The sequence below is a fragment of the Schistocerca nitens genome, chromosome 10 (assembly GCF_023898315.1).
Source record: "Schistocerca nitens isolate TAMUIC-IGC-003100 chromosome 10, iqSchNite1.1, whole genome shotgun sequence".
In the NCBI taxonomy this organism is placed as follows: Eukaryota; Metazoa; Arthropoda; class Insecta; order Orthoptera; family Acrididae; genus Schistocerca; species Schistocerca nitens.
In genome coordinates, this window is record NC_064623.1 from 211,351,836 (window position 1) to 211,463,180 (window position 111,345).

General features: G+C 41.9%; 1 protein-coding gene across 1 annotated transcript; it reads right to left on the reverse strand.

Annotated features, from left to right (window-relative positions):
• Positions 1-6,186: 6,186 nt before the first annotated feature.
• LOC126210468 (arylalkylamine N-acetyltransferase 1-like) lies at positions 6,187-92,333 on the reverse strand. The gene is made up of 5 exons (XM_049939704.1): positions 92,211-92,333; positions 61,541-61,745; positions 36,957-37,123; positions 32,699-32,823; positions 6,187-10,459 (listed from the first exon to the last, which is right to left on the reverse strand). Exons 2-5 carry the CDS (start codon positions 61,719-61,721, stop codon positions 10,204-10,206), a joined length of 729 nt encoding a protein of 242 aa, XP_049795661.1. The 5' UTR covers positions 61,722-61,745; positions 92,211-92,333; the 3' UTR covers positions 6,187-10,203.
• Between the last annotated feature and the right edge of the window lie 19,012 nt (positions 92,334-111,345).

Genomic DNA, 111,345 nt, shown 5'->3' on the forward strand with positions numbered 1-111,345 from the left:
CATGATTGAATTTGGGAGTGGGGCAAAAGGTGAGGCCTTTGGAAAGGACTGATATTTCTGTGGGACTAAGGCTTCTGGAGGAAAGGTTCATGACTGTGTTGCAAGTCTGTTTAGGTTCTGGGTTCTGTGTGGTGGTGGGAGAGAGTTTCGGAGGGTGGGATAAGTGTTGTAGGTCTGTGAGACAGGGTTTGTCAGCTATGAGGGGACGTGGGGGAGGTTTGGAGGTTGATGTAGAGGTGGTGGAGTGTGGTACTCCAAGGAGGGAATAGGAAGTGAGCAGGGTGGAAAGCTTTTTGAGGTGGAGTTGTGCATGTTGCTCATGCTCCTGCCTATCACAACTCAGCATCTCCTCTATATGGTGAGTAGTAACTTTCCTTCTCTAATATTGTTACATTCCATCCTGGCTTTTCCATTGTTTAATCTGTCAATTTGCTTTTCAGAACTGTTCGTTTCACCTGTGAAAGTTTGTATTGTACTTTTTGCTGTGAAGTAAATTGATTGACTGTTGTGCCATACTTTTATTTATGTTGCGTGTCACAACAGTGTAGCAAGTAGATAAAACATGGGGGAGGACCATTAAAATTGGTTTTAATGTATAAAAACGAATACATGACAAAAAGTTCTAAATTGAGCATGCAAGTTGGAAGTTTAGGCTACTATAAATAGAGTCTGGGATGATGGCAAAGTGTGAGTGTGATGATGAGCAAGTTCCCATTTCAGGTAAAGAGGTGGTGAAACAGTCACAACTGTATACTTTGCTTACATACTGCCTGTACTGAATAAAGGAAGCATGTGCTGGGGTGATTCTTCTTAAAGCAAAGTAATTTCATGGAACAAGTAAAATAATTATAAGACTTTCAATTTTTGCAGGTAACAGAAATTTAACAAACAGTAAATAAAGGAAAACAATGTCAGTCCAACCACTTGCACTTGCATGCATTTATATGGCAGGAGTTACGCATGTGGAAAACGAATTATTCTGTGAAATGAAACATTTTTTATTGAGAGTAAAAGTAGTCATGATTACAGTATTAAGCTAGACAGACACATCTGGATATTGCCTTGTGCTAGATAAAAACAGTTGTACAAACATCTAGGTGTATGAAATCTACTTCTACAATAAATTTATTTGAAAACCATCCTCAGAATGCTGCAGAATTTTTTTTAGGTTCTTTCACAGAGTTGTGTTTGTGATACTGTGTAAATGTCACACAAATCTACAGTGTATGTTTATAATTAGTTTCTATAAAATAATCACTTCTATAAAATTCATTCTTATATTTACGTTAAAAGCAAAACTGCCAACATACTTTTTGTTGGTTGGTTTGTTTTAAAAGAGGGGGGAGGGACCAAACTGCTAGATCATCAGTCCCCATTCTTTTTGTCCCTCATCTAATGTACAACATATTTACTGCAAGGATTCCACCCGACGTGTAAGTTTAAAATCATATAATACATAATACAGTGACAAGCAGGGAAAGAAAGTGGGCAATTGAAACATGTCTTGTAAAAGATGCATTATTTCTAATTTTTTAAAATAATTGTGATGAAATAATTAATCTTTAAGAGAGGCATGTTATAAAATATGTGTATAATATAAAAGTGTTGAGAATGAATATTGGTTGTAATTCAGAAGCAGTGTATGCAAGAAATGTTAAAAAAATCTGTAAACTTCATTCAATTTTTTTTAAAACAAAATATTCAGAAGCAGTGCCATTTTCTTCTAATAATTCACTTCATATATTGCTTATGAACCTAGAGGAAGTATGTGTGATTGGGTTCTGTAATTTATGTCAATGAATAATAATTGCCATATTGACAATAAGTTTGTCTTCATTCATTGTAGAATCCTTTTAGTAATGATGTATTAATTTTATTTAAGAGTTTTACGTTGTCTCAAGAATTGTGCACACATTATTTGTAGGTAGAATGACCGATAGCTTTTTGCTCAATTTATTAGGTCTATAACTTTGCTTCCGCCGTTTTGCAATAGACGGTAGTAGCGGCAAGTGGGATTCAGGTAGTTGGTCATAGGTGTAATACAATAAGCTTAGGCATCTGCAAACATAATGCCATAAAAATATTAGTCGATTTGTGATTGCATCATAAGGTTATTCTTGATTAAGTACATCAGCTTACATGCCCATTTCTCGCCATTTGCGGGAAGTTTTAATTTTCTGCTTTAACATGAAGAAATTTCTGGCTGTGGTTCTTAAAATTCTGGGTAAGACCAATGGTGAGGGAACTATTAGTGGAAGAACACACAGAGAATGTTTTCAACACCTTAAGAATTGTGATTTTGATGTCGAAGACTGGCATGGCGGGGGAAGACAGAACGTTTTCGTAGCTATTGAAATGGACGAAGACAGTCACAGGACGTCATTATCAAAAGCAATTGATGCATTCAAGCTCAGCACTGAAACACAACAGCCACAATACAGTGATAGACACGTAAAGGTAATTTTGCAGCAGGTCAGTGCGCAACCCCATGTTGCAAAACCCATCAAAATATACATGGAAACGTTGAAATGAGAAGTCCTATCCCTCCTGCTGTATTCTCCATACGTCGCTCTCTCAAACTACTACCTTTTTCGATCAGTGGCATATAATCTGGCTGACCAGCACTTCCGATCATATGAATAAGTGCAAAATTGAATTGATTCATGAATCCCCACAAAAGACGCCCTGTTCTTCTGCCACAGGATTCGTTTGCTATCCTAAAGGTGATAGAATGTAGTGACCAGCGATGGGCGATACTATGAATCATAATTTTTGGTAAGTTTTTCACAATAAAGCTCCGAACTTTGAGAAAAATGGCAGAAGCAAAGTTGTAGACCTAGTAACTTTTTTCCTCACTTTATTTTCTACCAGGGAGAAGGATATTTTACACTGCCATTACATAAGAAGAATGGTAGACATGTTCAAATAACTTACGGGTTTGCTGCCGGGTGACGTCATCGACGACATCACCCGGCAACAAACCCATAAGTTATTTGAACATTCGATTCGCTGGGAAAAGTTAAGGTCTCACAATGGTAGACATTTCTGAGTATTGTCTTGTCGCATATAGATCTGTCTGCACGAAGAGAGGATCTCATAAGTTAGTAACTGACCCAAGTTGTTAGGACAGAGATTTGATGCTAAATGTATGTTTAAAAGTGAAATGTGAAATTGTATTTTTCATGGATGTTTATTTATTTATTTATTGTATTTTTTTGCATGGAGACACCAACTGGTGTCTTTTGCAAACGTCATAGCATTTTTTTACAAGTTTAGTACAGCCATGTATACCTATGTGATTACGTATACATGATACAAATGTACCATTGTACCTAATAAAGCACAATATTGGGTGTTACATCATACCTATAACAAATATTCAGATTTTACACAACTATATATATACAATAATTTATTTTAGTTTAATATTAATATTCACTTAAAGAATATAAACCCTTGTCAATCAAGAAATATTTCGGTTTCACTTATAGAGCTCGGTATCTGTTGTACCATATTTGACCACTAATGCATGGACTATGGTCTGTTGTTTTTAATTTTGTTCTTTGTCTGTAGTAGCAGTCTTTATTTCTTGTATTATAGGCATGCATATCAGAGCACTTTGTTGCTTTGTTTTGATGTGTCACAAAAAATATAAATAATTTGTAAAGATACAGTGAGTAGACTGTGAGGTATTTATGATGAACAAAGATTTCCCTGCATGAATCTCTATACCCTAATCCATGGATAATTCTGATTGCTCTTTTCTGTAGGGTTAATATTCTGTTCATATGTATGTCGGCAGCACAACCCCATATCTGTATCCCGTAATTAATCCGTGCAAAAATGGTTCCATAATAAATATTTTTAATGTCTGATGTGGGACTACTTTTGATAACTGGCTGATTAGATGTAATGAACTGCTGATTTTATTGCATAAAAATTTGATATGGTTTGCCCATCTTAGATTTTCATCTAGGTGAATACCTAGAAATCTGTAGCCTTCTGTGTCCACTACTTCAATTCCACCTATGTTACTGATAGAGGTTTGATGTGAGTTTGTAGGTTTAAATGGCAATAACTGAGATTTACTGATATTAACTTTCAAACCTTGATCTTGGAAATAAGTAGTTATTTGACGTAGTCCCTCAGTTGCTACCAACGTTGCCTCATCATTTTCTTTACCAAGAAATAACAGTGAGGTATCGTCTGCATAGATTACCAATTGGGAGTTGAAAGGTTGCTCTATATCTTTTTGTATGTGTATGGTTTATGTGTATGGTTTATGTGTATGGTTTCAGCTAATCAAGTTGACATCTGACTTCAGTTGGTTATTGGTACAATATTTAATACATTATTAGTGTAACACACACAACAGTGGTGTAATATTCTGCAATATTTATTATTTGTTACACAAATCGATTTTCAGCCTATCCACCATCACCATGATGGCATAACAGCCAAAAACTGGTTCATGATGGCATAACAGCCAAAAAACATTTCGTGTAGCAAATAATAAATATTGTAGAATATTACACCAGTGTTGTGTGTGTTTCATTCATCACAAACATTCTGCAAATGTTCTCATACTTCCACATAACTAATACTAGACAAATGGATGGGGTACACAAATTCTGTCATATGGGGGACTAACATTGGTAATCCAAATGAACATGTCAACCCCATGAAGGCAAGAGATATATATCAAGATAAAAAGCAGAAAGAATAAATAGAGCAAATTAAGAATTTAGAAAAACTGGAAATACTCCTTAGTTTGTGGCCTTTTGACAATATCAATTAAACAGCAGCATGTCAAAGCACAATGAGCCACTGAATTGTAACAAGATTCACCTTAAATTCATTTTGCATATGCTTCACTCTAGGAGCTAGATTATGCTGATGGAGTAAACTTGAGCCCTAGAAATTGAACTTTTGACATAGATTCTGAAGTCATCAGACACTTTTAAAGGAGCAAAAATGACTTTCCCATAATGTTTCTATGAGTGATATTGAAGGAAAATGATTTTTTTCATAACACAATGTTTGGCAGCCTTTGCATAAAATATGATAGATGAACCAGCTCTCAGCAGTGGTATACCTTGTCCTTTCCCAGTTGCCTGGGACAAAGACATGGAGTCCACATGTATGCTGCAGATCACATTCCCACAAAGCAATCTGCTTTTCTACAGTTAGTCTGCTTCATTTTTGGTATTTGCGTCCTGTATTTGTTTCTGAAAGCTCCTAGTACTCTGTTAATGTGAAAATTTTTAGAAATAGTTGTAAGCTCATGGACCAACAAATCATGTTTGGAAAGTTCATTCTTTTTTTTCCAAATTAATTGCATGAAACATTGTGGGAATTGATTTTAGCATTTATGTGTGTTTATAAACATTTCAACATTGTTTGTCATACATCATGATGATCAAATTGTGTGCAACCTGCACTTTCGATAATGAATGCTGAGTACGGAGTGACTGACATAGAACCTTGTTTACTGAATGCTAATAAAGGACTGACTTTAAGCAATTGATCATATGTAATACAAACTGAAACAGAACTTGATCTGATGAATACTGGACACCAGTAGACTTTAAAATAATACTGACTGACTTGAAGCAATACCTAATGTTTGTGCTGATGACTTGACACAGTTATCGAATAGGAAAATAAGGTGACAATACTTTTCTCACTCTATGTATCACTTATAAAACACGTAATTGTGACTAATTTACCAGGAACAAAGTAAAGGTGATCTTGATACAAAAAGATCTCCATCATCGTCCACACACAGTTGAATAAATGTGTGGAATCACTAGCATGCTTGGATAGAGACCAATACTGAAATCAAATTTCTTGGTATTATTATTCAAAACCATTTGAAATCACATTCATAAATTCAGAATTATCAAAACTTGGTTGCCCCAGAAAGCTTTGTATGACTTTACAAATGTTGTAACTGTCAGCACTGCGCACGTCTCTCACATACAGTCTGTACTTAGTTATCTGTCTTATTATTGGGAAATTTTCCTCAGGGCAAGGTAATTTCCAAGGGAGAAAAAAATTATTTCTACAACCATCATGCAAAACAATTTACAAAGTAAAAATAAAACCACAACATTAAATACAAGAAGTAGTTATACATACCAAAAATTAAATAACTTGAAAAGAAAATTTATTATTCAAAATAAAAGTCTGTGTGGTTAAAGTACAAGGGTAAATGGTGACACTTCAATACAAATATGTACAAAAAAATATTCTGCGCATAAGTTCATAGTGTTTTTGTTTTGCACATTATTAATTCAGTTGTTATGAGTTTATTTACCAGCCATTATTTTTTTCTTTCTTGTTCACTGTTGCTGTTTGAGTTTACATATTGTCAATTTGTCATTTTGAGATAGTGAGTGGAGCTATACACACTAGAAAATGAAATGCCAAATGGAGAAATCAGAACATTTCCAACATATGCTTCTGTTCAAGATCAGTAAAATGGTGATAGCAAATGAACCAGAAACATTTGCACCATGTATGTGGATAATGCCATTGGACAGACCATGGTAAGAAAATAGTTTTCTCATTTTAAGAAGGATCATTGATACATTAGATTGAATACAGTCCAGAGACAGGTAGTGCTATTTTCATTCATTTCTACAAGAAGTGTCTAGTAACCACAGTATAGTCAACTATCAGCCACTTTTAGTGAATTAGCAGTCTAGTTAAAAGTTAATTAACTCTCTACAGTAAATTGATTTCTTAGGATGGATAGGATGTGTGACTGCTGTGTACAGATGCAAGAGGAGCTGGCCACTGTTCACGAACAGCTGAACATGTTGATGGCCGTGGTCAGCCGTCTTCAAGCTGCTGCCTCGGAGTGTAGCGGCAGTGGTGAGTCTGGTGCGTCACATGGTACACCCCAGGTGTTACATGGTGTCCCTGCTGTTGAGACATCTTCGCGGGTACCGGCCGTGGTTGGGCCACCCTCTCCCCAAGGGGAGTGGCGGGTTCAGCGGCATTCGCGGCGCATGAGGTGGAGGGTCAATGTGGAGGCTGGCCATGTGGCATCACCCGCTCTGCCTGTGAGTGGACATGTGGCCACTCCTTCAGCAAGATCCGAGCAGGCACACGGGGAGAGGGGTTTATTAGTTATTGGGAGCTTCAACGTTAGGCGAGTGATGGAGCCCCTTAGGGAAATAGCGGAAAGGTCGGGGAAGAAGGCCAGTGTTCACTCTGTCTGCTTGCCAGGGGATCTCATCCGAGATGTGGAGGAGGCCCTTCTGGCGGCGATAGAGAGCACTAGGTGCACCCGACTGCAAATTGTTGCTCATGTCAGCACCAATCACTCTTGCCGGCATGCACTACATGCAATAAGTAGCTACAAGGGTAGCGGAGTACGTGTGGAGTGCACATGTGGGTTTTTTAGGTTATAGAATTCCCTCCCTAGGCCCGAGAAGATGCCTCCTGAGATGCGGCAAGGTAGGAGTAGGCAAAATGCAACAGGGAATAACAATATTAATCTGCTAATAGTAAACTGCAGGAGCATCTATAGAAAGGTCCCAGAACTGCTCTCATTAATAAATGGTCACAATGCCCACATAGTACTAGGGACCGAAAGATGGCTGAAACCAGATGTAAACAGTACTGAAATCCTAAACTCAGATTGGAATGTATACTGCAGAGATGGCTGGACAGTGAAGGGGGAGGCGTGTTTATAGTGATAAAAAGTGCAATATTATCGATGGAAACTGATGGAGATCTGAAATGTGAAATAATTTGGGTGAAGGTCACGGTTAAAGCAGGCTCAGACATGGTAATTGGATGTCTCTATAGGCCTCCTGGCTCAGCAGCTGTTGTGGCTGAGCACCTGAAGGATAATTTGGAAAATATTTCGAGTAGATTTCCCCACCATGTTATAGTTCTGGCTGGAGTTTTTAATTTGGCGGATATAGACTGGGAGACTTAAACGTTCATAGTGGGTGGCAGGGACAAAGAATCCAGTGAAATTTTTTTAAGTGCTTTATCTGAAAACTACCTTGAGCAGTTAAACAGAGAACTGACTCGTGGCAATAACATATTAGACCTTCTGGTGACAAACAGACCCGAACTATTTGAAACAGTTAACGCAGAACAGGGAATCAGCGATCATAAAGCGGTTACTGGATCGATGATTTCAGGCCTAAATAGAAATATTAAGAAAGGTAGGAAGATTTTTCTGTTTAGCAAAAGTGAAAAAAAGCAGATTTTAGAGTACCTGATGGCTCAACACAAAAGTTTTGTCTCAAGTACAGATAGTGTTGAGGATCAGTGAACAAAGTTCAAAACCATCTACAATATGTGTTAGATGAGTATGTGCCAAGCAAGATCGTAAGAGCTGGAAAAGAGCCACCGTGGTACAACAACCGAGTTAGAAAATTGCTGTGGAAGCAAAGGGAACTTCACAGCAAACATAAACATAGCCAAAGCCTTGCAGACAAACAAAAATTACACGAAGTGAAATGTAGTGTGAGGAGGGCTATGCGAGAGGCGTTCAATGAATTCGAAAGCAAAGTTCTATGTACTGACTTGGCAGAAAATCGTAAGAAATTTTGGTCTTATATGAAAGCGGTAGGTGGATCAAAACAAAATGTCCGGACACTCTGTGACCAAAATGATACTGAAACAGAGGATGACACACTAAAGGCTGAAATACTAAATGTCTTTTCCAAAGCAGTTTCACAGAGGAAGACTGCAGCGCGCTTCATTACAGGATCATGTAGTAATCGCAAATGCGTTAAGGATGATAGATAAACTCCAGTGGATGTTTTGTTGAAGTTTTGAGAACATACCTTCACCGAAGAGCCAAGCAGTATATTGCTTCCTCCTACGTATATCTAGTGAAGAGACCATGAGGATAAAATCAGAGAGATTAGAGCCCACACAGAGGCGAACGATAAGAGACTGGAATATATGGGAGAACCAATAGAGGTACTGAAGGTACCCTCCGCCACACACCGTCAGGTGGCTTGCGTAGTATGGATGTAGATGTAGATGTAGACTCTGCGCATTCAGAAAGACCTTTAGGGTTTGCTGAAGATCATTTAAATGCATTAATCCACAATGATCCACATCAGTGTACTCAAGAAATGGCAAATGTCAATAATTGATCATTCCATCATTGTGCAACACTTGCATGTGGTGGGAAAGTTTCAAAATCTCCTGTATAGGTACCACATGCTCTAATCCAAAGTCATAAAAACCAGCAGCTAGCGGTATGTGCATCTCTGCCTCTTCATCACAATTGGCTCATGAACAACACTGACTATTCCTATCATGTATCATTTCTGTGATGAGAAATGTGTCTTCATGCTAACGTAAGGAAAAGAAAGGAAGGGAAAGGTGGAGCCCCAATGAAGCAAGAACTCCCTGTACAAAGACCTGTGCACGTCTACAAAAGATAAAGTGGAACAGAAATGGTGTGGTGTACTATGAATTGCTTCTCTGAGGTGTAACCTTTATTATTATTGTCTTTGTCAAAAACTTTAATGTCTTGCAGATATAGTCCGAGAACGACAACCATGAAGACTGAGTGAAGTGATGTTACTCCACTACGATGCCTGCTTGGATTCTGCTAGACTGGCAGCAAATGCTATACAAGAGTTGGGTTGGTAAGTCATTTTTCAGCCATCTTATTCACCCACTCTTGCGCCCTCACCCTTCTTGCTCTCTATCAAACTACCTTCAAGCAATTTCCTTTCCAGATGCAAATGTGCTCCAAACACGATTTGACATGTTCTTCGCCTCAATACCATATGATTTCTGAAGTTGTGGAAGCAAAAATGTACCCTAGCATTGGCAGATTGTTGTAAATAGTGTAGGAGGATATATTATTGATGACAAGTCTCTGTTACAAGCATCTGTTGTGTTTAGTAAACTTATGGAAAAATGCTATGAACTTATACACTGTCGTAATGTTATCACTTGGGATACAACTATTCAATAGATTATCTATCTATGTAAAACCTACTACTCAAACAAATTTACTTTACAAAAATCATCATACATGAGTTACTGCCTGAACTGCCTTGGCAATCTAGAGATCCGATGACAATTGAATTAGTAAATGTGATTTTTTTTTTTTAATTTTTCATTGGAGCCAGGTAAATCCCAATAACAAAAAGAAAGTCAGCTCAGTATGTGGCCTCTAAAGAGATAAGTTAAACGTCTGTGTATCATTCAAATATGGCACTGCATGTTAGCAGCTGCATGTAAAGGGATAACATGTGGCCTAGGAGTTATCCTATTGACATAGGTAATGTACTCATCACCAGACTCTTTTGTAGGAGGGAAAAGTACTTTCCCATCACATTTATAAGAGTCATATCTGATGGAAAAGATCTTTTGGAATCCACAACGTTCAATGCCCTTTGCAGAGAACACACTGGAGCAGTCAACTCTCACCAGTGGTATACCTTGATCCTTCGCCAGTTGCCTGGAACAAAAATAGGTAAACAGCAAATAAGCTGCAGGTCACATTTTTACAGAGAGTATGTTTTGTGATTAACATTATAAAAAAAGTCAGTGCCCTGCAAGTGAAATGAGCATTGGGGTAGGATCTGCAGACATCAGTGATCTGTATGTTTGTCTCACAATGGAAATAAATTATTTATATACTACAATAATGACATATCATGGTTTGAGGAGCAGCAACTACTGTAGCCAACGAATTTATTTATCCAGCAAATAACATTTTAGCTAAAGTGCGCAGGCAGACAGCATATTTCTCTATCTCAGACTGTTAACACTAACTGCTGTCTTCAAACTTTCACTTGAATGTTCAACTAAAGTTCTTTAACAACTATTTAACTGATTTACAGCCAATTTTCAGGCAAGTCCATGTGATAATACAATCTGGCTCAAAAATTCTCAGTGGAAATGGTTAACTTTTGCAAACGCTATGTAAAATTTGTTCATGTGATTCAAGAGGAAACAGAGTTAAGAACATCTAGGAAATCTGCAAAGCTAATAGACTCTTAGTGTAAAGAGGTTCAACATACAGACAAACACTCATGCAATGCATATGTCTATGCAGTATATGCAAGTTGAAATAGCACTGAAATTTGAATTAAACACCTAAAAATATTCACCTCTGAATTCTAGTGATGCTTCTTTAAGAAACATATTAGGAGAAATGACCTGAAAATAGAGCTTCTGTCAGAACTGCATTCATCATGATGCAAATACTTGTTGAAAAGCTGAAGTATTATGTAAAATACAAGGATAATATGCTTTGCTATGACAACATGAGTGCATCATTTGTTTAAAGCAAAGCTGTTATACAGGACAATGATTTGTGATATGATGAGTGCAGGACATTGGTGTTCATAGCTACAAGGTTCCTAGTGCTAACAAAGAAAATCTCAACATAACAGGAAGACAAACACAGATTATTTTTTTAGAGGTCATCTAATGTACATGAATTTAAGTGCAGAATAGGCAGCTGTGTGTAGGCATCTCCAAACAATGTCAGGCATTACATTTTTTTTTTTTTTTTTTGGTCATCAGTCTACTGACTGGTTTGATGCGGCCCGCCACGAATTCCTTTCCTGTGCTAACCTCTTCATCTCAGAGTAGCACTTGCAACCTATGTCCTCAATTATTTGCTTGACGTATTCCAATCTCTGTCTTCCTCTACAGTTTTTGCCCTCTACAGCTCCCTCTAGTACCATGGAAGTCATTCCCTCATGTCTTAGCAGATGTCTTATCATCCTGTCCCTTCTCCTTATCAGTGTTTTCCACATATTCCTTTCCTCTCCGATTCTGTGTAGAACCTCCTCATTCCTTACCTTATCAGTCCACCTAATTTTCAACATTTGTCTATAGCACCACATCTCAAATGCTTCGATTCTCTTCTGTTCCGGTTTTCCCACAGTCCATGTTTCACTACCATACAATGCTGTACTCCAGACATACATCCTCGGAAAATTCTTCCTCAAATTAAGGACGGTATTTGATATTAGTAGACTTCTCTTGGCCAGAAATGTCTTTTTTGCCATAGCAAGTCTGCTTTTGATGTCCTCCTTGCTCTGTCCATTGTTGGTTATTTTACTGCCTAGGTAGCAGAATTCCTTAACTTCATTGACTTCGTGACCATCAATCCTGATGTTAAGTTTCTCGCTGTTCTCATTTCTACTACTTCTCATTACCTTCGTTTTTCTCCGATTTCCTCTCAAACCATACTGTGTACTCATTAGACTGTTCATTCCGTTCAGCAGATCATTTAATTCTTCTTCACTTTCACTCAAGATAGCAATGTCATCAGCAAATCGTATCATTGATATCCTTTTGCCTTGTATTTTAATTCCACTCCTGAACTTTTCTTTTATTTCCATCATTGCTTCCTCGATGTACAGATTGAAGAGTAGGGGTGAAAGGCTACAGACTTGTCTTACACCCTTCTTAATACGAGCACTTCATTCTTGATCATCCACTCTTATTATTCCCTCTTGGTTGTTGTACATATTGTATATGACCCGTCTCTCCCTATAGCTTACCCCTAGTTTTTTTCAGAATCTCGAACAGCTTACACCATTTTATATTGTCGAACGCTTTTTCCAGGTCGACAAATCCTATGAAAGTGAAAGTGTCCTGATTTTTCTTTAGCCTTGCTTCCATTATTAGCCGTAATGTCAGAGTTGCCTCTCTCATCCCTTTACTTTTCCTAAAGCCAAACTGATCGTCACCTAGCGCATTCTCAATTTTCTTTTCCATTCTTCTGTATATTATTCTTGTAAGCAGCTTCAATGCATGAGCTGTTAAGCTGATTGTGCGATAATTCTCGCACTTGTCAGCTCTTGCCATCTTCAAAATTGTGTGGATGATGCTTTTCCGAAAGTCAGATGGTATGTCGCCAGACTCATATATTCTACACACCAACGTGAATAGTCGTTTTGTTGCCACTTCCCCCAATGATTTTAGAAATTCTGATGGAATATTATCTATCCCTTCTGCCTTATTTGACCGTAAGTCCTCCAAAGCTCTTTTAAATGCCGATTCTAATACTGGATCCCCTATCTCTTCTAAATCGGCTCCTGTTTCTTCTTCTATCATGTCAGACAAATTTTCACACTCATAGAGGCTTTCAATGTATTCTTACCACCTATCTGCTCTCTCCTCTGCATTTAACAGTGGAATTCCCGTTGCACTCTTAATGTTACCACCGTTGCTTTTAATGTCACCAAAGGTTGTTTTGACTTTCCTGTATGCTGAGTCTGTCCTTCCGACAATCATATCTTTTTCGATGTCTTCACATTTTTCCTGCAGCCATTTCTTCTTAGCTTCCCTGCACTTCCTATTTATTTCAATCCTCAGCGACTTGTATTTCTGTATTCCTGATTTTCCCAGATCATGTTTGTACTTCCTCCTTCCATCAATCAACTGAAGTATTTCTTCTGTTACCCATGGTTTCTTCGCAGCTACCTTCTTTGTACCTATGTTTTCCTTCCCAACTTCTGTGATGGCCCTTTTCAGAGATGTCCATTCCTCTTCAACTGTACTGCCTACTGCGCTGTTCCTTATTGCTGTATCTATAGCGTTAGAGAACTTCAAAAGTATCTCGTCATTCCTTAGTACTTCCGTATCCCACTTCTTTGTGTATTGATTCTTCCTGACTAATGTCTTGAACTTCAGCCTACTCTTATCACTACTATATTGTGATCTGAGTCTATATCTGCTCCTGGGTATGCCTTACAATCCAGTATCTGATTTCGGAATCTCTGTCTGACCATGATGTAATCTAATTGAAATCTTCCCGTATCTCCCGGCCTTTTCCAAGTATACCTCCTCCTGTTGTGATTCTTGAACAGGGTATTTGCTATTACTAGCTGAAACTTGTTACAGAACTCTATTAGTCTTTCTCCTCTTTCATTCCTTGTCCCAAGCCCATATTCTCCTGTAACCTTTTCTTCTACTTCTTCCCCTACAACTGCATTCCAGTCACCCATGACTATTAGATTTTCATCCCCCTTTACATACTGCATTACCCTTTCAATATCCTCATACACTTTCTCTATCTGTTCATCTTCAGCTTGCGATGTTGGCATGTATACCTGAACTATCGTTGTCGGTGTTGGTCTGCTGTCGATTCTGATTAGAACAACCCGGTCACTGAACTGTTCACAGTAACACAGCTCTGCCCTACCTCCTCTGTTGATATTACCCGATACTCATCTGACCAGAAATCCTTGTCTTCCTTCCACTTCACTTCACTGACCCCTACTATATCTAGATTGAGCCTTTGCATTTCCCTTTCAGATTTTCTAGTTTCCCTACCACGTTCAAGCTTCTGACATTCCACGCCCCAACTCGTAGAACGTTAACCTTTCGTAGATTATTCAATCTTTTTCTCATGGTAACCTCCCCCTTGGCAGACCCCTCCCGGAGATCCGAATGGGGGACTATTCCGGAATCTTTTGCCAATGGAGAGATCATCATGACACTTCTTCAATTACAGGCCACATGTCCTGTGGATACACGTTACGTGTCTTTAATGTAGTGGTTTCCATTGCCTTCTGCATCCTCATGTCGTTGATCATTGCTGATTCTTCCGCCTTTAGGGGTCATTTCCCACCCCTAGGACAAGAGAGTGCCCTGAACCTCTATCCGCTCCTCCGCCCTCTTTGACAAGGTCGTTGGCAGAATGAGGCTGACTTCTTATGCCGGAAGTCTTCGGCCGCCAATGCTGATTATTTATCAAAATTTAGGGAGTGGCGGGGATCGAACCCAGGACCGAAGGCGTTTTGATTATGAATCCAAGACGCTACCCCTAGACCACGGGTACAGGCATTACATAAAGGCTCAAAATATACCACATTTTTACTATATTCACAAAATTACTAAAGCAATTTGCTCTTGTGTTGTTGAGAGAGAGGGGGCTGAACAGCATGAATGCTCATGGACATGTAAAGTACAAGTAGATATTGCTAGCCACATAGACATTCAATTCTGAACTGATCGCAAAGAAAAACTAAGTTCCATTTCAATTGGAAAAAGGAACAAGTACAAGAATTTACCTAACCAAACCATGTCTTTGGATAACAAACACGCCTTATGGGAATGTAGTAGAACACTTGTGTAAAGTGTTGATTAAGCCAAGAGCACGTAGTGATCTCACCCGACGAATATGAAATGCATGATGAAAATAGCAACAAGTTTCTATGTCCAAACAGTGCAAGATTCACCTCAGAGTGCCTCCCAAATAAAATCAGTCTACAAGTCAACTGACAATCCTGAGCTACACACCTGATTGGCTCACACTAATCAGACTGCCTGGTGCATGCACAATACATCATACGTGTATCATGCAGAGATGCAAGACGCTCCTAGTGAAGAGTAATACTTCTATATTTGAATGCCTCTTTGGAAAAACAACACAATGATAAGACACATACTTATGAAATGATTCTATCAAAATAGCAGATGTGTTTAGGTGTTAGACTAATTTAACAATGAACTATTACTAAATAAATTGAAGACAACTAATATGAAGGAGCCAGAATGAGATTTTCACTCTGCAGCGGAGTGTGCGCTGATATGAAACTTCCTGGCAGATTAAAACTGTGTGCCCGACCGAGACTCGAACTCGGGACCTTTGCCTTTCGCGGGCAAGTGCTCTACCAATTGAGCTACCGAAGCACGACTCACGCCCGGTACTCACAGCTTTACTTCTGTGAGTACCTCGTCTCCTACCTTCCAAACTTTACAGAAGCTCTCCTGCAGAGTGAAAATCTCATTCTGGAAACATCCCCCAGGCTGTGGCTAAGCCATGTCTCCACAGTATCCTTTCTTTCAGGAGTGTTAGTTCTGCAAGATTCGCAGGAGAGCTTCTGTAAAGTTTGGAAGGTAGGAGACGAGGTACTGGCAGAAGTAAAGCTGTGAGTACCGGGCGTGAGTCGTGCTTCGGTAGCTCAGTTGGTAGAGCACTTGCCCGCGAAAGGCAAAGGTCCCGAGTTCAAGTCTCGGTCGGGCACACAGTTTTAATCTGCCAGGAAGTTTCATATCAGTGCACACTCCGCTGCAGAGTGAAAATCTCATTCTGGAAACATCCCCCAGGCTGTGGCTAAGCCATGTCTACACAATATCCTTTCTTTCAGGAGTGCTAGTTCTGCAAGGTTCGCAGAAGAGCTTCTGTAGAGTTTGGAAGGTAGGAGACGAGGTATTCGCAGAAGTAAAGCTGTGAGTACCGGGCGTGAGTCGTGCTTCGGTAGCTCAGTTGGTAGAGCACTTGCCCGCGAAAGGCAAAGGTCCCAAGTTCGAGTCTCAGTCGGGCACACAGTTTTAATCTGCCAGGAAGTTTCATATCAGCGCACACTCCGCTGCAGAGTGAAAATCTCATTCTGGAAACATCCCCCAGGCTGTGGCTAAGCCATGTCTCCACAATATCCTTTCTTTCAGGAGTGCTAGTTCTGCAAGTTTCGCAGGAAAGCTTCTGTAAAGTTTGGAAGGTAGGAGACGAGATACTGGCAGAAGTAAAGCTGTGAGTACCGGGCGTGAGTCATGCTTCGGTAGCTCAGTTGGTAGAGCACTTGCCCGCGAAAGGCAAAAGTCCGAAGTTCGAGTCTCGGTCGGGCACACAGTTTTAATCTGCCAGGAAGTTTAATATGAAGGAGGTTTATGTGCAGTTTTGATTTTAATTTTGAATTAACCACAACACTGCATAGGCTGTATATGTTACTTTGACAGCAAGATCACAAATTGCCAGTCTACCAATTGCATAATAATAAAGTGTCTATTCCTCAGCATTTACTTCTCAGTCTTATTGTCTTCCTGGTGTAGAGAACATTTAGCAACCTGTCTAAAACTTGTTTTATTTTCACAAGATTTTAGTGCAGTTTTGACAACCATTGGTGTCTTATATTTACCTAGTGTAAGATAATGGGGTGTGTGAGGTTTCGAGGCTAGAAGAGAGCAATAATCAGTGATATCACTGTTAATACTGAGAAACTGTATGAACCTATAAAATTATCCCATTTATGTGGTTCAACAGACAATGCTCAAACACTCCTGAAGCAGATGCTGCATGTGCCCATAGAATGACAAGACTGTCTTAGCTCAGTTTGTACTATCACTCTTAAGAATGTGTCTGGAACATTTTTAAGCAAGATTGAATCCTGTGCACATACTTGTTAATTTCTTACCACAACAGAATATTGTCACAAAAGAAGCTGAGAAACACAGTGGTGTAGTGGTTATGATGCTAAACTGTTGCACGGAGAGTCGTGCATTCAAAACTCACCTGTACTGTACAATTTTAATTTCTCTATTCAGTTTGAGTACATTCCAGAAGTATACGCAAATGTCAAGCATCATTATACTAGAATGTTCTGTACCTATAAATATGCTGTATGTGGTCTGGCTGGAGGCAGATCGCTCTTTGCTCTTGTATATGGAAATGCTGAATAAATCTTCATTATGTGAAGTTAATGTTCATCATTCATCTAATTACACCATCTTCTATGTGACAATGTGACACATGCTATTATGTCATCAGTGAACAAAGTTATGTGTGTATCACTGATTGGGATCCTGATATCATTAAAGAAATAAGAGAGGTCCTAGAACACTGCCTGCCCTGAGGTGCTACGATTGATACAGTCTGCATGTCCGATTTGTACACAATGCTTTTGTTTTTATTGTTTGCTGAGGTAATTTCTACTCCCTGTTTTCTATTGTGGAGATGTGACTGACACCATTTCAATGCAACTCCTCATATACCTATAGCTTCTAGTTTGTCTAGCAAGCTATCACAATCAACAGTACCAAATGCCTTCGATAAGTGCAAGTTTATTCCTACTGTACTGTTATTTCTGTCAAGTCCTATTACAATGTTTTTGATGAATTGGGTAATTGCTGTTTCTGTACTCATGCCTTTGCGAAAACCATGTTGGTTTACAGACAAGAGATTGAATTTTTTGAGGTAATTTGTAATTATATTTTTCATGACAGTCTCTACTATTTTTGAAAATACAAATAATAAAGCTACTGGTCTATAGTTTCGTACTTCATATATACCGGGTGATCAAAAAGTCAGTATAAATTTGAAAACTTAATAAAACATGGAATAGTGTAGTTAGAGAGGTAAAAATTGACACACATACTTGGAATGACATGGGGTTTTATTAGAACCACCCCATATTGCTAGACGCATGAAAGATCTCTTGTGTGCATTGTTCAGTGATGATCATGTGCCCAGCCGCCAGTTTCATCATGCTTGGCCTCCCAGGTCTCCAGACCTCAGTCCGTGTGATTATTGGCTTTGGGGTTACCTGAAGTCACAAGTGTATCGTGATCGACCGACATATCTAGGAATGCTGAAAGACAACATCCAATGCCAATGCCTCACCGTAACTCCGGCCATGCTTTACAGTGCTGTTCACAACATTATTCCTCGACTACAGCTATTGTTGAGTAATGATGGTGGACATATTGAGCATTTCCTGTAAAGAACATCATCTTTGCTTTTGTCTTACTTTGTTATACTAATTATTGCTATTCTGATCAGATGAAGCGCCATCTGTGGTACATTTTTTGAACTTTTGTATTTTTTTTTTTTTTTTTTTGGTTCTAATAAAACCTCATGTCATTCCAAGCATGTGTGTCAATTTGTACCTCTCTATCTACATTATTCCATGATTTATTCAGTTTTCAAATTTATACTGACTTTTTGATCACCCAGTATTACCCTTTTTATACAGTGGTTTTATTTTTGAAATTCTTAATCTCTGTGGGAATGCCCCTACTGTTAATGATATGCTTATGATGTGGTGAGTGGTTCTGCTATGACACTATCACATTTAATTATGACTGTACCTGGTACCTCGTCAATTCCAGAGGACATTTTATTGTTCATTGTCTTTACTGTCTTAAGAACTTCTAATTTATTTGTGGGACATTTCAATATTGAATTACCACTTTGCTCTCTTTGAACTGTGCTACTACTATTACTAGCAAAATTTTTACTCAGATTGACTGGAGTGTTTATGAAAAAGTCATTTATGTAATTTGCTAGAGTACCATTACTGAGTAACACACCACAATCATCTTTTAATATGTCATCTTGCTTTTTAACACTTTTGTTTTGTTTCCTTTTTTACTATATTCCATATTGCTTTCGACTTGTTTGCTGTCCCTATGATTACTTCGTCGTTGTGCATTGTCTTGGCTGTTTTAATTACTTTCTTAACATATTCTGCAAATATGGTTGTCTTTTCCCAGTTGATTGAGAAGTTTTATCTTTTGACTGGATACTCTGATAGCAAGTGTTATTCACTGGCTACTGTTTCTTGGCATGACACTAATTGTTGTCAGTTTTTTTGGAAAACACATCTCAAATATGGACATGAAAGTATTATAAAATGCACACGCATCCTAAATACCACAGATCAAAAGAATCATGTGTGTGACGTCTTTTTTGATTTGGTCCTACACCAGCTTTCATTAATAAAATTGCAATTACACAGGGTATCAAACAACATTTGTGACTAGTTTGTAAAGGGCCACTGTCTGCTTCTGTTTCCGCATCCTTCGGAACATTGCATTCATCTGCCAATAGTGCCACAATCCACAAGAGACCACTGTCAGCTTGGGACTACATTGCTTCCCCCTAGTACTGGTGGAGGTAAAAATCCTTGCACTGACAGACAGAGAAGATGAGGCACTGTAGACATTCATCCAGTTACAGTTGTGCAATCAGACATTACATGTCAGTGCCTGCGGCTCGCAAAGTATAGTTCCTTCATCACACTACAGAGCACAGTGCCACCACTTCCATCCAGTAGATAACCATTACAACTTAACAGCTGCTCTTTATGGAGAACTAGATAAAGTAAAACAAATGTCTGCATCATTACTTTCAGTCATAATGACAATATCAGAGACTGCCAAAGACAAGTCATTTAAACATAACTGTATAAGGTAGATAACATCAGGTGTCATGCATCAAACTGTTAATAAAACTTAAGTAAAGTTTCTAACAATTAAAGTTCCTAACAAAACTCCTAATACAGGTTATCTGTTATTTCTTATACTGTTAACACATTTATTTTCTGCTGCCACCCTGTCAAACAAATGTTTAATTGGTAATACTAGTGCGCAAACTGCCATCCATTTTAAATAACTGTAGTAGAAACACATGTTATACTGCTGTGGATGTTTGGGCTGAATTGATAATAACATTCAATTACTACATCCCAATTTTGGATGGACTCAGCAATTCACAACCAAAATACTAGATGTAGAAATAATTTCCATATAAACTATGCATCCCAATCAGGGGTTCAGAGAAGGGTTTTTGATTATGAATAAAATTGTGTTAATGGTTACTAGCTGACAGCTCACAGGAAACTGAAAATTCCTGAATGTTCAGAGTAAAAGGCTGTGTATTTTACTACCCATTCCTGCAGTTTTTCAGAATACTGAATTCTGTGATGTTAATTCTGCACATTTTACTGAAATTACTATTGATTGACTATGTGAAAGCTTTTAATAAAGTATAAAGAGGAAAGCTAAGGGAGATCATGAGCAAAATAGGTATCCCTCTGCAAATAATAACGACGGCAGAAAGCATACACCAAGTATCAGAAATCACCAATGCATATATTCGAAAATATAAGACAGGAAACTTTTTGAGTAAGACAAGGACGTAGTTTATCTGTGATTCTTTTTAATAATGATACTGATGACATTCTGAGATAGTTGGTAAGTAAATTAAGTTTTATACTTTTGCCTTTGACGAAGGTAATTATTCTGACAGACTCCTTCTGTTGATAAAATTGTGATTGCTGACAGCAAGAACACACTCCAGCCAGCTGCTCATATTTTGTCCAGAATAGCTAATTTATATAATCCATTAATGTCCTCAAAGACAGACAGAAATGGATGTACAAAAGACAGAAACAAACTATAATAACTAACTTAACAATCTATAGAACCATCAGAACTAAAGTATGAAAGGAAAATCTAATGAAGAGTGTAATGGAACTAATTAGTGCTCCTATCTCTCTCACATATAGCCCTGAATTATTCTTATTAATAAATAGAGCTAATGAATAAAAATAATACAACTTTTATTTCCAAGTTAATTTGAAATTGTAATTATAATTTAAAATTATTGTTATTATTCATAATTGTATGATTTATTTGGAAAAAAATTGTGAAATAAGTATTTAGTTATGAAACAAACACTTTGGATGTAAAAGATAAAGTACTCTATGATCTCTGAACTGTGACCTATTTTTTCTTTGCAGTTGTTGAATTTGTGTATTAGTGGGTCACAGAGTAGCAGTACTGTTAGCATAGTTATGGTGCAAATAGTTGGAAGATGTCTGTTGACAGAAGCGTTATGAAGTTATTGATGATGACATGTGTTTTATCTGAGATGATTTAGTTTGTGACAAAACATTGAGAGAGTAAAAGCTTATATTTTTCAAAGAGCAAACACATGTAACTGGTCAGTTTGTATTGAATATTTATTTATTTAGCATCCGTATTATCACATTCATGATATTGGACTTGTCAAAGTACAGAACAGGATAAAATATTACATATTTACATCATGTACAAAATCTTATCATTGGTATCAACACATATTTATGACAAAAACATTATTCTGCTTAATTGGATTATAAAATTACACACATACATACAGTAAGGATGAAAGCTAGCGAAACCCCTTGGTTGCTATTAAATGTGGGTTTTAGGGTATGGAGTCATTCCAATCCCGGGAGTGGAAAGACTTACCTTAGGGGGAAAAAAGGACAGGTATACACTCGTGCGCACACACACACACACCCATATCCAACCACACATACACAGACACAAGCAGACATTTGTAAAGGCAAAGAGATTCGGCAGAGATGTCAGTCGAGGCAGAAGTACAGAGGCAAAGATGTTGTTGAAAGACAGGTGAGGTATGAGCGGCGGAAACTTGAAATTAGCGGAGGTTGAGACCTGGCGGATAACGAGAAGAGAGGATATACTGAAGGGCAAGTTCCCATCTCCGGAGTTCTGACAGGTTGGTGTTAGTGGGAAGTATCCAGATAACCCGGACGGTGTAACACTGTGCCAAGATGTGCTGGCCGTGCACCAAGGCATGTTTAGCCACAGGGTGATCCTCATTACCAACAAACACTGTCTGCCTGTGTCCATTCATACGAATGGACAGTTTGTTGCTGGTCATTCCCACATAGAAACTTCACAGTGCAGGCAGGTCAGTGGGTAAATCATGTGGGTGCTTTCACACGTGGCTCTGCCTTTGATCGTGTACACCTTCCGGGTTACAGGACTGGAGTAGGTGGTGGGAGGGTGCATAGGACAGGTTTTACACCAGGGGCGGTTACAAGGGTAGGAGCCAGAGGGTAGGGAAGGTGGTTTGGGGATTTCATAGGAATGAACTAAGAGGTTACGAAGGTTAGGTGGATGGCGGAAAAACACTCTTGGTGGAGTGGGCAGGATTTCATGAAGGATGGATCTCATTTCAGGGCAGGATTTGAGAAAGTCATATCCCTGCTGGAGAGTCACATTCAGATTCTGATCCAGTCCTGGGAAGTATCCTGTCTCAAGTGGGGCACTTTTGTGGTTCTTCTGTGGGAGGTTCTGGGCTTGAGGGGATGAGGAAGTGGCTCTGGTTATTTGCTTCTGTACCAGGTCGGGAGGGTAACTGTGGGATGGAAAGTGCTCCTCTCATTGCACACAAACCCAGTCTCTCCCATCTACTCAATCTCCCACTTCCAGCTCCACTCCCTCCAAAACCTCAATATTCCAATCAACACAATCTGGAACCACAACACCCCAATTCAGTAGTTAATCTTTCCTCCAAACCCCTCTCCCAATCTGAAACCTCTGTCCTATCCAAAGACCTCACCTTCAGCCCCACTCCCAGATTCAACCAAACAGCCCTCGTCATAGATTTACTGTCCGACACCCATACTCTCTGCTGGAAATATCACTTTGCCATGAAGAAAAATGATCCTAATCCTACTCCTAATGATCCAACTCCCCAAGACACTATCCAAATTGAACCCCGCCTGGAACAGTTCCATCCTCCGTCACAGCCCGTCACTTCCAACATCACCACTGCTGAAGCTCAAGCTATCCGTGATTTGAAGGCTGACCGATCCATCATCATTGTTCTGGCGGACAAGGGTTCCACGACCGTGGTACTTCATCGTTGGGAGTATGTGGCTGAGGGACTGCGTCAGCTTTCAGACAACACCACATACAAAGTTTGCCAAGGTAATCCCATTCCTGATGTCCAGGCGGAGCTTCAAGGAATCCTCAGAACCTTATGCCCCCTACAAAACCTTTCATCTGACTCCATCAACCTCCTGACCCCACTAACACCCCACACCCCTACCTTCTACCTTCTTCCTAAAATTCACAAACCCAATCATCCCGGCCGCCCCATTGTAGCTGGTTACCAAGCCCCCACAGAACGTATCTCTGCATACGTAGAGCAACACCTTCAACCCATTACATGGAGTCTCCCATCCTTCATCAAAGACACCAACCACTTTCTCGAACGCCTGGAATCCTTACCCAATCTGTTACCCCAGAAACCATCCTTGTAACCATTGATGCCACTTCCTTATACACAAATATTCTGCACGTCCAGGGCCTCGCTGCGATGGAGCACTTCCTTTCACGCCGATCACCTGCCACCCTACCTAAAACCTCTTTCCTCATTACCTTAGCCAGCTTCATCCTGACCCACAACTTCTTCACTTTTGAAGGCCAGACATACCAACAATTAAAAGGAACAGCCATGGGTACCAGGATGGCCCCTTGTACGCCAACCTATTCATGGGTCGCTTAGAGGAAGCCTTCTTGGTTACCCAGACCTGCCAACCCAAAGTTTGGTACAGATTAATTGATGACATCTTTATGATCTGGACTCATAGTGAAGAAGAACTCCAGAATTTCCTCTCCAACCTCAACTCCTTTGGTTCCATCAGATTCACCTGGTCCTACTCCAAATCCCATGCCACTATCCTTGACGTTGACCTCCATCTGTCCAATGGCCAGCTTCACACGTCCGTCCACATCAGACCCACCAACAAGCAACATTACCTCCATTATGACAGCTGCCACCCATTCCACATCAAACGGTCCCTTCCCTACAGCCTAGGTCTTCGTGGCAGACGAATCTGCTCCAGTCCGGAATCCCTGAACCATTACACCAACAACCTGAAAACAGCTTTCGCATCCCGCAATTACCCTCCTGGCCTGGTACAGAAGCAAATAACCAGAGCCACTTCCTCATCCTCTCAAACCCAGAACCTCCCACAGAAGAACCACAAAAGTGCCCCACTTGTGACAGGATACTTTCCGGGACTGGATCAGACTCGGAATGTGGCTCTCCAGCAGGGGTACAACTTCCTCAAATCCTGCCCTGAAATGAGATCCATCCTTCATGAAATCCTGCCCACTCCACCAAGAGTGTCTTTCCGCCGTCCACCTAACCTTTGTAACCTCTTAGTTCATCCCTATGAAATCCCCAAACCACCTTCCCTACCCTCTGGCACCTACCCTTGTAACCGCCCCCGGTGTAAAACCTGTCCCATGCACCCTCCCACCACCACCTACTCCAGTCCTGTAACCCGGAAGGTGTACACGATCAAAGGCAGAGCCACGTATGAAAGCACCCACATGATTTACCAACTGACCTGCCTGCACTGTGAAGCTTTCTATGTGGGAATGACCAGCAACAAACTGTCCATTCGCATGAATGGACACAGGCAGACAGTGTTTGTTGGTAATGAGGGTCACCCTGTGGGTAAACATGCCTTGGTGCACGGCCAGCACATCTTGGCACAGTGTTACACAGTCTGGGTTATATGGATACTTCCCACTAACACCAACCTGTCCGAACTCCGGAGATGGGAACTTGCCCTTCAGTATATCCTCTCTTCTCATTCTGCCAGGCCTCAACCTCCACTAATTTCAAGTTGCCGCCGCTCATACCTCACCTGTCTTTCAACAACATCTTTGCCTCTGTACTTCTGCCTCGACTGACATCTCTGCCGAATCTCTTTGCCTTTACAAATGTCTGCTTGTGTCTGTGTGGTTGGATATGTGCGTGTGTGCAAGTGTATACCTGTCTTTTTTTCCCCCTAAGGTAAGTCTTTCCACTCCTGGGATTGGAATGACTCCTTACCCTCTCCCTTAAAACCCACATCCTTCCGTCTTTCCCTCTCCTTCCCTCTTTCCTGACAAAGCAACCGTTGGTTGCGAAAGCTAGAATTTTGTGTGTATGATTGTGTTTGTTTGTGTGTCTATCGACCTGCCAGCGCTTTCGTATGGTAAGTCACATCATCTTTGTTTTTAGATATATTTTTCCTACTTGGAATGTTTCCCTCTATTATACATATATATATATATATATATATATATATATATATATATATATATATATATATATATATATATATATGAATATAACAGAGGGAAACATTCCACGTGGAAAAAATATATCTAAAAAGAAAGATGATGAGACTTACCAAACAAAAGCGCTGGCAGGTCGATAGACACACAAACAAACACAAATATACACACAAAATTCAAGCTTTCGCAACAAACTGTTGCCTCATCAGGAAAGAGGGAAGGAGAGGGAAAGACGAAAGGATGTGGGTTTTAAGGGAGAGGGTAAGGAGTCATTCCAATCCCGGGAGCGGAAAGACTTACCTTAGGGGGAAAAAAGGACAGATATACACTTGCACACACACACATATCCATCCACACATGTCTGCTTGTGTCTGTATGTGTGGATGGATATGTGTGTGTGTGCGAGTGTATATCTGTCCTTTTTTCCCCCTAAGGTAAGTCTTTCCGCTCCCGGGATTGGAATGACTCCTTACCCTCTCCCTTAAAACCCACATCCTTTCGTCTTTCCCTCTCCTTCCCTCTTTCCTGATGAGGCAACAGTTTGTTGCGAAAGCTTGAATTTTGTGTGTATATTTGTGTTTGTTTGTGTGTCTATCGACCTGCCAGCGCTTTTGTTTGGTAAGTCTCATCATCTTTCTTTTTATATATATATATATATATATATATATATATATATATATATATATATATATATATATATATATATATGACTGAAATATTGCTGCAGGGAATTTCCACCACGAATCTTGCATGGATGTCCATAAATCCGTAAGAGTATGAGGGGGTGGATTTGTTCTGAACAGCATGTTGCAAGGCATCCCAGACATGCTCAGTAATGTTCATTTCTGGGCAGTCTGGTGGCTAGGGGAAGTGTTTAAAATCAGAAGAGTGTTCCTGGAGCCACTCTGTAGCAATTCCAGATGTGTGACGTGTACCGCTGTCCTGCTGGAGTTGCCCAAGTCTGTCAGAATGCACGACGGAAATGAAAGGATGCAGGTGATCAGACAGGATGCTTACATACATTTCACCTGTCAGAGACATATCTAAATGGATGAGGGGTCCCATATCACACCAGCCGGCCGTGGTGGCCGAGCGGTTCTAGGTGCTATAGTCTGGAACCGCGCGATGGCTACGGTCACAGGTTCGAATTCTGCCTCGGGCGTGGATGTGTGTGATGTCCTTAGGTTAGTTAGGTTTAAGTAGTTCTAAGTTCTAGGAGACTGATGACCTCAGCAGTTAAGTCCCATAGTGCTCAGAGCCATTTGAACCATTGACATGCATGTTCGTGTCGTGCAATCATGAAGGGTACACGAGTGAGCCTTCAGCTCTGAAAGCCCATATTGATGATGTTTCATTGAATGGTTCACATGCCGACATTTGTTGATGGCCCAGCATTTAAATCTGCAGCAATTTGCTGAAGGTATGTACTTCTGTCATGCTGAATGATTCTCTTCAGTCATCTTTGGTCTCGTTCTTGCAGGATCTTTTTCCAGCAACAGCAAAGTTGGAGATTTGATGTTTTCCTGAATTTCTGATATTCATGCTACACTTGTGAAATGGTCATACAGGAAAATTCCCACTTCATCGCTGTCTCAGAGATGCTGTGTCTCATCGCTCGTGTGCCGACAATAACACCGTGTTCAAACTCACTTAAATATTGATATTCTGCCATTGTAGTAGCAGTAACTGATCTAACAACTGTGCCAGACACTTGTTGTCTTATATAGACATTGCCAACTGCAGTGCCATATTCTGCCTGTTTACTTATCTCTGTATTTGAATATAGCAGTTTCTTTGGTGCTTCAGTGTATAAGAAATGGTATTACTCATGCAAGCATTTTGAGCCTGTGACTTCTTCTTCTGGCAGAAGGGATGAAGGGGAAGGAAGAGAGGTGAAGGAAGAGGACTGGAGAAGTTAAGGAAAATGGGTACAGTTTGTAAAAGTTGCCCAGAATGCTGCGTCAGGTGAGACTTACTGGACAGGATAATGTGGAAAGACTGAAGTCGGGGATTGCAACGGACGAGATTTGAAAACTTGAGAGCTTAAAGGTGGATTATAGGGTAATATGCAAGACAAATTACTCCTAAAACATTAAGCATGAGTTAATAAGACTGAAAAACTAAGTGGATTGTATGTGATAGAGGTGGGAAAAAATAGATAGGTCAGAAAATGAAAGACGGAGAAAAGCTAAATGGAATGAGGAAGATATATTTACTGTGAAGAAGTATAAAGTTGAAAGAAATTAAATTAAAGCCAGGTGGGTGGTGAGACCCAAGAACATCTTGTAGCATTGGATCCCATCTGCAGAGTTCTGAGAAACTGCTGCCTGGGGGAAGTACCCAAATGGCACGTGTGGAGAAACAGGCACCGAGATCACGACTGTCATGTTGTAGAGCATACTCTACAAACTGAACTCTGCCCGAACCCACCACGAAGGCCCAATGGTACTGACGGTCCCTGTCTCATCCTCAGCCTACAGGCGTCACTCTATGCGGATATAGAGGAGCATGTGGTCAGCACACCGCTCTCCTGGCCATATGTCAGTTTATGAGGCCTGAGCCACTGTGTCACAACCACTTAGCTCCTTAGTTCGCCTCACAAGGACAGAGTGCCATACTTGCCAAAAGTGCTTGGCAGACCAGGCAGCCTCCAAATGCCAGGCCAGCCTGACAGTGCCTAACTTCAGTGATACGATGGAAACTGGTGTTGCCACTGCGGCGAGGCTGTCGGTTAGAATGTGCTGTGCAACGGCATATAGTGTGTTGCAACTACACACCCTCTGCCTAAGCCCATCAATCCTAACTGATAATTTGGTAGTAGCCATGCTGATGTAAAAGGCCAAACAGTGTTTTTGTAACACGTGGTATATGACATGTCATTTCTCAAGTGACTTTCCCTTTGATAGTATATATTCTGCCAGTTGTGGAGCTGGTGTGGGTGGTAGTAGGTGGGTGCATAGGGTAAGTCTTGCAGTGCAGACAGTCACAGGAGTAGAATCTATAGGGTTGGGAGATGGGTGCAGAAGGAGCATAGCGTCTGAGAAGGATATTGTGGAGATTGGGAGGATGATGGAAAGTCATTACAGGTGTCGTGGACAAAATCTCAGACAGAATGGAGCTCATTTCAGGACATGATTTTAGGAAGTCATGTCCTTGTTGAATTTGCTGATTATAAAGGACCTACACTCCTTCTGCACCCATCTCCCTACCATGTGGCTCCTACCTCTGTGACTGCCCCCACTGCAAGACTTCCCCTATGCACCCTCCTAAAACCATCTAAATCAGCCCTGCAGCTGGCAAAATGTATACTATGAAAGGGAGAGCCACTTGTGAAATGACAAATGTCATATACTAGCTGCTATATAAACACTGTCTGGCCTTTTAAATTGACATGACTACAACCAAATTATAAGGTCCTTGGGAGAGCCAGTCCTGACAAAACTCTACCATCTGGTGAGCAAGATGTATGAGACAGGCGAAATACCCACAGACTTCAAGAAGGATATAATAATTCCAATCCCAAAGAAAGCAAGTGTTGACAGATGTGAAAATTACCGAACTATCAGTTTAATAAGTCAGAGCCGCAAAATACTAACACGAATTCTTTACAGACGAATGGAAAAACTGGTAGAATGGGACCTCGGGGAAGATCAGTTTGGATTCTGTAGAAATGTTGGAACACGTGAGGCAATACTAACCTTACGACTTATCTTAGAAGAAAGATTAAGAAAATGCAAACCTACGTTTCTAGCATTTGTAGACTTAGAGAAAACTTTTGACAATGTTAACTGGAATACTCTCTTTCAAATTCTGAAGGTGGCAGGGGTAAAATACAAGGAGCGAAAGGCTATTTACAATTTGTACAGAAACCAGATGGCAGTTATAAGAGTCGAGGGGCATGAAAGGGAAGCAGTGGTTGGGAAAGGAGTGAGACAGGGTTGTAGCCTCTCCCCGATGTTATTCAATCTGTATATTGAGCAAGCAGTAAAGGAAAGAAAAGAAAAATTCGGAGTAGGTATTAAAATTCATGGAGAAGAAGTAAAAACTTTGAGGTTCGCCGATGACATTGTAATTCTGTCAGAGACAGCAAAGGACTTGGAAGAGCAGTTGAACAGAATGGACAGTGTCGTGAAAGGAGGATATAAGATGAACATTAACAAAAGCAAAACGAGGATAATGGAATGTAGTCAAATTAAATCGGGTGATGCTGAGGGGATTAGATTAGGAAATGAGACACTTAAAGTAGTAAAGGAGTTTTGCTATTTAGGGAGTAAAATAACTGATGATGGTCGAAGTGGAGAGGATATAAAATGTAGACTGGCAATGGCAAGGAAATCGTTTCTGAAGAAGAGAAATTTGTTAACATCAAGTATAGATTTAAGTGTCAGGAAGTTGTTTCTGAAAATATTTGTATGGAGTGTAGCCATGTATGTAAGTGAAACACGGACGATAACCAGTTTCGACAAGAAGAGAATAGAAGCTTTCGATATGTGGTGCTACAGAAGAATGCTGAAGATAAGGTGGGTAGATCACGTAACTAATGAGGAGGTATTGAATAGGATTGGGGAGAAGAGAAGTTTGTGGCACAACTTGACTAGAAGAAGGGATCGGTTGGTAGGACATGTTTTGAGGCATCAAGGGATCACAAATTTAGCATTGGAGGGCAGCGTGGAGGGTAAAAATCGTAGAGGGAGACCAAGAGATCAATACACTAAGCAGATTCAGAAGGATGTAGGTTGCAGTAGGTACTGGGAGATGAAGAAGCTTGCACAGGATAGAGTAGCATGGAGAGCTGCATCAAACCAGTCACTAAAGACCACAACAACAACAAACCATCAGGATTCTTCTCCCAGACACCACATTCTCAGAACTCTGCAGGTGGAAACTGGTGCTACAACATGTCCTTGGGTCTCACCACCCATCTAGCTTTAATTTACATTAATTTCTTTCCTCTCAGCATTTCTTCATAGCAAACATTTTTTCCTCACTGCTTTATTTTTCTGCATCTTTCATTTTCTGACCTGTCTATTTTTTCCCACCTCTATCACATATAATGCACTTAGCTTTTCACTGTTATTAACTCATGTATGATGTTTTAGGAGTAATCTCAGTCTTGCATAATACCCTATCTTCCACCTTTAAGCTCTCAGGTTTTCAAATTTCATCCAGCGCAGTTCCCAAAAATCAGTCTTTCCTTCTCATCCTATTCGGTGAGTGTCACCTGATCTGGGGTTCTGGATGATTTTTCTGAACTCTATCCCTTTTCCTCAACCTTTCCAGTCCTTTTCTTTCACCCCTCCTCCTCCCTCTTCAACCCTGCTGCATGAAAGAAAGAGCATAAGTAATATCTTTTTTTTATGCATTTTCTACTGCCACCACTTGGTGAGCAAATTTTTTGGTCTATCTTATTGCATTTAATTACAATGTTTGCAATAATAATGATCTTTTCTGATGGCTTATAGTTTTTTGATTGGAGGTTAGAAGTTGCACAAAAAATGTCAGTATGAGTGTGAGTCATGGACTGGAACAAAAAGAAATTAACAAAGATTACAAGCATCAGAGATCCTATGCCTAAGAAGAGGAGATTGATGCATACTATCCAACAGGAGGAGAGATGCAGGCATTGGAAAAGTACTGGCAAATTAAAGCATAAATAAGCAGTTTAAGGAATACAGCAACAACTAGAAGAACAATGTGAGAAAAATGGAAGACTGCAGAATACATGAAGTAATTGTGAATTATTACCCCCTGTACCAAAGATCTTCACAAAGACCAAGGGAAAGGTGTAAAGACCAAAAATTTCACTCAAGAAGGCACAGCAGACCAATCCCTTATACATGCAGAAAGAAGAAGGAGAATGAACATAACTTTGTATTAAACAGCTCTTGGGTTTGCCAATCACAACTAAAAGATGTTTGTGCAGAATATTGAACATGATCATTTGGAGTAGAAGGGCAGAACCACTGGCCTGTATCAGTGAAGCTGTTTTTCTTCTGATATGCTTAAATATACTTAAATGTACAAAACTTCCTAACAGATCAAATCTGTGTGCTGTGCAGAACATTGCTTTGCTAAGAATGCACTAATTCCCAAATTCTACTGCATACAAGAGGTGCTAGCAGAAGTAAAGCTGAGAGGGTATGTTGTGACTTATGCTGGGTAGTTCATCCGGTACAGCTTTGCTTTTCTGCATTTGAGTCCTGGTCCAGCACAAAGCCCTTATAGGTAACTAGAACAAAAAAAATCATTTTCTAATGGTTTAAAAGATGCTTTGAACCTTCTAAAGTAAGAGGCAAAAACTCTAATCCCTGAAAAAAATTTGTTCTATGGAATTCTGAACTACCCCTTTAGTGCCTTGGATGACCTGAAATGGCCTACCTGTGCCAACTCAATACCCCCTGTAGTGTTTGGGTATAGTTAGATGCATTTCACAGCAAACAGTATATTAGCTTGGCATCAGCAAACGTCAGTATGTGCACAAAGAATAAATTCTTTTGCTTTGAATCTCGATTTTTGTTTGCAGTGTGACTTTTGATAGTTTATTTGTGAGCTTATAATACACAGCTTTGTCTTTTATGTAAGAATGAGTGATATGAAAGTGTAATCAGGTTAGAAGGGTACAAAAATATCATATCCGATGTGGTGTCAAAGGTGACCAAAGAAGAGATATGAGGCTGAAAGCAGTTTAAAGGAGTCACTGACTTTGCAGAGAAACTGAATAACAGTGGCCAGGACTTTGATGTGAAATATGGATCGAGCTGTAGGATTATAAATTTTCCTGGAATTTTCTCTGTTATTTCTCAACACATGAAATGTGAAACATGCAATGTAGACATCACATTGCAAGAACAAAGTCCTGGAGACTTAGGCTTCACAATAATAATTTATTTTTCAAACTGCACAGCAGTTGTTATACTAAGTAGTAAGTTTATATGGAATGCATATTAAATCAGTCATTGATTCATCCTAATAATATGCCTGTTTGGAGTCAGGCTAAACAGGACTGTAAAGTCTTGTGCATTCATAGAATCGCCACAACCAATATTTCAATCACAGTTACAAAACTATGACAGACCACTCCTGGGATAGCAGATTAATGGTAACGGTTTTCTAAAAATAGAATTTTCTCCTTTTGTTCATGTCTATAACACATCTCAAAACTTCAAACGCATTTTACTCAGAATACAATTTTTCAAAATGGCACACAGCATAACTCCAACAATTTTCAGTCTTTACCCTCTAATCTGCTAGTAAATTTCAGCGCATGATGTTGATGGAGATGTTAGATACTGACTTGGTGTGCTCGACGAGGGCAACGCCAATTCCACAATTCCTGGCAGCTGGGTCGACAGACCCAGCTACAATCTCCAACCGGTGAAGGTGTACATCAGGGAACAGTGCACGCAATTTCTCAGACACCTGCAAAACACATTACATCTATACCAGACTCCACAGGTAACTAATACACACTGCCTGCCAAGAAGGTGAAGTACACAGAAGCCGAGGAGGAAATGTAATGGAAGTTAATGGATTGAGAGGGTCCAGCTGTTAATGGTGAGTGACATTTTCTGAACAGTTAGTAGCTAGCTTGAACCCCTCGCCATGATTATCCTGATAACCTCCATGTAGAAGAGGCATATGGTCCTGGCTTGTACTGAGGCCAGCTCGTATAGGCTTGTAAAGCTTCACCTAGCTTAGCCTAATGGAGTTAAATCAACCTCCACTTCTGCTGTGTACAAGGAATGGAAGTAAACAGAGTGTCTGGACTTCCACTCTCCAATTTCTGCCTCTGTATATATTATGTTCTGAACCACCATTAAGAAATGTTTACAGAATGAGATTTTCACTCTGCAGCGGAGTGTGTGCTGATACAAAACTTCCTGGCAGATTAAAACTGTGTGCCGGACCGAGACTCGAACTTGGGACCTTTGCCTTTCGCGGGCAAGTGCTCCACCAACTGAGCTACCGAAGCACTCTGTGAAAATCTCATTCTGGAAACATCCCCCAGGCTGTGGCTAAGCCATGTCTCCGCAATATCCTTTCTTTCAGGAGTGCTAGTTCTGCAGGGTTCGCAGGAGAGCTTCTGTAAAGTTTGGAAGGTAGGAGATGATATACTGGCAGAAGTAAAGCTGTGAAGACGGGGTGTGAGTCGTGCTTGGGTAGCTCACTTGCTAGAGTACTTGCCCGCGAAAGGCAAAGGTCCCGAGTTCGAGTCTTGGTCCGGCACACAGTTTTAATCTGCCAGGAAGTTTCAAGTAATGTTTAATCTCAATGTTTTGGTAGTGTCAAAGAAACAGTTTCGTTTCTGATGTCTGATATTCTGCCCACTGTAATAAAGATATGCTAAGTTTGTTTATGTCTCACTAGAGTACACAAGAATACAGTTAACCCAAGTGTCACCACCTAGTGAAAGCCTAATGAATGGTCGGATAAAATGATTGTGCAAAACATGTCAGTTATTTCAGTTTGTGGACTAAAAGTCCAGACTCATTGTGAAACAGTGACTGCTATGCTTTGGTCTGCCTATGCAACAAGAGCCCATAAACTGCTTTCACAGGCAACCTCAAAATAGTTGTAAAGATTTACCTGTAGTCTGTTCTCTGCTTGCTGTCATTCCAATTGCCCTTAGATGGAAAAACCTCTTGAGTAATAAAGTGTCCAGCAGAAACATGTGCAGAATTCACCAGTGATATGAGGAGATAAGACTCTCTGATCATCACAGGAGGGCTGTGAGTGGAATATCTTGAGAGGAAAGCAGTGTACTCTGAGCTTAGTGCATGTACAGCCATGCATCAGTTTGCACCGCTGTAAGTAGTAAAGAGGATTTTATCTGCAAGTGTGCCATTATTATGCACTTGTTTTGAGCTTTCCTGGGGAAAAATCCACATATACCATCACAGTTACAAGAAATTATTCCATGTATTCATAGTTCCTTTTGTTTGCACATGCGAAATAATCTCATACAACTTGTATTATTTCCTCAGCACTATAGTTTCTGCCTACATTATACATTGGCCAGTTTAGTCAGTGATAGTTTTGCTCACCTGTAAGTGGAAAGTCTTATTCTCTGCTTGCCAATGATTGTGGATATGCATGGCACACAAAAACTCATGAAACCAAAATGGATGAGGCACATAATGCCATTTAGTCTTTCACAGTTTCATAAAATTCACACAAAAATTCAAATGTATGAGATGAGGTTCAAATAGACCATAGCCTCACTTGCCAAAGCTTAAAGATTTTGCTGCTTACAGCCACCTGAGGATCACACTTATGGCAATGACTTGCAGCTTCCATTACGAAGTGAACGCATCAAGTGACTCATGCAGACTGATTCAGGCAGATATAATAGTGTTGCTTTTATTCTTTTGGTGCGGATGGCAAAGAGAACATTCAATTTATGATGAAAGGGTCACAAAATCAGTAGGGTCTGAAGAATTTTACCCCAATAGTGGCAGATTCACAGACCTCCACAGTATAGAAACCACAAACAATGACTGATTCAGAGTACAGGAAATATTGATACCAGCAGGATTGCATGATTGAAGAATGAGTTGTAGGAGTAACTCCCATTTCCTCTAAATTTTTAAGGCAGTAAGCTGAACAGTTAAATACAGAAGCCACAGATGTGAAATTTTGTGCATAGAAGGAGTATTAAAAGTAATGATAAGAGGGGCCCATTTCAAGAACATTAATGTTTAAAGGTTTTCAATAAGAAACACAATTACAGTGTTCCATAACCATGACGGATAAAGTGTTACATTAATATTTGACTAAATGTTAAAAAACTACTAGATTAAAAAAATATTCAAGATTAAGTAGGAGAGATAAAAAGCTATACATTTTTGAAATACGTGCATTGAATGCATCCTACATGAAAATCTTTGTTTTTTGTTTCTTGGTATATCTGATGTAGGAGTAAAAAGAAACATAAAAATAAAATTATAAAAATAAACTGAAAGATAAAAAATAAAATAAAAACAAAAATTAGAAATAAATAGTAAAAGTAAAAAAAACAAAAACTGAAATAAATATGCAATGTTCTTGTCTAGTAACCAGAACATCTTGGCTATCGGGTTTGGTGCCAGTCAGTGCTAAAATTCTGAAAATAAAGTCGTCAGCAGTGGAACCCAAATGCTCCTGGCGTAGAGTGTCAACCTCGCTGTGCCATTGGTTTAACATACAGAACTAGCCATGTAATGACACACTGGTGTCATGGTGCACCAAAAGAGAACAAGTGTGCATCCCATGAAAAAGAAGTTGGAAGAAGCTGAAATGAAGAAGACAGTAAAGAATCAAAGGAATTGACAGACTGATTTGAATAACAAGAATGGGAAAAGTGTATGTGGGTGCTTTACTGAGCAGTTAGAAGGGAGAAAAAGAAAATGTGAAGTATGCAGAAAACACCAGAGTAATCAGAGGTATTAGATGTTCCCAGCATTTTTGATTATGTGGATGATGACGACTACAATAACCAATTTACTGGATCTTGGAACTCCTTATCTTAATGTAGTAACTAATGAATGAGTTATTTTGCAGCTGTGGAGAACTTGGTACAGGGTGTGTGTGCTCTGCTTGGAATTGTGCCGCATTTACTGGAAAAGGAACACCCCAAGACTGTGTGTATGATGACTACTTGCACAAGGAAAGAATATTCTAAAATGTTTTGAAATATAAAAATGAAATTACTTACACATTCCATGTTAGTGTTTGAATACATTTCAGTACTCTGATTTCTTAACATAAATTAGCAGATAAATTAAGTGGAAATTATTTTCACTCATGTATGTGTAATATAAGCTTCCTTCTCAATAGCATAATTCCCCAACCTTGCAGAAAATTACCACTTGGTGTGGGGAACGGTTTATAATCACATATTTGTGACTGAGCGAAGTGGCGCAGTGGTTAGACACTGGACTCGCATTCCGGAGGACGACGGTTCAATCCCACGTCCGGCCACCTGATTTAGGTTTTCCGTGATTTCCCTAAATCACTCCAGGCAAATGCCGGGATGGTTCCTCTGAAAGGGCATGGCCAACTTCCTTCCCCATCCTTCCCTAATCCGATGAGACCGATGACCACGCTGTCTGGTCTCCTCCCCCAAACCAACCAACCAACCACATATTTGTGCTATTTACAGTTAACTTGATTTAGTGTACTGAAAGTAGAGAAATTACAGTAATCTTACATGCAGTTGGTTTTAGATTACCTACAAAAAATACGCCAAAATAATAACTTTTGCTTAAGTGTGCACAGTTCCCCCACTTTTCCTTACTACTATTTATATGTTCTTTCTCAGTGAGTCTGCAGAGAGAGAGAGAGAGAGAGGGGGGGGGGAGTATGGGGAGGGCAGGGGGAGGGTAGGGGGGAGATGGACTGAAAGGGGTGGGAGGAGGTGATGAACAGAGATGAGGGGAGAAGGATAAGGTGGATAAAGAAAGGGGGAAGAAGTGATGGACAGAAAGATAGAGGAAAAGGAGATTAGGACATTGTGAATCATTGCTTGGTTCACTAGTACATTATATGAGAACATTTATAAATGGTAGGTTCACCTGGAGATCAACAGAGGTGGTGAACCGCAGGATCTCACGGAAGGCTGGATCTGGACAGGTCTCAACCTCTCTGACAGCCTCCCCTTCATGTCCAGGTTGGTGCAAGTGGTTTATGAAGACTCCCATAATCTTGCCACTCATGGTATCGACTGCTTGCAAAGAAACACCTGTCAACATAAGTTGTTTTCTGAGTCTGTAAGTTCTGTTCTTCAGAGTCTAAAAAGATGAACCTCAGTTTAAATCCTAGCCAAGCTATGTTGATTTTATTCTCTGCATCTTTATCAGATTAATTCTAAATGAGCCTATTATAGTCTTTCTAGTGAGGCCTCAATGCTAATGCCCCGCTGTACTTCTCTCCTCACTTAACCTACAAAAGGACTACACAAACAGTTGAATGCAATGCCCAATTGTAAAGTGATGTGCAAAAAGGTCATATCCTTTGACCTTTGTGAGAAATCATAAAATACAACAAAGATTGTACCTTACTTTAGTTACTGGGTCACACCAAAAATAGTCCTGCACCATCTCTGCTTCTACATGGTTATTCTGCAAGCCACACTAACGTATTTGGCAGAAGGTTCATAGAACCACTTTCAGATTATTTTTCAGTCACTCCACTCTTGACTATCAAATGGGAAATATGAACACCTAAATGTTCCCATACAAGATCTGATTTCTCTTATTTTGTTATGATGGTCATTTTGCTTTATGTAGGTATAAAATATATAATTTTAGCACAGACCTGTTGTGTATCGTGGGAGATCAGACAATAAAAATAAAAATTAAAAAAAAAATAGAAATTTGTGGTAAAGACTATGGGACCAAACTGCTGAGGTCATCGGTTCTTAGGCTTACACAAGACTTAATCTAACTTTAACTTATGCTTAGAACAATACACACATCCATGCCCGAGTGAGGACTCGAACCTCTGATGGGGGGAACCACATCAACCGTCACAAGATGCCTTAGACCCCAGGGCTATGTTGCACAGCTAAAAATTAAAACCAAACTCTGTCCAAAGAGGCCTCTGAAGCCAGAATGAGATTTTCAGTCTGCAGCAGTGTGCGCACTGATATGAAACTTCCTGGCAGATTGAAACTGTGTGTTGGACCAAGACTCGAGGCAAAGGTCCTGAGTTCGAGTCTCGGTCTGACATACAGTTTTAATCTGCCAGGAAGTTTCAAGCCTCTGAAGGCTTAACGGTACTGACCGACCACCGTATATCCTCAACTGATAGACATCTGTGGATGTGGATATGGAGCAGCATGTCGTCAGCTCACTGCTCTCCCCGCCATTGTCAGTTTACAGGACCTTAATTGCTACTCCTCACAAGGGGATGCCACAACGTTGGGATCATAGATTTACTTCAAACTTCGCACACATTCAGTAGGCCATCAAAACAACATAATGTGTAAGTAATAAGGTGCAGTTCTGCAACAGCAGTCTTACATGTCTATTGTGTAACACATGTATTTGAGTGAAGGTGCCGAGCCTAAGGCATTGCGGTGAAGTAGTTGCCAGCACAGTAGCTCAGAGTGTTAGGTCAGATGGTTAGCTGCCTTCTATAATTGAAAAACTGAGTTAATGGATCAACAATGTTCTTGAACAGGTGTCATGATGGATCACCCACCCTGATCAAATGCAATGAACAATAATGAACAAAATGAGATTAAAAAAAGTGGTTAGCTTTAGCACACTGCATGAGGTTCACGGATGAGGAGACAGTTCGAATCCTGGTAACACTTACTTGTTAACCTACATTTTTTCTTCACTGGTCACATTATTTAATTTATTTTACATTTGAGAGGTAATATAATGAAAAAACTTCATGGGCATTTTCATGAAGTTGTAGTGAATCCCATATTATTTGACTACTTACTACTTGTAATTAAATTTTCAAGCATGGGGAACAGACTTGGAAAGCCCAAATCAAACCTCGATAAATAATGATGTGAATGATGTTATTATCAATCATTAATATAGTAAGCCACGACGTGCTAGAGCACAAGAGTAATGAACAACTACTTGTCAGATGTGCTCTTGACATCATATGTTGCAGGATAATATTTGTGATACAGGCATAGAAAACATAAGTTGAAAGTTCATGCAAATACACATGTTCTTTTCATAATATTATCCCTCAAATGTCATATAAATTAAAAAAAATATGACCAGTGATGAAAAAATAGATTAATAATAAAGTTCAAGTGGGAGTCAAACCGTCGTGTCATACACTCTCGTCTTATGAAGCTCAAACACTAATCACCTCACCACCACAGATTCTAACACCCAGCACCTATGCACAGATTCGTAAGCACATAACAGACGTGTAAAACTTCTCTTGTGATTTTCTTGGAATTGCCAGAGTAGTGCACCTAACAACTTTCACATTACGTTTTTTTAATGGCCTACTAAAGCTTGAAGTAGGTCTGTGATCCCAACATCCCAACAAGGGGAGGCCCCCTTGTCAGTCAAATTGCCTGCTTGCCAACAGCACTTGGCAGACTAGGGAGGATCACCCCTCCAAGTGCTAGCCAAGCCAAACAGCACTTAACTTAGGTGATCTAATGGGAACAGGTGTTATCACTTCAGCAAGGCCAACCACAGTGGCAGAGTGGCTCTAGGCGCTTCAGTCCGGAACTGCGTGACTACTACGGTTGCAGGTTCGAATCCTGCCTCAGGCATGGATGTGTGTGATGTTCTTCGACTAGTTAGGTTTAAGTAGCTAAGTTCTAGAGGACAGATGACCTCAGATGTTAAGTCCCAAAGTGCTCAGTGCCATTAGAACCATTTTTGAACTGCAGCAAGGCTGTTGGCTAGAACATGCAAATAACTACACTAAAATTGTCTGTCAAGTTGAGGTACATCATCTGAATAAAAAAGTGGAGCACTTAGATGGGGGAGGGGGAGGTGGAAGGGGAAGGAAGGCAAAGGAATGAAACTTCATGGGTTGGGAGGGTACATGATGTCATTTAAATGATTATAAAATTGAGTCAAATTTACTAAGAACTTGGCAGTATGAAACAACTTGTCAGTATCCTGTCACACCCCCTCTAGCCTTGATGCATGCACTGATCTGGTTGGGAAGGGTGCCACAAAGCTGTTGTGTCCGGACAGAAGTTGGCTCACAATTGATGTAACTGGTCCTCCATATCCTCAATACTGGACCTGGGATGGAGTTAATGTCTGAGCTGGCCTCACACGTGTTCTATCAGGGACAGACCTAGCAATCTACCTGGCCACAAGAGTATCTCAACATCATGCAGGTAGTTCAGAGAGAAATGTGCTATGCATGGATGAGCATCATGCTAGCAAAAAATCGCACCACAATAGTGTTGCATGTGATGTAACACATGAGAATGCAGGATATCTGTGACATACGGTTGTGGCATCAGAATCCCCTCATTCACTACCAGCCATGTCATGAAGTCATAACTGGTGACTCCACACACTGTAACACCAGTGCCACTCCAAAACATTGCCAGAATGGGACCTCTCCACATGCCACCATCACACTCGCTGAGAATGGTCGCGTGGGGTGGTATGCTGTTCCAGTTGTGAATGGAGTGCACTTTGGAGAAAAGAGAACCACTTGTACGAATATCAAGAGCTCAGATGGAAACCCAGTTCTAAGCAAAGAGGGGAAAGCAGAAAAGTGGAAGGAGTATATAGAGGGTCTATACAAGGGTGACGTACTTGAGGACAATATTCTGGAAATGGAAGAGAATGTAGAGGAAGACGAAATGGGAGATACGATACTGCGTGAAGAGTTTGACAGAGCACTGAAAGACCTGAGTTGAAACAAGGCCCCGGGAGTAGACAACATTCCAGTAGAACTACTGACGGCCTTGGCAGAGCCAGACCTGACAAAACTCTACCATCTGGTGAGCAAGATGTATGAGACAGACGAAATACCCTCAGACTTCAAGAAGAATATAATAATTCCAATCCCAAGGAAAGCAGGTGTTGACAGATGTGAAAATTACCGAACAATCAGTTTAATAAGCCACAGCTGCAAAATACTAACGCGAATTCTTTACAGACGAATGGAAAAACTAGTAGAAGCCAACCTTTGGGAAGATCAGTTTGGATTCCGTAGAAATATTGGAACACATGAGGCAATACTGACCTTACGACTTATCTTAGAAGAAAGATTAAGGAACGGCAAACCTATGTTTCTAGCATTTGTAAACTTAGAGAAAGCTTTTGACAATGTTGGCTGGAATACTCTCTTTCAAATTCTAAAGGTGGCAGGGGTAAAATACAGGGAGCAAAAGGCTATTTACATTTTGTACAGGAAAAAGATGGCAGTTATAAGAGTCGAGGGACATGAAAGGGAAGCAGTGGTTGGGAAGGGAGTGAGACAGGGTTGTAGCCTCTCCCTGATGTTATTCAATCTGTATATTGAGCAAGCAGTAAAGGAAACAAAAGGAAAATTTGGAGTAGGTATTAAAATCCATGGAGAAGAAATAAAAACTTTGAGGTTCGCTGATGACATTGTAATTCTGTCAGAGACAGCAAAGGACTTGGAAGAGCAGTTGAATGGAATGGACAGTGTCTTGAAAGGAGGATATAAGATGAACATCAACAAAAGCAAAAGGAGGATAATGGAATGTAGTCAAATTAAGTCAGGTGATGTTGAGGGAATTAGATTAGGAAATGAGACACTTAAAGTAGTAAATGAGTTTTGCTATTTGGGAAGCAAAATAACTGGTGATGGTCGAAGTAGAGAGGATATAAAATGTAGACTGGCAATGGCAAGAAAAGCGTTTCTGAAGAAGAGAAATTTGTTAACATCGTGTATAGATTTAAGTGTCAGGAAGTCATTTCTGAAAGTATTTGTATGAAGTGTAGCCATGTATGGAAGTGAAACATGGACGATAAATAGTTTGGACAAGAAGAGAATAGAAGCTTTCGAAATGTGGTGCTACAGCAGAATGCTGAAGATTAGATGGGTAGATCACATAACTAACGAGGAGGTATTGAATAGAATTGTGGAGAAGAGGTGTTTGTGACACAACTTGATAAGAAGAAGGGATCGGTTGGTAGGACATGTTCTGAGGCATCAAGGGATCACAAATTTAGCATTGGAGGGCAGTGTGGAGGGTAAAAATCATAGAGGGAGACCAAGAGATGAATACATGAAGCAGATTCAGAAGGATGTAGGTTGCATTAGGTACTGGGAGATGATGAAGCTTGCACAGGATAGAGTAGCATGGAGAGCTGCATCAAACCAGTCTCAGGACTGAAGACCACAATAACAACAACAACAATGGAGTGTGGGAAGAATGATCATTGGTAAGCCTCTGTATTGGCTTTAATTTCTCGAATTATCTCTTCATGGTCATTACAGGAGATGTATGTGGGAGGAAGTAGTATGTTGTCTGACTCATCCTGGAAAGTACTCTCGAAATTTCTGTAGTAATGTTAATGCATCAGGATTGGCCAGGAGGGGAAAACTGTAGGCACCCGTGAAGAATTACACATTTTTTATATGCATGAATGTTTAATGCCATGAACAGGCAGGCCTAGAGAAGCCGCGGGAACTGAATCGGCTACCGCCCAAGAAAGCAGGAGAGGTGGGAGTCTGATCAGTTTGGAACCTGCCGGCAGAAGAGGGCGAACAGCGTGTCCGCTCCCAGCAGCTGGCCGTGGTTCCACCCTCACTTGACCGCCTCCAAGCCTCCCTATTGTTCGGCCAGATCGTAAGACAGACAGTTCAATATCGTTACCTCATCAGCAACACGTGAATTTAGCTGCTGATGGTTCAACACGTGAGTTTCAGAGTGGTTCTATCCGTTTCTGGGCAGCGTGACTGAGGTGCTGCAACTAGCTGCCAGGCAGAAGGCGCTGACGAAAATCAAGTGAAAAATAAAAATCAAATTTTTATACTAATAAATCCATTCAATAATGGCCCCTATTGTACACCCTTCACCCCTCCGCAGGATTGAAGCATGGGGGGGGGGGGTGGGAGGGGGTGGTAAACTGACAGTTACTAGAGGGGCTCCTGCGAAGGACGGCCTTACATAATTTTAACAATACATTTTGATTATTTGTGTTTTTGTGTTAGATTTGTATTAAAAATGACAATAATTGGGTGATGTTTGCTTGCTTGACAAAATTTGGAAGATGGCGGATGGTGCGGTGGTGGTGTGGGACACTGCGAGTGGCAGCTGTTAGCGGTGGTAGTGGCGGAGGTCGCTGACTGTGACAGGCAGCTATAAGTGGGGGGGGGGGGGGGGTTCCGGAAGGGGCGATGAATAGATCACGGGGGGGGGGGGGGGGCCTTCGCTTCATCCACATACATAGTTGTTTACATCTAAAGGAGGGCCATGCCTTTTCTTTTGGGGGTATTTTACTTTTTTACTATTCCTTTCTACTCATTACTATCTTCTACTGAACTACTATCATATGGGGGCAGCAAGGAACACTCTTGCTTGCATTTCACAACTTAACATGGTATTCTCCAGGAAATTGCTGTTTAGGGACAGCAGGAAGAGATGACCGAAGTCATGCCAAAGGTCCTTTTCTAAACACTGCTCATAGTGATAAACCAATAAAGATAATTTCCTCAGTGGGGTAGTGATACTACATGGAGAGCTATTAAATAGTGAACCGCTACCGTTAAGTAGCAGGGCTGGGTTGCTCGAAAGTATTCTTAGAGTTATACTGTATATAATACTCAGCGTACATTTTCACTCAAAACTTATACAATAAATGACTGATAAATCGTAGGAAAATTAGAATCAATTATGGCAGACAAGGAGAAGAATAGGGAGAGAAGTGGTAGCGTCCGGGGGCGTGACTAGCTTATCACAAGGCGACCTCTATGCCAGCCCACGTGTTTGTGCCATGTGGTCTCTGCTTATAGCAAGCCTTCACTGGAAACGTAGGCCACAATTTAGACAACTAAAAAGACTGTCTCAACTGGAAACTCACTGTATGATAAAGTGAATCATGGTTAATGGTTCTGCTCTGACCTCTGGGGTGGCAGAATAAAACAGACCATTTAACATCACTTAAAACAACACACACAGGACCTTTTGACTGCTCACCAATAACCTCAATAAAACAACGTCATACATCACTTCATGTCAACAAAACCTCACTGCCCTCTGGGGGTTAACAGCCGGAAGTCATCTCGTAGCTTCGTGCGATATCTCTATAAAATGGCTGGAAAAGTGTGTCTGATATACAGGGTTATATTAGTTCTTGCGGTGATGCTGGAAGTCATAGCCAAGCATCACTTCCCCAACAGCAGAAAGGAAAAACACAGAATAGAAACGTTGATGGGGCAGTAGGGTAAGAGAAATGGGGAGGGCAAAAAAATATCTACAGCGAATGATACGGCAGTAAGGCGTACTGTCCACATGGACTTCCACAGCAGAATCCGTTGCCTACCGCCGGCCTAGCAGGAGAGTAAGGAACTGAGTCAAAGAAATTTGGCCTCTACTAAACCAAGTTTACTGTGGGTCAGAACAGGTCTGGTCTTAGTTAACCAGCATTGAATTGAGTATATAGCACCTTGGGGAGGGGAGAGGGTGTGATGTCCTTAAAGCAAGAGAGATGGGCAAAGGTAATTACTAATATTATACGAAGAGGGGTGGTGGAATTTCAAGAAACCTCTTGGGTGGCTTGTGAGCCATCTAGTAAAATCAGTCACAAACTTCGTACTAGCTGGTTTTAAGGTGGGGCATCTCATTGCCCAGGACTAAGAAAGTCACATAGCCTCGACAGTAGGACGTGTTAGTGTGGGAGGACAGTGGCAAATATCTGGAGTTACTAGTGTGTGAATGTATGTTTGTGTTGTCGGTTGAGAAACAGCTCTGCTTAACTTCCATGCCAGGGAAAAGTAGAGGGAAGCAGTGCTGTAAAGTGCTTAACCCTCACACCAGGGAAAAGAAGGGAGGGGGGAGGTGGGGGGGGGGGGTTGCTGCAGTAGTATCATCACTGATCAAATCCCTGACTATATATGGTACAGACAGGTTTCCATACAAGGGATTGCAATGGGTGGATAGTCTAAGGGCATGTTACTGATTAGACCTCTGATTATAATAAGTGAATAGCCTAAAGACAGACAGGGTGCAGAACGAATGCTGCTAGAGGAGCACAGAAGGCTGAATGTGGCGACAACAGAGAAATTCCGACTGTAGTAGCCATATTAGAATATATTGGAATATAAAAGGCTTCCTTCCCCCTCCCTCTCGGGGGAGGCATTTGACTGGGAACTTAGAAATAAATTTTTTAAACCAATCCCTTGACTGTCTGCCACCATGTACAGTAAACCTCTTCATGACGCATGACACCTGTCTTGTAACGTCTGCCAGTGGAGTTTGTTGAGCACTTTGGCAGCTCTCTCATGCTGACTAAACGAACCAATGATGAAACATGTCACTCTTCTTTGGATCTTCTCTACCAGTTGTATCAGTCCTACCTGGTAAGGGTCCGCTATTGATGAACAGTACTCAAGACTCAGTTGAACAAATGCCTTATAAATCACTTCCTTCGTTTATGAGTTACATTTCCTTAAGACTCTTCCTATGAATTTAATTCTGACATCTACTTTTCCTACTATTTGTTCTCTGTCTGATTCCATTTAAGGTCCCTCTCAACAGTTATTCCTAGATATTTTGTAGTAGATACTGTTTCCAGCAGTTTCTCATCAATAGTGTGATGGTACAGTTGTAGTTTTCTTTTCCTATGTACCCCCAATATGTAGCATTTATTTACATTTACATTTACATTCAAATGCCTGAGCCTGCACCATTCATCAATCTTCGGCAGATCATTGTACAAATCGATACTGTCTTACGGCATTGTTACTTTGTTATAGACAACCTCATCATCAGCAAACAGTCTTAAAGGGCATTCAATGCTTTCTACTAGATAATTTATATAGGAGTACACTGTAAAAATTACAGTCCTACTACACTTTTGCAGGGTACTCCGGAAATTACCTTTTCATTTATCACTTTTGTTCCATTAAGAATGGCATGTTTAGTTCAGTCTAGAAGGAAGTCTTGAATGCAGTCTCAAATCTGGTCTGATAGTAAGATTTTATTTTTTTACCAAATGGCAGTGTGGTATGGTGACAAATGGCTTCCTGAAGTAAAGGAACCAGGCAACAGCCTGAGCAGCATTGTCTACAGAGCCATGGATCTCAAGGAGGAACAGAGTGAACCGAGTTTCACAGGATCTCTCTTTATGGAACCCATGTTGATTTTTATAGAGGAGATTTTTGTTCTCCAAAAAACATCATAACTCTTGAGCATAAAACATGTTACATAATTCTACAACAGATATAGGTCTACAATTGTATGCATCTGTCCTGAGGCCCGTCTTGAATAGGGAATGACGTGTGCTTTGTTCCAGTCGCTAGGTACAGTACCCTTAGTTGCTCCAGGGATCGACAATTGCTACATCTTCAAACTGTTCAGTTGCAGCCTGTGACACTGTAAACAGCCATGTGCCAGCTGAGACCACTTCGACTGTGGGATCTTCTAAATGCAACGCCTCCCAAAACACATCTCTGTTCGGAGCAGAATGGACAATGAAGTTACATATTAGAAAGTCGGCATAGGACTGTTTACTATCATTATGTTTATATTGGGCTTCCAAAACTGGATTTCTAAACCGATTTCAGAATACTGTTTCTGGTTTTCATGTAAACACTCTTAATCTGATTCTGGAGATCTGTTTCACCTGCGAGTTTTCCACACTCACAATCCATGTAAACCCACAATCATTTTTGAAATGTGCTCGCATTGCAGGTTATGTCTTGTTCACAAAGTATTCGGCTAAAATGGATGCAGTGACTTACTGGGGAGAAGCAGAAATATTAGACTCAGCATGAAGCTGTCTACCAGTGACAATAAAGTGAAGAGCAGCAGCGATGGTGCTGACTAAATAAAAAATTGGAAAAGATGTTTCCCAGACGCCATATTTAACTGGGCTAGTAAATCCTCTTTAGAGTTCAAACCTTAACATATAAGCACGGCAGTGAAAAATGGTTCCTGGAATTCAGTTTTCATCTTTTGGAAGATGTGTTGCGTGCAAATGTAGTAATGATCACAAGTAAAATTTCAATTTTGACTTAAAACATGGAGGTTGACTAACCATACCCGACAGGGCTGACCCATTTTCAGTTCAGTACAGGCAGCGACAATGTGGGTTTGTTTATGACAGTAAGCACTGGATAACTCACACATTGAAAAAATGACAATGTCACATGCATCTGTTAATGGAGCTACTTTCTGAAGCAAATAAAATTTTTTGGTTTCGATTAGCAGAAAAGGACATTTGCACAGTTGGCCCATTACTTGAAACACTGTGTAATGCTGTTGCAAATACTACACAAACAATTCCCACTCTTCCTTCACCACTCAGCAGGGTGGAAAAGCTGAGGATGTGGGATGATGCGGAAGGACTGTGGCAATTGTAACCAACTGACCAAGCAATTCTAAATGCTGTTCAAGCTGCTGCTGCTGCTGTCATAACAATGAACCAATGCCGGACCCACGGTGTTGGTGCACATGTGAAAAACGAAATTACCTTGTTGGCAAAAACTGTAGAATCTACTGTTTTCTTGCAAATAACGAAGTAAACAGTAAATGCAATTGCAGCAACTAAACGCCAGAATTTATGCACACACGTGGACAGAGACAGTGGGAAAAATGAAATAGGCCAAGTTTGGTATCAAGCATCATAACAAAACATGTAGAAGTTTTAGATGGCAAACAGAACCTTAACGATCTGTGATCATGTGAGATGGAGCAGGCCACATTATTGGCATATGGAAGCCCCACTTGGGTGATCGTGGTGTAGGCAAAAAGAGAGGCAGGCATCCTAGTTTTGGTATCTTGCCAGGGCAACCGAATGTGAACTCTGCAGTTGTGATGGTCGCGTCACAATCGAGAACAGGACAGTATGGCTTGTGGAGACTCTCCAGTCTGCCAACACACCTCAAAGGTTCACTAGCTGTAGAGATCTCATTCATTAAGCCCAACAGTTCAGAGTTGAATATGTCATTTTGTTCCTTCAGTGCCACAGGGTCCTTACAAGTGTGATGTTTACTTATGTGCAGCAGTTTTTCTTCTCGTTTGTTTGGGGCAGAAAGATCGTCACTGACTACGAGAAGTGTATTGCCATTTTCCGTGGAGGCCAGAGTCTGAAAATGAGTGACATACGCTGTGTATGTACTTGCATATTTTACACTCAACAAAGTAGGAAAAGATAGAGTGCTGTTTATCATAAATATGATTTGTTAAGCTGCAGACAGGCATAATTAAAAGACACTTACACTTAAGGTTTCATCCACAACCTGTGTCAGAAAAGGAAAGAGAAACACACACCACTCATTCACATAAGCAAGCACACCTCATGTACACATGACCACCAAGCTCCCTGAGTTGGCGGTCATATGTGCATGACGTGTGCTTGCTTGTGTTAAGGACTGGTGTGTGTTTCTCTTTCCTTTTCTGACCAAGGCTACAGCTGAAAGCTTATGTGTACGTCTTTTAATTGTGTCTGTTTCCAACGTAACATGTCATCTTTATGGTAAGTAGCAATCTGTCTTTCCCTACATTGTTGATACACCAGCCTGGAGGTTCTATCTTTTCCTATATTGTTGATATGCCAACCTGGAGTTTCCATTGTTCCATTTTACACCCGAATTGAGACATGTGCACGAATATCTGTGGCTGTAAGTTTTGCACTCAGGACACATTATGGATTCCACTTGAAGAGACAGGGGAAGGAGCATGTATGTAATAGACTGTCCTCGTTAATTAAAATTAACAATCATACAAACCAGATGTATTTATCTCTGAATCGACCAGTCTACCTTAAGACATTAATGTTTAACCAAAACAAATACAATGTGAAAACCAGTGCAATACATGTGCCTAAAATGAAACAAATGCTACTGGACAAGTGGATTACCAATAGAAGCACTACAGCACACGAAAGGCAGGGCCCAGAATCCAGGGAACCAGCTAGCAAGAAGACACCACCCACACCTCAAAACAAGGAGGATTTTTTACAGCTAACAATACTAGATGTAAAAAAGAGGTAAGTGGTCAAGCAAGACACATATAGTCCCTGTTTCATACTCTAAATTGTTCCATTGGAATGTTCAGTCTCTTTCCAATAAGCTGAATGAAATACATATCTTGTTAAATGATATGAGTGATATTTCTGTTTTATGCTTTACTGAGCACTGGCTAAATAAAGGCATGATAGAACTAGCACACCTACCTCAGTTTACATTAGCTGGCACATTTTGTAGAGAAGTACTCAGGCATAGCTGCATATATGTTTGAGAAGATATAGACTTCACTAACATAACCAAATTTGACAGCTTGTCTAAAGAAAGACACATAGAACTCTCAATAGTAGAACTGCCAACTAGAAATTCTGTAATCATCTGTGTATATAGGTCACCAGATGGTGATAAAGTTTTTTATTCTCATATGGAAGACCTGTTTGAGGATTTCAACACCTTCAAAAAAAATATTATCATATGTAGAGATTTAGATGTTGATTTCTACAAACCCAGTAAATTTAAAGATGAAATCAAAGGTTTACTGAAGTCCTTTAGCCTAAAACCAACTATAACTCAACGTGTATAACCACTACTTCTGCAACAACCATAGATCAGGTGTTTGTAAATACAGATAAACACCCCTGCAACACATAGACTGGAAACACTGGTTTCAGTGATCACAATGCCCAAATACTAACAATGGCTACTCCAGGAAACACAAAAGCCCAGAAAACTAGAGCTATTGTCAGGAAGTTTAATAATGAAAACATAGATTACTTTTGTTCTCTCTTGAGAAGAGAAATCTGGACTGATGTTTACAGTTCAAAGGACACAGATGACAAGTTTGATAAATTTATGGCCACGTACAAACATTTCTTTTTTTAAATAGGCTTTCCTAAACAAACATCACTTATAAATTCTGTACATAAACCAAATAAATGATCACAGTAGGAATAATAATATCATGCCAGAATAAAAGGAACTTATATGAATACTCAAAGCAAACCACAAATCCTGAATTTATCAACTACTTTAAACAATATAACCAAATACTTAGACAAGTTATAACAAAAGCAAAGAAAATGGAAAATGACAAACAAATAAAAAAATTCCAGGAATGAGACTAAAGCAACCTGGAGTATCATAAAAAGAGAAACAGGTACTACATCATTAGCCCACAAAATATAGAACTTCATGAAAACAACAATAAAGTAATCAACCCCACAGTAGTGGCTAATAAATTTAACTACTACTTTTCCAATGTAGCACACCACCTGATTACCAGACATTACAACTCACAATCAGACAGTAATACATTTCAGTCAGATACAAAAATTCTTATAAGAAGCTGAAGTTCATAGTTAAGCTATTCACTCAGTTTTTTTATTACACAGGGCAGCTAACCCTCTGACCGAACACGTTCAGCTACCGTGCCAGGGTCGCTGATCATTGCTGATTCTTCCGCCTTTAAGGGCAGTTTTCTACCCCAAGGGCTAGAGAATGCCCTGAACCTCTGTCCGCTCCACCGCCTTCTTTGACAAGGCCGTTGGCTGAATAAGGGGTGACTTCTTACGCTGGAAATCTTCGACTGCCACTGCTGATTAGTTTTGTTCGAAATCTAAGCGGTTTTCTGCTCAAGAATTATGACGTTCTCGGAAATGGAACATTTCCTCTACATGGATTCCACAAACAGAGATCCTGAGAAAATTTGTTCCTCACTCCGTTACTCCACGAGATCCACAGTGCCGTGGACAACGGCGCTGAGGTTGATGCCGTGTTCCTTGATTTCACTAAGACATTTGACACACTCCCCCATTGCCGTTTAATGAAAAAATTCGAGCTTACCGAGTATCAGAGCAGACCTGCGACTAGATTCAAGACTCTTGCAGATAAAACTCAACACGTTGCTCTTAGCGTAACTAAATCGACAGATGTAAAGGTAATATCTTGAGTACCACAGGGAAATGTGATAGGACCAAAACTTTCAAATGTGTGTGAAATGTTATGGGACTTAACTGCTAAGGTCATCAGTCCCTAAGCTTACACACTACTTAACCTAAATTATCCTAAGGACAAACACACACACCCATGCCCGAGGGAGGACTCGAACCTCCGCCAGGACCAGTGATAGGACCGTTGCTGTTTACAATATATATAAATGATCTAGTATAACGTGTTGGATGCTCTTTAAGGCTATTCGCAGTTGTTCACACCAAAGGAGCAAGGCCAGAAGGTAGTACGAATTTGCAGAACGACCTGCAGAGATTTGATGAATGGTGCAGACTGGCAGTTGACCCTGAACGTAAGTAAATGTAACATATTGCGCTTACTTAGAAAAAGAAATCGACTACTGTACAACTACACTACTGATGATAAACAGCTGGAGGCAGCGTCTGCCGTAAAATATCTAGGCGTAACTATCCAGAACGATCTTACGTGGAATGACCATATAAAACAGATAGTGGGAAAAGATGACATAAGACTCAGATTCATCGAAAGACTCTTAATGAAATGTAACTCAACCACGAAAGAAGTGGCTTATAAGACGTTTGTTCGCCCACTTCTTGAGTACCTATTGTTCATCTGTCTGAGATCCCTATCTGCTAGAACTGAGAGAGGAGATAGAAAAGATCCAACGAAGAGCGGCGCGTTTCGTGACGGGGTCTTTTAGCTGGCGCGAAAGTGTTACGGAGATGCCAAACGAACTCAGCTGGCAGACGTTACAAGAGAGGCGTTGTGCATCACGGAGAGATTTACCATTGAAATTTCGGGACAGCACTTTTCAGGAGGAGTTGGATAACATATTACTTGAAACTTCCTGGCAGATTAAAACTGTGTGCCGGACCGAGACTCGAACTCGGGACCTTTGCCTTTCGGGGCAAGTGCTCTACCGACTGAGCTACCCAAGCACGACCCACGCCCCCTCTTCACAGCTTTAATTCCGCCAGTACCTCGTCTCCTACCTTCCAAATCTGCTAGAAATTTTTTTATCAGCGTACACTCCACTGCAGAGTGAAAATATCATTCTGGAAACATCCCCCAAGCTGTGGCTAAGCCATGTCTCTGCAATATCCTTTCTTCCAGGAGTGCTAGTGCTGCAAGTTTCGCAGGAGAGCTTCTGTGAAGTCTGGAAGGTAGGAGACGAGGTACTGGCAGAATTAAAGCTGTGTAGACGGGGCGTGAGTCGTGCTTGGGTAGCTCAGTCGGCAGACCACTTGCCCGTGAAAGGCAAAGGTCCCGAGTTCGAGTCTCGGTCCGGCACACAGTTTTAATCTGCCAGGAAGTTTCATATAAGCACACACTCCGCTGTAGAGTGAAAAATTTCATTCTAAAAACGTATTACTTCCCCCCCCCCCCCCCCCCCACACACACACACATATATATACATCTCGCGTATTGACGCAGAGGAGAAGAAAATTCGAGAAATTAGAGCTTACCGACAATCATTCTTCCTACGCACTGTTCGCGAGTGGAACAGAATTGGAGGGATCAGATAGCCGTACTGAAAGTATCCTCCGCCACACCCCATTAGGTGGCTTGCGGAGTATGAAGTAGATGTATATAGCACGCGTCATCAAGGATTGTTTGATTACCACTCAAAGACGCTTCCGCTAGACCACGGGTGTAAGCAGTAGTAATATTCTTGCTACAGATTTCAGAGCTACGAGAGGAATATTTCTGTCACTTTCGACACGGCGCGATATTGCCAAGTTTCCCTGGGTGAGCCTTTGAAACAGGCTCCCGCAGTTGGGCTATCCCCGCTAGCATTCGGCGAGTACGGCGTCTGTGGTTCGTCCACAGGAACCTTCTTTTCTGTTCAACTTCGCGTATGTGCTTACATTTCCAACAGCGCAACTGCGCTTACGCAAACGTGCACGCGTTATTTCCTGGAAATGGATGCCGTGTGTAATAGCTTACTGCTTCTCGGGTTCAGAGGGAATCTCTTGCGCTGTTTAGAAGACGACAAGCAGATGGGCGCATCTGTGTTTCCTTCTTTGGTATCTCGAGGTTACGCTTGAAGGCGACTTACGTGCAATAACAAATTTAGAGACGATTACAGATAAAGAGAAAGCATATGGAATGCAGCTTTTAAAGCTTATTTGAACAAAAATTTGAGATGTGCTGCCCTGAGCCTCAATTATTACATCTACATACATACTCCGCAATCCACCATACGGTGTGTGGCGAAGGGTACCTCGCACCACAACTAGCATCTTCTCGCCCTTTTCCACTCCCAAACAGAACGAGGGAAAAATGACTGCCTATATGCCTCTGTACGAGCCCTAACCTCTCTTATCTTTTTGGCCTTTCTGCGATATGTAAGTTGGCGGCAGTAAAATTGTACTGCAGTCAGCCTCGAATGCTGGTTCTATAAATTTCCACAGTAGCGATTCACGAAAAGAACGCCTCCTCTCCTCTAGAGACTCCCACCCGAGTTCCTGAAGCATTTCCGTAATGCTCGCGTGATGATCAAACCTACCAGTAACAAATCTAGCAGCCCGCCTCTGAATTGCTTCTATGTCCTCCCTCAATCCGACCTGATAGGGATCCCAAACGCTCGAGCAGTACTCAAGAATAGGTCTCCTTTACAGATGAACCACATCTTCCCAAAATTCTACCAATGAACCGAAGACGACTATCCGCGTTCCCCACAACTGCCATTACATGCTTGTCCCACTTCATATCGCTCTGCAATGTTACGCCCAAATATTTAATCGACGCGACTGTGTCAAGCGCTACACTAGTAATGGAGTATTCAAACATTACAGGATTCTGCGAAACGCAACTCGCCCTTTTTTCACATGATATCTTGCGAACCATGGATGAACTGTATCAGAGGGATGCCATATTCCTTGACTTTCAGAAAGCGTTTGACTCGGTGCCCCACTGCAGACTCCTAACTAAGGTACGAGCATATGGGATTGGTTCCCAAGTATGTGAGTGGCTCGAAGACTTCTTACGTAATAGGACCCAGTACGGTTTCTGATAATATCACTGTAAAGAAATGGTGTCGACGTACGGAAACAGAGAAGAAGAATTTACGAAAAGTGTACGTCAAAACCGGGGACGAATGTCCTAGTTATGGCTATCTAATAGTACAACAAATGAGGAGCTTGATATCTGAACAAAAGAAAAGATGGTATAGATGAAGCTCCTCATCAAATTACTAGAAACTGATATAAAGGACAGAGATGATCCAAAAAAGTACAAAACTGGAGAACATAACCTGTGTTCTAGTGGATTCTGGGGTCTATGGTATTTCCGATTTTGCCGAATATAAGGATGTTAATCTGTGCGGAGTGTTCGGAAATTCCCATTGCAAACACCCTACAACTTGTAAAGGGGAGTGAGTGCATAACACATACATCAAAAAATGTTTTGTATCACCTCGGTTCCGAGAGTTCTGGAACCTGGACAGAAAAGTGGAATAGAGGTCAACATAAACATCATTCCGCGCTTTTTATTGCTCATGAAAATCACACATTTCATGTTGTACCACCATACAGCAAGAGCTTCAGAGGTGGTGGTCCAGATTACTGTACACACCGGTAACTCTAATACGCAGTAGCACGTCCTCTTGCATTGATTCATGCCTGTATTCGTCGAGGCATACTATCCACAAGTTCATCAAGGCACTGACAGGATTGTTCCACTCCTCAATGGCGATTTGGCGTAGATTCCCCAGAGTGGTTGGTGGGTCACGTCGTCCATAAACATCCATCTATCCCAGGTATGTTAGATAGGGTTCATGTCTGGAGAACATGCTGGCCACTCTAGTCGAGCGATGGCGTTATGCTGAAGGAAGTCATTCACAAGATGTGGCATGATGGGGGCGCGAATTGTCGCCCATGAAGACGAATGCTTCGCCAATATTCTGCACTATCGGTCGGAGGATGGCATTCATGTATCATACAGCCATTATGGCGCCTTCCATGACCACCATCGGTATATGTCGGCCTCATATAATGCCACCCCAAAACACCAGGAAACCTCCCTTGCTGCACTCGCTGGACAGTGTGACTAAGGTGTTCAGCCAGACCGGATTGCCTCCAAACACATCTCTGACGATTGTCTGGTTGAAGGCATATGAGACACTCATCGGTGAGGAGAACTTGATGCCAATCCTGAGCAGGCCATTCAGCATGTTGTTGGGCCCATCTGTACTGCACTGCATGGTGTCGTGGTTGCAAAGATGGACCTCGCTATGGACGTTGGCAGTGAAGTTGCGCATCATGACCTGCACGAAAAGCATTATTCAACATGGTGGCGTTGCTGTCAGGGTTACTCCGAGTCATAATCCACAGGTAGCGGTCATCCACTGCAGTAGTAGTGGCCTTGAGAGGCCTGAACGAGGCATGCCATCGACAGTTGCTGCATCTCCTCCATGTCCGAACAACATTGCTTTGGTTCACTCGGGGACGCCTGGACATTTCCATTGTTAAGAGCTCTTCCTGGCACAAAGTAACAATGCAGATGCGATCGAACCGCGGTATTGACTGTCTAGGCACGGTTGAACTACAGGCAACACGAGCCGTGCACCTCCTTCCTGGTGGAATGACTGGAACTGATCGACTGTCTGATACCCTCCGTCTAATAGGCACTGCTCATGAATGGTAGTTTACATCTTCGGGTGGGTTTAGTAGTTACATCACTTAACAGTTCAAAATGGCTCTGAGCACTATAGGACTTAACTGCTGTGGTCATCAGTCCACTAGAACTTAGAACTACTTAAACCTAACTACCCTAAGGACATCACACACATCCATGCCCGAGGCAGGATTCGAACCTGCGACCGTAGCGGTCGCTCGGTTCCAGACTCTAGCGCCTAGAACCGTTCGGCCACTCCGGCCAGCTCACTGAACAGTCAAAAGGACTGTGTCTGTGATACAATACCCACAGTCAACGTCTATCTCCAGGAGTTCTGGGAACTGGAGTGAAACAAAACTTTTTCTTTTGTGTACAAGGCATATCAAAAAGAATCATCCGATTTGGCACGTCTATATTTCTGAAACTAATAAACATATACAATGAATTTATTTTTTGGTGAACGGGAAACTCAAAGTTTTTTTCATACCTTTTCATAGGTATTCAATATGTCCTCCTTGGGATGCACAACATATGTCAATGCAATATTCAAATTGTTCCCACAGTGCAGTGAGCATGTCTTGAGTTGCAGCTTCCACAGCTGCTGTTAAACGATGTCTCAGTTAATTCACTATTTTTCGTAATGGAGCACATGAATAGAGTCTCTTATAAACCCCTAGAAGAAATAATCACATACAGTCAGGTCCGGTGACCTCGGAGGCCAGTGATGTAAGGCTGAATCGTTTGCTCCAGTGCGACCGATCCATCGTCCAGTAATCCTTTGATTTAAAGCTTGCAGTAACCGAATTTTGTACGATTTCACGTGTAGACGTCGACGCAACACACGCCAGACGGACATCGAGGGCACGTTGAGCTGCTCGACAGCTGGATTTCTGCACACTCCTTGTGAAACTACAGCGGATGCATTCGACGTGTGTCAGACACTCGGGGATGGCCTGGTGATTTGCCTTTACACAAACGACCTGTTCGGAATTGTTCATGCTATCATCTAATGCTCTGTGCTAATAGGAGGATCCAGTACCTAGCACGAAAATCACGCTGAACAGTTATCACTGTTGTCCCGACACCATTTTTACTAGAACTGAAGCAGGCGACACTGCTGCTATCTGGCGGGAAGCATGTAAAACTCGACAGTTTGCTCTTTCCAATAGTATTTTGTTCACCCACATATCTCAAATAACCTAATAATTGATTTTTAAAAAATTGGATGATTCTCTTTGATACATCCTGTATTTTGAATAGTAACCCATGGCTGGAAACGTACAGCCGTTTTAAAACATGTTTGCTAGGTATGTTTGCAACAGGGTAATCGTGGTGGGGAGTGCCTACGTCTGATTGGCTGAAGTCATTTGACTTCCATCCTACCTCTGACCTCGTTTGAGCCACATTCACGTGTCTGTGAGTGAGTGTCTGAGCAACACGGTCGAGCTCACATTTGCAGAACGCACCGACCCGATTCTTCTGTATGGCGAAGCTCACGGTAGTGGAAGAGCTGCTCGTCACCTTTATCAGTATCTTCACGCACAACGTCTGGCTCCATGGTTTCTGGCACAACCCTTGCACGACCCAGCCCAAGTAATGGAGATCCTTGCCTATTCTAACATTATGCCTTAAGGACGCACAAAAAGACAAGGGAACCCCCTCGCGGCTCATCCACCAACTCGACCGATTAAATTGCGACAGAGAACAATTTTGGCGCCCAGTGGCCGTATTTGACTGATAGTAAGGCCAGCTTATTACAGCCCTGCAATTCATGTCACTATCGCTGACTAAACGACTCGCTAACACATGGAAGTAATAAATGAAAGTTATATACGCTGCTGTTGCAGTAAATGCCCCAGGGTAAACACTTCCTTGCGTCCTTCATCCCCAGGAAGAGCAGATAGCTGAACATGCACGCGAACCATCAGTTGGTAAGACTCTGCGGAACCACGTGAAGCTCTGAAGATGTCGAGCGCAGATGTGGACGAAACGTTAGAATCGGAAAGGTTTCAGTGCTCATGGCCATACAACCAGGAAGATTCATCAGTGACTGTGTGACTGATTTAACTGTTTATAGTAATATATACGGTGTTTGTTTTCACTTTAGATAACTAAATATCTCAAAAATTATGCTCCATACACAAAAATCGTTGTATGTGAAGCGTTAGCATCAGTAAAGAGGACATCTGTCTGTGGTGCAAGTGGCCACTTCCTAACCAGCCCGTTCCCGGGTTCGATTCCCGGCGGGGTCAGGGATTTTCTCTGTCTCGTGATGACTGGGTGTTGTGTGCTGTCCTTAGGTTAGTTAGGTTTAAGTAGTTCTAAGTTCTAGGGGACTGATGACCATAGATGTTAAGTCCCATAGTGCTCAGAGCCATTTGAACCTAACCAGCCCCTCCTGCGTGGGCGAGGTCAACTTTGTAATTTAAAATGGGATTTCCCATTTGTATTACGAATTAGGATTCTATGCCAAAAATGTGTATAGTTCACTCAAAGCATCACTGCCCGCCCATTCATGGTATATGGCGCTGTAATCGAAAAATATCAAGTGTGTTGTTTTCGTGTTTCAACCGACGTATTTGATTCTACATTACATTTACAATGTATGGTAACGTAGTTTTCTGTTCTCTACAGGGTTGATTGTGGTGAGTCCCCAAATCATCAGAATGATTGATTTTGGTAGCCACCCTCGAATCCACCATCAGGTTCACTAAGTTCGCTGTTTGTCTCCATCCAACCACCACAACCATCGCACTGGTGGAATGCAATCCACAACCATTAACTAATGTCCATAAACGATAGTGATGGCGCACCCACCGTGGATACACACTGTGAGCGACGTGTGGGTGCTATTCTGTCATTCTGCGCAACGGATTAACCTGAGATGTACCCTTTACCCTTTGGCTCCTGCAAGATGCAATTTTCACCCCCACACTACTACAGAAGTCAGACAGACGCTTCTAACGTTCTAAAGAGAAATGACTGAAAAACTTTCAGCAATAAATACCTTCTGGAGTCGTCCGCTGTAAGGAAATGACAGAAAAATTCACAAAATTTCTTACGTAACTAGTGGGATACTAGAGTACTGGAGTCGTGCTAGTTAGTGTAAAAAAAACATGAAACTAACGAAAATTATTATTTTTCTTTTTTGCAAAAATTCTGAGAAATCACAATGTCACTTTTAGTTATGAACTGAAAAAGTTATTTCCAGGTTCTTTTCGGAATGTGAAACTACCTCTTAAGGATAGGATTCGCTAATGAAATTTCTATATAAAGTTTAAGATTGTTATTGACTTGGCAAAATGGCTGAGAGCCGCGCCTACTCAACTTGAATAATTATCCATTAGAATGTTGCTAGGTACGGTCGAGGTTGTCACGTGTGCAATGCAGTGAAGTGTACTGTTGTGGACGAAATATGGGGCTAGCAAGAGCTGTAGCGCACAATACCTTAAGCTGCGATGACTGCTGTCTGCGCCGCTCGCTGCTGACAAATAAGATAACTCTGGTTCTATCTGGATTGCCCTTTGCCAATCAAACTCTCCCTACATCTTGATGAAGTCAATGACTCCTATTAGCCCCTAGTCTAACTATTGGCGTGGAACACCGGACGGATAACCAGTCAACCGTGATGCCACTCAAAAATTCGCTCCCAGGCGTTTAACTATAACTACGTCCGTTCACACCGCACAATAAGTGTGGCGGCCAACACAGTGAACAACGCTTAATGGCAAGGACTCAATGTAGAGTAGCACTTAGATTCGCTCTCGACAGAGGTGCTCTCCTAGTGAAGTACTGAGGAGAGACTTGTTCCTCGCTCTTTGAGTACATGTACGAGCGCACACGCTCTCGTTACGTGCTCTCGGTCCAAGAGCAACAACGGAACGGCCCCTCTCCACGCCAGACATGAAGGGGTATATCTTTTGGTCTCTTCCATTACTCCTTCAGCTCAAGGCGCCAGGAATATCGTCTGCCAATCAGCATTGTTCTTCTAAAACTGGAGAATGGCGTTTCGTTTAAGGCGACCAATCCGGAAATCTGTAGCATCAGCGTTTGCTGTCTCCCTGTGAAAACATCCGAAACTGCATGATATGTTTGTAAAGAATGCGTAGGCTGGGTGCTCCCACACAATGTAGCGGAATTTGCTTTTAAGCTGAACACGGGGTCGTTCTCCCTTTCACTTGGGCAAATGCTGTCTGCTCTATGGGTGGTCACCGGCCGACATAGATAGGTTGACTCATCCTCTGAAGGGACCGGCCTCCTGGCGTGTGGTTTGCCTCTCCCAAACTAAAAGCTTTTGTGACCGTTGTGTCTTGAATGTGTGTTTGTACCCCAGCCTCGAGTATTTCAACCTCGGTGCGCACTTGCGATTTACTTGTTATTTGCATATCATTTACTTGAATTCATACAACATTAACTTTATCTTATCGAGTTTGGATTCGAATGAAGCGTCTTGATGTGCGGAATATGATTGTGAGGGCGGAATATGTAAGCAATGAAGGTCAGGACACTACGACATCTTACAACACATATCGTCTAAACACTCACATTCTCACCTCAATGCTCGGTGCCCCACCACGTGATATGCCACTGCAGCGCCAGGGGTTTTATAAGCATGAACAGCGAACTTCTTGGCACTACTCCTATCTGGAAGCTGTTCTGGCAAGCTACGTAATTGATGTTGCATCCGATGCAGAGAAGACTGAAATAATTTTAATTTATGGCAAGCCTACAAGCAGAGAGACAAGGGGACTCATGGGACTCACCAAAATCAAGTACCCCAGTGGTGAGAGGCAAAGGGACTCACCAAAATCGAGCACCCCAGTGGTGACAGGCAAGGGGACTCACCAAAATCAAGCACCCCAGTGGTGAGAGGCTAGGGGACTCACTGAAACCAAGCATGCAAATGGTGAAAGGCAAGGGGACTGACCAGTATCAAGTATCCTGATGGCCACAAGAAACTGTTACATCTACATTGTTGTTCCTGGATCATGCTAAACATAATTTCTAACAAGTCATTGAAACATGTAACCATATTGTACTATAATGTCAAATGTGCAAGACTAAAGTAAATTTAGAACACAAACATGAACTCAATATATAAGGTATGCACACAACAGGATACATAAGTTCAATGTAAATACCATGATCAGGTTTCGATACCACTAAGAATGTCTTCTTCATAAGGAAGTCACATAAATTGTATGAGATTATAATTGTCAAGAAGCTCAAGTTAAACAGCAGAACATGAACTGTTAGAACACAAAAGTATACATTGACATCATAAATGAAATGTAGGATCAAATGTATCTGTTATTAATTGTAAATTCAGGCACACTTGATATTTGTGGAATGGAGTAAAATAAAATGTGTGGAGAGTTCCCATTTTAAAATACAAAGTTGACCCTCCAAGCACGAGGCATGGTTTGGAGGTAGCCAGTAGCAGCTTTTTGGTTCAAATGGCTCTGAGCACTATGGGATTTAAGTTCTGAGGCCATCAGTCCCCGAGAACGTAGAACTTCTTAAACCTAACTAACCTAAGGACATCACACACATGCATGCCCAAGGCAGGATTCGAACCTGCGACGGTAGTGGTTGCGTGGGCAGCTTTTTACTTAGAACATTTTTTTTTTCGTGTGATGCGTCGTTTTTGGGGTATTTAGTTGTCTCAAGGGAAAACAAACACCTGTGTATGGCGGCTTCTCTGTAACCATATGGGCTGATTCACCGTTACGGCACGTGGAGTGGCCAGGTGGTTGGCGGCGCCATGCCGTGGACTGCGTGGACCCTCCCCCTGGATGTTCGAGTCCTCCCTTGGGCATGGGTGTGTGTGTTGGTCTTAGCATAAGTTAGTTCAATTAGTGTGTACATCTAGGGACCGATGACCTCAGCCCTACAGATTCACACTTATTTGAACTGTTATGGAGTAAAACCGACTGATATTGCTGCACTGTACCTTGGGACAGAGGCTCGAGAAGGAAGCGCTCTTGCTCTGGCCAGGACTGTCGCCCGTTGGCCATGATACCCATGGCTGCGTTGAGCGGCTCGTCCCTCAGGAAGAACCGACGCAGGAAGTCCACCAGCTGTGGGCTGTCCCTAGCCATCAGCTGCCGGATGGCGTAGGACACCGAGGGCATGTTGCAGGTAGCACTGCGAGCTACCTGTACATAGAGGAAAAAGCTGTAAAAATGGAGGTAACTCCAAAAACATTCTGTGTTGAATGTGATGGAACTCAGTCAGGAGTTTAATAAAATACACTGACGAAAATAAAAAAAAATACGAAAATGACGCACCAGTAAGGAGCCGTCCGAATAAGATGGAAATGGGTAGATATGATGTCCATTTACAGCCAACAAATGATTACAGTTTCAGAAAAGGTGGATTATTTGTGCAACATTGTGTGTTGGTTCACCTCTGGCCCCTACCCAAGAAGTTATTAAGCTTGCCATTGACTGTCCTCCTGATGGGCACAGTGCCTAATTCTGTCCAAGTGCAGCGTTTGATCATCAAAATCTCTAAAGAGTTGGAGGGCCCTGGCCATAATGATCCAAATATTCTCATCTAGGGAGATGATCTTACAACATAGCTTGCCTAGATAGGTTTCAGCAAGCATAAAAACAAGGTGTAGAAACTCTTGCCGAGTGGAGGTGATTGCTATCGTGCAGAAATGTAATACCGGGGTGACTTTCCATGAAGGGCGTCAAAACTGGGCATAGAGTATCGTGAACGTAGCGCTGTGCCACAGATGATCCACCAAAGGGGCCCTGTTATGAAACGAAATGGCACCTCAGACCACCACTCGTGGCTGTCGGGCCGTTTGCTGGGCGACAGCCACGTTGGTCTCCCACTGCTGTCCACGGCATCTCCAGACAAATCTTCAGCCTGGAATCTCAATGACTGGAGTAAAATTGTCTTCAGTGATGAGACACGCTTCGAACTGAACCCTGATGACCAACGAAGATGCGTATGGAGATGCCCGAGACAGCGGTGGGACACCAACCTGGCTGTCACTCGCCATCTGGGTGGACAATCAGGAGTGATGGTCTGGGGAACCATTTTATGTCATAGTAGGGCCCCTTTGGTTGTCATCCACCGCACTCTAACAGCACAGCAGTACATCTATGATATTCTATGTCCAGTTTTGTTGCCCTTCATGGCAAGCCATCCTGGTCCTACATTTCAGCACGATAATGTCCGAACACACATGGCGAGACTTTCTACTGCTTGCCCTCATGCTTACCAAACCCTGCTTCGGCCAGAAAGATCACCAGATCTCTCCGTAGTAGAGAACGTATGGACAGTTATGGTCAGAACTCTCCAACAAGCTCGGGATTTTGAAAATCTGACACGCCAGTTGGATAGAATTAGGCATGATATCTCTCTGTAGGACATCCATCAAATCTATCAATCAATGCTGAGCTGAATAAATGCTTGCATAAGGGTCAAAGGCGGAGCAATGCGTTATTTGTGAAGCTCTTTCTTTTGAATAAATCATCCAGAACTTATCAAACGCCATTTTGAATTAAGGCATACTACGTTGAGTTCCGTATTTGGTGGTTTTTATATTATAGTGGTTCAAATAGCTCTAAGCACTATGGCACTATGGGACTCTCTGGATGAGGTATCGAGTATATTGCTTCCCCCTACTTATACCTCCCGAGGAGATCACGAATGTAAAATTAGAGAGATTAGAGCGCGCACGGAGGCTTTCAGACAGTCGTTCTTCCCGCGAACCATACGCGACTGGAACAGGAAAGGGAGGTAATGACAGTGACAAGTAAAGTGCCCTCCGCCACACACCGTTGGGTGGCTTGCGGAGTATGAATGTAGATGTAGATGTAGATGTAGACTTAACATCTGAGGTCATCAGTCCCGTAGACTTAGATCTAGTTAAACCTAGCTAACATAAGGACATCACACACATCCATCCCCGAGAGAGGATTCGAACCTGCGACTGTAGCAGCCACTTGATATTATAGTGTGTGTGGTATGAATATAAGCTGTTTCGAAGAACCAACACACTGAGGGGCTGTCGAAAACATGTCGTTTAGGGTACAATTTGTTATCATAATGTTCCAGTGTAACCACAAGTGCCGGCACGAAGATGAAGAATGCAAGAGCAGAGAAGGCTGTGAGACGACTTCAGCCAATAGCCTACTGACTATGAACGCACTGACGGAATAGTTGTTAGTGATCCATGTGAATTGCTTACATGGACACTGTATATAAAGGACACCGAAATGTTTGCATGTCGGCCATCGCTTGCGACACTTTCTTATACATACAAAGTTAAGTATTGTCAATCTGCTTTATTGAAATAAAAAACGATTAATGTGATTTGCTTGAATTGTTGTATAGATATCAAAGAAAGCACCATCCTTTACGCACCCTATAAGAGGCGAATGGGCAGGACCCCACAAATAAAATGAGAGGTTATTACATATTGGTAATTGAAGACCTCCCATATTTGATGCTTTCAGTAGCCCAGCACTGAAATCTGCAGACATTTTCGGAAGGGTTGCAGTTCTGTCACGTTGAACGATTCTCTTCAGTTATCTCTGGCCCTGTTCTTGCAGGATCTTTTCTTGACCTCAGCGACGTCACAGATTTGATATTTTACCAGATTCCTGATATTCACAGTATATTCGTGAAATGGTTGCAGTGGAAAATCCCCACGTCATTGCTACTTCGGAGATACTGTGTAACATTGCTCGTGCGCTGACTATAACACCACGTTCAAATTCTCTCAAATCTTGATAACCCTCCATTGTAGCAGCAGTAACCGATCTAACGACTCCACCACACTTGTCTTATACAGGGTGTTACAAAAAGGTACGACCAAACTTTCAGGAAACATTCCTCACACACACAGAAAGAAAATACACTCCTGGAAATTGAAATAAGAACACCGTGAATTCATTGTCCCAGGAAGGGGAAACTTTATTGACACATTCCTGGGGTCAGATACATCACATGATCACACTGACAGAACCACAGGCACATAGACACAGGCAACAGAGCATGCACAATATCGGCACTAGTACAGTGTATATCCACCTTTCGCAGCAATGCAGGCTGCTATTCTCCCATGGAGACGATCGTAGAGATGCTGGATGTAGTCCTGTGGAACGGCTTGCCATGCCATTTCCACCTGGCGCCTCAGTTGGACCAGCGTTCGTGCTGGACGTGCAGACCGCGTGAGACGACGCTTCATCCAGTCCCAAACATGCTCAATGGGGGACAGATCCGGAGATCTTGCTGGCCAGGGTAGTTGACTTACACCTTCTAGAGCATGTTGGGTGGCACGGGATACATGCGGACGTGCATTGTCCTGTTGGAACAGCAAGTTCCCTTGCCGGTCTAGGAATGGTAGAACGATGGGTTCGATGACGGTTTGGTTGTACCGTGCACTATTCAGTGTCCCCTCGACGATCACCAGTGGTGTACGGCCAGTGTAGGAGATCGCTCCCCACACCATGATGCCGGGTGTTGGCCATGTGTGCCTCGGTCGTGTGCAGTCCTGATTGTGGCGCTCACCTGCACGGCGCCAAACACGCATACGACCATCATTGGCACCAAGGCAGAAGCGACTCTCATCGCTGAAGACGACACGTCTCCATTCGTCCCTCCATTCACGCCTATCGCGACACCACTGGAGGCGGGCTGCACGATGTTGGGGCGTGAGCGGAAGACGGCCTAACGGTGTGCGGGACCGTAGCCCAGCTTCATGGAGACGGTTGCGAATGGTCCTCGCCGATACCCCAGGAGCAACAGTGTCCCTAATTTGCTGGGAAGTGGCGGTGCGGTCCCCTACGGCACTGCGTAGGATCCTACGGTCTTGGCGTGCATCCGTGCGTCGCTGCGGTCCGGTCCCAGGTCGACGGGCACGTGCACCTTCCGCCGACCACTGGCGACAACATCGATGTACTGTGGAGACCTCACGCCCCACGTGTTGAGCAATTCGGCGGTACGTCCACCCGGCCTCCCGCATGCCCACTATACGCCCTCGCTCAAAGTCCGTCAACTGCACATACGGTTCACGTCCACGCTGTCGCGGCATGCTACCAGTGTTAAAGACTGCGATGGAGCTCCGTATGCCACGGCAAACTGGCTGACACTGACGGCGGCGGTGCACAAATGCTGCGCAGCTAGCGCCATTCGACGGCCAACACCGCGGTTCCTGGTGTGTCCGCTGTGCCGTGCGTGTGATCATTGCTTGTACAGCCCTCTCGCAGTGTCCGGAGCAAGTATGGTTGGTCTGACACACCGGTGTCAATGTGTTCTTTTTGCCATTTCCAGGAGTGTATTTTATGTGGACATGTGTCCGGAAACGCTTACTTTCCATGTTAGAGCTCATTTCATTACTTCTCTTCGAATCACATGTCATGGAATGGAAACACACAGCAAAAAAACGTACCAGCGTGACTTCAAACACTTTGTTACAGGAAATGTTCAAAATGTCCTCCGTTAGCGAGGATACATGCATGCACCCTCCGTCGCATGGAATCCGATGCGCTGTTGCAGCCCTGGAGAATGGCGTATTGTATCACAGCCGTCCACAATACGAGCACGAAGAGTCTCTACATTTGGTACCGGGGTTGCTTAGACAAGAGCTTTCAAATGCCCCCATAAATGAAAGTCAAGAGGGTTGAGGTCAGGAGAGCGTGGAGGCCATGGAATTGGTCCGCCTCTACCAATCCATCGGTCACCGAATCTGTTATTGAGAAGCGTACGAACACTTCGACTGAAATGTGCAGGAGCTCCATCGTGCATGAACCACATGTTGTGTCGTACTTGTAAAGGAACATGTTCTACCAGCACAGGTAGAGTATCCCGTATGAAATCAAGGCGGTGAATCGAGAAAGTACAGTACATACTGACGAAACTAAAATGAGCCCTAACATGGAAATTAAGCGTTTCCGGACACATGTCCACATAATATCTTTTCTTTATTTGTGTGTGAGGAATGTGTCCTGAAAGTTTGGCCGTACGTTTTTGTAACACCCTATATAGGCGTTGCCAAGCGCAGCGTCGTTGTCTGCCTATTTACTTATGAGTGCTTCAGTGTACAAGGTACTTTCAAGGCATACAAACACCTTCGAAATAGACCAGAACGATGGGCACAAAACAGTCTCCTTTGACAGTGAAACGTACCTGTTTCGATTTGTTAAGGTGAGTGAAAGTGAATCTTAAAGTGAAACTGAATATGTTGGTGACAAAGTTCAACTGCAGAAATGCGTAGATAGAGCTAACTGCGAGAATCTCACGAAAATCGTGCCCTGTCAGAAACTTATTGTAATCACAAAATCTGACTACAAACTTGGATAAATAAAATTGATTACTTTGAAATTAAAGTTTATCTCTGTGAGATTTAACTAAAGAAAGAATCTGTTCATTACACAATTTGTGTTACCTGGGTGCAAACTGCTCTTGTAGTTACAGCACGTGTCGATAACAGCGCTGCAAAATCTAACTACAGAGATACACAGAGGTGCCATGCCTTCTCAAAAAACATTGCTATCATTCTTGGGTCATAATTTTTTGATAATGGTTTTTAAATAATTGAAAATTAATTGACTCTTCGGATGTGGACAATGACTCTGGGCTAAATGAACCAAACTTCAATTCCAGTCCCTTAGACTTAATACTCGTTACATTTAATGAAAGTTCAAAAATACTTTAAGTTTTCTCTGAAACCACGTAACAATAATGCAAGAATTATAATAATTGAACTTTAAAAAATGGGCTTTATATGTATAACCTCTTCTTAAATCAAATTTCAAAATCTAATTCTTCAATTCACTTCTTTCTCAGTGAGTGATAAATCCTAAGAAAAAAGTGAAAAGCGAAGAGATTCCTGATGTAGATGTCTGACAAACAAAGAATGCCGCATTATCAAACAGCTACCACCAAGAAAACAAACTTAATCATTACCTGTAAACCATTCTTCACAAATATGTGAATGTAAAAATCAATTCTTTTTCTCTCCAAAATAAGTCTTCTGCTGATTCATACAAGTCCATAAATCTCCATTGTTTGTCCCTTGCTGCTATTAAACCGGAACTCGACTTGTAACACCTATTTTTGACCTATTTTGTATCTCTATCGGTATTTCTATGTCAATTTTTAGTATGGCTTATGTATGATGTTGTATAATTCATTGACTATGTATACATGTTTCAGTGAATTTTTGGTAATTTACAAGAACGATTGCCTGTCGAAGTCGCGGGGTCCAAACTATGAATATCGAACGTGCGGTTGTAAATCGATCATGCGATTCGGGTGGCGGGTGTTATGATCAATTATTTGTGAACGTCATTTTTATCTGTTTCCCGTCGTTCCCTTAGTTGCTCTAAGTTACATACCACCGCGAATTAATGGCAAAAAGGGAATTGTTCCTGTAGCGTAGGCCTACACATTAATTGTACTTTCACATGACGACAGCACCGACGACGAGTTAGGAAGGTCATTTCCTTTGTAATTACAAGTGTTTTTGTGACGGTCTTCTTTTGTCATTGCTGTAGTGACCATAGAGTAAATATCTCTGTAGTGAGCATTGCGTTCTGCGCATGTTGTCAACATTAAACCAGGACTGTCACGTGTTTTCAGGACTTCGCTGTGCGTGTGTGCTTCTGCAGCGTTTGAAGTTAATAATATCAAGAGTTTTTGTTGTGTTTCACCGTTTGTTGATACAGTAGAACCCCTCTAATCCGACCTTGGATGGTCCGTCACTCCTGTTAGTCCGACAATGCTGAGGCTCGCGAGCCTGTGCCGACTTGTCACTGACTAGACGCTTGTCGCGCCATTGTTGCAGTGTCTATCGCTGTGCATACCGTTATACTGTACGTTATTGTGCAGTTTTATACTTTGTTGGGATTAAAAACTTCGTTGTTTGCTTTACTCCGTGTTCTCTACCGTACTTATTACTGTAGATTCACTGCGTGTACAGTTGTCTGTTTTTCAACATGTCTGGATTCGAACGTAAACACGTAACTCTTTCACTAAATGAAAAATTAGCAGTGCTACAAAGACTGGACGAAGGAGATTCGCTCCAAAAAATTGCAAAGAAACTGAATGTAGGCGTTACGACAATTAAGGATTGGAGGAAGAATCGGAAAGACATTGACTCCTATACAGTTACGATTGATGGTGAAAACACTCTGAAGAATCGCAAAACATTAAAAAAGCCTGAACTTGAACTGCTTCATAACGCATTGTGGATGTGGTTTTGTCAAGAAATAAGGAAAGGAACTCCAACATCCGGGCCAATTCTCAAAGAAAAAGAGATAGTTTTTCACAAAAAACTGGAAGCCGAAAGTAAATTTGCTGCCAATCAAGGCTGGATTGATCCTTGGAAAACTCGTCAAAAATGTATCCCTGACTTTTTTTGCAAGTAATTTGTTTTCGTTTTTACTGTAAAAAGAATGCATACAGTATAATCATTTCTTAGTTTATACACACAGTAGTTTATTTCTTTATAAAAAATTTCTTTTTATATAGAGTGCTATAAACATTTTTTAGTTTACAGTATATATCGTTTATACGTTATTATGTACAGTGCAGTATTGTAATTTGTTTGCCGTTTTTCCTTTTAAAACCAATACATATTATAGTGTGTGTAGACGTTTTTTAGTTAATATACTGTTTAACACTGTGTAAAAAGCATATTTTTATATTACTGTAGACACCTTTTAGTTCTTAAATAGTTTAATTTTTTGTACTAAATGTCTTTTTATAATTTTTGCAATAAATATTAGATTTTTCGGATAATCCGACCTTTTTCTCGTTACGACCATGGTCCCGGTCCCGAAGGTGACGGATTAGAAGGGTTCTTCTGTAGTGTAATAGCGATGGTGAATTACTGTTGTTGCTACGTATGCAAAGAAAAATATGTGAAAGGAGGCATAGTAACTTTTCATGGGTACATACCATGTAGCTCCAATTATAGTTATCATATTAGTAAGAGTCACTGCATATTTTTAAAAATTTGGAGTCGCATTATAATTAAGGCTTGATTCTGTAGACCTATTTCTCTACGATTTTATGACTATATATTACAGCTTGTACAGAAGCATACAAACAATCGCTTCCTCTCGTAAATTTGCTAGTGGAACAGGAAAGGGAATGGTTTGTTGTTTCAGCAAATACTATCCTCCATGCATTTATCAGTGACTTGTCGATTATGTCTATAGATTACTCAGTCTAATATTTATTTAATGAACTGGGAGCAAGTACGTAAAATGTGTCACCAGTAAGAAAAATTGTGCTTTAGGTCGCAAAAACGAGAAAATAAATACGCAGAAATAGCAGAAAAAAGGATGAATTAGCAGGGATATAATCGCTAATGTGTGTCTAGTCGTTGTGCAAGACTATCACTGCAAAAATGTACGTCAGGCTCTGTAATACTATAAAGTGACGTATCATACCGAAAACTACCAAAAAACGAGGGTATCTGAACTGTGACACCTATCGCAAATAAGCAGGATGTAACATCACTTGCCCTTAAAAGTTACGTAGCTGGTTTATTCCCGGTATCAAATGGATACTCTTAAATTGTCTGTGCAACATATATAAATAATCCCCGACACGTACGAAAAGAATCCGTCTGTACTAGGGATGTAGCGACATTCTAAATATACAGGGCGCTGTACGGATAAACACACGACGTCCCGAGAACACGTGAACAATGTATGTTGACAACACAAAATCTGTTCTGCACATGAGAATGCTCACTCCAGAGATATTTACTCTATGGTAGTGACCACCGTAAACATACTCATAACGCCCACCACCAGAGTCGCGTGATCGATTTAGGATCGCACGTTCGATATTTGTCGTTCGGACCCCCTGACTTCGATACGTAATCATTCTCGCAAATTACCGGATTTTTGAACGATGTTGTTTAAATTACGCTTGTGAATTTAAATAACTACTGAAATGATTGTTATGTAAACTACCATAAATGACTTGGTCTATAATTAGGGAATGTAAGCTTCAATGTAACAGACGTAGGGAAGCTCCGCAGCTACGGAAGTAGCCTGGCGGAGTGGAAAAGGTGTCGTTGGGGAGCAAGTGGCGCCTCGCCCTTTGTGCCGAGTAAGGAGTCTGAGCTGAGCAGTGCTGTGGTTAACACCTCGCTAGCAGTAGCGGATCATTGTGGCTCCTATCCCTGGAGTTTTGAGGTCAGAAGAGCTTAAGGGTAGTATTTATGGGCTTCAGAAGCTGAATTTGGTGATACCATTATCATGGCATGGTTTTTTGGCCCTATAATTATTTCGACGCCAAGAAGATCAGCAATGGGGCGAGGCCAACAGTACCGTCATGACTGCATCGCCGCCAGTTTAACAGCCATTGAAAATTGCACCACCAGCGCCACCTGCCTTCCACTAAATTGTTTTGTATTTGGCACTCTGTAAATGGATGACGCAGGGGTACCCGTGGTCTAGGGGTAGCGTCTTTGATTCATAATCAAATCGTCTTTGGTCCCGGGTTCGATCCCCGCCACTCCCTAAATTTTGATAAATAATCAGCATTGGCGGCCGAAGACTTCCGGCATAAGAAGTCAGCCTCATTCTGCCAACGGCCTTGTCAAAGAGGGCAGAAGAGCGGATAGAGGTTCAGGGCACTCTCTTGTCCTAGGGGTGGGAAATTGCCCCTAAAGGCGGAAGAATCAGCAATGATCAACGACATGAGGATGCAGAAGGCAATGGAAACCACTGCATTAAAGACACGTAACGTGTATCCACAGGACATGTGGCCTGTAATTGAAGAAGTGTCATGATGATCTCTCCATTGGCAAAAGATTCCGGAATAGTCCCCCATTCGGATCTCCGGGAGGGGTCTGCTAAGGGGGAGGTTACCATGAGAAAAAGATTGAATAATCTACGAAAGGATAACGTTCTACGAGTCGGGGCGTGGAATGTCAGAAGCTTGAACGTGGTAGGGAAACTAGAAAATCTGAAAAGGGAAATGCAAAGGCTCAATCTAGATATAGTAGGGGTCAGTGAAGTGAAGTGGAAGGAAGACAAGGATTTCTGGTCAGATGAGTATTGGGTAATATCAACAGCAGCAGAAAATGGTATAAGAGGTGTAGGATTCGTTATGAATAGGAAGGTAGGGCAGAGGGTGTGTTACTGTGAACAGTTCAGTGACCGGGTTGTTCTAATCAGAATCGACAGCAGACCAACACCGACAACGATAGTTCAGGTATACATGCCGACGTCGCAAGCTGAAGATGAACAGATAGAGAAAGTGTATGAGGATATTGAAAGGGTAATGCAGTATGTAAAGGGGGACGAAAATCTAATAGTCATGGGCGACTGGAATGCAGTTGTAGGGGAAGGAGTAGAAGAAAAGGTTACAGGAGAATATGGGCTTGTGACAAGGAATGAAAGAGGAGAAAGACTAATTCAGTTCTGTAACAAGTTTCAGCTAGTAATAGCGAATACCCTGTTCAAGAATCACAAGAGGCGGAGGTATACTTGGAAAAGGCCGGGAGATACGGGAAGATTTCAATTAGATTACATCATGGTCAGACAGAGATTCCGAATTCAGATACTGGATTGTAAGGCATACCCAGGAGCAGATATAGACTCAGATCACAATATAGTAGTGATGAAGAGTAGGCTGAAGTTGAAGACATTAGTCAGGAAGAATCAATACGGAAAGAAGTGGGATACAGAAGTACTAAGGAATGACGATATACGTTTGAAGTTCTCTAACGCTATAGATACAGCAATAAGGAATAGTGCAGTAGGCACTCTAAAAAGGGCCATCACAGAAGTTGGGAAGGAAAACATAGGTACAAAGAAGGTAGCTGCGAAGAAACCATGGATAAAAGAAGAAATACTTCAGTTGATTGATGAAAGGAGGAAGTACAAACATGTTCCGGGAAAATCAGGAATACAGAAATACAAATCGCTGAGGAATGAAATATATAGGAAGTGCAGGGAAGCTAAGACGAAATGGCTGCAGAAAAATGTGAAGACATTGAAAAAGATATGATTGTCAGAAGGACAGACTCAGCATACAGGAAAGTCAAAACAACCTTTGGTGACATTAAAAGCAACGGTGGTAACATTAAGAGTGCAATGGAAATTCCACTGTTAAATGCGGAGGAGAGAGCAGATAGGTGGAAAGAATACATTGAAAGCCTCTATGAGGGTGAAGATTTGTCTGATGTGAAGCTTTTCCCTGTTCTGTATTGCTACTAGTTGGTATTTGGTTTTATAAACTGTTGCACCTAGTTCATTTAAGGCATGTGTTGTTGAGAGGCATATATTGCTGTTTACTGTGTCATTGGCCATTTGCTTATCTGACTTACTAGTTAGTAGCACATATACCTGGAAGGTTAGGTTACTGTGTTGTAGTGTGAACAGATATAAGAAAGAATTTAGTGTGTATGTCAAGGAAGGTTAGTTTACTATTGTTTATACTCTGCTGGAGAATTGCGGAAACGAATCCCAATTTGATTGCTGTGTTTCCATTAGGTTATCTCACGGTCACAACTTTCTAAAATTCCTTGCTGAGGTATAACGTGAGCAGCGATTATCGTAAAAGATGGTCCGTGGTACCGTTACAGACTGTTCACACCTAACACCAAAGCTCAACTGTCTGCATCGTCTACCTCCTCGCGATCGACAGGTAAATCTGGCGCGCACCTTCACAGTGCAAAGATCACCTCTAACCCATCCGTATGTGGCGTAGCATCTCTGTTGCGTCTGCGCGCATGTCTAACAAGGAGGGGTCCGAAGCTGTGCGACAAATTTTTTGAAACTATCTATACGGTGATTAGGTTAAGATTCCAGGTATCATACACTGCATCCATTCACCTGGTGGGCTCTCGTTTGCGAGTAACTGACGAAAAAACGTTCGAGATTTGGTGTGACACTCAATGGTGTTAAAATGGGTCTATTAAGGAGTCGGGTTACGTCGTATATTGAATAGGATACCAACTTCACATGCAGCAAGTTATAGGTTGGAAACACATCTGATGCAATAAGCTTATTTTTTATTTTTAAATCTTTAACCCAATGAATTTGATCATTTTTATTCAGTTAATTCATTTAAATGTAATTTTTTAGTTCTATTTCTTTGTCACATTATTCTAATCATAATATCAACTACTTCAATTGCTCTTATTTTTATTTCCAGCATTCTTTCTTCACCTGAAATTTTTATTCGTGCATTTTTAATTAATTTTAATTATTAATTTCGATTTAATTTCTTACGTTTTATCACCCTGTTTTTCCAATCATATTATTGCGTTCATTATATGTACTTCTCATTTTGCTTGAATTTTGTTTTACTTATAAACGAGTTTTTCGATTAAATTTTCAGCTTAGTTATTTCATCCATAGTGCAATAGGTACTTGGGTAATGTTTTAAATGTTTCTGTGGCGATTACCATGCGAAAAAATTGCACAGCTGGTAACAAAAATACATTTTTTACACCATTGCTTAAATATAGATTTCGTCTTTTGTTTTTTAACTGATACATCGGAGTTTTCAAATAAATGAATGTCAGTAGAGAGATAGAAATTTCATATTCACGAAAATTCCGACTGGAAAAAGAATGATATGTGATACCTGGGTCCTTAACCTACATCACCGTATACACAGTTTCAAATCTCGATTGCCCTGTTGGGGATCTCTCCTTGTAAGCAATTCAAACCTTACGAACGTGATTTCAGACAAGCAGACCAAGAAAAATTCCTACAAAAATTAACACACACTCGCCTTTCAGCTGATCAAAGCAAGCATATCTAGACATGGAGCAACTGGCACAATACCGACCCGTGAATTCTACACCGACACAAGGCGATAGGACAGCACCGAGTGACCCAGAGGGTTTCACGGTCAGCCCAGAAGACACAGCTGCACCACTTAGTGCTGCTGCGCCAGAACTAGAGATGTTGATAAAATACAGAGACATCGACAAATCGATATTTATTCACGAATATATCAATAGATAAAAGACATGTTTCTGTCATCGGTATATCGAATTATCTATATCGAAATGGCACATTTTTATTTTACATTACATTTTTCGGCAAATATTTGACATTGTTCCTTTGAACTTGTAGTAGAACATAACTTTACTTTCACTGTATGGAGGACTATTACTACTTTTTTAGCTTTCCAGCCTTTCTCTTTGACTGTGTGAAGCAAGTATAGTAGTACAAAGAAGAAGCCCGATTGCACTGGGATTGGGGGGAGGGGGTGGGGTGTGTGAATAGAATAACAAGATACCCGATGTGAAAAAATAGTACTCCAGTTGCGTTAAGAAACAATTTTTAACCCAACTAGTGTGCCATTTTCTTACACCGGCGTTCTTGAAAAAACAGTTGCCGAAACTGAATGACAAGATTGGTCTTTGCGGCTGCTGGAGACGTGTGAGGGGAAATGCTGGCATAATCGGCACTAGGCGCTACCATTAGAAACTGGAACGTTTAACACCACCACACAATTTCGACACTTCAACTGCTAGGTCGCTGACGTTTCCAGAAATGTAAAAACATGGAAGTCGACATGAAGTGTTACAGGCAAATCTGATATGAGACGAAACCGAATGGCGGATCCATCGGACACCTTTTATTGTGCCATTTACCTGCAGTTATCATGGTTAGCGAAGTTGTTATCGCCAAGCGTGAATGTGCACTGTTTCCCTGTCAATGCTTGCTCTAAGGGGGACACGCAGGCTGCTAGCTAGTTAATGAACAGAATATCCAATAATAAATCAATAGTATATATACAACGTGCAGCGGGGAATTTTTTTCGTTGGTGTATCGACATTTTCTCCGTCGATATATTGATATACAGATTTTTTCTACACTATTGGCCATTCAAATTGCTACACCAAGAAGAAATGCAGATGATAAACGGGTATTCATTGGACATATTATACTAGAACTGACATGTGATTACATTTTCACGCAATTTGGGTGCATAGATCAGTACCCAGAACAACCACCTCTGGCCGTAATAACGGCCTTGATACGCCTGGGCATTCAGTCAAACAGAGCTTGGATGGCGTCTTCAGGTGCAGCTGCCCATGCAGCTTCAACACGATACCACGGTTCATCAAGAGTAATGACTGGCATATTGCGACGAGCCAGTTGCTCGGCCACCATTGACCAGACGTTTTCAATTGGTGAGAATGTGCTGGCCAGGGCAGCAGTCGACAATTTCTGTGTCCAGAAAGGCCCGTACAGGACCTGCAACATGCGATCGTGCATCATCCTGCTGAAATGTAGGGTTTCGCAGGGATCGAATGAAGGGTAGAGCCACGGGTCGTAACACATCTGAATTGTAACGTCCACTGTTCAAAGTGCCGTCAATGCGAACAAGAGGTGACCGAGACGTGTAACCAATGGCACCCGATACCATCACGCCGGATGATACGCCAGTATGGCGATAACGAATACACGCTTCCAATGTGCATTCACCGCGATGTCGCCAAACACGGATGCGACCATCATGATGCTGAAAAACAGAACCTGGATTCATCCGAAAAAATGACGATTTGCCATTGGTGCACCCAGGTTCGTCGTCGAGTACACCATCGCAGGCGCTCCTGTCTGTGATGCAGCGTCAAGGGTAACTGCAGCCATGGTCTCTGAGCTGATAGTCCATGCTGCTGCAAACGTCGTCGAACTGTTCGTGTAGATGGTTGTCGTCTTGCAAATGTCCCCACCTGTTGACTCAGCGATCGAGACGTGGCTTTACGAACCCGTTACAGCCATGCGGATACGATGCCTGTCATCTCGAACGCTAATGATACGAGGCCGTTGGGGTCCAGCACGGCGTTCCGTATTACCCTCCTGAACCCACCGATTCCATGTTCTGCTAACAGTCACTGGATCTCGACCAACGCGAGCAGCAGTGTCGCGATACGATATACCGCAATCGCGATAGGCTACAATCCGACCTTTACCAAAGTCGGAAACGTGATGGTACGCATTTCTCCTCCTTACACGAGGCATCACAGCAACGTTTCACCAGGAAACGCCGGTCAAATGCTGTTTGTGCATGAGAAATCGGTTGTAAACTTTACTCATGTCAGCACGTTGTGGGTGTCGCCACCAGCGCCAACCTTGTGTGAATGCTCTGAAAAGCTAATCATTTGCATATCACAGCATCTTCTACCTGTCGGTTAAATTTCGGGTCTGTAGCACGTCATCTTCATGGTGTAGCAATTTTAATCGCCAGTAGTGTACCTAACGCGGACCGATAACTGTTTTTAAAAAATATCAACAGTCGGATTCCCGATATTTTTGAAAATATAAAGTCCTAGCTAGAATCTCCGAAGGCCGTTGTCACGAGGGCCAGACGACAAACCGAGCAACATTCCCGGGGTATCGGGCTTTAAAAAAAGGAGGAGGCGGCTGGTATGGCGACGTTGGTATTTCGCCACAAAACAGCAAAGACGTGGGACTAGGGCGTTATAGTGTCAGGGAGCTTGTGTGTTTGATGAACAGTAGTTGTTGTTCATTCCTTGGTTGCTAATGTAGCAAATAAAGTACTGTAGCATACTAAATTATTTCATGTCTGGTTATTCTGGTGGAAAAAGTAATGGAGGCGAATCTTGCCGAGGAGCAGTTTGGCTTTAGACGGAATACGGGCACTAGAGGTGCAGTAGGGCTCCTCCGAATCTTGGGAGAAAGGTTTATCGAAAAAGGAAGAGACCTATATATGTGCTTCATCGATCTAGAAAAGGCACTTGACAACGTGGTTTGGGACAAGCCGGCGACTATAATGGGGGAAAAGATAGTAGACTGGAAATCCAGAAGACTTGTAAACTCATTATATCTTGAAACTTCCTGGCAGATTAAAACTGTTTGCCGGACCGAGACTCGAACTGGGGACCTTTGCCTTTCGCAGGCAAGTGCTCTACCAACTGAGCTACCCAAGCACGACTCACGTCCAGTCCCCACAGCTTTACTTCTGCCAGTACCTCGTCTCCTACATTATATCTTAATCAAAAAGCCTTGCAAACTCATTATACTATCTTAATCAAAAAGTCCCAGTTAAAGTGAGAGGAGAAAGTACAAACTGGATCGGACTAGGAAAAGGAGTAAGGCAGGGATGCTGTCTATCACCTACCCTTTTCAATCTCTACTTGGAAAATATGATTGACCAATGCACATTAGATGACAAAGGAGTAGAAATTGGGGGAAGAAGAGTAGAGTGTTTGAGGTTTGCTGATGGCATGGTCCTTCTAGTAATGGGGGAAAAGAATTACAGGATTTAGTGGACACCATCGAAGCTAAAGGGAAAAATTATGGAATGAAAATTAACACAAAGAAAACAAAATTATTGGCACTAGGAGGAAATAAAGAAATAAAAATTATGCTGAAAGTAGAAATATTAGAACAGGTGCAAAATTTTAAATATCTTGACATCAGAATAGGCACCGACTGGAAGTGCAGCACAGAAATTAAAACAGGGATAGCTATGGATAAAGGCGCATTTTATAAGAAAAGGAGAATTTTCTGCAGCAGTCTGGACAGAGAACTCCGGAAAAGATTTATAAAATGTCTTGTATGGAGTGTTCTGTATGGCGCTGAAACATGGACTTTGAGGAAGAGAGAAAGGCTGGAGGCTTGTAAGATGTGGACATAGCGAAGGGTGGAAATAATAAGTTGTATGGACAGCAAAAAATGAAGAGGTACTGAGAAGAGTGGCAAAGAAAAGACAGTTATTAGATGTAATAAAAAGAAATTGGATTGGGCATATATTAAGAAAGAATGACGGACTGATAAAAATCGTTTTAGACGGTTATTTAGATGGGAAAAGGAAGCGAGGAAGGAAGAGATTTCAGATACTGGATGACGTGATGGACGGTACAACATACAGCAGCCTTAAGAAGGAAGCAATAGATCGCAGAAAATGCAAAGGACCTACTAATATAGCAGAAAACTAATGATGATGATGATATTCTGGTTTATCGTAACTCAAGAAAGTAACTACTAAAGGACAAATGTTTTCCCTTAATACGCGTAATAGTCGTCTTGAGAAACAGCGGAATTCGATAAAATTGAACGAAATTCCAACGTCCGATGAAATCGTTGTCAGGTTATACACTGAATTTGCGGCTGAATTAGTCCCTCTTTCGACTATAATCTGTGGTACATCCCTCAAAAAACAAAAAACAAAAAAAAGCACGCCTAGTTCTTGGGGAAAAGCCTAGGTCACACCTGTCTACAAGAAGAGTAATAGAAGTGATCCACAAAACTACCGTCCAATATCCTTGACATCGATTTATTGTTGAAACTTAGAACATATTCTGAGCTCAGTCATACAGAGGTGTCTTAAACAGAATGACCTCCTCAATGACAGTGACCATGGATTCCTAAAACTCTGATTATATGAAACCCAGCTCGCACTTTTCTCACATGACATACTTAAAGCATTGGATCAACGCAATCAGGTAGATGAGTATTTCTTGATTTACGAAAAGCATTTGAGTCAGTACCACACCTATACTTATTGATGAATGTACGCTCATATGTGATATCAGGTGAAATTTGCGACTGAATTTGGGGAATTTTTGGTAGGGAGGACACAACATGTTATCTGGGATGGAGAGTCATCGTCAGATGTAAGATTAACTGGGTGAGCCCCAGGCAAGTATGTTGGACTCTCCCTGTTTATGTTCTATATTAAGAACCTTGTAGAAAATATTAATAGTAATATCAGGCTTTATAATGATGATGTAGTTACATGTGATGAAATACTGTTTGAAAAGAAGCAGCATGAATGTTCTGTTAGATCTTGATAAGATTTCAAAATGGTGCAGAGATTAGCAACATGATTTAAATTTACAGAAATGTAAAATTGCGAGCTTCACAAAACGAAAAAAAAAAAAAAAATCTGTCAATGGAACTGGCCAACTCATACAAATACCGGTGTGTTACACTTTGTAGGGATATGAAATGGAATGACCACATAGGTTTAGTCGTGGGTAGACTTCAGTTTATTGGTAGAACACTAGGGAAATGCAATCAGTCTACAAAGGACATTGTGTGACTGGTTCTAGAATATTAATCACGTGTGTGGAACCCGTACCAAATAGGACTAACGCGGGATAATGAACGTATACAGAGAAGGGCAGAACGAATGGTCACAAGTTTGTCTGATCCATGACAGTGTGTCACAGAGATACTGAAGGAATGGAACTGGCAGAGTGAATTAAACTGTCCCGAGAAAGATGTAGAGATCAATAAGCATCTTGCATTACACAATTCCTTCTGTAGGTCATGTTCTTCTTCAGGGTTCATGCTATCTCCTTGCCACATTTCATCTAAATCGGTACAACGGTTCACTAAAAATAAAGTTAAACATCATGCAAGATGCAGCAGTTTTTACGTATATTAGTGTCCATGACGTCATATATATATATATATATATATATATATATATATATATATATATATATATATATATATATATATATCCTGAACTATTTGTCGTACAAAGATATAATTTTGCAGCTATATTCAGTGGTATATGTGACGAGGACAACATTTTTTTCTCTGCCTATTTCGGTTGAAAAAGCGCGCAATTTGTTGTGGGACATCGTAGAATATCTCCGCTTCAGCCCATGAAGTTTCACGAAGTTCTGATATGTGGTGGCGCTATTCGTAGCCGTCAATACGAACCTCAGACAGAGGTGCGTTCCAGGCAGAGAGCTGTCACTGAGTTTCTTTTGGCGGAAAACCAGAGCGTCATAGATATTCATAGGCGCTTGCGGAATGCCTACGGAGACTTAGCGCTGAAGAAAACTCGTTGTGTTAGGCGTCTGTCATTATCGCAACGAGGTTGCGCAAACCTGTCCAGCCTCCCGCGTGCCGGCCGGTCGCACACAGCTGGGACTCCTGAAATGTTGGAACGTGCGGACACTCTCACCCAAGGTGGACGACGGATCACAGTCAAGCTCCGCACTGCTCACGTGGATGTCTCTGTCGCCTAGTGCTGACACACTCGTGCAACAGTTGGGGTATTTAAAAGTGTGTGTCTGCTGGATTAGTCGTCGAAGAGGCTAATCGTTACGATTTCTATCGAATACCGTCACAGGCAATGAAATATGAGTTCTTCACTTCGAACCGGAAACAAAACCGACAATCCATGGAGTGCTGCCACACAGTTCAAAGCCGTACCCTCAGAGGGTAAAGTCATGACGATGCTCTTCTGGGTCGCTGAAAGGGTTATTCTGTTCCGTGCCCTCCCTCGTGGTGCAGCTATAAACTCTGAAGTTGGAGAAGGACTTCCGCGTGTTCGTCACCACAAAAATGCCACATCTACATGGTTACTCTAAAATTCACACTTAAGTGCCTGGCAGGGGGTTCAGCGAGTCATTTTCATACTACTACTCTACCATTTGTGACGACTGCGATTCTACCCAGTCATTAAGTATCGCCAAAATACCCGAAAAGTACCGTGTTAACTAATGCAGTCAAAATCAAGTCGTATCTAAATAGACGTTTCTCCAAATTTTACTTCCCAACACAATACCTGGCCGTGGATTTATCCCAGTTTAGCATAGAATAACCATATTAAATAAGATTCAAGGACATTGACAAAAAAAATTTGCTTCTAACATCAATAAACAAAAGAAACCAAAGTTGAGTGATAAACCCACAATTTTACACGACTCTCATTCAAAGTAATCACAATCCGTGTGGTTTGACAGTTACCCACCTTTGAATTACCCACTATAGAATGTTAGCACCAATAGCAAGCGAGCTTCATCGTCACTGGTCGACGTTTAAGAAATTAATGGCGGGCGCCCTTGTCCAAGTAGCAAAGCATTACAATACTTCTGGTAAATGTTGCGGCACACGAGTTTAGACACATTTCCTCCAAAAGTTATAAAAAAATACACATGCAGCGGCAGCGGATTTAAAAAGTAAAAAAATGGAAATAATTGAAAGGGAAATGGCTACTGCTAATGAAAGTCAACAATGTCTTCATAGAACACACCATTTCGTGGAGAACACTTTTAATCTAAAGTAGACAAATGTTATGTGAATGTCAGCCAAAAGGAAAAGAAATTACAAATTGAAATTGTTTGCAATGATTTTGAGTCTTTGAGAGGAGAGTGCTGCTTTTAAATCTTATATTGTGTGTTGTGACGATGGTCGCGATATCGACGGCACCTGTGTGGTCCTGGTGAAACGCTGAGATCTGCTCCCACGGTCGTGTGATTGCAGTTGATCATTTTTTCCTCGTAATCGGGCGGGCGGTGGTATTCATTAAGTTGCAAATCTGAGTACAGTGGCGTTTTACAGGCCACAGGCTGGTCGATGTAATTGTTGTTACAGATGTTCGTATGTACACAGTTTTAATGTTTCTGGTGCACACAATTTAAGTTTACTTATGCCACACATAGTTCATAAAACTGGCCGACCTCGAATTCTGTAGTAAATCAATTCGTATTATGAGAGCCGCGACCGCGAAAAAGCGTCTTGGGCGGGAATGCACTCACACACAACAGACAGTATTAAGTTCAGAACGACTGTTACTGATTATAGGCGTCCGGTAGTTCATCTAAACGCGAATAAATACGTAAGTTCACAGTACCTGAGTGTACGAAAACACAGTCAAAATACAAGCGCAGTTCAATTCACAGAGAAAGAGCTACAAAACCGTCCATCCTCGGTTGCATTGTCATAGTTACTTCGTCTCACGGCACAGTCTCAGTATTTACTTCGCCCAGTTTGTACACTCACTATTATCATATCACGTCCAGGTATAAAACAGTCATTAAAAACGTACATCGCTTGCCACTAAACTCAATCTTCACCAGCTCGTAAAAGTCACGACTCCCACAGTAAAACATGTGTCCTCCTCTCTAGCTACCCAACAACACACGCCCGCTTTGTTGGATCGACTATCGATATTGCTCTCTCTCAATACTCTCGCCCACAGTTCATACAACATCAAAGTAAATTACATATATCTTTACACAACTATTTTCTACCAAACTTATTACAGTAAACGATAAACAAAAAAAAATTAAAGCTTTCCACAATCAATAAACTCTAAACATATTTATCTACTTACAAAAAAAGAAATAATTTCCAGTTACATATTACATCTAGAAACACACATTCCACTCTCGAATGGCGCGTGGGAAAAAGGAACACCTAAATCTTTCCGTTCGAAGTCTCATTTCTCTTATTTTATTATGATGATCATTTCTCCCTGAGTAGGTGGATGTCAACAAAATAATTTCGCATTCGGAATAGAACGCTGGTGACTGAAATTTCGTAAATAGATCTCGCCGCAAAGAAAACCGCCTTTGTTTCAGTGACTGCCACTCCAACTCGCGTATCATATCACTAACACTCTCACCCCTATTGCGCGGTAACACGAAACGAGCTGCCCTTCTTTGCACTTTTTCGATGTCCTCCGTCAATCCTACCTGGTAAGGATCCCACACCGCGCAGCAATATTCCAGCAGAGGACGGACAAGTGTAATGTAGGCTACCTGTTTAGTGGGCTTGTCGCATCTTCTTATAAATGTTCTGCCAACAAAGCGCAGTCTTTATTTCGCCTTCCGCACAATATTATCTATGTGGTCTTTCCAATTTAAGTTGCTCGTAATTGTAATTCCTAGGTATTCAGTCGAATTGACAGCCCTTAGATTCGTGCGATTTATCGTATACCCAAAATTTATCGGATTTCTTTTAGTACCCATGTTGACGACCTCACACTTTTCAATTGCCACTTTTCGCACCATACAGAAATTCTCTCTAGACCATTTTGTAATTGGAATTGATCGTCTGATAATTTTAGTAGACGGTAAATTACAGCGTCATCTGCAAATAATCTAAGGGGGCTGCTCAGATTATCACGTAGACCATTTATGTAAATCAGGAACAGCAGAGGGCCTATGACACTACCTCGCTGAACACCAGATATCACCTCTGTTCTACTCGATGATTTACCGACCATCACTACGAACTGTGATCTCTCTGAGAGGAAATCACGAACCCAGTCACACAACTGAGACGATACTCTATATGCGTGCAATTTGATTAATAGGCGCTTGTGAGGAACGGTATCAATAGCCTTTTGGAAATCTAGGAATATGGAATCGATATGAGATCCCTTGTCGACAGAACTCATTACTTCATGGGAATAAAGAGCGTTGCACAAGAACGATATTTTCTCAATCCGTGTTGATTAAGTATCAATAAGTCATTTTCTTCAAGGTGATTCATAACGTTCGAGTACAGTATATGCTCCAAAATCATACTGCAAATTGATGTCAGTGATATGGCTCTGTAATTCAATGAGTTACTCCTATTTCCTTTTTTGAACTTTGGTGTGACCTGTGCTACACTACTGGCCATTAAAATTGCTACACCACGAAGATGACGTGCTACAGACCCGAAATTTAACCGACAGGAAGAAGATGCTCTGATATGCAAATGATTAACTTTTCAGAGCATTCACACAAGGTTGGCGCCGGTGGCGACACCCACAACGTGCTGACATGAGTAAAGTTTACAACCGATTTCTCATACACAAACAGCAGTTGACCGGCGTTGCCTGGTGAAACGTTGTTGTGGTGCCTCGTGTAAGGAGGAGAAATGTGTAGCATCACGTTTCCGACTTTGATAAAGGTCGGATTGTAGCCTATCGCGATTGTGGTTTATCGTATCGTGACAGTGCTGCTCGCGTTGGTAGAGATCCAATGACTGTTAGCAGAATATGGAATCGGTGGGTTCAGGAGGGTAATACGGAACGCCGTGCTGGATCCCAACGGCCTCGTATCACTAGCAGTCGAGATGACAGGCATCTTATCCGCATGGCTGTAACGGATCGAGCAGCCACGTCTCGATCGCTGAGTCAACAGATGGGGACGTTTGCAAGAGAACAACCATCTGCACGAACAGATCGACAACGTTTGCAGCAGCTCGGAGACCATGGCTGCGATTTGCCTTGACACTGCATCACAGACAGGAGCGCCTGCGATGGAGTACTCAACGACGAACCTGAGTGCACGAATGGCAAAACGTAATTTTTTTGGATGAATCCAGGTTCTGTTTACACCATCACGATCTTCGCATCCGTGTTTGGCGTATGAACCGGCGTGATGGTATGGGGTGCCATTGGTTACACGTCTCGGTCACCTCTTGTTCGCATTGACGGCACTTTGAACAGTGGACGTCACGTTTCAGATGTGTTACGACCCGTGGCTCTACCCTTCATTCGATCCCTGCGAAACCCTACATTTCAGCAGGATAATGCACTACCTCATGTTGCAGGTCCTGTATGGGACTTTCTGGATACGGAAAATGTTCGACTGCTGCCCTGACCAGCACATTCTCCAGATCTCGCACCAATTTAAAACGTCTGGTCAATGGTGGCCGAGCTACTGGCTCGTCATAATACGCTAGTCACTACTATTGACGAAGTGTGGTATCCTGTTGAAGATGAATGGACAACTGTACCTGTACATGCCATCCAAGCTCTGTTTGACCCAATGCTTAGGCCTATCAAGGCCGCTATTACGGCCAGAGGAGGTTGTTCTGGGTACTCATATCTCAGGATCTATGCACCCAAATTGCACGAAAATGTAATCACATGTCAGTTCTAGTATAATATATTTGTCCAATGAATACGCGTTTATCATCTGCATTTATTCTTGGTGTAGCAATTTTAATGGCCAGTAGTGTACTTTCCAGTCTTTAGGAACAGACCTTTCGTCAAGTGAGCGGTTGTATATGATTACGAAGAAAGGCGCTGTTGTGTCTGCATACTTTGGAAGGAACCTGATTGGTATACCATCTGGACCGGAAGACTTGCATTTCTTAAGTAATTTGAGTTGTTTCGCAACATCTAAGATATCTACTTTTATGTCACTCATGCTAACAGCTGTTCTGGTTTCGAATTCTGGAATATTTACTTCATCTTCTTTCGTGAAGGAATTACGGAAAACTGTGTTTAGCAACTCCGCTTTAGTGGCACCATCATCGGTAACATTTCCATCGCTATCGCGCAGTGACGGTATTGACTGTTTTTTGTTTCTGTTGTTGTTTTTTTTTTTTTGCCACTGGTGTACTTTACATACGACCAGAATCTCTTTGGGTTTTCTACCATATTTTGAGATAATGTTTCATTGTGGAAACAATTAAAAACATCTCGCATTGACGTCCACACTAAATTTCGAGCTTCCGTGAAACTTAGCCAGTCTTGGGGTCTCGTTGCCCACGACAACGTAAAGCCTCAAACAAGTTTGCACTTGAGAGGAGCTCACAGAAGTTCACCGGACTGTTGTTCCCCATCCAGCCTACGGCCCGGACCTCGCACCTTCCGACTTCTATCTGTCTGCGCCAATGAAGGACGCACTCCGCGGCAAGCACTACGTGGAAGATGGGGAGGTTACTGCCGCAGCGCGACGTTGGCTCCGGCGATGGGCAGCAGAGCCGGAACGTGCGAGCGTGAAGGCCGCTGGACTGAACGAAGATTTTGTTGAAAAATAGGATTTTGTAGCCAAAAGAGTGGGGAGTAACACCGCGTTTTGGAATCCTGAATAAAATCACGCTGCTTTCAGAATACAAAAATACATTCCTTTACTTATCGAAAGCCCCTTGTAAAATCCTCAGAGTGCATGTCCAAGCTAGTATTCAAAAACTGACATCTTGCAACTGGCGAACAATACTGTGTTCTACCAGAGCTAAAGTAAACTCAACAAGAAATGCTAGAAAAGGTGCAGTTAATAAATATATATTTAATGTCAAAATCTTTGTTTATAGCTCCAATTCTAAACCTGTCCACAGAATGGGTCAAGCTATAATATCGGCTGTCTCCTGGTTACTGTGGCGTGGACAGATTTTTAAGGTTGCACACATGACATGAAGTCTGAAACCAGAAGGAGCAATTCTCGGCCTAGTCGATTTCTGGTCGAAGTGCGTTGCTCTGCTTAAGCACAGGACACCCAAAATTGTAGAAAACAATCCGGCCTGTCCTACAGCGGTCTTGCTCCATAAATATTGACGAGAGTCCCAAACAGCGCCCGTAGACCACACAAAGATTCCATTTGGAGTCGGCTGTATGCGAGATACATTCATGGGATTTGTCGACCTGGAAAAATCGTTAGACAGTGTAAAATGGTGCAAGATGTTCGAAATTCTGAGAAAAATAGGGGTAAGCTATAGAGAAAGACGGGCAATATATAATATGTATAAGAACCAAGAGGGAATAATAAGGCCGGAAGACGAAGAACGAAGTGCTCGCATTGAAAAGAGTGCAAGACAGGGATGTAGTCTTTCGCCCCTGCTGTTCAATCTACAGGCCTATATCGAAGAGACAGTGACGGAAATTAAAGAAACGTGTATAATCTGGGATTATAATTCAGGGTGAAAGTGAAAAAGGATTGCAGAATGTGTTGAACGGTATGAACAGTCTAATGAGTACAGAATATGGATTGAGAATAAATCTAAGAAAGACGGAAGTATGAGAACTAGAAGAAATGAGAACACTGATAAACATCACGATTGGTGAACTTAAGGAATTCTGCAACGTAGGCAGCAAAATAAGCAATGACGGACGGAACAAGCAGGACGTAAAAAGCAGACTATAGCTGGAGTCACGAACGATGGCGGTCCAGCTTAGGCTCGTTCTGCGCACCTATGTCACGCATTCTTTGACAGCCAATGAACGTTCAGGAGTGTTCTGAATGCCGTAGCTAAGATGAGCATTAAACGTGATCGTGGCGAATTGTTCAGTGAATTTTTAATCCATTTGTTGCGAGTTATCTTCGCTGATGGCGGTGGTAAGTGATACATTCCGCACAAGCAGGGGAGAGAGATAATTTGCGGGAGAAACGCTTTCTTTAAGCTGAAAGCGGAAAGCAAGCTCATGTGCGTAACGCAACTGTCGCTTCGAATCGTCAACAATCTAATCCCACTCCGCGCCTGTACATGCGCGGACCGCCATCGTTCGTGGACTGGACTTTAGCAACTGACGAAAAAGAGGTTCCCGGCGAAGGGAAGTCTACTGGTCTTAACGTAAGGAATGTACGTTATGGACACAGCACTTTTTGGGAGCGTGTGAAACCAGAACAGAAAAGAATCGAAGCCTTTGAGATGTGGGGCTACAGAGGAATCTTGAAAATAAGGTGGACTGATGAGGTAATGAATGAGGTGGTCTTCCGTAGAATCGGCGAGGAAAATAATATGTGGAAAAACACCGCCAAGACGAAGGTACAGAATTATAGGACATCTGTTATGCCATCAGGGGATATCTTTCACGGTACTAGGGGCAGTTGTAGAGGATAAAAACTGTAGGGGAAGACAGAGATTGGAATTCATCCAGAAAGTAACTGAGGACGTTGCAGTTACTATTGAGCCATGGTAAAAATTGCTGTTTTGAAGAGCGCGCCGAAGTGCGTAGTGTGAAGCAGTCGCCCTCCGTTTCTGGCGGTGGCGCAGCTTTGGTGTCTCCCTCTGTTGGGAAAGGGGAAAGGCAGCCTGTTCACGTGCATTTTAGGGGCGCTATGAGCTCGCCAACGATTCAGTCTGGGTCAGTCTCTCGTCCCCAGCTTGCTAGTCTGTCTCTCGTCCGGATTTGTGGGGCAGTTAGTGTCTGTCTGTCGTCCGGAGTGCTAGTATGTCTGTCGTTCGGATCAACCTTTAAAGCCGGCAGAATGAGAGTCTTTCCACTCCGCCAGTAAGAGAACTCAGCGAGTGGTCGCCCGGTCGGGGCTTCGTTCCTGCATCTGAGTCTGCGCGTTAGGCTGCCAGTCTATCGAGTTTGCTCAGGCAATGGTCACTGGCGGTTGGATCGATACGTAGCTTGGTGGCGCACTGAGACACAAGACGACTCGTCCCTCTTGAGCGTCGGCGCATGTGAGTCCAGTGGGCCGCGGCGTATAGCGAGGGGTAGTGGCTTCGCGGTCGACATGAGAGTAACAGGAGTCAACCCACAACATCGGTCTGGCCGGGGCGAGCTGCGATGCCGTGAGACGGGAGATCGGCGCGCCTTCCTGCGTCCGTTGAAGCGGCTGGCAGCGGACGGTTTGGGTATCGATTTGGGGGTGCTGCGCCAGGTCTTCTCGAGAAATCGCAGTTAATTAGAAGTGATTCGTGATATCTTGTTTGATTTACTCTCGTTAAATTTTACTTGTTTTCTTGGTGAGATCACCAGCCGTTTTGCTTTGGGGTCGTCCCACCATTCTTCTCCGTTTGCCCATCCGCGGGAAGGTGGTTGTTTCTAAATTCGGTGGTCCGTTTTTCCCTTGTGGAGTGGGGGCGGGTTAGAGCAACCTGCGGTTCGGTTTGTTCGGTAATCTCTGTCATGTTTGTCGGATTTGGTGTGTTAACGAATGTATTGCTTGGAGTGTAACGGCCTAATACCTGAAATATGTTTGGATCTTTGGAAACTTTGATATTATTGCCTATGATCTTGAGAGGCGGTATCTGCGTACTGTAGAGTATCGTAACAATTGTTTGGCCAACCTTGTAGAATTTTATATAAGGTTGCATTTTATGGGCTTTTATTTAAATGATCATTTTAGTATATAAAGCTGCCACCCTTTCACCGTAAGACATTTCTTAGAAGTTAAAGTCAAGTTGCACCTTCGGTGGCAAAGTTAATATTTTAATTTTTAATGTTTTGTACCATTTCCATCCCTCCTACGGGGGTGCATAGTTTGTGTGCTTGTGTAAATTGCTAAAACTTTTAGTTTAAAGTAATCTGGTGTGTTGCAGATTTGCACCAGTGTAGTCTTTCAGAGGCTGTTGTGAGCGGTCGTAACTATGGCCGTGTCAAAAGGGAGCGGCAAGGTTCTCTGCCCGAGAGCTCATTCAGTCAAAACTTATTTCTTTCGGCCTCTGAATAAATTGTAACTTCATATTTAGAGGGTGCTTTCTGATTATAATTTTAAATCTGTTTCTTTTAAAAATGCTTTTAGGCACTATTAAAGTGAATAAAATTCCCATTTGTTAAAAGGAATTTGGTTATAATTTCATCAGTTACTCTCTGGCAACTACTTCCACGCTTACATAGTGTGATTGAATGTGTTAATGTTCTTTATGAATCGCTAGGAAATAAACTAAATTTTTAAGAATATTCTTTGAAAGTAGATCACGGTTCAACTACTCTGAGATGAAAAGATTGTCACAGCAATGAAATTCGTGCCGGGCCTGATCAAACCAGTCATAAGACTGATGACCACAAAAAAGCGCCCTCAGTCTCAGATAGAAGAGTGCAAAGCAAATACTTAACGCATTCTGAGGCACTCCACTCAGGAATGACACTGACTCAAGATTCTCGCGTAAGCGGGAGAACGTGGTATGGCAAAACGTCTCGGCGCGTTTTTTATCACCAGAAGAGCGCAGCACACGATACATGGACGATGCTAACCTATGAAGAAGTAGCGGGACACACACCTCATCAGGACAAATGTCTGACGTTCTGTAGCGCAGGTTCCTGTGTCCAACGGTCGCAGACGTTTGAAAAAATCAATGAACTAACAGTCTGATAAAGAGAACCACGCCACACTGCTCTGCCGCAACAACAGTCACACCAGACTTCAAACTGTTCCCTGCCTGCAAGAGATCTGCCTTCACGTGTAAGGTCGACCACGCAGAGCACTCCATCCACCACCTACGACACACGAGAAATTACAGTTTTTAATTTGTCTATGGAACCAACATGAGAAGATACGGAAAACACCAAAATATCAAGAAACTTTAGTGGACTTTTTAATTACAGCGTTCAAAATAATTGTGGTGAATATCGGCAACCTGACAGGCCAAAAAACTGTTTAACAACAGTAAATAGAAGGGCTCCTATCAAAATCAAGACGCAACAACAGCCAGTGTAAAGAGGCCTCCCAGTTAACTGTATGAGGGTGTAGAATGAAATTTTCACTCTAGCGCGGAGTGTGCGCTGATATGAAACTTCCTGGCAGATTAAAACTGTGTACCGGACCGAGGCTCGAACTCGGGACCTTTGCTTTTCGCGGGCAGGTGCTCTACCAATTGAGCTACCCAAACACGATCCGCAGCTCGTGGTCGTGCGGTAGAGTTCTCGCTTCCCACGCCCGGGTTCCCGGGTTCGATTCCCGGCGGGGTCAGGGATTTTCTCTGCCTCGTGATGACTGGGTGTTGTGTGATGTCCTTAGGTTAGTTAGGTTTAAGTAGTTCTAAGTTCTAGGGGACTGATGTCCATAGCTGTTAAGTCCCATAGTGCTCAGATCCAAACACGAGTCACGGCCCGTCCTCACAGCTTCATATCAGCGCACACTCCGCAGTAGAATGAAAATTTCATTCTGGATACATCCCCCAGGCGGTGGCTAATCCATGTCTCCGCAATATCCTTTCTTTCAGGAGTGCTAGTTCTGCAAGGTTCGCAGGAGAGCTTCTGTGAAGTTTGGAAGGTAGGAGACGAGGTACTGACAGAATTGAAGCTGTGAGGGCGGGGCGTGAGTCGTGCTTGGGTAGCTCAGTTGGTACAGCACTTGCCCGCGAAAGGCAAAGGTCCCGAGTTCGAGTCTCGGTCCGGCACACAGTTTTAATCTGCCAGGAAGTTTTTTGTACGAGGTTGGTTTGACAAATCTACTAAATTTCCATGAAAGAATGGAACGTTTTTGTTGCCCTTGATGGTTGGTATGCTCTATTATTCCATGGATCGTATAAAGAGTTTCAACAACGTACAGCATGCAATTCCTTCTTGACAGCAGTCTCACCCGGTCGGCGTATCGACTGTGATTGAAAACAGAAGACCGAGTTTCGTGTTGTTATCACACTTATTTATTTGAAGGGCTGGACTGCCACATAAATCAAAACAGAACTGGACGAAGTCAACGCGGACTCTGCAGCATCACTGAAGACCATATACTTTTGAATTCAATGAATTTAGGCGAGGACGGACGAGCATCGAAGACGAAGCGCGCTCACGTCGTCCAGTTGAGGTCAGCCAAAGGAAGCCACTAACAACGTACGTGCTGACGTAATGCAAGACCGCCGAATAAAAGCAGGCATCGCAACTGGGTGACTACATAATATCCTGTACAGAGAATTCGGTGTGAGGAAGCTGTGTGCGAGAAAAGTGACGCGATTGCCCACAGTCGACCAAAGGCGTTTCAACACAATGTCTGGCGATGTTAAATTATAGTCTGCAAGACCTTTAGCGCAGATCTGTGAATGTTGATGAACATTCGACCACTGTTTTTGGGATACCCGAGGAAAAATCCTTATACATTACTTAGATAATGAGAAGATCATAACTAGATCCTATTACGCTTCATTGTTGGAATATTTGAGACTTGGTCTGGCTGAAAAAGACCAAGGTTGGCTGGCAAAAAAGTTCTCTTTCACCAGGATAATGCACCATCCCACACATCGGCGATAACAATGGCGAAAGAGCATGTAATGTGTTTTGAATTGGTTCCTCATCGACTCCATTCACTAGACGTGGCCCAAAGTGACTTCTTTCTGTTCTGTAACTCGAAAGTTTGCCTTACTGGGACGAAATTTTCATCAAATGACACTCGTATTAAGTGTCAAATCATTTCCCATTTACGATGTTGGATTAGCTATGTAAGCTTATGAGATAATAATAAATTAAACAAAGAGCGCGAATAATAACTTGCGCAAGCTACTTACCACTCTCAAAGACAAATCTAGAGTAGTAACTTTTCCTTCGGCACTCGTCGAGCGTAGCAGGCAGAAACAATGAGTCTGTAATCTCCGCGTCTTCTGTAGCAGTGCTGACAACGGAAGAAATGAAACGTATCTAGTATATCGGGTGCTCTACTATATTTGTCTGCTCTTCGCCGTACAATGCGCAGCTGACCAGTGGTCACACACCTAATAGCGCTCGAGTGCCGCTTTCGGCACCACTATCAAACAAAACCAAAAAAAAAAGAAAAAAAATGGCGTAGTACAAAACTGAAATGCACTGACAAACGTTATCTACACGACGGGGAACGTCGGTTAAAGAACGCAACCGACTCCGTCGTGTAGTTTCTGTCAGTAACTTTCCGATACCTGTATCGTCGGCTGATTGCTTTCTGACTATGTTTTGAAAGCTGTACGGACGGCTTCACAACAGATAACTTGGAATATACCGAGCCGGCCACACACCATTAACAAATTATCTCAAAAGTGGAGCGACTGCAAGATACGAAGCTTATTACTTTCGACAAGGAAATACGTGTAATCATAAACAGGCATTTTCGTCTACGTCGCAAAATTATGAAGTACATCAAGAAACAACGTGTGGAAATTGCCGTAACAGGAGTTGTGGATGTAAAGAGCAATTTAAGTTGTAGGTTGGATAAAGTGCTTTGTAAAATGTGCATAGTTAGTTACAAGTTCCACAGGTCATTCGAACGATTTCTTATCGACATGATGTTAGTGTCTCTAGTATACCCGTCGCTCGTAAGTCGCTCTTTTCAGTTTTGAGCGCTCAGTGAACACGTACAGAGGCCCAGAGAAAAGCGCCACCTAGCTGTTCAACCCACATAACGTGGTTGTCATGCGTTTTCTTCTTCACCACAGTTCTCGCTCGCACGCTGCAGGGTTAATGAAGACGCTCCTGAGACGTTTTCGACGGGAAGTGTTTGATTACCGACAATACAGCCCGTAATTGGCTCCCAGTGAGTTTTGTTTTTGCTCACATGAACCGCCGGCTATAAAGACAACATTTTGGCACAGGCAACGAGCTACAGACAGACCACTGCCTTTTAGGACGAGGGCACTGGAAGGTTGGATAAGAGTCTCCGCAGTGCCTATGATTGTTAGCCGCGCGTGCCGTATGATTGTTCGCCTGCCTGCGTTACTTCCCTTCAAGTGGACTCTCCCAACGTTCCACTGTTTCGTTTATCTCAACCAACGTCAGTAGTGTCGCTGGTGTGTGTCGTTACGTGTTGACGTGAACGTTTAACTTTAGTTCCTTTATTCGTTTGTTTCATTTTTGTCACTGTTAAAATGCTAACCATTGAAGAACGTGTGTTTTCAGTCGAACAACTGTTCAAAGCTGGCGGCAAATACACAGTTTCAGTTCGTCAAACATTTAATTCAGTTTTCACAGAGACAACACTCCCGCATCGAGATACTGTGCGAGATTTGATTAACAAATTTCGAAGTACGGGTTCAGTGACAGATGCACCGAGAAGTGGTCGTCCTACCGTTTTGTCTGGGGATAAACTACTCGATATTTCCGATAAAATTCCCATAAGTCCGGACGAGTCAGTAAGAAAACTCGCCCAGGAAATCGATGTTAGTGTCAGAACGGCCCATATAGCTGTAAGGAAAAAATTAGAGCTTTTCCCATACAAAGTGACAGTCGTGCAAGAACTGAAAAATACTGATCAGGACAAGAGACTGCATTATTGTCAATGGTTCGTTCAAGAAAATGGAAGGGATATTGTTAATGAAACGTTTTACACTGATGCGGCGTGGTTTCATTTATCCGGACACATGAACTCGCAAAATTCTCGTTTGTGGAGTACTGCAAATCCATTGTGTATTCATGAGGAACCACTTCATTCTGTGAAAACAGGAGTCTGGACTGCAATTTTGCGATTTCTAGACGTCGGATTGTGGGTCCCATATTTTTCAACGAAACATTAAACGCACAACGACACTGCAGTGATATTCTGTTCCCATTCATAGGAGAGCTTGTGTTAAGTGAAATACTGAACGGTTATTTTCAACAAGATGGTGGAACCGCGCATACAGCTCGCCATTCAGTGTCACTGCTTGCTGATGTTTTTGGTGATCGCGTAATTTCACAGGGACTTTAGCCTCCACGATCGCCTGACTTACCACCACCTGACTTTTTCTTCTGGGGTGCAGCGAAAGCAACTGTCTATAAAAACAGTCCAAAATCGATCGTTGAATTGAAAACTGCAATATCCACTTTCACTGCTTCTCTTACGGAAGAAATGTTACAGGTTGTGTTTGGAAACATGATTGAATTGTATAAAATTAGATTTAAAACTTGCTTCGCTGTCTGCCATACATTTTATTTTATGTTATTGGGTGAATGATCAAAACATTTTGTTGCTCCTTATTGAACGCCTTTTCAGCCACTGACGGCTGTAACAATCGGTAATAAACGTTATTTTTTCCTCTAGTTTTGTAGGTACCCTTTTGGATTGTCAAGGCTAAAAGTTTGCTAATCAGTTCCTCTCTATCTGAGGTGCGGAAATTTACCGGATGCTTGAAGTTCCTATTCAAATATTCAGCCAAATGTTTCTCAAGTTGAACACCTGGGCCATTTCTGGAGTTAGCGATGGGTCGGACAGGCAAACCTTCCTTATGGAGATTTATTACACCAAGAAGTCTAGGAGCCGATTGGTTCATCGGAATAATTGGCGTCCTATTAAAAACTCTGAGAAAGATACTTGTATTCCTAGTCAGCTTTTCACTACTAGCTACGTATTTAGCAGTTGGTCATACCTACTTTTCTCGATGTGCCGGCCGGTGTGGCCGTGCGGTTCTAGGCGCTTCAGCCGGGAACCGAATGACCGCTACGGTCGCAGGTTCGAATCCTGCCTCGGGCATGGATGTGTGTGATGTCCTTAGGTTAGTTAGGTTTAAGTAGTTCTAAGTTCTAGGGGACTGATGACCATAGATGTTAAGTCCCATAGTGCTCAAAGACATTTGAACCATTTTTCTCGATGTGTTTGTTGCCAATAAAATACTCGACCTTTTCAACGTACTGCTCCTCCGAAATAACTACGGACAATTTAGACTTATCTACTTGCACTATAATCGCACCATTATCCGGGAGCTTTTCATTGATCCTACGTACTGTAATATTCTCCTCAGGCCCTATAAGAAAACTACGACTAGGATGACCTAAGCTGTTAGAGTAATTCTACACTATTTTTTTTTTTTTTTTTTTTTTTTTTGCCCCTATAGTCACTTCATTACGCTGAGCCGTCGTCATCAGTTTTCCATCCAAAGCAGCAACAGTATGGGAGACCAACCGATCCCGTTGCTGCCGCGATATTTTGTGTCGTGTATTATAGGATAAACCCTTATCCAATAACCGTTTCTCTTTCCGATCGAAGACAATGTCGGTTAAGTTACACGTCTTTGGTAAAAATTTGAAATCACATTTAGTGACTGGAGGATTTGGACCCCGTTGCTTCAAATTTTGAAGCTTCTGCAATTTTTTATCCTGATTTTCAGTGCGACTTTGCTTAAACGAATTCAGGTACTTATTGATCTGATCCGAAACCCATTGGAACTGTTGTCTCTTTAACATGCCAGCTGAACATAGAAGGGCGATATATAGCTCCTTATTTACGGAGGCCTTTTTAATACACAAGGAACGACTCTCATTGCGCAGGCAAAATAACATAATATTTCTTAAGTATTTTCCAGTGTCATGAGCATTTTTTCGAAACAAACACCAAACATAATTTGGAATGACCTTTGCTGCTAAACACTGTGTGTTAAATTGGATATTGGCACATATCCTAACTATAGACTTCCTTAAATTAAACAGTCTATAAAAGGCCCGCTTAACTGTGCTAGGCAGTCTATAACATGTCGTTTTGTAGGGCGGGCAACCACAGCCAAACCTCGACATTTTTTTCAAAGAAAACTCTACTCTGGCTGTATGAATGATTTTTATTAAATCTGCGACCGGTTGCTCACCACTTATCGATGCATCCTCAGCCAATCTGTACAAAAAATAATTTAATAATAGCTCATATACACTATTCGATCCCTCAATTCTGAGGTATAAATTAAACTTTTAAATAGCCAGTTTTTTGAATGAAACAAAGTACTCACATGCTCTATTTATAAAATAGTGTATGTTCTGTTATGTTTACATGGCCCTAATTCCGCTGTTATTTTGTTGACATGCAGCCTTTACAACGATGGAAAAATCGATGAGCGAACAGGTGATTTCAAGAAACTAGAACTTTTTACAATCACACAAAAGGAGGCGTTAACATTGTCGACAAACTTTGTGGGTTTTTCAGCGTTGCGAGAAACACAATGCGATGGACCTGGTGGGATTCTTCGATAGTGTGGAAAGGAGACACCAGCAATAATCTCAAGAGAAGAAAATATCTCAGATATTTTCGAACGAACTTGTGCAGGAACATGTAAAAAGGAGAAGTACTAATGTAACTGGAAACCTCCCTACAAATGTTTTAAATGTGCTGCACACAGAAGATGAACACCAACAGCAGCAAGGAAGAGGAGAAGCGGACCTACCTCAGGAGTCTCTGAAGAAAAGATCTGGGCCACGTTTAGATAGTAAGAAAACGCGAATCAACCGTTTCAGGTGTGAAATATTAGGACAGTTTATTTGTTTACAGCATCAAGGAAGGTTTGCAATCATTGTATTTCAGTTTCTAAGTAATCACCCGTTTCAAATGTGAGATATATAGACGGAATGCTTTGTTTACATCATTCAAGAAATGTTTGCACCGATTGTATTTCAACTTCTAAAAAACTTTAGTATATTGAGAAACCAAAATTTCAGGCATAATCCTGTAAAAATTTTACATTCGTACACCGAAAGTAAGTATCAGTACCTCGAGAAGCTGTGGGAAGAAAATGTGTGTTTTGAAACATAACTTTATTTTTAAATATTTTTTTACCTTGCGTTTGTTTGTATAACCCATGAATAATACCTAATATTACTTCTATAATAACAATATAGCGGTTAAAAAGTCAAAATTTACTAACAATAGGTGGTACCTGCGAGATAGGCGCGACCGCCCTTGTCCGACTAGAAGACGCGCCTATCGGAACGTCAACAAGGGGGTTTCGTTATCTTTCTTGCTGTTGTTTTAAGTACGTCAGCAGGGCATTTAAACTACACTCATGCTCATAAATTAAGGATAATTGCAGAATGTGGTGCCACACTCGAATTCCAGTCACCCATGACTATTAAATTTTCGTATCTCTTCACTATCTGAATAATTTCTTTTATATCAACATACATTTCATCAATTTCTTCGTCATCTGCAGAGCTAGTTGGCATATAAACTTGTACTACTGTAGTAGGCGTGGGCTTCGTGTCTATCTTGGCCACAATAATGCCACAATAATGCAACTACTGAAAAGGCTGCTGCCCCTCTTCAGGAACCACACGTTTGTCTGGCCTCTCAACAGATACCCCTCCGTTGTGGTTGTACCTACGGTAGGCCATCTGTATCGCTGAGGCAAGCAAGCCTCCCCACCAACGGCAAGGTCCATGGTTCATGGGGGGTACAACAATATACGTCGTTAATTTGCATACATTATGTTACTTACTTAAAGGATAATCATCTTAGCATTTTCAAGCGAACAGAGGGATTAGTTTTATTGAATGAAAAGCCGAGATTCAATTAATACGGATACAATTTGATTTTTGAGTTTGAAAACATAAAAATAGCCGTCTTTCGATGGCTAGTAATATCGTAACTTTAATCGTTAATTACTCCATAATTACCATAGCAATTTTAGTCCTACCATGTGCCTGAAGTTCGTGTAATGCACAAATTATGATGGAACATTAACTTTTAATCGAACAATCTGCATATTGGTGAGGCCCAATCGTAGACAATGTAAAAAAAATAGCTTAAATCAATGCAAATTATTAATTGCTGCAAAAGAAAATCTTCAGTGTATTGACTCCAGACAGCCAGAAAAGACAACATCAAAGCAGTACACTGATATTATACATATGCCCTCTTCAGGAGACTGGTAAAAGGATATAATGTCCAAAAGGGTTGTGGTATTACAATGGCCAACGCCATGTCAACTACTTGTGTTTTCACTGTCCTTCAAACACTTTCCAGAACACCTCATGTTCAGCGCCTGTGGTCTGGGGTAGTGTCTTTGATTACTAATCAAAACGTCCTAGATCGCGGGATCGCACCCCGCCACCACTTAAACTTGGAATAAAAATCATCAGCAATGGCGGCTGAAGACTTCCAGCATAAGTAGTCACCCTCATCCAGCCAATGGCCTTGTCAAAGAGGGCGGAGTGGTTGATAAAGGTCAAGGACATTCTCTTGCCTTTGGGGTGTGAAACTGCTTCTAAAGGCCGAAAAATCAGCAATGATTAATGACGTGAGAATGCAGGAGGCAATAGAAACCCCTGCATAAAAGACAAAATGTGTATCCACAGGAAATGAGGTCCGTAATTGAGAAAGTGTCGTGATGTCTCAATTGGTAAAAGATTTTGGTATAGTCCCCCATTCGGATCTCCAGGAGGGGACTGCCAATGGGGAGGTGACGATGAGAAAAAGATTGAATAACCAACGAAAGGATAACTTTCTTCGAGTCGGGGTGTAGTATGTCAAAAGTTTGATCATGGTAGGGAAGCTGGAAAATCTGAAAAGGAAAATGTTAAGATTCACAGTAGATATAGAGAGGGTCAATGAAGTGAAATGGCGGGAAGACAAGAATTTCTGGTCAGTAGAGTATAAGGTAATATCAACAACAACAGAAAATGGTATAATGGGAGTAGTATTCGTTATGAATAGGAAGAGAGAACTACTGTGAACAGTTCAGTGTTAGGGTTGTTCTTACCAGAATCGACAGCAAACCAACGCTGACAACAATAGTTCAGGTGTACATGCCGACGTGCCAAGCTGAAGATGAAGAGCTAGAGAAAGTATATGAGGATATTCAGTGGGTAATACAATACATAAAGGGAGATGAAAATCAGTCATGGGAGACTCGAAAGTGGCTGTAGGGGAAGGAGCTGAAGAAAGGGTAATGGGAGAATATGGCCTTGGTAGTAGAAACGAGAGAGCAGAAAGACTAATTGAGTTCTGCAATAAATATCAGTTATTAATAGTGAATGCTCTGTTCAAGAGTCACAAGGGAAGGAGGTACATTTGGAAACGGCTGGGAGATACGGGAAGATTTCAGTTAGATTACTTCGCGGTCAGACAGAGATCCTGAAATCAGATATTGGATTGTAAGGCGTACCCAGGAGCAGATACAGACTCAGATCACAATTTAGTAATGATGAGGAGTAAGTTGAAGCTTAAGAGACTAATCAGGCAGAGTCAGTGCGCAAAGAAGTGGGATACGGAAGCATTAAGAAATGAAGAGGCTACAATGAGTAGCTAAGTAGACAGTACAGCTGAAAAGGTATGGACATTTTGAAAGAGGGCAGTCACAGAGCTTGGAAAGAACACCACAAGTACAAGGAAGACCACTTTGAAGAAACAATGGATAACAGATGAAATACTTCAGCTGTTCGAAAAAAGAAGGAAGTACAAAAATGTTCAGGGAAATTAAGGAAGACAGAAATATAGGTCGTTTAGGAACGAAATAAATAGGAAGCGCAGGGAAGCTAAGGGAAAACGGCTGCATGAAAAATATGAAGAGATCGAAAAAGAAATTATTGTCGTAAGGGCGAATTTTGCACACTGGAATGTCAAAACGACCATCGGTGAAATCGAAAGCAAGGGTGGTAACATAAGAGTCTAACGGGAATTCCAATGTTAAATGCAAAGCAGGGAAGAGATGGGGAATCCAGTATTAGTATTTAGAAGAGCTTTGGAAGACTTAAGATCAAATAAGGGAGAAGGGTTCTATATGATTCCATCGGAATTCGATAAGTCATTGAAGGAAGTGGCAACTAAACGACTATTCACGTTGGTGTGTAGAATGTATGAGACGGGTGACATAGCGTCAGACTTTCGGAAGAACACCATGTGCATAATTCCGAAGATAGCAAGAGCCGACAAGTGCGAGATTTGTCGCACGATCACCTTAACAGCTCATGCGTCCAAGTTTCTTACAAGATTAATCCACAGAAGAATGGAAAAGAAGATTCAAGATCTGTTAGATGACTATCAGTTTGGCTTTGGGAAAGGTAAAGGCACCAGAGAGGCAGTTCTGATGTTGCGGTTGGTATTGGAAGCAGAACTGAAGAAAAACCGAGACTCGTTTATAGGACTTGTCGGTCTGGAGAAAAACAATGTAAAATTGTGTAAGATGTTCGAAACTTAGAGAAAAATAGGGGTAAGCTAAAGGGAAACGTGGGTAATATGCAATATGTACGAGAACCAACAAACAAGAAACAATAAGAAACTTCCTGGCAGATTAAAACTGTGTGCCCGACCGAGACTCGGAACAGTTTTAATCTGCCAGGAAGTTTCATATCAGCGCACACTCCGCTGCAGAGTGAAAATCTCATTCAAGAAACAATAAGCCTGAAAGACCAAGAACGATGCACTCGCATTAAAAAGGGTATAAGTCAGGGATGTAGTCTTTCTCCCCTACTGTTAAATATATATACAGAAGAAGAAATGACGGAAATAAAAGGTTCAAGAGTGGGATTAAAATTCAAGGTGAACGGATGTCAATGACAAGATTCGCTGATCACCTTTCTATCCTGAGTGAAAGTGAAGAAGGATTGCCGGACGAGTTAAACGGAATGAACAGTCTAATGACTACAGAATATGGATTGAGAATAAATAGAAGAAAGACCGAAGTAATGAGAAGTAGCAGAAATGAGAACAGCGAGAAATTTAACATCGGGATTGATGGTCACGAAATAGATGAAGTTAACGAATTCTGCTACCTAGGCAGCAAAATAACCTATGACGGACGGAGCAAGGAGTCCGTAAAAAGCAGACTAGCACGGGCGAAAAAGGCACTCCTGGCCAAGAGAAGTCTACTAGTATCAAACATAGGCCTTAACCTGAGGAAGAAATATCTGAAAACTACGTTTGGAGCACAGTATTGAATGGTAGTGAGACGAGGGCTGGGGGAAGATCAGAAGAAAAGAGAATCGAAGCATTTGAGGTGTGGTGATACAGAAGAATGTTGAAAATTAGATGAACTGACAAGGTAAGGAATGAGAAAATTCTCCACAGAATCGTTGAGAAAAGCAACATACGGAATACACTGACAAGAAGAAGGATGACAGGACACCTGTTAAGTCATCAAGGGATATTTTCGAGGTATTAGAGGGAACTGTAGAGGGCAAAAACTGTAGACGAAGGCAGAGATTTGAATACGTCCTGAACTAACTGACGACGTAGGGCGCAATTGCTACTCTGGGACGAAAGGGTTAGCACAGAAGGATTCGTGGGGTCAGAAGACTGACGACTTAAAAGCCGATCAGCTTCTCCATTTCCGAGATTGTCGTTCACAGGCGCCAGGTTCCAACAATCTGCCCTACGCAAACTACCTTATGGCAGTAGATTTTCCACATTTACAGCTCCATATCATTGCTAGAATGATTTCCAATTCGTCTCTACTGCGCTTATACAGTTTCAGTACCGAGTCACATGCCCAAAATGCTACCAGCCGGCATTCAGTCTCGCAGTGGGCTGCATTCATAATGTTTTGGTTCATCAGGATGTGTTAAAATTCGCTATCAATTTTCTTGTTTCAGGGAAAAAGTATTCAGGGTGTAATGAAAAGGTATGACCAAACTTTCAGGAAACATTCCTCACATCTAGACGAATAAAATATGTTATTTGGACATTACCAGTGTTGCCAATTGAAAGAAGGCAATTGTGACATTCCTGTACTGGCATCAAGCTTGTAGCATCAACTGTTTAGTGTTTATCACTGACTTAATTTCCGGTATAGTACAATGGAATGGAAAAATAGTCAGATGCTGAATGGATTAGCTGAGGGTAATACCTGAGCCGCTCAACACATGTACTGGGAGGGATTTTCAGAACGATAGTGCCCCAACAGGAGGACGTTAGAAATACAAGGGCAAGCTGGAAGGTAATGCCACCAAGATTATTCTATTCTCAATGTCGGTTGAGGTATTAAATGTGATGTATATTACTCTACTATGCTTCTTCGCTAGCCCAATTAGCAATCTTCTGCCTCATTGTAGCGCGTATCATGGCAAAGCGTAACGGAACTATGTTGGCGACTGAGAAACAGCGTGCTGCAATCGAGTTTCTAACTGCAGAAGAGTTCTTCCAGCATAACAATGCTTAAACACGACTAACTGTTCGAACATTTTACGTCACAGTTCGGGCACTAAGTCCAGGACCAGTCTTAGCGTTCTTGACTACACTATGTGATCAAAAGTATTCGGACAACCCAAGGCGCGCGGGATTAGCCGAGAGGTCTGCGGCGCAGCAGTCATGGACTGTGCGGCTGATCCCGGCGGAGGTTCGAGTCCCCCCTCGGGCATGGGTGTGTGTGTTTGCCCTTAAGATAATTTAGGTTAAGTAGTGTGTGTAAGCTTAGGGACTGATGACTTTAGCAGTTAAGTCCCATAAGATTTCACACACATTTGAACATTTTGAACACCCCCAAAAACATACGTTTTCCATATGAAGGTGCATTGTGCTGCCACCTACTGCGAGGTACTCCATATCAGCGACCTCAGTAGTCATTAGACATCGTGAGAGAGCAGAATGGGGCGCTCCGCGCAACTCACGAACGTGGTCAGGCGGTTAGGTGTCACTCGTGTCATACGTCTGTACGCGAGATTTCCACACTCCTAAACATCCCTAGGTCCACTGTTTCCGATGTGATAGTGAACTGGAAACGTGAAGGGACACGTACAGCACAAAACCGTACAGGTCGACCTCGTCTGTTGACTGACAGAGACCGCCGACAGTTGAAGAGGGTCGTAATGTGTAATAGGCAGACATCTATCCAGACCATCACACAGGAATTCCAAACTACATCAGTATCCACTGCAAGTAGTATGACAGTCAGGCGGGAGATGAGAAAACTTGGATTTCAAGGTCGAGCGGCTGCTCATAAACCACAAATCACACCGGTAAAAGCCAAACGACGCGTCGCGTGGTGTAAGGAGCGTCAACATTGGACGACTGAACATTGGAAAAACGTTGTGTGGAGTGACGGATCACGGCACACAATGTGGCGATCCGATAACAGGGTGTGTGTAGGCCGAATGCCCGATGAACGTCGTCTGCCAGCGTGTGTAATGCCAACAGTAAAATTCGGAGGCGGTGGTTTATGGTGTGGTCATGTTTATCATGTAGGGGCTTGCTCCCCTTGTTATTTTGCGTGTCTCTATCGCATCACACGCTTACATTGATGTTTGGAGCACCTTCTTGCTTTCCACTGTCGAAGAGCAATTCGGGGATGGCAATTGCATCTTTCAACACGATCGAGCACCTGTACATAATGCACGGCCTGTGGCATAGTGGTTACACGATAGTAACATCCCTGTAATGGACTAGCCTTCTCAGAATCCTAACCTGAATCCTATATGGATGATAACAGCAAAAATAAGTGTGAAATACAATCTAGGATGCAGGTCATATGTGAGGCTGGTAACCAATGGATAACTTATAGAGTCTAAATATGATCCTGTCCAATTCTCGAAATTTCGTTCGTCCTGTGGTCTAGTAACATCTGATGCTACTGCCTCCAAGTTGAGTCTTGAAACTTCCTGGCAGATTACTACTGTGTGCCAGATCGAGACTCGAACTCGGGACCTTTGCCTTTCCCGGGGAGGTGCTCTACCATCTGAGCTACCCAGGCACGACTCACGACCCTTCCTCAAAGCTTCAATTCTGCCAGTACCTCGTCTCCTACCTTCCAAACTTCGCAGAAGCTCTTCTGCAAACCTTGCACAACTAGCACTCCTGGAAGAAAGGATATTGCGGAGACTTGGCTTAGCCACAGCCTGGGGATGTTTCCAGAATGTGATTTTCACTCTGCAGCGGAGTGTGCGCTGATATGAAACATCCTCGCAGATTAAAACTGTGTGCCAGACCGAGACTCGAACTCGGGACCATTGCCTTTCGCGGGCAAGTGCTCTACCGTCTGAGCTACCCAAGCACGATATAAGACCCGTTCCCACAACTTCAGTTCTCAATGTCTACGCAGTATCCTTTCATCCAGGAGTTCCGTAAGGTTCGCAGAAGAGCTTCTGTAGAGTTTGGAAGGTAGGAGACGAAGTACTGGTAGAATTGAAGCTGTGAAGCTGTGTGAGGAGGGTGGTGCGGGGGGCGGGGGGCGGGGGGAGGGGGGAGGGGGGTGAGTCGTGCTTGGGTAGCTCAGCGAAAGGCAAAGGTTCTTAGTTCGAGTCTCGGTCTGGCACACAGTTTTAATCTGCCAGGAAGTTTCATATCAGTCGAAGCCCCGCTGCAGAGTGAAAATCTCATTCAAGTTGGGTCTTGTATTCTCGCGACAACAATTACAGGCAGTTCACCACGATGTATTTCGTTTGTTGGACATTTAGTTCTTGATTACTTTTCTCCCTCATTTCATCTGATATACAAATAAAATGTTGTACTGGGATTAGTCAAGCAACTTCTTCAGAGGACTACATTATCGGTTTTGGCTGTTGCCTTTGTTTAGAAATCAGTGTGAATGTATGTATACGCACACATAACAAAATTGCATAAGCAATCATACCAAAAAGCTATTCAAATACAACACGAGGTTGCGCAGTGTTAAGATTTAATCTTGTTTCCTTCTGAGTTTCGCGATATTGTCAAATTTTAAGCAGAGCCGTAGTTTGGTCGGTTGGTTGATTCGAGGGAAGGGACTAAATGGTGAGGTCATCGGTCGCATCGATTTAGGGAAGGATGCACTCACGCCGCAACAGTAAAATGTCATGTAATTGTTCGAACAGAATCGATATTGTATCGAACACTGCAGCGCACGAGTATCACTCGCCAGCCCTAGCCAGACCACACAGCAGCCATCGATGTGACATTTGCAACAATCCAACGCCGCGTCATTGTCGTCTATCGTCCTCCATACAGTCCCGACTTGGCCCCAACCAATGTTCATCTGCTTCCAGAACTTAAAAGAACACCTTCGAGGACTTCATTTCGATACTGATGAGGCGGTGCAAGCAAAGGTAAGGTTGTGGCTCCGTCAGGGAAGTCAAACATTCTACAGCGACGGTATAAAATCTGGTCTATCATTGGGAGAAATGTGTTCGTCGCCTCGATGCCTTGAAAAATATATATGTAGACATGAAGAATAAAGGTGCAGTATGTTAATAAGGTGTTTTATTTACAACGCTTTAAGAGTATTCACATAAAAGATTTGGGGGCATTGCTTTTCATCATGTCCTCGCAACTGATTATCGTCTTAGGGAGCCAGGGACGTTCAAGCCTACTGCTCACGACTAGAAAAGGCCTAGAAAGACGAAGGCACCTCAACTGAAGGAGAAACTTCTTGGCACATTTGACAATTACCTTAAAGTCAGCGTAAGACAATTAGCTGCAATAAGTAATGTTTACCACATGACTGGCTGGTCAGTGTTACAAGAGAATCTGTCATATTCGTACCACGTCCAGCGTGTGCAGACGCCATCAGCAGCTGGCTCTACTGCACAAGTACTCAATGGTTCATTCAACAATCTGTCAATCCTCACTTTAGTGCAAGTGTGCTGCCCACAGAATAAGTAGAAATAAAGCGTTTACAGATAGCTGCCCTGATAACATTTCTTCCTCTACGTGACAGAGAAGTTTCCTGAAAGTTTGGTACCCTGTGTACGTAATGTTATTATTCCCGAACTAAAGCAGATTCAGTGGGAACAGCTATCAACTAACAGTATGATACTCTTGAGAAACATTCATTTATCCGTCAGTGTTCAATCATATTAATGCAATGCCAACAGTTACTACAATCAACAAATGCAGTTAGACGGTAATTATTAACATTTCTCTTCCATACTACTATTGATCCTTTGTTTCCAGATACTTGTAAATATCTTTAGTTGCGTTTGTGTCAACAAATTACTCTGATTGAGTAATTAAGCAGTAAACGATGCAAGATGAGAAAGATTTCTCACCAGACGAAATTCTTTGAATAATAGACTTACTGTGATGCATTACACGTGTAGACACTTGTCGGATCATGGTAATATATTTCATCTCCGATGAGCAAATAATCGCGAAATTGTAAATTTGACATTTATCATGTTAGAAATAAGAATTTACATGGCTATGTCACGTTTATATCGTAGTATTATCGGCTCCTCGTAGCTGAGTGGTCAGCGCGATGGAATGCCATACCTAAGGGCCCAGGTTTGATTCCCGGTTGGGTCGGAGATTTTCTCCGCTCAGGGACTGCGTGTTGTGTTGTCCTAATCATCATTTCATCCCCATCGACGCCCAAGTCGCCGAAGTGGCCTCAACTAAAAAGACTTGCACCAGGCGAACGGCGTATCTGACGGGAGGCCCTAGCCACACGGCATTTCCATATCAGTGTTCAGTGCATTGGCACTCATGTCATGTTCCTTATTATTTTGAATCATCGTCGTGATTCGAAAGCTATAAATTTGTTTTAGGTAATAGTGAGGGCATCAATAATGTCTAAAGCGGCTAGGTGGAGAACTGGAATCGGAAGTGAGAGAGCTAAGAAGGTTTGATTAACCCTTGAGCAGGCGCGCTGCGGTATAGAGTACAGCACATTTTGTTTTTTGCTAGTGGCAACACTGCTTTTTGTCCGAGATTACTGGCGCAATAGCTACTGCTCTATTGTTGTCTCGGCTGCCGACTGTTGTAGTTAATTTCACTCTGTCGCTTTCTGTGTGCCTGCGGCTCCGTGAATCTGTTGGCAGAACGCTACTGGTGTACAAAGTACACCATGCGCCAGGTCCTGTAAGAAGATACATATTTGGTATGTACGTGCAAACGTGAATAGATATTTATACAAGATCAGCAGTTTGAAAAAAAAAATAATTAGTTTGTTACGTATCCAGGGAAATGACGCCAGAAGAAATAGCCAAAATTCTGCAGAGTTGTCAGATGGGTTGGATCATGAACTGTGCTGTGGTGGCAGTGGGGAATCGGTCGAGGAGGTGGAAATAATTCAAGGAGGTGAGCACGGCAGCGATTCTGAGCAAGGCGTACTATCTGTTACTGAACGTGACAATAGTGATTAGTGTGAAAATGGAACTGTGGAGCATTTTTTATTGGCAGAGAGAAAGTTATAAAGTGGAGAACAAAGGAATACTTCAACCAGAGTAAAGTTTTTAATATTTATACCAATGATCAGCTCCATACATCTTTCCATGGGTAGCCGCTGCTGTATCATCAGCATAATATGAAATGCATGGCGTGGTCTGTATTAAGTGGTAGAAGAATAATTGACTTCATCTTTGGATACACTTTATCTTCAGCATGCCAACGATCTAAGGCCACATCCCAACAAGGCTCAAATGTGCACATTTCACTTATGAATAGAGAAGCACAGAGCAAATCTGACATGTGGCAAGGTAAAATACTTCAACAATGCTCAACACCTTTATAATATATTTCTGCTACTGTTGACCATATACTGTCCTTCAAGAAACATTTCCATAACACCAAGACAAAGGTCACTGCAACGAACAATGTTTTTAGGAAGCTCACAGACACCACCTGGAGACCTAGTCCCCATTTCCTGAGATTGCAGAATATGCGTCAACCATGTGGAGTGCATCTTCACACACCAAGCAGGTTGACACTGCAGCTAATGAATCGAATGAGGCCAAATCCAGTCGACAAACATAACCCAACATTGTTGGAACAGTTCCCCCTCCCCCCCCCCTACTGTCGGAAGAGCATTGCTTCTGAGGCGACAAGGGTAAAACAAATCAATGATGCCTATGACCCACTGCATGATCATCAAGCCCAAGCCCATCAACCAAAATCCAGCAAGAGCTTCATCATTATGACTCAACGGCGGAGGGAGCCTCATTGTCAGATGGAAGAGTAAGCTGCCATCACATATCCCTGCAAAGGAAGAGCTAACCCAGCAAGCTATCTGCCCTACTCACTTTGGACATCAATTAGCATTCTTAAGATGAGCATTCCTCTCAGTAAGATCAACATGCAAACACAGGACATTCTTCCAGCTAGAGACATGCAGTGCTAGTGCGGAACAACAAAACATCCAGGCTACTTAATTATATGGCCTCCACTGGAACAACTTTGCACAACACAGGGCTTTATGAAAGCAAATAACTATCACAGTTGCTATGTTTTGTAAATGCTGACTCTATAGGAAAATAAATGAACGACTCCAACTACAATACTTTTATGCTATTTTCACCCATGTATATTCGTACTTAAATACTGACTAGCAGAAGACATGAAAATTGATCACAGATTCAGGTTCATGGCCAAATCTCCCAAAAAAGCAATGTTTCAAAGGGGTTTATAGCTGCAAGCTGATGATGTTGAGCATCATAGGAAGAGGTCACCTGATGTATTGTACATTGCCAAACCAAGGAAAGTAAATAGCAGATTTCTTTTTGAAGAATATTTGCTGATGAGGAAAAACTCTTACACTGCTCTTTGGAGCTATGTGAGTAGTGGAGCATAGCCATTCCTGGGATAATTTATGGGATAATTATGCACATGATCTGTCACTTTCATCTTCACCCCCAACACACTGTCTTTGGGATGACCTTCACCTTTACTTTGGTGGAGGTAAGGGTGACCTTGGATGTGACAGATCATTTACATAATCATCCCATAAAATGCACAGGAATGGCTTTGCTGCACAGCTTACACATACACAACTTGTAATAATTTTCAACTGCATTTTGAGTTAAATGAACTAAGAGGTGCTTATTTTGTCATAAAACTTACGTCAAAGAGCTTGTACCAGTAGTGAGATATTTCTTGAATAGTTTATTTTTTATCAACAATTCCACCAAACAAGTTGATTCAAAAAATTATTTTATAACTACTGCAAAATTATCTAATCTTGTATACATCTATTGCAAATTTACCACGAAATGGACAGTGAACTCTTACCTTTAGTGATGTTTCAACTAGAAAAAGAAGCGAATTGCTTATTGTGACACAAAAAAGCTTTTAGTAGTCGCATACAAAGTACCAATGTTAGTGAACCTATTAATATGAGACCTACTGTTACAATGTACACACAAACGGAGAACTTGCCTAATATCATTAAAAAAGTATCAGTACTGAAGAAGTGATATGACTTTAGTTATATTTGTTGACTCATTCAGCCACAATTCTAGTGTTGATATATTTGCATTCGTGATTTTTTTTTCAGAACTGCTGTTTTCCGCATGGCTGTAACGGATAGTGCAGCCACCTCTCGATCCCTGAGTCAACAGATGGGGACGTTTGCATGACAACCACCATCTGCACGAACAGTTCGATGACGTTTGCAGCGACATGGATTATCAGCTCGGAGACCATGGCTGCGGTTACCCTTGACGCTGCATCACAGACAGGAGCGCCTGCGATGGTGTACTCGACGACGATGAATCCAAGTTCTGTTTACAGCATCATGATGGTCGCATCCGAGTTTGGCGACATCGCGGTGAAGGCACATTGGAAGCGTGTATTCGTCATCCTCATACTGGCGTATCACCTGGCGTGATGGTATGGGGTGCCATTGGCTACACATCTCGGTCACCTCTTGTTCGCATTGACGGCACTTTGAACAGTGGACGTTACATTTCAGATGTGTTACGACCCGTGGCTCTGCCCTTCATTCGATCCCTGCGAAACCCTACATTTCAGCAGGATAATGCACGACCGCATGTTGCAGGTCCTGTACGGGCCTTTCTAGATACAGAAAATGTTCGACTGCTGCCCTGGCCAGCACATTCTCCAGATCTCTCACCAATTGAAAACGTCTGGTCAACGGTGGCCGAGCAACTGGCTCGTCACAATACGCCAGTTACTACTCTTGATGAGCTGTGGTATCGTGTTGAAGCTGCATGGGCAGCTGTACCTGTACACACCATCCAAGCTCTGTGTGACTCAGTGCCCAGGCGTATCAAGGCCGTTATTACGGCCAGAGGTGGTTGTTCTGGGTACTGATTTCTCAGGGTCTGTGCACCCAAATTGCGTGAAAATGTAATCACATGTCAGTTCTAGCATAATTTATTCGTCCAGTGAATACCCGTTTATCATCTGCATTTCTTCTTGGTGTGGCAATTTTAATGGCCAGTAGTGTAGTTTTTCGCCACAACAGTACCAGCGCCCAGTGGCGAGTCATCGACGCTAACACAGCCAACAACGCAAATCCTGCACCGCACGATCTGAACATATTTCCCATGAAGTCTGGTACCCATATGGTATGTAATTTTTCACCTCCACTGGCGGCGGCAGTTTTAATTCTAATCACCCTGTACATGCGAGTATGGTGTGTCCTGATAATACTGTTGTTCCCAAACATATTACCAGATTGAACAAGAAGCTACACATAACATACTGCGCTGAACTATGCGTAAAAGAAATATTGCACATGTATTTTACCAAACATCATGAGAAATAACCATAAACTAGTTTAACAAAAAGCATTAGACGTGTAGCTAGTTCTACTTTCCTTTCACGAAATCACTGGGTTTAAAGTAAAAAGTTATGAAGAATCCTGCAAGGCACAATACCAAAAAAGAGTTTCTGATGAAACCTTTGAGTTTTCTAAGTATACTGGATCTGGATTTCCAGGTGCTTATTAGCGATCTGTTAGAATGTGAGTAGCACAAGGAAACACCATGCATTGCCAAATACAATTTTTATATAATCTGAGTTATAAGTATAAAATTATAATGTACTTATTTGTAACTTTTCACTTCTGCGCAAACAACGACAAGAATACTATGATAAAACATTGCTTCTGTTTTCCAGATAGCTATTTTCTGGTTGAGAATATCAGACTAACAGTATAACTGGAAGTGAAAATGAAAACGTGTAGCAGTGTACATGGATGTAAACAACGAGTATATTGGTTAAGGATTTATATTTAACTATGGATAAACATAACTGTCTTTATTTACTGATGTATAGTCAACTTATTCCATAATACTTTAAATTCTACATAGATTTACCAGAACAAGGTTTGTTAATGCATCTGTATGTATATGTAT

Excerpts from the sequence above, each read along its gene's own strand:
- LOC126210468 (XM_049939704.1), bottom strand. The coding sequence starts at position 61,721 with ATGCCCTCGGTGTCCTACGCCATCCGGCAGCTGATGGCTAGGGACAGC. Across the intron at positions 37,124-61,540 it reads TCTCGAGCCTCTGTCCCAAG|GTGTTTCTTTGCAAGCAGTC; the intron begins GTACAGTGCAGC and ends TTATGTTGACAG. Across the intron at positions 10,460-32,698 it reads GCCCTCGTCGAGCACACCAA|GCAACTGGCGAAGGATCAAG; the intron begins GTCAGTATCTAA and ends TTTTTGTTCCAG.